At 38.0% G+C, this 144,179-nt stretch overlaps 1 long non-coding RNA gene across 1 annotated transcript; it reads left to right on the top strand.

Annotated features, from left to right (window-relative positions):
• Positions 1–34,349: 34,349 nt before the first annotated feature.
• LOC136380073 (uncharacterized) lies at positions 34,350–120,395 on the top strand. Its single transcript, XR_010746837.1, has 3 exons — positions 34,350–34,382; positions 82,926–83,010; positions 119,910–120,395. It is a non-coding gene; the product is annotated as an uncharacterized lncRNA (long non-coding RNA).
• The last annotated feature ends 23,784 nt before the right edge of the window (positions 120,396–144,179 follow it).

Here is a 144,179-nt window from a genome sequence, read left to right as displayed (position 1 = left end):
TTTATTGATTTTTTCTATAGTTTTTCTGTTCTCTATTTCATTTATTTCTGCTCTGATTTTTATTATCTCCTTTCTTCGGCTGGTTTTGGGTTGTCTTTGTTCTTCTTTTTCTAGTTCCTTAAGGTGTGAAGTTAAGTGGTTTACTTCGGCTCTCTCTTGTTCGTTCATATAGGCCTGAAGTGATATGAACTTTCCTCTTATTACTGCTTTTGCTGCATCCCAGAGATTCTGATATGTCGTATTTTCATTTTCATTTGTCTGTATGTATCTTTTGATCTCTGCGCTTATTTCTTCTTTGACCCATTCATTTTTTAGAAGTATGTTGTTTAGTTTCCACATTTTTGTGGGTTTTTCCCCCTCTTTTTTGCAGTTGAATTCTAGTTTCAAGGCTTTATGATCAGAAAATATGCTTGGTACAATTTCAATTTTTCTAAATTTGCTGATATTGTCTTTGTGGCCCAACATATGGTCAATTCTTGAGAATGTTCCATGTACACTAGAGAAAAATGTATACTCTGTCGCTTTGGGATGAAGTGTCCTGTATATGTCTATCATATCCAGGTGTTCTAGTATTTTGTTTAAGGCCACTATATCTTTATTGATTCTCTGTTTGGATGACCGATCTAGAGCCGTCAGCGGAGTATTGAGGTCTCCAAGTATGATTGTATTTTTGTTAGTTTTTGTTTTAAGGTCAATAAGTAGCTGTCTTATATATTTTGGTGCTCCTTGGTTTGGTGCATATATATTAAGGATTGTTATGTCTTCTTGATTCAGTGTCCCCTTAATCATTATGAAGTGACCATTTTTGTCTCTGAGTACTTTTTCTGTCTTGTAGTCAGCATTATTAGATATGAGTATTGCTACACCTGCTTTTTTTTGGGTGTTGTTTGCTTGGAGTATTGTTTTCCAGCCTTTCACTTTGAATTTGTTTTTATCCTTGTTGCTTAGATATGTTTCTTGTAGGCAGCATATAGTTGGATTTTCTTTTTTAATCCATTCTGCTACTCTGTGTCTTTTTATTGGTAAGTTTAATCCATTTACATTTAGTGTAATTATTGACACTTGTGGCTTCCCTACTGCCATTTTATAAATTGCTTTCTGTTAGTTTTGTATCTAGTTTGATTCTTCTCTTTTGTTTTTCTATCATTTGTTTCTGTTTGTTTGTGTTCCATACTTCTTTCCTCTGTTGCTACCTTTTTTAAGTCATGTGTTTTTGTGGTGGTTTTTTCTAGGGTGGTTATACTGGCAAACCGAATACAACAACATATTAAAAAAATAATACATCATGATCAAGTGGGATTCATCCCAGAATCTCAAGGATGGTTCAACATATGCAAAACAGTTAACGTAATACACCATATCAACAAAACAAAGAACAAAAACCACATGATCTTATCAATAGATGCAGAAAAGGCTTTTGATAAAATACAACACAATTTTATGTTTAAGACTCTCAACAAAATGGGTATAGAAGGAAAATATCTCAACATGATAAAGGCCATATATGATAAACCATCAGCCAACATCATTTTAAACGGCATAAAACTGAGGACTTTCTACCTTAAATCAGGAACAAGACAGGGTTGTCCACTCTCTGCACTCTTATTTAACGTGGTGCTAGAAGTTCTGGCCAGAGCAATCAGACAAGACAAAGAAATAAAAGGCATCCATATCGGAAAAGAAGAAGTAAAGGTATCACTTTTTGCTGATGATATGATCCTATACATCGAAAACCCGAAGGACTCCACAAAAAGATTATTAGAAACAATAAACCAATACAGTAAGGTCGCAGGATACAAAATTAACATACAGAAGTCCATAGCCTTTCTCTATGCCAACAATGAAATATTAGAAAACGAACTCAAAAAAATAATCCCCTTCACGATTGCAACAAAAAAAATAAAATACCTAGGAATAAACATAACAAAGAATGTAAAGGACCTATATAATGAAAATTACAAAGCATTGTTAAGGGAAATCGAAAAAGATACAATGAGATGGAAAAATATTCCTTGTTCTTGGATAGGAAGAATAAATATAATCAAAATGGCCATATTACCCAAAGCAATATACAAATTTAATGCAATTCCCATCAAAATCCCCATGAGATTTTTTAAAGAAATGGAACAAAAAATCATCAGATTTATATGGAACTATAAAAAACCCCGAATAGCCAAAACAATCCTAAGGAAAAAGAATGAAGCTGGGGGCATTACAATACCTGACTTTAAACTATATTATAGGGCCACAATAATCAAAACAGCATGGTATTGGCAGAAAAATAGACACTCAGACCAATGGAACAGAATAGAAAGCCCAGAAATAAAACCACATATATATGGTCAAATAATCTTTGATAAAGGGGCCAACAACACACAATGGAGAAAAGAAAGCCTCTTCAACAAATGGTGTTGGGAAAACTGGAAAGCCACATGCAAAAGAATGAAACTCGACTACAGCCTGTCCCCGTGTACTAAAATTAATTCAAAATGGATCAAAGACCTAAATATAAGACCTGAAACAATAAAGTACATAGAAGAAGACATAGGTACTAAACTCATGGACCTGGGTTTTAAAGAACATTTTATGAACTTGACTCCAATGGCAAGAGAAGTGAAGGCAAAGATAAATGAATGGGACTACATCAGAATAAAAAGTTTTTGCTCAGCAAGAGAAACTGATATAAAAATAAACAGACAGCCAACTAAATGGGAAATGATATTTTCAAACAACAGCTCAGATAAGGGCCTAATTTCCAAAATTTACAAAGAACTCATAAAACTCAACAACAAACAAACAAACAATCCAATAAAAAAATGGGAAGAAGACATGAATAGACACTTCTCCCAGGAAGAGATACAAATGGCCAACAGATATATGAAAAGATGCTCAGCTTCATTAGTTATTAGGGAAATGCAAATCAAAACTACAATGAGATACCACCTCACCCTTGTTAGATTAGCTATTATCAACAAGACGGGTAATAGCAAATGTTGGAGAGGCTGTGGAGAAAAAGGAACCCTCATTCACTGTTGGTGGGACTGTAAAGTAGTACAACCATTATGGAGGAAAGTATGGTGGTTCCTCAAAAAACTGCAAATAGAACTACCTTATGACCCAGCAATCCCTCTACTGGGTATATACCCCAAAACCTCAGAAACATTGATACGTGAAGACACATGTAGCCCCATGTTCATTGCAGCACTGTTCACAGTGGCCAAGACATGGAAACAACCAAAAAGCCCTTCAATAGAAGACTGGATAAAGAAGATGTGGCACATATACACTATGGAATACTACTCAGCCATAAGAAACGATGACATCAGATCATTTATAGCAAAATGGTGGGATCTTGATAACATTATAAGGAGTGAAATAAGTAAATCAGAAAAAAACAAGAACTACATGATTCCATACATTGGTGGAACATAAAAATGAGACTAAGAGACATGGACAAGTGTGTGGTGGTTACCAGGGGTGGGGGGAGGGAGGAAAGGGGGAGAGTTAGGGGGAGGGGGAGGGGCACAGAGAATTAGATAGAGGGTGGCGAAGGACAATCTGACTTTGGGCGAGGGGTATGCAACATAATTTAATGACAAGGTAACCTAGACATGTTTTCTTTGAATATATGTACCCTGATTTATTAATGTCATCCCATTACCATTAAAAAAATTTATTTAAAAAAAAATAATAAAATAAAATAAAATCAAAAAAAAAATACATGTGAAAAATGACTTAAGTTTTGAACTGGGCACATGGTCGATGGGGATGACATACACAGAGACAAAGGACGTGGAAGAGGCCTGGTCTGGGAAAGGGAAAGGTGAGATGCTGAACAAACATGGGACAAACTGCTTCAGAGACACCAGCTGCAGGCTGTTCAGTTGGTTGGGAGCTCAAAAGAGAACTTGGAGCTAATTTATCAGTATGTTGAGAACATGTAGGTTATGAAGAAAATTAAGGACTGAATTCAATTTAATAAGAATTTATCAAGCACCTACTATATTTGCATTTCTGTGGGGATTTCATATTTGATTAAGGAAATAAAACTTAGACTCAAAATGCTTAAAATCTAGTAGAAGGCACAGATCTAATAATACCTAAGTGTGTGGAGACTAGTATGAAGGGCTGCATGGAGGATGAAGAACTGACATAAAGCAGTGGCGTAGGAAAGCAGGAGGGCTCTGAACTCAGACTGCCCGGGTTGGAATCTTAGCTCTGTCACTTACGATCTGTGTGGCCTTGGGTAAATTATTTAATTTCTCTTGATTTTTTATTAAATGCAAAATAATTGTATCACCTTTTGGAATTTTTATGAGGATTAAATAAAATAACATGTAAAAAATAATAGATTAGGTGCTCAAGTATTTTTTTTATTTTTATTTTTATTTTTATTTTTATTTCATTTTTCTGAAGCTGGAAACAGGGAGAGACAGTCAGACAGACTCCCGCATGCGCCCGACCGGGATCCACCCGGCACGCCCACCAGGGGTGATGCTCTGCCCACCAGGGGGCAATGCTCTGCCCATCCTGGGCGTTGCCATGTGCGACCAGAGCCACTCTAGCGCCTGAGGCAGAGGCCACAGAGCCATCCCCAGCGCCCGGGCCATCTTTGCTCCAATGGAGCCCCGGCTGCGGGAGGGGAAGAGAGAGACAGAGAGGAAAGCGCGGCGGAGGGGTGGAGAAGCAAATGGGCGCTTCTCCTCTGTGCCCTGGCCGGGAATCGAACCCGGGTCCTCCACACGCTAGGCCGACGTAGGTGCTCAAGTATTAGCGATTGTGGGAAGCAACATTATTAGTTGATGAATAAATTTTTAGTCTTTTATTTTCACATCTCCTTGTCTAAGATTAAGACGTTTTTTCCATGTTATTCAGAGAGATAAAGGGATAGTGATATCATAACTGAAGAAATAAGAAATACTAAACATCAGAAAAATTTATATCAGCCTTATTTCTCTCAATTGGTTCTAATTTCTGATTTAAAATTTAGTAAACAGGAAAACATCCAATGCAATTCAAAAGGCGGTTTGGAAGCCCTGGGTCCCAAACCCTTAGCAATTGGATAAAAGAAGAAAAATAACACAAAGCATTTTCATAACTGTGATATTACTGCCACAAAACTAACAGCTTTAACCATCACCATTAAGTAATATGAACTTTAAAACCCATAGTTTTAACTGGATGATAGCTGCGCATGCTACCCCATAACCTTTGTTTTTGTGACTGTCTGCTTTGAACTTCGGCTTTTTATCTGTGCTGAACCTCCTCCCACTATCATGTGTAAATTCAATATTTATTAAACAAACCAAATAAAAACAGTGGAGTCAATAGCAAAATTTCCTTGGAGACTCTTTCCCACTTAGGGGTCAGATGGAGTGCACTAAAGGCTTTGGCATAGAACACAAGGACTGGAATGTTTGTTATGCAGGTGTATGTGCAAAACGATGAACTTGGCCAAAGTCCCCTCATTTCAATGGAGGCACTATAAACAGGAAAGGTACAGTGTTAGCAAGTGTATTCTCTCTTATTATGGAGATCTTTTAAAACAAGGTCAAGATCTAATGCATGACCATCTAGTTCTGATGAGCCTTCCTGGGAATTTAATTCTACCCCAAATGAGGCTTAAACAAGCCCACTACCCATTAGGAGCCACCAGGCCCCCATGGCTACCTCCCTGTTGTGTATGAGCTGGCATTCAAGCTAATGGGACTCTTTTGCCTGGTAAACCAGCCAAATTGGCCAAACTGGTTTCAAGTGTAGATACAATGATCATAGAATTCAAAGAGAAATTGCGAGAGAGACACATCCATTGAAGGAGGGAAGATATTGTTTCTTAAGAGTGAATCAAAATTCTTCAGGGGATGATATGGAAAAAGCGATCATGGGATTTGGGAGCACTGAGGAGTTCTCAAACTCTAGTCTAGATCATAGGGATTTTTGAGTACAGAGTTTGTTTTTGCTTATTTCAATTAAAATTTTTTTATGAATGGCTTTCTGAATCAGGGGTTAGGTGAGGTGAACAATCCTCAAGAGATAAATTCTTTCTGACTTTTTTTTTCCAGGGACTTTTTTTTATTAGTCTATGGTACCCTTTTTCTTCTCACATTTAACTGGTCAACAGAGCCCAAAGAACTAATTTGTTAGTAAATTAATCTACAAACTGATATTCTTACCACATGTTTGACTACATTTAACAAAACAAAACGAGTTTTTCACATCTCATTTTACTAGGTGATAATACTATTAAAAATAAAACTTGAATAAATTTTATAGTATAGATTTAAAAAATTCTCTTTCCTTCTTTGACAATGACTAATAAGGACATTCTTCCTTTTCCTTTCCTCAGCGATTTAGACTTTAGATTATATGGGTAGACATCCACAGAGGCTCACCAAGAGGGACATAATGGTCAAGCCTCTTTGTTTAATGTAGTCCCCTCTTCCATGAAGTCTTTCAGGATATTTTAGAAAATTTCCCTTTCCCAATACAGCTCCAACTATATATCTTTCCTGTTGTGTCACTTGACTGACATAATTTCATTTAGTCACCATCTAGTATGTGCCAACTCTGTTATGACAAGTACTTGAGGTACAAGGCAAGGGAAGAGTTCAGACCAGTCTCAAGAAGCTGGAAAATAAGCAGTCTCAACACCACTTGCTGCTTTTCTTCCCAGTTCCCAAGGTCATTTAGACTCTAACTTGGCATGAAAAATAAAACTCATAACACAGATCCAAAGGTTCTCAGTTAAATAGTATAACTTACTTATTGTTGACCCATTTAGCTTCATGTTATTTTGTTTGTTTGTATAGGTATTGACTTTTGTGGAATTGTATTAGGTTATTAACTTGCAGAGACAAAGATGAGTTCTAGCAGCTTTTAGATGTATTTGGACAGTTTTTTTTAGCCTGCCTCTATAAGCATTTTGTTTCTTAATAAATAATTCATGATAATGATAAAAATGCAGATGCGATGTTGCTCTTTGGGAAGGCCATGATACAATATTCTCCCTTATATCTTTTGGGTAAAATTTGAGAACACTTAAGAGTAAAATTATCCTTAAGGGAAGAAGTTGCTACTGAAGAATAAGAACTGTGTTTCTCCAAATCATTTCCAATTCCATCTACAGGTCCAAGATCATTGGCTGTACAAGGGCATTAGAATAATGCTGTTTGGCTTCTTCTGATGAATTACAATAGCTTTCTCAGAGTTTTTCCCTTCCATTTCCTTTGCTTAGAAAATCTTATTATTATTTTTTCTTTATATTTTGTGTTTCTTACAAATGTGAAACACACTGTGTTTAGAAAGAAAAATTGCATACTACCTATATGCATTTAGGAAGCCATTCAGTGTTCTGTGACTCAGTTTCCTGTGAAATGAGGAGAATGTATAATTTCTGCCTATCTCCATGATTGCTGGAAGTAAACCATAGAATATAATACATGTAACAATGTCATCTTTTTCTTCTTCTTTTTTGTCTTTCGCTTTTTTTTTCTTATTATTGAAGCTAACAGTTACAGATTAGTTTTTAAGAAACACACTATGTAAAGATGCAGACAATACAGTAGTCCCCCATTATCGATAGGTGATATGCTCCAAGACCCCCAGTGGATGCCTGGAAGTACAGCTATACTGAATCCTATATATATGATGTCTTTTCTTGTATGTACACACCATTTCACTTAGAGGAAGCATGCTAAGGCTTCTCTCTGCCAACAGCACTGCTCTTACACTTTGAGGCCATTATTGAGTAAAATAAGGGTAATGAACTCTGCATTGCTAATATTCAAGATGGCTTCTAAGTGGCTAATGTGTGGGGAACATATATAGCATGGATATACTAGACAAAGGGATACTTCACATACCAGGTAGGATGAAACATGATTTTATCACACTAGTCAGAATGGCACACAGTTTAAAACTTTTAAATTATTTATTTATGGAAGGTTCCATTTAATGTTTTTGAACTGCATTGGCCACTGTTACTGAAAGCAAGAAAAGTGAAACCACGGACAAGGGGGGACTGCTCTGCACAGAGTGAAAAGTAGCATACTCAGTGGCCCCTTTCAGTGGTTCTGCTTCTACATATAAAACACCTGCACCATTATTTGGAGATGCTGAAGTGATATAATTCACAATGTTAATCACTTCTAGAGCTCTTTTTCAAGTGGGAGACACAGTATTCAGCTCTTTGCATGAATTATCTCATTTAAGTTTTAACCCAGTGCTGACATTATATTATAGCATTATTATTCTTTATCTTTCCCAGAGGTGAAAGTCATGACTCAAGACTCGAAGAGGTTGAAATTTGCTCATGGAAACACAGTGGATGAGGGCCAGGCAGTCTGACTCTAGAGCTCATTAAAAGCATTTTTAGGTGATGACAAGGCTGTGGGCAAAGGTTTTTTTTGTTTGTTTGTTTGTTTGTTTTTTCTGAAGCTGGAAACGGGGAGGCAGACAGATTCCCGCATGCGCCCGACCGGGATCCACCCGGCACGCCCACCAGGGGGCGATGCTCTGCCCATCCAGGGCGTCACTCTGTCGCGACCAGAGCCACTCTAGCGCCTGGGGCAGAGGCCAAGGAGCCATCCCCAGTGCCCGGGCCATCTTTGCTCCAATGGAGCCTTGGCTGCGGGAGAGGAAGAGAGAGACAGAGAGGAAGGAGGGGGAGGGGTGGAGAAGCAGATGGGCGCTTCTCCTGTGTGCCCTGGCCGGGAATCGAACCCGGACTTCCGCACGCCAGGCCGATGCTCTACCACTGAGCCAACCGGCCAGGGCCGGCTGTGGGCAAAGTTTGATCTGGAATTTGAAGGTGAGTTTTTCAGCTCTTAGATAAATGTACAACATTGAGCTTCTAAAGGAAGAGTCAGCGTTCACATCTGCAGGCCTCATATCATTGTCAGCACCTAAGAGCAATGGAAGGGACATAAAGACTAGGGGTGCTCAGGACAGCATGAACATCATACAGGACATGTGACAGTGGCCAAGGACAGAAAGAACTCATCAGCTAAGTCCTGGGATCAGACATGCCAGTCATGTTCCAACATTCTGAAAAGAAAAATCCAATAATCAGCCATGGTACCTAATGGGCAAGAGCAAATTAAGCCACTCTGAAATAAACTATTAAATTATAGAAACTATACACACAACAGCTCATGACCTTTAGCAATGATCTTTGCTAGCCTTGAAAGTCTATATGTGGGCCCTGGCCGGTTGGCTCAGCGGTAGAGCGTCGGCCTGGCGTGCGGGGTACCCGGGTTCGATTCCCGGCCAGGGCACATAGGAGAAGCGCCCATTTGCCTCTCCACGACCCCCCCTCCTTCCCCTCTGTCTCTCTCTTCCCCTCCCACAGCCAAGGCTCCATTGGAGCAAAGATGTCCCGGGCGCTGGGGATGGCTCCTTGGCCTCTGCCCCAGGCGCTAGAGTGGCTCTGGTCCCGGCAGAGCGACGCCCCGGAGGGGCAGAGCATCGCCCCCTGGTGGGCAGAGCGTCGCCCCTGGTGGGTGTGCCGGGTGGATCCCGGTCGGGCGCATGTGGGAGTCTATCTGACTGTCTCTCCCCGTTTCCAGCTTCGGAAAAATACAAAAAAAAAAAAAGAAAGTCTATATGTGGCCCGTGGTTATGAAAGGGTGATCACTGCTTTGAGCCCTGTGTTGGAGTGAGATCATTTACATCTCTTCACTGGGTTCTCTCCATGCATGGGCACCGGACCAGCCTGCGTCCTCTCAAGTGGGTAGCTCGAGGGTCTCCCCTGTGACTGTGGGGACTCGCTCCCTTTCTCTCACTGCTGTACCGAACACGACTAAATTCACCTTCCAATATGAGCATATTCCTCTCCTGAGAGCAACATCCAAAGGACCCTTGGCTTTCTTAGAATGAATATAACTTCAAATAAAACCGCACTAAATCCAAGCAGGTAACCCCTTTCCTTCAGCAAGAAAGGCGCCTTCGAGCCTCCTCACTTCGGCATGCGACTAAGACTCAGGGCTGAGTTCAGGCTGGCACTAATGAGCCCACAAACATCCCCAACCAGAACGGAGGAAGAAGACACAGATGAAACAAATCAAACAGAACAATCAGGGGTGAATTTTCAGTGTGCCCCAGTGTGGAGATTTCCTGGCGGGATTTCCATTAACATGACTGAGAGTTGTACCACTAAATCCCTACACACTGTGCGGAAAATGTGCCTCTAAGTGCTCGGCAGCATTACATCTGATGGAACAAAAACACAAACTACCCAAACCAGGCGAAGTGCTCCTGGGGCCAAGGGACCAAGATTCATGGTGGAAGGTCTCTCAAGTCCTAACTGTCCTGGGTGAGACAGAATGGACCCCCACCTGGCTTGACACAGTGCACTGGAAATAGAAGGGCTCTCCGCAACACGCCCGGTGATGCTTCTCGCTCTCCTCAACACAGACTTTGATTAGGAGTTGATTTGGTCTTCCATCAAAATGGCCTGTGTTTGCTAAAATGATTCCCCTCCTGCTCTGATTACCTGAAATTTCTGTAAGCCTCAGCATTGCATCAGGCCTGCTGGAACCAGAAACTTGGGGGATGATAGTGCATGATGTGGTTTTATGGCCTCTGCAAAGTAAATGTTGCAAAGGATTCTTTCCCTAGGATCAAAGAAAATGGTAAGAAATCACTTAGCCTGCTTACTTTCACAGGGCAATTTCCTTCCCATATCATCTCCGGGGTGGCTCTGGAACGCAAGTCTGGTCATGTCGCCTTCCTTTTCAAAAATCTCCACTGGTCCCCTTCTTCCTCTGAAATGAGGTTTGAGCCTCTCCATAAATTGTTGACTCCCTCATCTGCCACTCCATCTCTCCATATGTCATATCTTCCACTCCTCTAAACGAAGTCACCACTGACTGACCTCACTCACACACCCAGAATAGCTCTCTTCAGTGATCCCTCTCCTCTGTCCACTTCTCTTTCAAAGTCAAAGTTGTATATGTCATCTTCTCTGTTAAACAGTTCTTATACTGACTTATCCAATTGCTCTGCCATGTTACCTTTGAACTGTATTGTGGAATTCATTGAATTCTGCTCTTAGGCATCTTAATTTCAATTATATTTTGTTGTTTGTTTCCTCAACTACCTTGTAAGTGCCACCAAAAAGTTCTTGAAATCTTTGCATTTCCCCAAATACTTTGCTCATGTTGGGTATTAATAAATATCTGTTAAGTGAGTAAAAGTTAGGAGAAGGGCCCATTATTCCTTCTTGCCTTACTACCAAGTTCTTCATCTTCTACGGGCCATGATGATGAAGACATTAGTAAAACAAAGTCCTTACAACACTTCTCTAATTGTTCTTTCGTGCGAGCATTCATGGAATGCCTCACATGTGTCAGGGCACCGATATGGCAGCCCTGATGTGAGTAGGACACACTTCTTGCCCTGGAGCAGCTCATAATCTAGACCACAACAGAACAAAGAGTAAGTGTTAAGGAGCATCACTCTGTGTAATAAAATGTGTTGCAATCGTGTTCATCTGCAAAGAAAGGCTGTCGTGAGGGGCATGTGACATCTAAGGGGTTCTCTCCTGAGAAGCTGAGTTGCAGCATCAGGCAGCAGCATGCTCACCTAGAAGTAAACTCAGCAACGGCCAGGTGCAATTACGAGTGAGGAAAAGTGTCTCTTCCATATTAGGCTACTTCCCCTCTTCTCCACCCATTCCCTAAAACCCACCACCCGCCTCTCTTCCTCATAGTCTCTCTCTCTTGTTCCACTTTGCAAAGTGATTAGTGTTTGATATACTTATCAAGTAAAGGTGCAACTGGCTTAGGTTTTTTCTGGAAAGGGTTAAAAAGGAAGCATGGTTTCATAAAAAGGGTACAGTCTTTGGAAACTGACATCCCTCTATTTCCTGCTTTACCATTTCTTATCTGTGTGACTTGGAACAAATGATTTAAATTCTCTGAGCTTCATTTTCCTCCTTGGGCAAGTTCCTTGAACTCTAAAAGCCCACAGTTAAAATTCAGATATTAATACTTACCTGGTAAGGTTATTTTAAGGATTAAATATATTGTATAAAACGTGCTTAGGCAACACATAGTAGACACTCAAAGCATGGTGGATATTAATAGATTCCTTAAAGGGGGTTCTTGCAGAGATATAACTTACTCAAACACTTGTCTTGCGAGTGGTGGAAATGCAAGGCATGTTAACAAGCAAATAGTGGAAATGTTTGAGGGCTGAAAGCCATGAGTTCTCAGAGTGTCCAGCCAGCACCTGTGAGCTGGCCATCCGTCCAACCCAAGGTCATGGGATAAAAGGGGTGTTGTGAGCTCCCAGCTCTGCAAATGGTATTAGCATGGGAATCTGGGTAAGTTGCTAATCTTCTTGCCTCAATTTCCTCCTGCTTAATATGTATCCTGAGATCGCCTCCCCTGACAGGGCGATTTTGACTAATGTACAATTGAGCTTCGAGCTCCTTGGTTATAGGGGAGCTATAAAAGCCAGAGGTATTACTATTCATTTCAAGGCTCCTGTATCTGCCGTGAGACTCAAAGAAGTGGAGTTCCTTCCCCCACCCTCCTTGTAATATTTAGTTTCTTTGAGTTGCTTCATCAGAAGAAATACTGAGTTCTCCATTTCCCTGGCTCACTTTCCCACTGACGAGGGTGATGTTAACATCGAATCCTGAATCGCGGCTAGATCAATATTATAGCAGCTGGGAGAGAAGGGCACTAGCCCTAGAACACAAACACACTTTCTTTTCCAAGAAAGACTGCAGTTCCCCTAGTGTTAACTTCCCGTTGTTCCCCTCCATGCGTCCCCCACTACCCTCCCCTCCTGCCACCAGCACGACCCAGATCACATTAGAGTCCCAGAGCACAGGGAACAGTTCTCGTCTATCCGTCACCAAGGAGGCAGACGGGACAGGGGGAACAACAAGTCATTTGTACCTGATGAGGAGGACACTCCTGGGAAACAAACAGATGAGCCACCCCATGAATCTGAGCCATTCTCTGAGGTAAACAGAACTGCATGAGAAACCACCAATTATCTCCAGCATCGCCCTTACCTCGCTCACTGCCCTTCTGGCGGTCGGGTGGGGGACATGAAACTGTAGCTTGGACCAATATCTGATTCTGAGAAAGTTAACCCTCGCAAAGGTGATTTCTTTTCCCGCAGTCCCTCGGAGTTGAATAACCATCCATTTCTATTACTTTGTTGCCAATTCTATTTTTATTGGAGAAGCATATTTTCATAGACAAGTGACAAAAATAACTTTCTGAGTGTCACTGAGTGCTCAGACAGGCGGGGCCAACCTTTAACTAACCAAACTAGTACAGAGTGAAGGGAAAATAGAATCTATACTTCAAAACATTTTTAGAATTCTTTTCTTAAAAACAAAATGAAACAAAGCAAAGCACAACAAAATTTCAAAATTCCAGCTGCCTCCAAGACAGTTCCAATGTTGACTCAATACATTCCAGGGCACCCAGTCTGTGTGACCACAACCACTGCTACATTGACTCAATCCTCTGACACATTCTAGGACACCCAGTCTGTGTGACTACAACCACAGCTATTTCTGATAAACACTGTTATCAGCTCCTCATTGCACCAACTGCGATGGTTAATATTAAGGAATACCGATGATGGCTAAGAACTGGGTCTGCAGGTCTGCAGGTCAGATAGCCTGCCCTGGTAGTTAGAAACACACACTGGACAGCGGTTTATGGGAAAATTATATCTGTGATACTAAAAACACAGAAGGAAGGGAAGCGAGACAATAGCTGAGAATTCATGAATAGGCTTTTAAGAAAGGCAAGCTTGATGGGACAACATGGCATAAAGCCCCATTTTTAGCTTTAAAGTATATAATCTTTTTAAAAATATGAAATCCATGCTTAAACTTTGCAGAATTTGAGCAACTCTAACACAATTCAAGGGACTGTTTTTACCTTGTATTTCATTAGTGCTCACCCAAAACATGTCACTGGAAACTCTAATGTGATAAAATTTGTTTAATTCAATGCAAACCTAAATCACTGTCCTAAAGATTATTGATGAACCTCAAGAGCAGGACACAGAGCTAGTCCCTATGTCCACTTTTCCAAAGCCAAACCGATGACCTGTTCCTCTTTGGTAGAAATGGTTATCTGGTCTTCCCTGTCCCATATGAAGGAAAAGCTAGGAAATTAATGAGTTGAATTAACACAAAGCAGAGCAGATTACTTAAGACAACCAAACCCCGCCCCCCCCCCCCCACAAAACATTAAAATGGAGACATCAGCCAACAACTTCTTATGGAACAAGATAAGCTGCTCCTATGTTCATTTTTGAAAAGTCATTAATAATTACATGGTACATCTGAGCACCTATCAGACATTACCATTAACAAGGAAAAAAACTAAAAGGAGGAAGAATGAACTAATAGTTATTAGGCTTCTGTTTTATGGAAAGTCCTGGGCTTTGCGTGTATCATTTTATCTCATTTGCATAACATTTAAATAAGGCATTATTTTAGACAAGGAAATTGAGGCACAGAAAAGTTAAGTAACTTGTCTTCTCAGGTTTCTGTATGTTTAAAACTTATGAAAAACTCAGAAAGCTAGAAACACTAACTAAAATGCATGATTTAGGATTTTTGTTTTCCCTGATCATCCTTACAACTAATGATTTGAAAAGTCACCCTCTGGTTTTTCAGAGAATGGAATGTAAGTTCTTCTTCAGGCTCTCAAAATACAAAGTGTGGGAAGTTTTCAAGAGGGTTCACTGGGACGTATGCAGAGCAGGGTTACTGGAGAAAGTGAATCACTCACAGTAGTACCTGCTCACTCATGTTCTCAGGTGAATCCTCTGTCAGGAAGAGAAGGATTCAGGGGAGTCTCCACCCATGGAGACATTGCAGAAAAGAGTGAGGAGGGCAAGATCACCAGTGGAGGAAATGTAGCTGCCAGAGCACAAGGACTGATGCCGGAGGAACAAACCTCAGACCCAGAGTCAGGAGAACTGGGTTCAAGCCCATTTAGTCTCTTAACTGGCTGTGACCTCAGGCAAGTCACTGCCATTTCCCAAACCTCAGTTTTCTCAGTTATGAAAAAGGGAATTGGGCCCTGAAAGGTCAGTGCCGAGGTCTTTTCCACTTTCAACATACCTCTTGAGAAGGAAAAGCATGTCCTACCTGAGCTCTTTATCCTACAATGGTTAGGGCAGCAGTTCTCAAACTTAAGGGCACACCAGAATCACCCCGAGGACCCTACCCACAGTGTCTGAAACAATAGGTCAGGTAGGACCCTTGAATTTACATTCTAAGTTCTCAGGTGATGTTGGTGCTACTAGTCAAGGGACCACACTTGAGGACCATTGGACCAGTGGACTATGGATGAAAATAAACACCTACAAAGGTCAATTCACTTTGGGTTAACCTGAAATGTTCTGAAACATATCAGACTAAATGACAAGCCGGCTAGACTCCTCTGGTTGGGGAGGAACACGTTCCTTTACCCTAGGAAGGTATCCTGTGAAAGGTGGGTGGCTTCCTTTTTCTCGTACATATCTTTCTGGATGTATTCTACCAGCTATTTCTGAGACTGATTAAAGGTGGACATTATCACATGCCCAGCTGGCATGGGCATATTCATGCACTGGACCAGAGACTGGGCTTCTGAGTTGGGGAAGACATAAGCCAGATCTTTGCTTTTCTAGGTTCTGACCTACACCACCAACCGACCAGAACCACATTCCTGAAGTCAGTACAGTACCATGGAGTCAGACTGCCTACTTCCTCTTCCTTAATACTTAGCAGCTCTTTAATCTTTAGCTTCACGTGCCTGTTTATGTCATCTGTAAAAATGAGAATGACAGCCTCACAGTGTTGCCACAAAGGTTAAATGAGATAATACATGTAAGGGTGCTTAGAATGTCTGGCACCTAGTAAGTGCTCAATAAAAGTTGAGCTGTTATGTCACTTCTTGCCAAAGGAAAATAATCCAAAAGTCTCTACTCTCCATCTTTGGACAAATGCACAAGTACAAAATATATTATTAAAAGAGGACAATTTGAAGGATATGTTGTCCATCCTTTTTTTCTGAATCAAACCATCATTACAAAGGCTACCTACTTAGACCAACCCCCAGGGGGTTGGGGGATTGCTTTCATTCAATTTAACTTGGATCTTAGCCAAGAACTGAGAGGCATCATGAAAAATAATTAAACAAAACTCCGTAACTGAAGTAGAGATGGAAAGTGTCTTTTCAATTGCACCATGCTCTCTACAAGGGTCCACTGGAGGCATTTCTCCTGAGCAAGGCTTTCTTGTCGTTCCTGAGCCCAGCAAGCTCAGGGCTAACTAAATCTATGCTTGCCTCCAGCTAGTGCTGGAAAAGACACAATGACGTGTGTTAACCCTGGTTTCATTTCCATATTACAACCTTCTCATTTGCAGAGGACTCAGTTTAATTTTGAGGAAACTAATTTTACTCTAGAAGGTATCTGATCTTGAAATTCTCACCAGGCTCTAACTCAGAGTTTTTTTAAAATTGAAAAGTATAACTTGAAAATTTTTATGTCGTCTAGTGATCAATCTCAGTGTCACTAAGGCAGTGGATAGGTGGGTGGTATTGGTTTGATTGACAAGAAATTTAAGAGTCATAACAGCCTAATGTATTGTGTAACCTGAATTGATCTTGGTTTAAACCAATGCAGCTAGCTATAAAATATATATTGGGTAAGTTGGCTGTGAATTGGGTTTTAGGCAATATTAGGAAATATTTGTTAATTATATTAGTTATGATATTGGTATTGTGGTTTGACCAATTATAGCTGCATATTAAGATGCTTAGAAGAGAAATGTCAGAATATCTTTAATTTACTTTGAAAGATTTCTGCAGAAACAAAATATATGAAACAAATATGGCAAGTGCTAAAAATTATTAGATCTAAGTAATGGGTACATGGGTGTTTATTATATACTTCTCTATTATTTTATAACATGCTTGAAAATCTTAATAACAGAAGGACAAAATTATTTTTGATGAGCAGTAGTAATTCAAATTTTCATTCCTATCTTGTTTCAATTTATAGAAAATATGCACTTTTATTTCTTCACTGTATTTCTTCAAGTTTAAATCAGTGGGTGGATGAAAACCAGAGAGCCAGTAAGGCTGCAGTAATGTCTTAAAATAAGTTTTCATTTAACAAATACACAATTTATAATATAAACATAATTGGCAATTCCTTGCTCTAAATTATTATCCAGCAAGCAACAGCTAGTCATGAAGCAAAGAGAAGATAATAGATTTAGATTTCAATTCATATATCCTTTTGCAAAAGCTGTAAGAATTTCAGCCATTAAGGATTTTCAAGTCATCTCTACCTGTCTCTCCAATACTATGCAACACAACAGAAAGTTTATTTTACATGAGCAATTTCTGTTCACAATTTTCTAATTGTGAGTATCAAACGGAGTTTCACCTTCCACCACCCTAGTGATTCATAGCATTCTTGTCGGCTAAGTTAAACTCTGTTTTGTCTGGTTATATGATTTGAAATTTTGCACAAACAGATCCCAACTTCTTTCTTCTCCATTTACAAAGGGAGTCTCTTTGCTCCTTGCGGAGTGGTATTAACACAGGTCAGCCCTTCTGCTCTCTTCACCAGCTGGTCTGCCCTCTTTTCCTCCAGTGCATTATCTTTGTTTCACCACATTCTGCTGTTCTAAATTCAGAGAGCCCCATGGTCAAAGACAGTGTGGTTCTTTCCACACAGTGCCTTGCTGGTGGTTGTTGAAGAAAGGCACTCACTAGTGATTAAAACAAGAGGGATACGGAGGGAGAGTATGGTTCAATGTTACAGTAATATAATTTTATAGTAATTAAATATATAGAAATAGAGAAAAATATGGAATATATATAGAAATAAGTTAAGATATAATATTAAAAGACATTAAGGCAAGTGAATAAAGCTATGCCGTCTGGGTAGGAACTAATCTAGTATGTACAGATATGATAGGCAGACTCTGCCTTGTGCACAAGGCCCAGTTAGAGTGTGTGTGAAGTTAAAAATAGATTAAAAAATGGCTTGATGTGAAAACTCTGTAGGTTAACATAAACAAGAAGCTTCCCTAGGAGCACCTTAAAAGTGGCTTGATGTAACATTTTGGTAGATTAACATAAAAAGAGCTCCCTGCTAGGAACTCCCAAAAAGGTGGTTTGAGGTGATAATCCTGTATATCAGTGGTAGTCAACTTAGTCCCTACTGCCCACGAGTGGGCATTCCAGCTTTCATGGTGGGCGGTAGCAGAGCAACCAAAGTATAAATAAAAAGATAGATTTAACTATAGTAAGTTGTTTTATAAAGATTTATTCTGCCAAACAGCCAAAATCCGACATAAAGTACTTGGTAAGTAATTGTTATTATATGCTTTAACTTGCTGTAACTCTGCTTTATAAATTTTATAAAGTAAAGTTACTTCCAACTTTATAAATCATCATTACTGTGGAACCGGTAGGCGGTTAGAAAATTTTACTACTAACAGAGATACAAAAGTGGGCGGTAGGTATAAAAAGGTTGACTACCCCTGCTGTATATTAACACCTGTTAGAAGGCATAGGCCAGAAAAGGTACTAAAGCTAAGGGGCCCCCTGCTATGGAAGTCGCCCAGACTCCAACGTTGAATGTGGACTGTCTCCACGCCGCTCTGACCAAGGACAATCAAGAGGAGCACGCCAACGGGGCCTCCTTAAGGTGTACACAGGCATGCCATAGGATTTGTGAGTAATAAACTGTGTGTGTGATTCTTGCAACTAACTTGTGTGTATTGAACTTTCCTCTGGTGGCGGTTGGTGTCGGCACTGATAAGTAGAATCCTCATAGCTGCCTCAAGAGTAGTCTCGAAGAGGCTGCCAGCCCTACTGATAAGCAGGAGTGTCTCACTGTGCGGGGAAGTTGAATTGGGGATGCCTGATCACATAGAGCTTGGGCTCTACTGGGACATTCAAGTAAGCATTTGTTGGGGCTCAGAACTGTGCTTAGGTCTCTGGTGAGGCATCAGGGTATGGGACAGAGAGTTCATTAGAAAGTTTTATCATATCAAAGGATGGGAGCTTTTTATATTGTTGCTGTGTGACCATGGGTAAGGCATCTAACATTTTGAGCCTCAGCTTTTTCAACTGCTCAGTGAGGAGGAGTTCAGAGAAAATGACCTCCAAGCCCACATAAGTCCTCATATTTAATATTTAATGACTCAGTAAACAAGAGGTTTGTTGAATTTCTCTGACCAGCAAAAGGTCCATTAACAACTTGAGGAATTGAATCAGTGAGCAGGACCATATCAAGTCAAATGCATTTTCGCAACAGCACAAGTGGTAAGAATGGGACGGACCAGACCGCATTCAGGTGTCTCATCATAGCTGGGCATTCCCTCCACAGGGCTGCTTTCATCTCTCATCTATTTGTATTCATTAATACTCTCTCATTGTCCCTGATTTTCCCCAATTATTTTTTCTTAAAAACTAGAAACAGACACAACAGATTAAGGATGTAAAGTTGAATAGTACAGAGCATTAGTCAAAACAGACCTTTGAAATAGCACACAATAGTCCCCTGAGGTGGTTTGTTTTATCTCTTTTCAGAGATGGGCTTCTCCCTCACTCCACCTTTCCTGTCTTAGTCAGGTTTGTACCGACCAACTCCCCTCAGCGCGGACCAGGTAAGGTCAGCTGGGGGTGAAGCCCTCGTGGGGCGATGGGCGAGGAAGGGTGCTGCCAGGCTACGTGACCGGGCCCTCTTGTGGGATCATTTCGAGGTCATGGTTTTCATCCTGGCAGATTTTCATAGGTTCCTTCATTAAAAATTAAGATTCAACTACATTACAAAATGGATTGGCAGGCTGCTGGAAATTGCTATAAATAATTTATCAGCTTGCCCATTCTGATTTCTTCCAAATACTATCTTTGTTATTTTTAGCACAAAAGAAATCATATCTAACTATTGAGCTCAGTGGAAGTGGAAGAAAAATGCCACCAAGTATGCCACGTAACCATATTAAGGGAGAACATGTTATTTTCATTATTTCCATCTCTTATTATGCTGATGAATGATAAGACAATATTAGGATAGAATTTAGTGGCATAGACCATGTACTTAACAGAAATATGTCATTTGAATGAGGAGAAAGCACACTACTGAAGTGTTGAGGCTTAAAAAGTTTTTTCAATCTCAAGATCATGTTCACTAAAATAGATGATCTCTAAAATTATGTGACTTAATTCAACCAACATGAAGTGAGTCTGTCTTATGGAGTATAAAATAAGTGAGTCAAGTTCTTCTCCATTTAGGCCTCTCAGCCTGGTAGATATTGCTGAAGTAGGTAGTTGATTGGAACACAAATTTTATAGTCCCATGAGAATGACATAATCAATGTTATAAAGGTTAGATCCCTACAAAACAACTTAGGCTATCCTGCAGCTCATCTAAAATTCTGAGACTCTTCAGAAGCCACACATTATGAAAAACTTGGTTTCCATGAAAAAAGAGTTTCCTTGTTTCAACTCAGGACAAAAGGATATCTCCTCTTAGGGTCATTCCACTTTCTTTTCTGCACAAGTACGAAGAAGGAAGAATAATAGTTGACACCAGAGTCAAAGAGGAGGGAGAAAAATGAGGTGGCTCTGGGCCAGCACGCATTCATGGTGATCCTGACGGCAAAGGTGAGTGAGTGAGGTTGGGTCACAGGAGGGATCAGTAAGTGGGACTGATTATGTAGGTATTACCTATGGTTCCCCAAGCTCTGGAGAGGGGTTTGAGAGAGTTACATTAATAGAAACAAAAAGCATTTGTCTGGCCTAGTCTCTTCCCACAGAATAGTGGCAACTCCAATCTTACTCAGATTCAAGGTGTCTTTAGAGTGCATCTCATGTCTGCCCTTAAACATAGATCCTTCAGCCATCACAAGGGGCCTGCCCCACGGGAGCTCAGAGATGACTGGGCATGTCCCAGGGCACTAGGTTAACTCCTCTGCCACTGTGGCCCTCTCCTGCCTCTAACACTGGCCACATTAGTCCCATATCATACCAGGGAAATCACCAGTTTCTTCTGATTATAGCAAAACTTCTAATGCTTGGTTTAATTTGTTTTTTTGTAGTCTCTGAACTATACAGGAAAAGATTCTAAGCCTCCTCTTCCATCCATTACACTGTTAGTGGGGCCACAAAGCAGTTCTGACTTTCTTTTCTTAGCATTTTTCTGTACTAATTCAGCTATTTTAATATACTTTCCCTGTTAAAGTGGCGGTATGGGGCCTAAGCCAGAATTCTATCTGAATAAAGACAGAATAATGTACCATCATAATTGCATCCACTCTGTAAACTCCATTCCCTTGGCTAGTGAAGTTTCTTCCAATGAGGTCCCTCACAATCTCCTCCTAAGAGATCTCCAGTGGCCTGGCCTGGCCTGCCAACCTTCTAGACCCTGCTTGAATTTGTAATGCTACATAGCTGAAATCCTTGTTTTAAGACCCTTGTTAAGAATGCACTATTCAGAGTTAGTGTTTATACATTAGAGACTTTTTTCATACCAGATATTTCACACCAACGTGACAACGTTTAGAACCTTAGTTGAACTAGAAATGTTTTCAACCTATTAAATATATAGTCAGTTTATAAAAGCTCTGGAATAGAACTTTATGAAGCTGTTTCAGTTTTTCTGTTTTTCCAATTCTTTCTAAATTTTGCTAGAGAAGATAGAATAGGTAATCTGGAGGACTGTTGGGAAGGATGGAATGATAAATAGTGCTTCTAGAATGTCATAAAATGTGACAAGGAGAGAGAAAGTGGTGCCAAGCTAAAACTGCCTCATCATCAGGCTACTTACAACTAACAGGCCACCAAGAGTAACTCCAATGATTGTGTACACACAGTTGCTTTAGCTCCAATCATAATAACTGACATTGCCATAGTGCTTACAACTAATGAAATCCTAGCATGTTCATTATCTCATTTAATCCTTCTAATAGCCCAGGGCAGTGACTTAGTGTTATTTTCAGTTGACAGATAAAAAATTGAGCCTTAGAAAGACTAAACAATTTGTCCCAGATTTTCCCACGTAAGAAGGAAAGCTGAGACCCAAACCCAGGTTTTCTAAGTTTAAATCCCATTTACACATACTGCTTCAATGTTCATTCATGGATATTTCCTCCACAATCCTTATACAGAGCATACAGTTTAGTGCCAGGCCCTGTCCTGAGCCCCTGGTGGTGGTGGTGGGGAGGCATGAGGGACACTGGCATGTATAAAGATGAACTATAAAGATGAATATATTCAGGGAATTTTTTAAAACTAACCTGTTTATTTTGAAGGAATCATGGATTCTCTTTAAGTTGCAAAAAAAGAGCTCAAGAAACTTAATCTAAAGTAAGAAGAGTGTTTATCTTTAGGTGTCTATAATGCAATACAGAATGTGTTAAATGAGGGACTCAGATATTTGGGCAGAAATGATCACATTTGAGTAAATGGGTAAGGCTTCTTGGTAGAAGTGGCATTTGGGGTCACCTAGAAAAGACAGTATGATTTCTATGGTGGACGGGACACAAAGGGGGAGGAAAAGCATTCTAGAGGTGGACACTCACTTGGGCAAAGATGCAGAGATGGAAAAGTACAGGTAGGTTGGGGAAAAAATCAAATATTCAAGGGGGAGAAAAAAGTGCAGTTTTTAATAAGCTCAATGCCAAGTTATTCTCCATGGCATGTTCCGTTCAAAGGTCAACATGGATGGAGAGAGAGGACTGGATTTCTTTTCTTGCATATCTACCGGGTGGGCCCAGAACTGGCAGGGCCATGAAAGCCACAGCTTTGTATTTTTGTCTAGTACAGTAACCAAAAATCATTTTATTTGTAGAGTGAAGAAGGTATACTCAAAGTCTTTCTTAGAAAAGTATCATAATACAGTGAGACTGAACCAACACTTAGAAAATCATAGACATGGGGTTCCAGCAGGCTGGGTCTCCATTTCCTAATCCCAACAGGTCTATTTTCTATCTCCCCACTTGTCCCAACCTTGTTCCAAACAAATTTGAAGGTTTTACAATAATGCATGCAATTCAGAAAGATAGTTTAAATCAAAAGTAAGAAAATAAGGCAAAGGATATTTATCCTAATGACACTGTACAGGTGCTTTTTCCCTATAGCTCAGAATCTTTTCTAAGAGTAGCTGTAGGAGACATTTCTCTCTAGTCTCAATATCCATGTGGTTGTTCTTTGCTTGGAACATTGCTTTGTTTTTGCTTTCATGTACACACTGTCTCTTATAACTGGCCGTGTTTCCCTTTTTTCTTCCATTGGCTGTTAGAAATCACAGAGCCAAATTTGTGCCTCATCTTTTGGAAATACATAGGATTTCATGGTTTTAATTTTGTGTAGCAACCTTACTTCTTGCCATGAAAAACATTTTCCCCTCTTATTAATTTAAAGTTAAGAATACAGAAGTGATTCTGACTTACCTTTGAAGGATTTTCCTTAAGAAAATTTGCAAGAGTGTTTTCAAGCAGGACAAATATAATTTCACTAAGAAAATAGAATTTGGGTATTTTCACTATGAAAAGCTATATATGAATCAGAAAATGGCAAATCCATTGTGTCCCATTATAAAAGGAATCAAGCTCTTTGAATGTTCTCCAACAGTTCCCCACCCACACCTCTACTCCACCCTGAATAGTCTTCAAATGAGCATTTTGGAAACAAGTGTTAATATAAAACCAATCTTTTCAGGCACCTTTGCACATACAACACCTCTGTCAGGTTAACTATCTTTAATAAAATATATTGAATATGTACATTATATGGCATTGGCTCTATTGAGGGTCAAAACAATACCTTGTTCAGAGTAGGTGCTCAATAAATATTTGTCAGTTGTTTTTAATATGTGTGTCCACTATATTGGAGCTCCACACATAACACCGTAGAAAGGATTTTTGAATTAGAAACTAACTTTAAATATTTATTTATAATTACTCAATGTCATCCTCACCTCTAGATGGCTATAATTGAACCTGGTTACACAGCAAGCAGCAGCTTTCCTTTAATCCAGGTGCATTATAGCTTTTATTACTTTCAGTGCATCCTGCCTGCTACTTGTTTGTGTAACCATTGCTCTGACTATGGGCTCTTGGCAATAAAGTATTTATGGGTCTCCTGACAGGGAAAAGAGCATAGAGCTACAGATGCAGCTCTCCTGGTTGTTCCACCACCTTATCTGTTTCAGGGTGAGGAAGAGAGGGAGCTGAAACCCACAAAAGGCTTCAATCCCAGGTGTTCAGCAGGTGGGTGCCAGGTGAGCTCCAGACTCCCAGGGTTAGCAGAGACACTGCTCCTTTGCTTGATGATCACTTGCTTTCTCTGCCTGTTTGTTTTTCTGGTCCAGTTTCCTGTCCTGTTCATTAGTCAGTTAGTTCTTCCTTGTTTGTTCTGTCTCTCTTGTGTGGTTCTGCAGGTTACCTCACTCCTCAGCACAGGAAGGCTAATGTCCTTTGTTCCTCGTAATTTGCTTTACAGTAGTGGCAGGGAGTGGTTAAACACATGTATACATGTTTGGTGTATAAGGGAGGTTATAGAATCACCTGGTGAATATGATCAGTTTGTAGAAATGGTCAAATCCTTGGTAAAGGGGCCATTCTCATGTTCCTCCTTGACCCTAAGTCTTCAAAGTGATTTCAAAGGAGAAACCTTGGGGATGGGAGGTTGACTTTTTCAAAGTAAGCTTGGTATGTTATGCTTTGTGTTTTATTTGTTTGTTGGTTTTTTAGTTGTTAATACAACACTCTCTTTACTAGGTAAATATATATCTGTAATATTGAAAAAGTCACACATGACCACAAAGTGGTCTACAAAACTGCTTTCTAAATGACAGTTCTTGTAACCACCTGCAAAAGGACTGAGAAAGATTTCTGGGGTCCCAGCTGACATAGAATCATATGCTAGTGGTAAAAACTATCATTTAATTTGTAATCATTTATAAAATATTGGGACAAAAGTTGAAAAAGATGCTTTTTTAAGTCTCACTGTCTCTTATTGAGCTTTTGTTTAAATTTAATTTGAACAGATCCAGGTTGCTCAAATCAGATAATTTGGCTAACAAAAGAATCCTAATTATTATAGACTGTCATTAATTTGGAATTTTTCAGTATTTAGAATCATTCTGATGAACAAAGCTAGAATGTACCTTGTATAATCTGAGAGAAAAAAGAAAATTTATCATTTTGAATATAAGATTTGGCTCTCAAAGTGCTTAGATAAAACTGCTTCACACCCCGTGTATAGTATCCCAAACCCCTTGCATCAGAGGAGAAAGGAGTAGAAACCCCCATTCCTGGAGAGTCTAATGCAATAGGTCTGGGGTGGGCACAGGGGGGCTAGAGTTTTAGCAGATGCCCCTCAGATGATTCTCAGACAAGTTTTGGAAATGCTGCTTTAAAGGCATTGATAATTATATAAAAATTACAAACCAGTAGCCTCTGTTGAGAAAACCAACTTCCTTTAATCCCAACCTTATTTTGGTTATTGCTTCTACCTGAAAGTAACAATTCAATCCCCATGGCAAGCATTTCTGTCAACACCTCAGGGTGTAAAAGATTTCCCTAGGCATTGAGGATTAATAAAGAAGCCAGATATAGTTCTTGTCCTTGAAGAGTTAATATTCTAATGATAAAGTGCATTTATCAATTCAGTAATTCTGAAGCATCTTGAATAAAATTTTACTGACTTATGTATTCATTAAACCAATTATACTGAGAGTTTCTATTCAATGCCAGGCATTGAGCTAGGTGCTAGAGTTGTGTGTAAATTAAAATATCTCCTTGTCCTCAAAGAGCAAGCATGGAGGAAGACAAGTAAGGTAACAAGTGACAGTACAAGCTTCACCTGCTGTGACTGAGGCAAGTCCAGAGTGCTGTAGGAACAGAGACATTGATCCCTGACCTAGCCAAAAATGTGAGTGTGTGTGTGTGTGTGTGTGTGTGCGCGCGCGCGCGTGCGCGTGCGTGTGTGCAGGGGTACCTGGGGATTAATCAGGGCCCAGTGGATAAACAGAACTTACTGAGGTAAGACAGGCAGGAAAGAGTGTTTCTAGCAATAAGGCATGACATGGGTAAAGGCATGAGACCTGTGCATTGGGTGGTGTCAAATAGCTGAATAAGACTAGGCATGACACTCCTCCTACCTAGGACTATTCATATGCACTTTTATTTTAGTATTCTGATATGTATTAGCCTATGGGGAACAGTCCTAAACCAAATCCAACTCACTGCTTTTCATAAAAATTGTTATCTGTGCACTTGTATGTCAGGATTTAATTCCATGTTGGAATTTGTTGGAAAGCTAGTGTTTCAGATAAGAAGGTAGATCTAATATATAATCAGATAAATTGACAAGTTAGGGGGAGACAAGAGGGAGGAGAGAGAGAGAGAAATGGAAGAGGAGGAAGAGGGAAAAGAAGAGGAGAGGTGTTATATACTTTCACACCTCCAGAATTCAAATTATTTTACTACTTCTGTGACTTAAATGTAGCATTAATAGTAAAATTTTGCCACAATTTTCAATAATATTATAAAATTATGATTCTACACCTGCCTATTAGTTATCACTAAACAGTTGTTTTCTTTTTGTATTTAACAATTCCTATGTAAACTTGTTTTACTAATAAAACAAGTATCGTTTTAGTTTCACTCATTTCCACTTTTCCTCAGTTTTTCCCCTTTAAATCATTCATGATTTTAGTTGGAACAAAAGGAAGTGTTTATGTTGGAAATGACTCTAATATATCTTAAATCCATAGTCCAAAAGATTGCAAAAGTATCCAATCTTATTATACTTATTTTACAACATATTGAGGTAATATAATTTTTAATATTGGGGTAAAAGTGTTTAGGAATCAACATTTTTACATATTAAGAGTTTGGAATTTTAAGTTTGAAATTATTAATCATAATTTATTACTATAAATATATGTCCAGAGTTACCCTCTTTTCATCAGCTATACATATACCCCCTTCAGAAATTAGAGTCAATTAGTCGGGTCTCTCCCAAAAAGCTGCCTCAAGAAGCTATTAGAAGAAGGATGTACTTTTATTTCTGTGTCAATCAATTCCTATTGTAGACGACATCGTGGTCTTTCCTTTATAAAATCAGACATTTCCCACTACAATTAATCTTTAACAGAAAATAATAGTAATACATCACTTTGGATTTTTTTCAATCAGGGAATTAATGAAACATTATTGAAATACAAATATCTGTTGAACCCAATAACTGTTAGAGGGTCCATATCCTCAAGGGTCTTATCTGTTTGGTACCTACTTAGTGCTGCAATCAATGGATTGGGAAGTTTAGAAGACATGGAAGATGTAGCCCTATTTTTATTTTTTTTAACAGAGACAAAGGAACAGATAGGGACAGACAGACAGACAGGAAGGAAGAGAGATGAGAAGCATCAATTCTTTGTTGCAGCTTCTTAGTTGTTCACTGATTGCTTTCTCATATGTGCTTTGACCGGGAGGCTATATCAGAGCAAGTGACCCTTTGCATAAGCCAGCAACCTTGGGCTCAAGCCAGCATGGGCTCAAGCCAGCGAGCCTGCACTCAAGCTGGTGAGCCCGTGCTCAAGTCAGATGAGCTTGTGCTCAAGCTGGCGACCTCGGGGTTTGAACCTGGGTCCTCTGCATCCCAGTCTGACACTCTATCCACTGGTGATGTAGCCTTATTTTTTTAATGCAAGTAATCTGGTTGAAAGGATCAAACCAATACAAATGGAATTATTATCAAGAAGAATAAGCTGGGTACCATGTGGCTTTGATATGCTCTGGAATGGACTATTGCTGTTGGTAAATTGTAAAAAATTAGGCTAGAAACAGAGGCTGGATTGTAGACTACTTTGAAAGTTACAAGGAGATGCTTATTAGCAGTAGGGAGCCACTGAGGGTTCTGAGTAGGTAGTGACATAGTGAAATGGCATGTTAAGGAGACTTTTATATATCTATAATGATTTCCTCTCACCTCTCATTCATTTGGGAGCTAAGGAACAGTATAAATTACATATCTCAAAAGTTGTCATCTGATCTAACTAATGGACTGTGAAACGTAAAACACAGTCCTTGCTCCCTGCCATCAAGTGGTGCAGGATTTTAAACCTTAGACTCACAGATGGTGAAGCCAGTGGCTCATGGGATTAAGGTCTAAATAAAAAGGCCTGAGATGACTTTAGACCTCAGACAGATAAACTTTAGTCTACTGAAAATGGCTGCAATTAGTAATAGTAGCCCAAACTAAGAAAGCTGCTTGTTTCTGTAATCAACTTGTCCTTTAAAAAAGGTAAATAAATATATATATCAAATTCAAAAAATAAAATAAAAAAAAAGTTAATAAATATGTATCAATCCTTCCTAACTCTCATGCCCTTGGTAGGCATCACTAATCGATAACAGAGTCTTTCTTGGTGTGCTCTGATAGGCCTTGCCATTCTTCTCAAAAGCTCTATAGAAAGCTATTACCAGTTGGTTGTAGTTGGCCCTAGAGATAAAACTGTTTGCTATCCTATATTAGCAGGTAATTCTGCCTAAGATGGTGTTGATGAATTCATCCAAGTGTCTGTGTCCACTTACTACAATATAATTTTTTAAAAGTCACAAAATCTATATGACCCTTGGTTTATCAGTTAGTACTAGAAGAAGGAGTTGGGTGGGTTTCCAAATCCTCTCATGTTTAGAAGAGGTCTAATATATTGTAAGAGTGATTTGTGACACCCATGCAGTTCATGATTCAAAGAAACAGGCACAGAAGATCTAAAAACACCTCACTGGATAACTCTAGAATGCTATCTAAGTGACAAGGAACCACAGCCAACACCCATCTTCTCCTGTCCTTCCAGTATCTGCTGAATGAAAATTAAAGAAGCATACAATGCCTCCATGTATAACAGAATGTTCACTGCTGAAAATGTTGATGGCAGTCCAAAACTGCTGAGTGTTTATCATATGCTACATACTCACCTAAAAACCGTCCCAACGTTATTTCATGTAATCTTCATATGGCTTTATGCATAGCTATTATATTCCTATTTTTCAAAATCAGAAAATTGATTTTCAGATAAATTAAGTAACTTTTCCAAGATAATTCAACTATTAAGTGTTGGAACCATGATTTGAAGTAGTCTGCTTGATTCTACCCCCCCCCCCCCCCCCGTATTGCTGAATGGGATTTTCTGTAATGATGGAAATATTCTATATCTGTGCTGTCCAATACAAGGCCACTAGCTGTATGTGGCTAATAAGCACTTGAACTGTGACTAATCTAACTAATTAATTAAGTTTTAATTTCATTTAATTTAAATATAAAAAGCCATATGTGGCTTGTGGATATCACATTGTGTAGCACAGCATTAGACAATGAACTTCATGAGGGCAGGTACCACATGTTTTATTGATTACTGTATCCTCAACATTTAACACAGTACCCTAGTGTATATTCTATACACAATAATATTTTTAAATAAACAAGTAATTTTAAAATCTGTGCACATAATTTATGTAGAAATCATGTCCCTAAAATACCAACCCATTGGAAAACTCACTCAGGTTCTTCATGCTTTGAGACTCACCATCACCAACCAGATAATATAGAATAATAATAAAGATAGTTACTTACCTATCTCAGTAGATAAGGAAGAAATAATTAAAAAAACACCAATTTTGTAAAGAAAAGTTTTACCTGTAAATCATTGGTCAGCCAGAGGACAAAACCTCATTCTTTTTTTCATCTATTTCAACAGGAGAAAATGAATTTTTACTTGATATAAAGAAGCCAAGTAAAATTAGTAGTTTCTTGACCCTTTTCCCAAATATAGTAGTGTACCATCTGTCTCAGTAAATATTTATAAATATGGCAATATCCATCATAGGATTCAAAAGGAAACTAAATAAAATTTAAGTGTGTGTGAATAATTCCAAATGTAGCTCTGAAAAAGAGAAAAATGCAATGCATAATTGTTTTTGCCTGCATGGTGCCAAAGAGCTAGACTTATTCCACTCTCCCTATAAAATTATATATATAATAACTTTATATAAAATAAATAAATGTTATATATAATAATAATGAATATAGAATATATAGTATAGATAGCTTTAATAAAATATTTTTACATTTTACAAAGATAAAATAAGGTCCATTTTAACATCAGTTGTAAGTAGGATGGCAACTATTGGTAGCTATTTTTGTTTGAGACAGCTTGCAAAGGTACTGTAAGAAACTTTGTTAGATCTTTAAAAGGCAAGAAAGTCTCCTGATACCTTTACCTTTGAGCAAGTTTCTATGAAATTTCATTCTTAAATAGTCATAAAAACCACACAAGATACTTGCTAAAAATGCACATTTCCATTTGCCACTCACAGAAACTATGATTCAGAAAATCTCAGGAAGGGTCCAGGAATCTGCATTTAAGCAGTTCTTAAAAATTTGGTCTTATAACTTTGAGAAATACTGTAAATGCTTCTAAGATAACTCTATGTAATAAGGAAGCAGAGAAAACATCTACCTGATGCAATGTCTCCCTTCTTAGGACCCATGTAGAATTGATATGCTTGGTTAGTGGCACACATGATGAAATGACCTGCCACATCTGTCCTATCCCTCTTCCCCCCGCCACCACCATTCTGCAGTTTGAGAGTCATCATTGATCTTTTACCCCCAATTCCTGATGTGAGCACTGAATGACTAATCAGTTTTGAGCCCATTCCCATTATAAACAATACCCACCCCTCTCTCTCCCTCTCTCAACATATAAGAGAAAGAATGTAGTCACAGGAGCTGTTGGCAGCCATCTTGCAACTATGTGTGAAATGAGACTCATGATAAAGCTGCCACTAGGAACAAAAGGAAGAGCAAAGGGGTAGAGCCTTGAGAAGCATTGCTGAGCTAGATCAAACCAATCTTGAAGCCTGTACTACCTCTAGACGTCTCAGTTATGTAAGTCAATAAATACTCAGATTGTTTTTAAACGATTTAAGTTTTTTATTCAGAACATTGAAAAACCTAATTGACACAGGCTGCCATTTTTTTTATTTCATACAACCATTTTTTTTTCTTAGTTTTGCTCTCTGTGCCTCCTAGATGTTTTGCGTTCCTTCTCTGGTACTGCTGTAAGCATTATGTGAAGGCATGGCTGCGTGTTTACGTTCTCACTACTCATTTACCCCCACTACACAATTGCTACTAATACCCTTGCTATTCCTCTTCTTCCTTTGCCACTTTCTCTTCTCACTAGAACTGAACCATCAGATATACAAGTACTTCTACCTCCTGGGAAAAGAGAGCTATTAAAACCCTTTGACTGATTTAATGAAGTCCATATCTTTACAAGAAACTGCCTTTCCAAAGGCTTGATGAATGCATTAGCTCTCTCTCAGAACCCTCTGTGCACTTTTATTCTGGCTGTTCTAGCATTTTAGGTGCATTTCAAAAGCATTTAGATGTTCTTCACCCTTTGGTTCTTTCATGCAATATCTTTTCATATTTTGTCTCGTCACAGTAGAAAAAGATGAAGATGCAGAGGAAATCACAGTGGACGTCCAACAGAAGTCAGACGGCCCCTTGCAGGGGCCTCAGGCAGTTGAATAGATGAGCCCACCAAAGAAAAACACGGGGCTGTCAATCCATCTGTGCAAGGAGTAGCAACTGTGGGATCCTCTGCTCTGAAGACAGAAAGCAGAAAAAAAATCTACCCTCTTTTTTTTTCCTTTCACTTAAGGAGATGAGAGCATATGAAATTTAAAAAATCAGTAATAGAAACTGAATTCAGGAAGTTTGCAAGGCAGGAAAAAAAAGTCAAATAGAAATTCAACCAATTTTTTCTTTTCACAGCTTTGGGACTACAAATGGGAGAACCTTTACTAAAAACCTCCTTCTAATTACTTCATGAGCCAAAGAGGAACTGAAACAACTAAGAATTACAGAATATTTTCATTAATCTTCTATTTCCAAAGAAAAGACCAAAGAAATCAAGTGTTCATCTAGGGAAATGTTATCACCACACTTATTTGTTTGTCTGTTTATTTAGTTGTTGCTGTCTGCTTTATCGCTTATATAATGTTAACATTCTTTTAAAATGGGCAGATGGACTTCATTCAAGTTCTGACAGTAACTCTTTGTTATTGGTACAAATGGCTTCAGAGGTATTTAATTACCATTAGTAGTCATCCGTTTGCTCCTGGCTGGTGACATTTGGAATAGTAAGCAGGCAGAATTCTTTGTGTCCAGTGAGTTCATAGAAAGTTAAACCTACTTTTGACAACAGACTCAAGCTTAGCTACCATTAACTCCCCTCTTCAGTTACTGGATGATGTGTTTGAACAGTATGAATGATTAATGAAGGCTAAATAGTCCAGTTTCTATCTTAAAACCTTTTTGTTAACTGCCAGATAGCTGAGTGACTGGCAAGGTGAGTTGAGCTCAAGTAAGTATTCATGCAATCTGTTGCTTGTACTATAAAACAAACAAACAAACAAACAAAACATTAACTTGTCAATTGTTTTCAAGAGATGTAATAAATTAGAAACTCTCACCTTTATGTCTTACTCTTCATAGATAATACCGGGCACCATGAGTTTTTGCCAGTTTGGCATCAGAAAGTGAATTTTGCTAGTATATCCAAGTACATAATTGTTTCAAGGAAGCCAAGATAAAATGTTGTCAACTGGTAGCAACCCACTCAAAGCTCCTAAATGTAGCATTTGAATTTTTCTGCAGCAAATTCTAGAATTGTTCTTAGGGAAAAGACAACATATCATCCATTAAGTTGAGAAACCCACTTATGTCTGATAATTTATTAGAGATAGGTTGATATATAAAGATGCTCAGGCCATTTGTTGGTTGATCTGTAAGAGGCATCCGTACCACTAACTCCTCTGGAGACATCTCTTACAAAAGAGATTATGGAAGAGGCCAGACAAAGCTGGAAGCTTAATGGAAGCTGAGATTAAGAATGAATGCAGAGGGCCAAAAATTGAAGATGACCATTGACAGCAAGAAAGGGCAAGGAAGCGAGATTATAAAGAGATAGTACAATTTGGGAACATAGTTAAAACATACTTTTTTACACATTTTCAGCGACTTCTTTGGCCATGCCTTATATTCACTCTCCTTTGCCTTTATAACACTATGGCTTTTAGGGCATTCCTTATGACATTCCTGATCACCCAAACAGCCCAGAATTTAAGATCCTTGGCAAATAACACGGACACATCTATCCAACAAGATTTGCCTAAAAAATCCAAACAAATAAATTCCTGTCATTTCTTGTTTCGTGGTATATTTGGCAGGTATCTCCAACAGTTTAGAAACTGTTTGTTTCTAAACAAAGTGCCTTGAGGTATTTAAAATTAATTATTCCACACTACTTATTTTGTAATGTGCTTTATCCATCACTTTCATTAATTATGTATTGATACAGCTTGGGCATCTCCTTCCAAAGAGAAGATAGTAAAGTAAGATCAGAACTAGTGTTTTCTAAAGAGAATTCACAAGCCCACTTCATTCAGTTGTTGACTCAACAAACCTTTTGGGGACACATTATGTGCCAGAAAATGTGCTTGGCACTAGGGATACAGAGATGTTGAATACACAGCCTTTGCCCACAAGGCTCCCACTGTCTCTTTGGAGAGAAAGACAAGTCAGGGTACCAGCAGTAGAGAGGGTAATGTGGGAAAGCAGAGGAGGGATTTTTCAAGCCAACCTGGAATGGGGACTGTGGGCTTGAAGAAAGCTTTCCAGAGAGATCAATATTAAGCTGGGTTGTTCAGTGTGACCCACCTCTAGATATCAGGGACTCCCTGGGCTGCACTCATTTACCTAGGACTCAGTCTTACCTGGAGGACCTCAAGGCCTCTATTCCGTAGCTGACACAGGGATGAGCTGTCAGAGGAAGCCGGGACCCACAGCAATGCCCAGGGCCCAAAGAAACACTATTCTGATGTCAGATTACCTTTAAATTCCAAGTGTGACAGCAGTGGAAACAAGCAACAGTTGAATGGGCAGGATAAACAAAATGCAAGAAAGAAAGATGGAAGGAAGGAAGGGAGGGAGGGAAGAAGGGAGGGAAAAAGAGAAAAAAAGTAAAAAATGTCACTCTGAAAGGAGTGAAGGGAAAGGGGAAATGACACCACCCAGATGATCTAAAACATCAATCTTGAGCCAAGTTTGTACATGTTAATAATGCTTGACATAGCTCAGGGCATGCAGACAGAGTCCAGAAACAGCACATTGTGAAAGTGTGCTGGGTTAGAAAGGATTTTGCAGAACCTGCAAATCATATAAATTCTGATGAAGGCCTGATTAGCCTTCAGTGTGGGAATCTTCCCAGTGGATTTGTGGCCGACTGGGACAGCTCAGAAGGTAAGCTGGAGGGAAGGAATCCCCCGGGGCCAATCCTCTTAAACCTGACAGCCACTAACTGGAGATGGAGGCAGGAGGGGAAGGAACTGGGCAGGCTGAGTCTGTGAAGTGGAGGGGAGGGCATGTGGGCCACCCAGAAAGTAGAAAGGGCACACCCGTCTCAGTACACTGATGACCTGTAATTGGACAATTTTGCTCTTGGCAGAGGCTTTTGTCTCAATGACTTCTCTTTTAGAGGCTTCAATATTAGCTCTTACAATAACTAAGGATCTCATCAGAAAGAAGAAACCCTTGTAAAATCAAAGGAGGTTTAAATTTGGATGCAAAGTTTACCCAATATATACTATTAACCTTAGCTTGAGGCTGGATTCTGAAAAAGAAAAAAATTCTGGCAGGAAGAAGTGAAGTGGGTTATGACTAAAATGGGCCAGTGCTCAGAAATCCTACAAGTAAGGCAGAGAGCAAGGCTCAGGAAAGAGGGGTTCCCCTGGGTGGGTCACAGGGGTGAGCCTGAGCCGGGTGGGCCACCCAGCCCGTACTACCCCAGCCCCTGAGCAGTGTCTGGATGAATGGAATCAACAACCCTGCTTTCCACCCCTTTCCATTGCATTGGCTGTATGACTTTCAGTTGGTTATCTGTTCTTGTCTATGCTGCAGTCTCCACATCTGCAAAATGGGCAAAGGAAGAAAATATGTACCTCGTGCAGTGGTGAGATAATCTCCTTCAAGTGTTGGGGCCATGGGATTGTGTAAGTATTCAGGAAGTAAGCCGATAATATCTCCAAACCTTAGAACTCTCCTGCAACATCAGTACTGTGATCTCCAACAAAGAGATCAGAAAACTGAAAGTAAGAAGGTCAGGAGGAATTACTGAAGGTCACAGAGCCATCCAATGACAGAGGCAGATTTTCATCCACATAAATGGCTATGTCATCTCTGTTCTTTTCCATTAACTCCACATTCCATGCACTGATTTTTTTCAGTTGATCCTCTTGCTTTGTATATATATATATAAATATGTGTGTGTATACACACACACACACACACACACACACACACACACTTATTTCCCAGAAACATTGCCCTGTTCTACAACCATAAGGATCTACAATGCAAGGCAATTCTAACATTTCTCGTTTTTCTACCAACATGCCCAGAGCGCCTCCATAGCAGTACCCGGGAGTATGTATCCACTTTACGTAGAAGAGCTGCAATGACCCAGATCAGCCTTGCCAAGGACCAGGGACCCACAAAACTGGTTTTGAAGGTACCCCTTCTAAACACCTGTAATGGTACTGTTACTTACTCTCTGACCTGGGCAGTGCACACATCACAGGATGTACAGGCAGGAAGGGGCGGCAAGACATGATTCCGGCTTGGCTAATTTTTACTCCTTTCTGCAAGTCGGACCCATTCCAAAAGGCTGTGGTATTCTGTGAGGGGAACCAAGGACCAAAGAGAATACATTCATCATAACTGACCCCAAACAAAGGGCTCCCTCTGCCTTAAGTCCCTTTGAAGAAGATGTCATTAGAAGTGAAACATGCAGTTGGTGTTAAGCCGTTGGCCCAGCGCCATCACTGTAAACACGCTTGTCACTTTCCTGTTCAACTATCCTTTGCTGTTTTAAGATATCTGTCTCCTCATGTGCCTTGGACAAGTTCAGATTGCCAGTAAACTATCTCAGGCAACCGTATTCTGTTTTGTTTCTAATTCAATCTCGGTTTTGTTGAAGGGACATGAAGTTTGTATCTGAGAAGATGTTTGGGGCTGCAAGACTAAAAGTAGCCTAAGCAAAAAAGAAAATGTGTTACAGCACATAACAAGAGGCTGAGTCAAGGGCAGTCCTGGGCCAGGGAGATCAGCCATTCAAATGCACTACCACAGACCCAGGTACTGCTCACCTTTCCTCCCTCTTAATTGCAGCAGGTCAAGTATATTGCTCAGGATTACAGGTGCAACAGTACCCCAAACCAAAGGATGTCTCTTTTCTGTGCACCTATTTTTAAGAGCAAGAGGAATCTTCCTAGAAATCTCCAGAGCAGACTGCCCTTCATGTTTCATGGGCTAGGTTTGGGTAATTGTCCACTCTTAAATCCATCACTGGCAAGAAGTCATTTGATTAGTCAAGTTGACTGTCTGGGACTGGTGAGAAGCCTAGAGTGGCAATGGATGTTGATAGTTGAAGTCATACACACCTGGGTTTGAGTCTAGGCTCACCATTTACCTCTTAAAATTCTAGTAGCCTCCCTTGGAAAATAGGGTTAAAAATATCTACTTCAAAGGTGGTTGGTGAAGATTAAATGCGGTCATGCTTGTAAGAGGCATAGTGCAATGCACGGCACATAATAGTTACCTAATGCCTGTTGCTTTCTCCTGGGTTCTTTGTTTTTCTCCCTTTTGGAAAGCTGTCAGCATATGTGTTTCCCTTAGAACTAGAGGACTTTCCCTTGTCTCTTCATGTCTGCAGAAACTTCTCCTGCCTCTTCTTGTGATTTCTGGTTTCACAACATTATTTGTAACGCTTTTAAGAATATGATTATTACTTGTTATTAATACTACTATTGGAGTAATTGATAAATGTGTAGTATAAAATGATATTGACCCACAGTTCACATCTCTTGTCATATTTGACCCTGGTAATGTGGTCAATTGGGGATGCTACAATTAAAGGTAATGAACCAATTCATTTCCTTGTAATTTGTTATGTTTAATAAGAGTCTTCCATGCACTTTGTCCAGTGAATATACCCACACATTAATCTTGATCAACTTCCAGCAAGTGTTTAATGAGGCCTTTGTTGCATGGTTTAAGGTGTCCCTTTGCTATATTTACCATTTGTGGAGAAACTTAAGAAAGTAAAATGCATATATTTTGTCACTAGAGAAGTTTTCTTGCTGCCCTGAGAAAGAGACAAGTATTGTTTGCATAACAGAACACAAAAAGAGCTAATGAGGATGCATTGGTTTAAATCATTATTAAGAGACACATTTATTTTAAAAAATTGAAGATAATCTCTCATATGCCTGAGTTGTGACTGCTCTCAGGTAAAGGCTACAGAAAACATTCTGCATTACAGCAGAGCTGATGATCTATTTTTTTAAACTTTCTTTACTATTTCTAAATAGTTTTTTGTCATCCAAAGAGAAAATGCATTAGTTTTTAGATAGTCAGCCATGTATTGAGAACTCACTTTGTGCCACACTGTGCTACACGGAGCAGAAGGTATAAAAGTCAGAAAAGACCGGGTCGTGGCCCTTGAGTGAGACAGTCCAGTTTGACACATACAGTCAGTTTGAACAATGCAGGAGAGTTATATGGAGTGGAAAGAGAGCTGGCATGGCTTTTGGCACTGTCACAGCTAGCTGGTGGCTTGGACAAACTACCTATCTTCTTTGGGCCTCTGTTTCCCTCCTTCATAAAATAAGTGATTTTAACTCGAGAATGCCGAGGTGGTCAAATTCTAATATTCTGTGGTTCTCAAAGTGGTCCAAAAAAATATCACTAAAATCTGGACTAGTCAGCAAAGGTTTATAAGATGAGCTAAACTAGAGGTAGTGCTAAAGAATGAAGAAGAGGGGGCTGTGTGCAGGGAACCTGGACGGGACAGCAATCCAGGGCAGCAGCAGAAGGAACGAGCACTGATTCTGCGGTCATGAGTGTCATCCTGGCTGGAGTAAGGGAACGTGCTGGACAATCAAGACAGGAAATACAGGTGGTCAATAAATGCAGACCAGCCTGACTCGTGGTGGCACAGTGGATAAAGTGTCAACCTAGAATGCTGAGGTCGCCGGCTTGAAACCCTGGGCTTGCCTGGTCGAGGCACATGCAAGAAGCAACTACTGCTGGTTGATGCTTCCCACTCCTCTCTGCTACCCCCTCTCTATCTCTTTCTCTCTTCTCTCTAAAATCAATAAATCAAACCTTTTTTTTTTTTTTTTGGTGACAGAGACAGAGAGAGAGGGACAAATAGGGACAGACAGACAGGAAGGGAGAGAGATGAGAAGCATTAGTTCTTTGTTGTGGCTCCTTAGTTGTTCATTGACTGCTTTCTCATATGTGCCTTGACCGGGGGGCTACAGCAGAGTGAGTGACCCCTTGCTCAAGCCAGCAACCTTGGGCTTCAAGCCAGTGACCTTTGGAATCAAGCCAGCAATGATGGGGTCATGTCTATGATCCCACGCTCAAGCCAGTGACCCAGCGCTCAAGCTGGTGAGCCCGTGCTCAAGTTGGCAACCTCAGGGTTTTGAACCTGGCTCCTCTGTGTCCCAGTCCAATGCTCGATCCACTGTACCACTGCCTGGTCAGGCACTATAAATAAAATCGTTAAAAAAGAAAAACAGAAGTGTGGAGCCAGACACAGTCTGAGCAAGTTAGCCTTGATGTTACTACTACATAGGAGGCTTCACCCTCTTATCTGCTTTTTATTTTCATCCATTTTCTCTTCCTCCTCTTCTTTCTCTCCTACCTGATTTTTTAAAACTTTTTTATGTTGATCATTTTCTTGCCTCCCCCCCATCTTCTCCGTGTTTTCTTTTATTATAATGTTTACAGTTTACAAAGCACTTTTCCCAATATGATGACTTTAACAAGAAAATAATTCATACTATTCTCAGACTTCCCAGAGTTCAGACTCTGGAGCTAGAAAACCTGAGTTTGAGTCCCTGATTATACCTGTTACCAGCTGTCTGGTCTTAGACAAATTCTATTATCTGTACATTAATGTGCTTTCCTGCAATATGAAGATAATAATGATGCCCACCTCACAGAGTTGCAAGAATTAAATGAATAACTAAAGCACTTATAGCAGTGCAGGGCACTTGGTTGATTCTGGGTGTGTTAACAATTATTTGGGAAAAGACCTATCAGGTTGTTTTCTCTTCTGCCTATGTGGTCATATAACATACATGAGTTTCTGTTTTTCTGACCTACTGACAACTTTTACTTGAGCAAGTTAGAGCACCATCTGAGTTAATCATTTAAATGTGCTAACCAAAATTTCAAGATTTTAAAGCTTTCTGAGCAAGGCCACAGCCTCAAGTTGCAGCTGTTTTAATTAGTTTCACTCTTTCTGCCCCGTGATCCAGAAATCTTTAATTGCACTGTAGCAGCCTCCCGCTCCGTCACAGATTGGGCTTTACCTGCTACTATTTAAAGTTTATAAATCATGCTCCTTCTGTTTGAATTATGCTTCTTCTGAAGTCTCTGAAACGAAATGAATAATTATCAAGATGCAATTGTCATGGTTTGTAAAAGATACTGTAAAAAGATTGTTTTTCCTTTTTCTATGAACCTGTTTTTATTTCCATTTGTCTCCAATTTGCAGCCACGAGCCTGAAGAAAATGTCAATTTTACCTTTGATGAATAGAGAAAAAAATTCTTAGAATCAAGAAACCTGACATCTGATAAGCAAACATTTCCTTCTTTCAAAGGTGGTGGGAGTGTGTTGTGGCGACCTTTCGGGGTCCTAACTTTAAGGCTTGCCTGAGTGCCCGGTCCATACATTGCCATAGTGGGAACCCCTGGCAGGATTGTCAATGCAAAAAGAGCTAGTGCTGGAGGTTTCAGTAACACAGTGAGACTGTTTCTCAATGCAAAACCATCATGCTCTACGTAATGAGCTCTTTCCTTCGATATCCTGGACATACTCTGATTCTTTCCGCTTGGGGAAAGATTAGGTCTAATTCTGCAGGTTATAGAGCCATCAGACTTCACACATAAAATAATAAATTGAGGAAACATTGAAATAAAAGCAGATCAGTCTTAATCATCTGTTACTTCCTCTCCTGTTTTATCTACCATTGCATTTTTAAATTTCAGAGAGGGACAATCCGCTCCCTACCTTCAAAATTCTTTCCTCTCCTAATGTCCACAGTCCTCATTTTTTACTTATTCATTCATTTATGTATTCAAAAAGTAAAAAGGTGCCTAAAAAAGAAGTTGATCATGCTCTCCTTTGCCCGCCAACAAAACAACATGTCAAATGTAAAAAAATAAAAATCTTTCTATTCATTTTTATTTTGCTGCCTTTAAGATGATACAAGATTCTTAGCCTGACACATTGAGCCCTTCACAATTCCTCCATAAACCACCTCTCCAGCCTCACATCTCACTCCTTGACCATTCCCAGCATGTGCCACAGTGACCATTTCCTCACTGGTCCCCAGAAGTACCAGGCACTTTCAGGTCATTACACATCTTTTCACACATTCCTGCTTCTTCAAATCGTTCTTTGTCCACAAACCCCTGCTATTTACTGCCCAACTTTCTCTGACTTCCTAGACACCTCTAGGAGTGTGTATTCCTGCCAATATTTTTAAATCTCTCATTTTATTATGAATGATCCATTCACATATCTATCTCTCCTTCTAGGATGGAAACTCTTTGAGTGTTGGGAGCATGTCTTAGTCATCTTTGTATCCAAAGTGCTGTGAATAGAACCTGAAACACAGCAAGTTCTTATTAAGTGTTCATTGCATGGATGGATGGATGGATGGATGGATGGATAAATGCATAAATGAATAATTTCTGTTGCATCTTTAGTAGAGAAAGGATTAATATTACAAAGTTTCAACCTTATGTATAGGGCTGGATTCTTTCTGCTATAGATGAAAATGGATCTAACTCAGGCTGACCTAAGCAAATATCTGGTTCACATGGTTGAGAAATTTAGGGATGCAGCTAGGCTCAGAGACGGCAAGGAGCCGACAAGTTGCCATTATCTCTTTCTCTCAACATACATGCATGCACACTCACTCTCTTTTCTCTTCATCTCTTGTCTCTGCTTTTTTCCCCCTTCTCTTGGTTATTGGTGTCATTCTCTCCTGTACGTGATAAGCATCCTTCTATCACTGGAACCAGAGAGGCTGGTCAGCCTTGGAATTGTATGATTTCATTTTAATGACCCAAGGAAAAAAGAGTGAGCTTTTTTTCCCCAGAAGTTATCTATAAAACCCCAATGACAGATTCTAATTGACTGTCCGATGCGACCAGCACAATGGGCCAGGCCCGGAACACTTTCTCAACCTGTTCCGCCTAGGAAAGAGGGGGCAGTGCCCTTTAATGAGAAGTCCACAGAAGACATGCAATGAGAGACAATGACTCAGAGAACAGTAATATAATTTCATAAAGAGGGAAAGCCATCCTGAGGGGGTGAAAAATGAATTTCCCCCACACCTTGGAGTTTCTTTATGCATGTAAGCTGCTACTTAGCACACGTTAAGGTGTGGTGATGGTATTTAATGTTTAAAAGATAGGCATTTAAACATTTACCAAGTAAATTATATAAATAAAAGTACGGAAAAGCCTTGTGTTAAAAAACCAAGATCACTTTTACTTTTGTTTTTGAAGATTATATATACATTTGAATTCATGCCTTTGTTCTACAATACCTTCAATAGAAGTGTCAAAATGAGAATTTCCCCTGAATCTTCTTGGCTTCATCAGAAACTATGTAGACTGGGGAATTTCACCAGTAGTCCTTCTTTCTCTCAATTTTAGGGTGGTGTCCATCTGCGGCATGTTATTGGACACATGAGCAGTCAGAGCTGTTTCTCGTCATCTCAAACTTGGCAAGTTACAAATCTCATCCTCAAATGCATTTTCTCAACTTAGTTCTCCCATGCTACATGCTTGGTGGCCCTTCTATTTGTCCATTTTTGGCAGAACAATGCATGGTCTATTTCCAGGACAATTTTTTTTTTTTTTGAAGACCCAGATGATTGCTATTCCAAAGGCAAGGGGTGCCTGGATCAAAATGGAACCACAAGTTCCATTTGGCATCACTGAATCAACCTTATCAGCAGAGGCCAGGGATGTTTTTCTCTGAAATCAGGGCTTTTATCAAGACCACAGAGCACAAGTGAGACCTGCGATCTGCATTTGCAACATCTGTGGCACAGAAACTAGCCCCAGGTAGCAGGAAGGCTGACCCTTTCCACTGCTCCAAAACTCCCTGCTTGATGACTTCCTAATCTCCCATGACATGTCTTGAAAATGGATTACATTTGCTGTTTTTTCAATTATTCATGCTTAAACTGCATCTTCCACATTAGTCTCTAAGTTACATTAGGGCAGGAACATACAATGTCTTTCTGTCTTGCACAGTGTTCATGGATCCTCACAGAATACTTACTGAGTAACATCTTTTCAATTCTATCAACACATAAGACAGCTAAAGAGCAAAACTATTGGAGAATATATCCAGTCTACCCCCTTTATTCCAGGACCTTTAAGTGTAGCTAACCTGGCTCCAGATTGATGAGTACAGTGGACAGTTCTTTGGAGCTCTGCCTTACTATTAGACTGTTTTTACTTTGAGATCTTGACTTTCTAACAATAATAGAGCTTGGGGGTTTCTCTAATTGCTAAAAAGATAACCATTTAGGACAATGAGTAAATGATAACCAATCATACTTGCAATGTTTCTGAATAACTGGCATCTGCCCTAATTATTTCCATAAAAGGTGAATTGCCTTTTTTAAATTTCTGAAATATGGCCCGTGGTATCTCACATAACAGTAGTTAGCTACTAGCTGGCCAACTATGCAGCTATATAAAGTATATTTTGCTATATTTCAGTGAGGCAATTAAAAGTGGTATAAATTTTCAAACTTTTTATTAATTATATCCTATCAGTGCCATTCTCAAGAAGATACCAATAAAATTCTTCAGTTTAGACAACCTAACTTTAGTTCACATTATATTAAATTAGACATTTTTAATATATGAGCTTTGTAAATAATTAGAAGTCACACATGGCTTCTTTTTGTAATCAGAAATTTTAAAATTGCACTATATAATTACAATATACTATAGAAAAGTGTCTAGTGGATAACCTTGCTGCACTGAAATGCTTTTGCTGTAAACAAGTCTATCTTTTAATGAAATATTTGTCAGTGCATGTATTCAAAGAAGCACTCTCAAAGCATGTGATCAGAAGTTATGAAATAATTATATTTCCAAACATAATCTTTTCTAATCATACCATTTTGTTTTACTTAAAAATAACCTGGGGGTTTCTAAAACAGGTACAATTATCTTTGATATCAACTATAAGGTATCATCCCTCCAGAAAATGATTTGGGGCAGAGGGAAAAATAAACCCATAGGTTGACTTTTCTTTTTTCTTTCCCTGATAATCCTCAGTCTAATTACAAATAGATATACTAGCAAAAAATAGTCTAAATTTAGCCTCTAGCTTTTTAAAAATGATAAGATGGAAAGCACTGAATTCATAGTAACATTTAAAACCCCATTCATGCAATTCTAATACATAGTGATATTCACTGGTATATAGACAAGACTTAGTTCAGTTCAACAAACTTTTACAGAGCCCCTAAATTACACTTCTGAGTTTGAGGGTCATCAGGATAAAGATTACAGACAAAGTTCTTGACAGATAGCTTATTATTTGGGGAGGGGGGACAGAGAGCAAATATGCAATTCTAATACAATGACATAAGTTATACCCAAGGTGATATGGGAACGCAGAAGAGCAAGGGGTGCTGATGGAGTTCTTAGTGGAGCTTCTGCACTATGCGGTGCCTGGGCTGAGCCCTGGAGAAGGGTTCCATTGGTGGGAAAGTTAGCAATGGAGTAACAAAGCAGCCAGTCCATTTGGTACAGGGAGCAGCCTGATATTTCTGCAACATCTCCTAGATTGGGGTGGGGTAGGGAATGAGGCTGGCAGGTGTCAGGTCCCAAGGTGTCTGTGCACCGCAGGTAAATAAGAACCCTGCTTTGCTCCAACTAAGAATTAGTCTCCGGCCAGGTCCTGTTCTGGCAGGATGTTACAGCCGTGGCAACAACTCTTCACTGAGCTACTGAGTATTCGTTGAGAACCTCTTTGTAATGTCTCCTCAAGGACTCAGAACCCTACTTTACCTTACATGTAAATTCCCCAAACTGAGCCTGCAACTGTGGGTCTTTCTTGCCACCATCTTATTTAGGGAAAGATTATTGAACACCTGCCACATTTCAGTGACTGAAGAGACACATGATAAAGAATCAGACATTGTCCTCAAGGGACTCACAAGCAAGTATTTATTCTGGGTCCCATCACCTCAGGATGCTGAGGGCAGGCATGCCAAGGTAGCAATTAGGCCAGATGCCAAACAAAATCATGAAGTGTTAAAGGGAAGAGATTTTCTCAGTCCTTATTCCCTTCCAAGTAACACATATACATTATGTTAGCGGTCCTCTTAAAGACACGACCCCTGCCTTCAGTCCACTCAAGATAAATACAAGAAATACAATTTTTGTATTACCTAGAGGTATTTTCATATTACCTTTATTTTTTAAGTGAGAGTAGGAGAGATACAGAGACAGATGCTTTGCCCATCTGGGGCCACTGTCAACCAAGTTATAAAGCACCTGAGGCAGAGGCTGAAGGAGTCTTCCTCAGTGCTGGGGTGATGTGTTTGAACCAGTCAAGCCATGGCTGCGGAAGGGGAAGAGAGAGGATGTGAGAGAGAAGGGGGGTGTCTCCGGCCATACCACCCTGAACGCACCCGATCTCGTCCGAGAGAGAAGGGGGAGGGGAGGGGGGAGAAGCAGATGGTCGCCTCTTCTGTGTGCCCTGGCTGGGAATGGAGCTCAGGACATCCACACACTGGGTCAATGCTCTACTGCTGATCCAACCAGCCAGGACCAACTTCTTTCTTTAGAAGCTTTCAGAGCATTTTAACACTTTAAAAAATATTTTCAGATTAGTTTATTTTTATCCTAAGGTATGATAAAAAGATAGATGTAAGCGTTGGCCTGGAGTGCAGGAGTCCCGGGTTTGATTCCCGGCCAGGGCACACAGGAGAAGGGCCCATCTGCTTCTCCCCCTCTCCCCCTCTCCTTCCTCTCTGTCTCTCTCTTCCCCTCCCACAGCCAAGGCTCCATTGGAGCAAAGTTGGCCCAGGCGCTGAGGATGGCTCTGTGGCCTCTGCCTCAGGTGCTAGAATGGCTCTGGTTGCAACAGAGTGACACCCCAGATGGGCAGAGCATTGCCCCCTGGTGGGCAGAGCATCACCCCCTGGTGGGCATGCCAGGTGGATCCCGGTCAGGCGCATGCAGGAGTCTGTCTGACTGCCTCCCCGTTTCCAACTTCAGAAAAATACAAAATAAATAAATAAATAAAATAAAAGAGAGATGTACAAAATATGCCAGCTTTTGGCAAAGTAAAGAATACCATTCTGTTGGCACTTATCCCAGCCAGAAGTGGGGAATGGCATTGGCATCAGAGGTGGGGGACAGTTTGTTTATAGATGTTGGCACCATCAATAAATAATTTCTGAACATCTTCTAGGTACAAGAAGCTGGCAACAGAAAGGAATCTGGTAAGAGCTGTGAGACTGCAGCGGGAGACAAGTAAGGCTGAGGCAGGCGTGCAGAAGTGGGGTAGAGAAGAGAAAGCACTGGTTGGGGTTCGAGAGGTTCAGCTGACAAGGGGTTTGCATCTAGAACACTGAATAGCAGTAGTAGGCCTGAGTGATGCAGTGCAATGAAGAGGGCGCTGTATCACCTGGTGAAGGAGCCCCACCCATTCTGTACATTACCGTGCAAAACTCAGGACCCTCCAAGGACCTGCCATGGCCAAGGCTGAAGAAATTCTTACTGCTCCGGCAGAAGTCAACTGCTCTCTGAAGGACTTCTGCTGTGAGGAGAGGCCCCAGGCTCAGCTCTAAGGGGGAAGATGCTCACGGGGCGGCAGTGGCCTGGAGCCAGGGTGCTGAGGGTGGCCCTTAAAGCTCCTCATTGTGTGAGGCCTAGTCTCCAGACCCTCAGGACTTCTCACAATTCAGCTCAAGTTCTGCAAAGTCATATTAGCTATGGTTAGGATGATTCTACAATGTGGAGATTTAAACTGGGACTTTCCGGAGATGACGTCAGAGTAATGGCGGGGTAGGAAGCGATACCGATAAATCTCCCCCAAAACTCAACAAGATCTTCAACCAGAAACAGAAAAACCTATCCTTGGAGCCTCCAGATGTTTTGCAATACACCCGAAGGTATGGTCAAGCGAAAAATTGGCTAAATATATAACCAAACCCCGAAGGAAATAGGGAGTAAGAAATGCTCCGCCTTCCTCACTAACCTAAATAGGGTGGCTTTCTCTGGGAACTGTGAATATAGAAACTGAGGCGGGCAAAGGGGGTGAATAGATCCAGGCCGTGGTACAAACGGCCGAACCAGGCTGTGGCACGGAGATCCAAGCCAAGGAAAAACTGTTCCTGTGGCAACCCGGGTAATACAAGCTAACACTCGCGCCAAACCCAAACAAAGAAAGACAAGCGGGGCAGCCATTTTACCCGATCTCCAGGTCGGCGCGCGCAGATAGTGGGCGAGAGATTTCTTCCAAAGCCCCAGGAGTGGGTGCCCGTGTTACCCCACAGAGAGGCAGAGTCAGAGGCCTTTCTGTGGGCCGAAAGCGGAATCTCTGGGCAGCCCCAGCGCCCTGGGAAAGCCACGCACGGGAGGGAGCGAGAACTAATTCCAATGGTGGAACTTTTTCATACGGGTGGGGGTTTCACTCAGAGGGAAACGCGGCCGGCCTGATATCCTGGTCTGCGCACGCAGATGGCGAGAGATTCCTCTGAGTGCCTCGGCAGTGCGCGCCTGTGTTATCGCACAGAGGGGCAGAGTCAGGGGCCTTTGTGTGGGCCAAAGCAGAATCTCGGGCCACCCCAGCGCCTTGCAAAAGCCGCGCACGGGGACGGAGCGAGAGCCAATTCCAACGCTGAAACTTTTCCATGCGGTTGGGGGTTTCACTCAGAGCATGAGACTGCTGGCCGGATATCCTGGTCTGTGCGCGCAGATAGTGAGCGAGAGTTTCCTCCAAGCACCCCGGAAGTAGGCGCCCACCTGTGTTACCGGACAGAGTGGCAGAGCCAGAGGTCTTTGAGTGGGCGGAAACCCCGCCTGATTATGCTAACAGCTCTGACTGACTGAGCCTTACCCAGAGCCCTGTGCTGAGTGGAAATAGAATGGGGAGTTGCCAGCTCTTTGAGCCTCTTACTATCCAGGCAGAGGCAGCAGCAACCCCATAGCTGGATTATCAGCCTACTAATTGAGGAAGAAAAGACTAGGAGAAAGGCTCCAGGAACACGGACTCTCTCACTGTTGGAGCCTATAAATGCTAATGAGCCTCGACTGCCAACGAGACTAAAGCACAATACATGACATCGCCATAGAGACTTATCAACTGCAAACCTCTACCTGAGCGTGCCAAAGGGGCAGAACCCGGGGTACAGAGTCACCGACCAGGAAGAGGGAGAGAAAAGAAAAAGCAAGAATATAACCTCTCAAAATCAAGAATAATCTGCAGACTTTATAACCTATCCCATTTTATTATATTTGTTTGTTTGTTTCTCTTATCTTCATTCTTGATATTTTTTTTCCTCCTCCAATTTGGCCAATTAACTCTCTGCCGGTCTTACTCTCTCCTCTCCTTGAACTACACTACACTACCCATAAGTGTTACATCTCCCATTATCTTTTCTTTCCTCTTCCTTTCTCTCTATGAGGGTTGCACTCCAAAACCCTTAACTCTCTCTCTCTCTCTCTCTCCTTTTTTTTCTTTTTTCTTCTTTTAGTGGTTCCCTCTTTTTTTTTCTCTCTCTCTTTCTTTTCTCCCTCTATATTAGTTTCTTCCTTTCTCCTTTATATCTCCTCTCATTCAAACCTCAATAACAAACAAATTATCTGATCTGGGACTCAAACTTATGTTTGTGGCATTTAGGGGGGTTTGTACTTCACCTCTTTAACTCATTAACAGTGCTCCCATCCATGGCTCTCCATTTTATTTAGTTCTTGTTCCACTAAATACAATAGTAATTTTTTAATTTGTCCCCCCATTTTTCTGTTTTCCTCTTATTCCTCTCATCATAACTCTTAGTCAACCAACACCTAAAAGCAAATCATTTTATTCTTGACCCAAATTTTTTCCTTATTTGCTTTTTGTGGGTCCATACCCCCTTCTTTTTATTCTTGACCCAATTTTTTTTCTTATTTGATTTTTGTGGGTCCATACCCCCTTCTTTTTTCTTTTTTTTTTTTCTTTTTTTTTGCCTCTTTATTACTTTTCCCCAATTCAGGCCCTCCATTACAAGCATTGTTTGTTATAATTCACAGTTCACCACAAGATTTTCTCAATAAAGAGGGGAGAGGAGAGGAGAGGGAAAAAAGAGGGGGGGGAATAATTTCCTTTTTTTAAAATATTTATTTTATTTTATTTTTCTTTATTTCATTATTAATTTTTTTTAAAAAAAAACAACTATTTTCGATTTTTTATTTTTTTAACTTTTTATTCTTTATTAAATCTCATTAATACTATCAACAAAACCACCCTCAGATGCCATTAAGGAAGAGAAAATCGAATATCATGGATACAAAAGAAAGAGGTAACACAGCTAGATGAGGAAAAATCTATGGAGAAAAAATTTAATATATTGGAAACCTTGGAGCTAAATGACAGAGAATTCAAGATAGAAATACTAAAAATCTTTCGAGATATACAAGAAAACACAGAAAGGCAATTTAGGGAGCTCAGAAAACAACTCAATGAACACAAAGAATATATGTCCAAGGAAATTGAAACTATAAAAACAAATCAAACAGAGATGAAAAACTCAATTCACGAGCTGAAAAACGAAGTAACAAGCTTAGCTAATAGAACAGGTCAGATAGAAGAGAGGATTAGTGAAATAGAAAACAAGCAACTTGAGGCACAACAGAGAGAAGAAGAAAGAGACTCAAAAATTAAGAAAAATGAGATAGCCCTACAAGAATTATCTGACTCCATCTAAAAGAATAACATAAGAATAATAGGTATATCAGAGGGAGAAGAGAGAGAAAATGGAATGGAGAACATACTCAAACAAATAATAGATGAGAACTTCCCAAGCCTGTGGAAAGAACTAAAGCCTCAAGTTCAAGAAGCAAACAGAACTCCAAGTTTTCTTAACCCCAACAAACCTACTCCAAGGCATATCATAATGAAATTGGCAGAAACCAACAGCAAAGAAAAAATTCTCAAGGCAGCCAGGGAAAAGAAGAATACAACATATAAAGGAAGGCCCATTAGATTATCATCAGATTTCTCAGCAGAAACTCTACAAGCTAGAAGAGAGTGGACCCCAATTTTTAAAGTCCTGAAAGAGAGGAACTTTCAGGCACGAATAATATACCCATCAAAGCTATCCTTCAAATATGAAGGAGAAATAAAAACATTCACAGATACAGAAAAGATGAGGGAATTTATCATCAGAAAACCCCCACTCCAGGAATTACTAAAGGGGGTTCTCCAATCAGATATAAAGAACAACAACAAAAAAAAAACAAAAACAAACAAAGCCACAAGTAAAGGCTTCAAGAAGAACACAATAAAACCAAATTTAAACTGTGACAACAATAAAAAGAAAGGGGGGAGAAGATGGAGATTAAAGTAGCAAAGGATGATGGAGTGCAAAAGTACTCACAAAATAGTTTGCTAAAATGAACAGGGTAGGAACCCTTTTCATTACTCAAAGGTAACCACCATTGAAAAAACCACCACAGAAGCACATGAGATAAAAAAGATAGCAACAGAGGAAAGATGTATGGAATACAACCAAATAAAAACAAAAGATAGAAAAACAAAAGAGAAGGATCAAGCAAGACACAAAACTAACAGAAAGCAAGATATAAAATGGCAATAGGGAACTCACAAGTGTCAATAATTACACTAAATGTAAACATATTAAACTCACCAATAAAAAGGCACAGAGTAGCAGAATGGATTAAAAAAGAAAATCCAACTATATGCTGCCTACAGGAAACTCATCTAAGTAACAAGGATAAAAACAAATTCAAAGTGAAAGGCTGGAAAACAATACTCCAAGCAAATAACATCCAAAAAAAGCAGGTGAAGCAATACTCATATCGGATAATGCTGATTGCAAGACAGCAAAAGTACTCAGAGACAAAAATGGCCATTTCATAATGGCTAAGGGGACACTGAATCAAGAAGACATAACAATTCTTAATATATATGCACCAAACCAAGGAGCACCAAAATATATAAGACAGCTACTTATTGACCTTAAAACAAAAACTGACAAAAATACAATTATATTTGGAGACCTCAATACACCGCTGACAGCTCTAGATCGGTCATCCAAACAGAGAATCAACAAAGACATAGTGGCCTTAAACAAAACACTAGAGCACCTGGATATGATAGACCTCTACAGGACATTTCATCCCAAAGTGACTGAGTATACATTTTTCTCCAGTGTACATGGATCATCCTCAAGAATTGACCATATGTTGGGCCACAAAAACAACATCAGCAAATTCAGAAAAATCGAAGTTGTAACAAGCATATTTTCTGATCATAAAGCCTTGAAACTAGAATTCAACTGCAAAAAAGAAGGAAAAAATCCCACAAAAATGTGGAAACTAAACAACATACTTTTAAAAAATGAATGGGTCAAAGAAGAAATAAGTGCAGAGAGCAAAAGATATGTACAGACTAATGAAAATGACAATACGACATATCAGAATCTATGGGATGCAGCAAAAGCAGTGATAAGAGGGAAGTTCATATCACTTCAGGCATATATGAACAAACAAGAGAGAGCCCAAGTGAACCACTTAACTTCACACCTTAAGGAACTAGAAAAAGAAGAACAAAGACAACCCAAAACCAGCTGAAGAAAGGAGATAATAAAAATCAGAGCAGAAATAAATGAATTAGAGAAAAGAAAAACTATAGAAAAAATTAATAGAACAAGAAGCTGGTTCTTGAAAAGATCAACAAAATTGACAAACCCTTGGCAAGACTTACCAAGGAAAAAAGAGAAAGAACTCATATAAACAATATCCAAAATAAAAGAGGAGAAATATCCACGGACACCGTAGATATACAAAGAATTATTGTAGAATACTATGAAAAACTTTATGCCACTAAATTCAACAACCTAGAAGAAATGGATAAATTCCTAGAACAATACAACCTTCCTAGACTGAGTCAAGAAGAAGCAGAAAGCCTAAACAGACCTATTAGTAGAGAAGAAATAGAAAAAACCATTAAAAACCTCCCCCAAAATAAAAGTCCAGGCCCTGATGGCTATACCATCGAATTTTATCAAACATTCAAAGAAGACTTGGTTCCTATTCTACTCAAAGTCTTCCAAAAAATTGAAGAAGGAGCAATACTTCCAAACACATTTTATGAGGCCAACATAACCCTCATACCAAAACCAGGCAAGGATGGCACAAAAAAAGAAAACTACAGACCAATATCTCTAATGAATACAGATGCTAAAATACTAAACAGAATACTAGCAAATCGAATACAACAACATATTAAAAAAATAATACATCATGATCAAGTGGGATTCATCCCAGAATCTCAAGGATGGTTCAACATACGTAAAACGGTTAACACAATACACCATATCAACAAAACAAAGAACAAAAACCACATGATCTTATCAATAGATGCAGAAAAGGCTTTCGATAAAATACAACACAATTTTATGTTTAAGACTCTCAACAAAATGGGTATAGAAGGAAAATATCTCAACATGATAAAGGCCATATATGATAAACCATCAGCTAACATCATATTAAATGGCACTAAACTGAAGGCTTTCCCCCTTAAATCAGGAACAAGACAGGGTTGTCCACTCTCTCCACTCTTATTTAATGTGGTACTAGAGGTTCTAGCCAGAGCAATCAGACAAGACAAAGAAATAAAAGGCATTCATATCATAAAAGAAGAAGTAAAGGTATCACTTTTTGCAGATGATATGATCCTATACATCGAAAACCCCAAAGAATCCACAAAAAGACTACTAGAAACAATAAGCCAATACAGTAAGGTCGCAGGATACAAAATTAACATACAGAAGTCAATAGCCTTTCTATATGCCAACAATGAAACAATTGAGAATGAACTCAAAAAAATAATCCCCTTCACAATTGCAACAAAGAAAATAAAATACTTAGGAATAAATATAACAAAGAATGTAAAGGACTTATATAATGAAAACTATAAACTATTGTTAAGGGAAATCGAAAAAGATATAATGAGATGGAAGAATATACCTTGTTCTTGGCTAGGAAGAATAAATATAATCAAGATGGCCATATTACCCAAAGCAATATACAAATTTAATGCAATTCCCATCAAACTTCCAATGACATTTTTTAAAGAAATAGAGCAAAAAATCATCAGATTTATATGGAACTATAAAAAACCTCGAATAGCCAAAGCAATCCTAAAGAAAAAGAATGAAGCTGGGGGCATTACAATACCTGACTTCAAACTCTATTATAGGGCCACGACAACCAAAACAGCATGGTATTGGCAGAAAAATACACTCAGACCAATGGAACATAATAGAAAGTCCAGAAATAAAACCGCATATATATAGTCAAATAATTTTTGATAAAGGGGCCAACAACACACAATAGAGAAAAGAAAGCCTCTTCAATAAATGGTGCTGGGAAAACTGGAAAGCCACATGCAAAAGAATAAAACTGGACTACAGTTTGTTCCCCTGTACTAAAATTAACTCAAATTGGATCAAAGATCTAAACATAAGACCTGAAACAATTAAGTACATAGAAGAAGACATAGGTACTCAACTCATGGACCTGGATTTTAAAGAGCATTTTATGAATTTGACTCCAATGGCAAGAGAAGTGAAGGCAAAAATTAATGAATGGGACTACATCAGACTAAGAAGTTTTTGCTCAGAAAGAGAAACTGATAACAAAATAAACAGAAAGCCAACTAAATGGGAAATGATATTTTCAAACAACAGCTCAGATAAGGGCCTAATATCCAAAATATACAAAGAACTCATAAAACTCAACAACAAACAAATAAACAATCCAATAAAAAAATGGGAAGAGGATATGAACAGACACTTCTCCCAGGAAGAAATACAAATGGCCAACAGGTATATGAAAAGATGCTCATCTTCTTTGGCTATTAGAGATATGCAAATCAAAACTGCAATGAGATACCACCTCACACCTGTTCGATTAGCTATTATTAACAAGACAGGTAATAGCAAGTGTTAGAGAGGCTGTGGAGAAAAAGGAACCCTTATCCACTGTTGGTGGGAATGTAAAGTAGTACAACCAGTATGGAAGAAAGTATGGTGGTTCCTCAAAAAACTGCAAATAGAACTACCTTATGACCCAGCAATCCCTCTACTGGGTATATACCCCAAAAACTCAGAAACATTGATATGTAAAGACACATGCAGCCCCATGTTCATTGCAGCATTGTTCACAGTGGCCAGGACATGGAAACAACCAAAAAGCCCGTCAAAAGATGACTGGATAAAGAAGATGTGGCACATATACACTATGGAATACTACTCAGCCATAAGAAATGATGACATCAGATCATTTACAGCAAAATGGTGGGATCTTGATAACATGATACGAAGCGAAATAAGTAAATCAGAAAAAACCAGGAACTGCATTATTCCATACGTAGGTGGGACATCAAAGTGAAACTAAGAGACATTGATAAGAGTGTGGTGGTTACGGGGGGGAGGGGGAGTGGCACAAAGAAAACTAGATAGAAGGTGACAGAGGACAATCTGGCTTTGGGTGATGGGTATGCAACATAATTGAACGACAAGATAACCTGGACTTGTTATCTTTGAATATATGTATCCTGACTTATTGATGTCACCCCATTAAAGAAATAAAATTATTTTAAAAAAATAAATAAATAAAAAAATAAACTGGGACTTTCCCAGTTTGGGATACGGAATCACCCTAGCTATTAACCTTGAACATCTAACGCATGACTGTGCATGATGCCTGATGCTGTTTTAGCTTATTTCTGTCAAACACCCCTTAATAATTAGAAAAATCAGAGATTTTTAAGGAAATGACTAGTAAACCCTGAGATAGGGAAGCCAACTTTTACAGCTAGAAAGAATCCAAACAGAGTGCTATTGCTAAAATAATCCAAGATGTTATAGAATCACTATTTTTAAGTAAATAAAATGCAACTGTAATTCACCCTAGACCACAACACACAGAGCTGTCCCCGTGAGAAGCAGTTCAATGACAGTCCCACTTGCTCCTTTGCAGCTTCTGGACTGGGGCTCCTACAGGCTACCTGCTCTGTTTCCTTTGTCCTCTGCCAGCTGCTGGTCACACAGGCTTTTTTCCTGGTTCCGCAGCTTCAGTCAATCCACATATTCACTGCCTATATCTTTTGCCCACACTGGCCCTCTAGAAATTTCTTTATATCATTAGCCTGTAAATCAAGCCAAATAATCCCAAACATATTCACCAAGTTTGGTTAAAAAAAATATTCCTAACCATTTTTATCTGATGTGATAAACAATAAACAGGTGGCAAATTAATATAATTTATAGAGATTATTGGAAAGTTAAAAAAAAAAGATTCTTTCCCTGAGATCACTGATTTGTAGAGAGAAAATCTGTTTTAGGGGCAGAGTTTAAGTATTAAATAATTAAAACTTTAGATAAATGCCGGGTAGCCCTTTGATTTACTCATTTATTTATTTCTGAGAGATGACCTAGTGGGACAGAACTAGATTAGATTTTGGAGTCTGACAAATTTGTGTTTGATGGACCTAGCTGCATGACCATTGAAATATTTTTATTTATCAAGGGTCCCAACATGTTCTAGGGGAAGAAGGTGTGACATTCTCTACCTAGTTATTTTATAATTATCCCAAAGAAAGTCCTTCTAGAAAAATTTCACTTGAAGACACACAATTTAAATTTATGAGAACTGCTTTGAGTGCAAAAGTTTGTTCAGACAAGCTAATCAGAGGATTAGTGAGCCATCTTCGCTGAGACATAAGTAATCAGAACCTTCCTCTTATTAAGCAGTTAGATACTGGTGTTACCTAACTGAACAAAAATAAGGAATATTCTGAAAGTCACTGTGCCATGTCACTTCCTGCATGGTGGAGCCCCTTCACGGGCCAGGCCGACACAATGAGGACTGTGAGAGCCACAGAGGGATGAAAGCACACATTGTTTCCCCGAGTCCACAGCGGCAGCTGAATAATGGCGTTTTCTGATGGCTAGGAGCAGGTTTGCTTTCAGAGTGTTGCTCTGTATTTTCCTTGGATCCAGGACTTGTCAGCAAGGACACAGTAAAACCCAACGACAAGACTCAATCAGCAATGACTCAACATTCAGAGGAAGGGTGGTTTTCAAAGACAATTAGGAAGCTATTTGTAATTTGAGCTTCTCTAACCCCTTAGGACGTCCACCACATTCGAGAGGAGTGTGAGTGACCCCTCTGTGAGTAAGCTGCACAGTGCTGCAGAAGGCCCCTGGTGGGGAGTGCCTTATTCATGCCATTTCATGTTTGGTCCTTATGTCCAAAATCCAGCATGTTTCGATGAAAAGTACCCTAAAGAAGATTTGTAGTTTATGGGATTAGCACTGACATGACTCCCCCATCATGATTTAGTTCCTCCAATTTTTTTTTTCCTTTTTTGACAGAGACAGAGAGGGAGTCACAAAGAAGGACAGACAGGGACAGACAGAAAGGGAGAGAGAGATGAGAAGCATCAACTCCCCATTGCAGCACCTTAGTTGTTTATCAATTGCTTTCTCATATGTGCCTTGACTGGGGGGCTTCAGCAGAGCAAGTGACCCCTTGCTCAAGCCAGTGACCTTGGGCTTCAAGCCAGAGACCATGGGGTCATATCTATCTGCTCTGCCATCACCTACTCAGGCAGTTCTTCCAAATTCTTAAGAGGGTCAATGCCTTTCACATTATTAAAAGTAGTAAAGTTTTACCACATGTCCTGAGTGTTTCTGATTTAAATTATACATAAATACTTTAAAGTTAACAATGGCTTCTCATCAACAGCATTTGTTCTTCACCAATCCTAAGAAGTTGTAGATAGAAAGATACTATTATTAATAGTTTTCTTATATCAAATTGTTCTGATGGATTATTTAGCTCTTATTATAGGAGGATAGGAAAATCAGTGATAGAACTGGAGTTGAAAGGGGACACATAGAAAAGATTCAAAGTAAAAATAAATATGTCCCTTAAACTAAAAACTATATTTCTGGGAATGTACCCTACACAAATACTTATCCATTCACATGAGGCCATCCACTACAGATGGATAAGAATATGCATGTAACAATGCTCACTGCAGCCGTGTTTGGCATCACAAAAAATCTGAAAACAAACCAAGAGTGAAAAGTAAATTGTGGTAAAAATGAAACAAAACCAAACAAACAAAAAAATAAAACAAAAAAATAAAAATAAAATAAATAAAAATAAATAAATCATGGAGCACTCACAAAATGAGATAGCAAGGAACAGTTAAAAAGAATAGAAACTATGAACTGTAGGCCACTATGTGTGAAGATGTTAAGAATAAATTACATATTAGCATGTATAGTATGACCTCATTTGTGATTATAAAAAAAAGGGGAGCTAGCTAACTAGATCTTTGGATATACCAGGAGAATTTTCAGAACAGGCTTAGAAGTTACCTAGGGATTAGGCCTAAAAGTTTGGAAGCAGAGTGGGAAATTGAAGTTATACTTTCTATTATGAACACTATGAAAACATATTTGAAATGTTTACATATGGTAAAAACTTTACTCTTTTGAAAAAATAAAATAGAAGTCAATGTTAAAGTATGTGTAAAGTTTTATATGAAAGGAAGAAAGAGGAGGAAAAATAGTCACAGACTGCTCACATGTGCCACATACCCAACTCCACAAATGATATATTATCTACCTTTATGACAACTTCTTGAGCTGGGCCATTTGTTCGTTTTGTGAGTGAGAAATTGAGGCTCCATGAGGCTGATTCATTATCTTCGTGAGAGACAGGGATGAATTCAACCCAATTTTCTGAGATCCCCCAATATTCACGTAGGCATTCCCATAAGCCACACTGATATGGGAGTGTATAAAAGTAATGAGAAGAAAAACAAGCAAATGCAAAAATATTATAACTTCTGGAATTGGAAGCTAAACCATAAGATTTGTCTCATAGGGTCAGCCCATGGTCCTGTAATACCACACATTGATCTCTATGCTAGCAAATAGTAATTGTGGTGATGCATTTGACCTTATTAATTTCTTTGAAAATATGCTCCTAGAATTGTTGCATTGGAAAAAAAAAATCAGAATGCAGTGGATCCAAAGAACAAAGTGGGGAAGAAGGATTAAAGAGGCAACAAGGAACACTAGCTTTGCCAGGTTTCAAATATCTTCTGTTATTCCACTCAGGATTCTAAAATAAAAGCCAATATTTTTTTTTCTTTCAAGGCTAAATGGTAAAATGAAAAACTAATTTAATATTTCCTTTGTATTACATTCAAAATTAAATTAAAGTCACCCTTTTATAGAAATGGCTTACTTGACCAAGGTTAAAAAATAATCGAAAAAAATCCTATGGAATTATTTGTTATGCTGTGATTTATTCCCCTCTTTTGTTCTTCTACTGTTCAGAAAGCTTATTGACTTGTAGGTGACTCTTCATGCTAATATGCACAATATTTATACATCTATAAGTAATACTCACTTGCCCAATGGCATTACACACAGAAAAAATAGAATTTCATGTATCATTAAGCAATTTCCAAGATGTTGGCAATTCATGGAAAGCATCAGTATAGATCGAGGGGGCAAGATGGCGATGGAGTAGGAGGATGTACCAACTTCCACCTTCCAGAACCAAAATGAATTACAACTTAATTTTAAGAACAATCATCTGAAAAAACCAACTTTTGACTAAACTAAGAGGACTCTTTAACCAGGGAACACTGAAAAAGCCACACTGAGACTGGTAGGAAAAGAGGAAACGCGGAGAGGGCTGCCCAGCTCCCAGGAGCGAACGACAGCATGGAGGGACTCACGCGGCAGGAAGTGAGTTTAGCGGAGTGGGGAGGGTCCTGGGCCACAGGAACAAAGCCCCAACATGCAGCCCCAGAGCCTAGAAGAGGTGTACAGACAGTATTTAGCTGCAAAACAAGCCAGGATACTGTTTGCGAGAAAGAGACAGATTTCTCAGACCCAGGATTCATCTTAAAGAGACCACGCAGAAAACCTCTTTCACAACCACTCACCTGGGGCTCTGGGGCACAGGGAGAGATGAAAGGACTGGAGTAGCAGGAAGAGAGTGTAATCTAGGAGGCACAGGGAGAAACACTTTGAGGGACAGCCACCCTACCCCTGGGCTGAGTCATTCCCCAAATCTAAAGTGAATATTTTTCCTAGAACCAGCAATACCAGCAAAGGGAAGCACATCACCAGCCAAACAGAAGCTCTCCTGCTGCACTCAGAGCAGAGTCACTTAGAAGCAGGGAGCCATTAGGAATACAGTAGTGAGTGCTAAGGTCTGAGCTGCATCTCTACCCTCACACTGTTGAGTGCTTGCCAGAGGGCAGAAGCTGGGGACTAGCTGCAGCTGCAGACTAGGCATGAGTGCAGTCCTGCCTGTGGGGGCAAATGCCGTAGCCTGCTGTGACTGAGGCCTGGCGTGAGTGCAGTCCTGCCTGCAGGGACTGAGGCCAAGGGCAGCCGTGGCAGTGGAAGGGGCACACAAAAGCAGTCCAACTTGCGGCTGCGGGCCAGGTGCAAGAAAGTGGTAGCACCTGCAGTCACACTTTCAGGGACAAGATGAAAGCCAGAGAACTAGCTGAGATTTGCCATGGGGCACAGGAGCACAGCCCAGCCCAGGGACTGAGGCTTGTGGCCCTGGCGCATCAGTGCAGTCCTGCCTGTTGGTAGGGCAAAGGCTGGAGGTTGGCCAAGGCTTGTAGCCAGGACACAGGAGTGTAGTCCCACCCATGGGGTGGGGCAGAGGCAGGGCGCTGGCCAAGGCTTGCAGCTCAAACACATGAACACAGTTCCACGCACCAAGGAGGTGCAGAGGCTGGGCCGGCCAAGGCTTGCAGCCCCAGTATGCAAACACAGACCCACCCACAGAAGCGAGGCAGAAACCACAGCGACTGCTGCAGCGGTCCGGCACCAACAACACCCATGCTCAAACACCAGAGTCAGTGACAGAGGGGGTGGCCGGCCTGCAGCCAGACCAACCCTAGGAAACACAGGAGCCACATCTATCGGACTTCTGTGGCCACACCATTCTTATACACAGACAAAATGGGAAGGCAGAAAAATGCAACCCAAATGAATCAACAAGAGAAATCCTCCCAAAAAGATTTGATGAGACAGAAATAACCAAATTACCAGATGCAAAGTTTAAAATAATGATTGCTAGGATGCTCAAAGATCTTAGAGCAACAATGGATGGACATAACGAGCACCTAAATAAAGAGATAGCAAGTCGGAGATGACGTCAGAGTAATGGCGGGGTAGGAAGCGATACCGATAAATCTCCCCCAAAACTCAACAAGATCTTCAACCAGAAACAGAAAAACCTATCCTTAGAGCCTCCAGATGATTCGCAATACACCCGAAGGTATGGTCAAGTGAAAAATTGGCTAAATATATAACCAAACCCCGAAGGAAATAAGGAGTAAGAAATGCTCCGCCTTCCTCACTAACCTAAACAGGGCGGCTTTCTCTGGTAACTGTGAATATAGAAACTGAGGCGGGCAAAGGGGGTGAATAGATCCAGGCCGCGGCACAAACGGCCGAACCAGGCTGTGGCAACCTGGGCAATACAAGCTAACACTCGCGCCAAACCCAAACAAAGAAAGACAAGTGGGGCAGCCATTTTACCCGATCTCCTGGTTGGCGCGCGCAGATAGTGGGCGAGAGATTTCTTCCAAAGCCCCAGGAGTGGGTGCTCATGTTACCCCACAGAGAGGCAGAGTCAGAGGCCTTTCTGTGGGCCGAAAGCAGAATCTCTGGGCAGCCCCAGCGCCCTGGGAAAGCCGCACACGGGAGGGAGCGAGAACTAATTCCAACGGTGGAAATTTTCCATGCTAGTGGGGGTTTCACTCAGAGGGAAACGCGGCCGGCCTCATATCCTGGTCTGCGCGCACAGATAGGGAGTGAGAGATTCCTCTGAGTGCCTCGGCAGTGCGCGCCCGTGTTATCGCACAGAGGGGCAGAGTCAGGGGCCTTTGTGTGGGCCAAAGCGGAATCTCGGGCAGCCCCAGCGCCTTGCAAAAGCCGCGCACGGGGATGGAGCGAGAGCCAATTCCAACACTGCAACTTTTCCATGCGGTTGGGGGTTTCACTCAGAGCGTGAGACTGCTGGCCGGATATCCTGGTCTGCGTGCGCAGATAGCGAGAGTTTCCTCCAAACGTTCCAAAGTGGGCGCCCGCCTGTGTTACCGAACAGAGTGGCAGAGCCAGAGGTCTTTGAGTGGGTGGAAAGCCCACCTGATTATGCTAGCAGCTCTGACTGACTGAGCCTTACCCAGAGCCCTGTGCTGAGTGGAAATAGAGTGGGGAGTTGCCAGCCCTTTGAGCCTCTTACTATCCAGGCAGAGGCAGCAGCAACCCCATAGTTGGATTATCAGGCTACTAATTGAGGAAGGAAAGACTAGGAGAAAGGCTCCAGGAACACGGACTCTCTCACTGTCGGAGCCTATAAATGCTAATGAGCCTCGACTGCCAACGAGACTAAAGCACAATACATGACATTGCCATAGAGACTTATCAACTGCAAACTTCTACCTGAGCGTGCCAAAGGGGCAGAACCCGGGGTACAGAGTCACCGACCAGGAAGAGGGAGAGAAAAGAAAAAGCAAGAAGATAACCTCTCAAAATCAAGAATAATCTGCAGACTTTATAACCTATCCCATTTTATTATATTTGTTCGTTTGTTTCTCTTATATTCATTCTTGATACTTTTTTTCCTCCTCCAATTTGGCTGATTAACTCTCTGCCGGTCTTATTCTCTCCTCTCCTTGAACTACACTACCCATAAGTGTTACATCTCCCATTATCTTTTCTCTCCTCTTCCTTTCTCTCTATGAGGGTTGCACTCCAAAACCCTTAACTCTCTCTCTCTCTCTCTCTCTCTCTCCTTTCTTTTTTCTTCTTTTAGTGGTTCCCTCTTTTTTTTTCTCTCTCTCTTTCTTTTCTCCCTCTATATTAGTTTCTTCCTTTCTCCTTTACATCTCCTCTCATTCAAACCTCAATAACAAACAAATTATCTTATCTGGGACTCAAACATATGTTTATGGCATTTTGGGGGTTTTTAATTCACCTTCTTAACTCACTAGCAGTGCTCCCATCCCTGGCTCTCCATTTTATCTAGTTCTTATTCCACTAAATACAACAGTAATTTTTTAATTTGTCCCCCCATTTTTCTGTTTTCCTCTTATTCCTCTCATCATAACTCTTAGACAACCAACACCTAAAAGCAAATCATTTTATTCTTGACCCAAATTTTTTCCTTATTTGCTTTTTGTGGGTCCATACCCCCTTTTTTTTTCTTTTCTTTTTTTTTTTGCCCCTTTATTACTTTTCCCCAATTCAGGCCCTCCATCACAGGCATTCTTTGTTATAATTCAAAGTTCACCACAAGATTTTCTCAAGAAAGAGGGGAGAGGAGAGAAGAGGAAAAAGGAGGGGGGAAATAATTTCCTTTTTTTAAAATTTTTATTTTATTTTATTTTTCTTTATTTCATTATTAATTTTTTTTTAAAAAAAACAACTCTTTTTGATTTATTTTTTTATTTTTTTTAACTTTTTATTCTTTATTAAATCTCATTAATACTATCAAAAAAACCACTCTCAGATGCCATTAAGGAAGAGAAAATCGAATATCATGGATACAAAAGAAAGAGAGGTAACACAGCTAGATGAGGAAAAATCTATGGAGAAAAAATTTAATATATTAGAAACCTTGGAGCTAAATGACAGAGAATTCAAGATAGAAATCCTAAAAATCCTCTGAGATATACAAGAAAACACAGAAAGGCAATTTAGGGAGCTCAGAAAACAACTCAATGAACACAAAGAATATATGTCCAAGAAAATTGAAACTATAAAAACAAATCAAACAGAGATGAAAAACTCAATTCACGAGCTGAAAAACGAAGTAACAAGCTTAGCTAATAGAACAGGTCAGATAGAAGAGAGGATTAGTGAAATAGAAGACAAGCAACTTGAGGCACAACAGAGAGAAGAAGAAAGAGACTCAAAAATTAAAAAAAATGAGATAGCCCTACAAGAATTATCTGACTCCATCAAAAAGAATAACATAAGAATAATAGGTATATCAGAGGGAGAAGAGAGAGAAAATGGAATGGAGAACATACTCAAACAAATAATAGATGAGAATTTCCCAAGCCTGTGGAAAGAACTAAAGCCTCAAGTTCAAGAAGCAAACAGAACTCCGAGTTTTCTTAACCCCAACAAACCTACTCCAAGGCATATCATAATGAAATTGGCAGAAACCAACAGCAAAGAAAAAATTCTCAAGGCAGCCAGGGAAAAGAAGAATACAACATATAAAGGAAGGCCCATTAGGTTATCATCAGATTTCTCAGCAGAAACTCTACAAGCTAGAAGAGAGTGGACCCCAATATTTAAAATCCTGAAAGAGAGGAACTTTCAGCCACGAATACTCTACCCATCAAAGCTATCCTTCAAATATGAAGGAGAAATAAAAACATTCACAGAGTCAGAAAAGATGAGGGAATTTATCATCAGAAAACCCCCACTCCAGGAATTACTAAAGGGGGTTCTCCAATTAGATACAAAGAACAAAAAAAAAACAGAGCCACAAGTAAAAGCTCCAAGAATAACACAATAAAACCAAATTTAAACTGTGACAACAAGAAAAAGAAAGAGGGGGAGAAGATGGAGATTAACAGTAGCAAAGGACGATGGAGTGCAAAAGTACTCACAAAATAGTTTGCTACAATGAGCAGGGTAGGGACCCTTTTCATTACTCAAAGGTAACCACCATTGAAAAAACCACCACAGAAGCATGTGAGATAAAAAAGATAGCAACAGAGGAAAGATGTATGGAATACAACCAAATAAAAACAAAAGATAGAAAAACGAAAGAGAAGGATCAAACAAGACACAAAACTAACAGAAAGCAAGATATAAAATAGCAATAGGGAACTCACATGTATCAATAATTACACTAAATGTAAACGGATTAAACTCACCAATAAAAAGGCACAGAGTAGCAGAATGGATTAAAAAAGAAAATCCAACTGTATGCTGCCTACAGGAAACTCATCTAAGTAACAAGGATAAAAACAAATTCAAAGTGAAAGGCTGGAAAACAATACTCCAAGCAAATAACATCCAAAAAAAAGCAGGTGTAGCAATACTCATATCGGATAATGCTGACTACAAGACAGGAAAAGTACTCAGAGACAAAAATGGCCATTTCATAATGGCTAAGGGGACACTGAATCAAGAAGACATAACAATTCTTAATATATATGCACCAAACCAAGGAGCACCAAAATATATAAGACAGCTACTTATTGATCTTAAAACAAAAACTGACAAAAATACAATCATACTTGGAGACCTCAATGCACCGCTGACGGCTCTAGATCGGTCATCCAAACAGAGAATCAACAAAGACATAGTGGCCCTAAACAAAACACTAGAGCACCTGGATATGATAGACATCTACAGGACATTTCATCCCAAAGTGACTGAGTATACATTTTTCTCCAGTGTACATGGATCATTCTCAAGAATTGACCATATGTTGGGCCACAAAAACAACATCAGCAAATTCAGAAAAATCGAAGTTGTAACAAGCATATTTTCTGATCATAAAGCCTTGAAACTAGAATTCAACTGCAAAATAGGGGAAAATATCCCACAAAAATGTGGAAACTAAACAACATACTTTTAAAAAATGAATGGGTCAAAGAAGAAATAAGTGCAGAGATCAAAAGATATATACAGACTAATGAAAATGACAATACGACATATCAGTATCTATGGGATGCAGCAAAAGCAGTGATAAGAGGGAAGTTCATATCACTTCAGGCATATATGAACAAACAAGAGAGAGCCCAAGTGAACCACTTAACTTCACACCTTAAGGAACTAGAAAAAGAAGAACAAAGACAACCCAAAACCAGCCGAAGAAAGGAGATAATAAAAATCAGAGCAGAAATAAATGAATTAGAGAAAAGAAAAACTATAGAAAAAATTAATAGAACAAGGAGCTGGTTCTTTGAAAAGATCAACAAAATTGACAAACCCTTGGCAAGACTTACCAAGGAAAAAAGAGAAAGAACTCATATAAACAATATCCAAAATAAAAGAGGAGAAATATCCACGGACACCGTAGATATACAAAGAATTATTGTAGAATACTATGAAAAACTTTATGCCACTAAATTCAACAACCTAGAAGAAATGGATAAATTCCTAGAACAATACAACCTTCCTAGACTGAATCAAGAAGAAGCAGAAAGCCTAAACAGACCTATCAGTAGAGAAGAAATAGAAAAAACCATTAAAAACCTCCCCAAAAATAAAAGTCCAGGCCCTGACGGCTATACCAGCGAATTTTATCAAACATTCAAAGAAGACTTGGTTCCTATTCTACTCAAAGTCTTCCAAAAAATTGAAGAAGAAGCAATACTTCCAAACACATTTTATGAGGCCAACATAACCCTAGTACCAAAACCAGGCAAGGATGGCACAAAAAAAGAAAACTACAGACCAATATCTCTAATGAATACAGATGCTAAAATACTAAACAAAATACTAGCAAATCGAATACAACAACATATTAAAAAAATAATACATCATGATCAAGTGGGATTCATCCCAGAATCTCAAGGATGGTTCAACATACGTAAAACGGTTAACACAATACACCATATCAACAAAACAAAGAACAAAAACCACATGATCTTATCAATAGACGCAGAAAAGGCTTTCGATAAAATACAACACAATTTTATGTTTAAGACTCTCAACAAAATGGGTATAGAAGGAAAATATCTCAACATGATAAAAGCCATATATGATAAACCATCAGCTAACATCATATTAAATGGCACTAAACTGAAGGCTTTCCCCCTTAAATCAGGAACAAGACAGGGTTGTCCACTCTCTCCACTGTTATTTAATGTGGTACTAGAGGTTCTAGCCAGAGCAATCAGACAAGACAAAGAAATAAAAGGCATCCATATCGGAAAAGAAGAAGTAAAGGTATCACTTTTTGCAGATGATATGATCCTATACATCGAAAACCCCAAAGAATCCACAAAAAGACTACTAGAAACAATAAGCCAATACAGTAAGGTCGCAGGATACAAAATTAACATACAGAAGTCAATAGCCTTTCTATATGCCAACAATGAAACAATTGAGAACGAACTCAAAAGAATAATCCCCTTCATGATTGAAACAAAAAAAATAAAATACTTAGGAATAAACATAACAAAGAATGTAAAGGACTTATATAATGAAAACTATAAACCATTGTTAAGGGAAATCGAAAAAGATATAATGAGATGGAAGAATATACTTTGTTCTTGGCTAGGAAGAATAAATATAATCAAGATGGCTATATTTCCCAAAGCAATATACAAATTTAATGCAATTTCCATCAAACGTCCAATGACGTTTTTCAAAGAAATAGAGCAAAAAATCATCAGATTTATATGGAACTATAAAAAACCCCGAATAGCCAAAGCAATCCTAAAGAAAAAGAATGAAGCTGGGGGCATTACAATACCTGACTTCAAACTATATTATAGGGCCACGACAATCAAAACAGCATGGTATTGGCAGAAAAATAGACACTCAGACCAATGGAACAGAATAGAAAGTCCAGATATAAAACCACATATATATAGTCAAATAATTTTTGATAACGGGGCCAACAACACACAATGGAGAAAAGAAAGCCTCTTCAATAAATGGTGCTGGGAAAACTGGAAAGCCACATGCAAAAGAATAAAACTGGACTACAGTCTCTCCCCCTGTACAAAAATTAACTCAAAATGGATCAAAGATCTAAACATAAGACCTGAAACAATTAAGTACATAGAAGAAGACATAGGTACTCAACTCATGGACCTGGGTTTTAAAGAGCATTTTATGAATTTGACTCCAATGGCAAGAGAAGTGAAGGCAAAAATTAATGAATGGGACTACATCAGACTAAGAAGTTTTTGCTCAGAAAGAGAAACTGATAACAAAATAAACAGAAAGCCAACTAAATGGGAAATGATATTTTCAAACAACAGCTCAGATAAGGGCCTAATATCCAAAATATACAAAGAACTCATAAAACTCAACAACAAACAAACAAACAATCCAATAAAAAAATGGGAAGAGGATATGAACAGACACTTCTCCCAGGAAGAAATACAAATGGCCAACAGATATATGAAAAGATGCTCATCTTCTTTAGCTATTAGAGAAATGCAAATCAAAACGGCAATGAGATACCACCTCACACCTGTTCGATTAGTTGTTATTAGCAAGACAGGTAATAACAAATGTTGGAGAGGCTGTGGAGAAAAAGGAACCCTCATACACTGTTGGTGGGAATGTAAAGTAGTACAACCAGTATGGAAGAAAGTATGGTGGTTCCTCAAAAAACTGAAAATAGAACTACCTTATGACCCAGCAATCCCTCTACTGGGTATATACCCCACAAACTCAGAATCATTGATACGTAAAGACACATGCAGCCCCATGTTCATTGCAGCATTGTTCACAGTGGCCAGGACATGGAAACAACCAAAAAGCCCGTCAATAGATGACTGGATAAAGAAGATGTGGCACATATACACTATGGAATACTACTCAGCCATAAGAAATGATGACATCGGAACATTTACAGCAAAATGGTGGGATCTTGATAACATGATATAAAGCGAAATAAGTAAATCAGAAAAAACCAGGAACTGCATTATTCCATATGTAGGTGGGACATAAAAGTGAAACTAAGAGACATTGTTAAGAGTGTGGTGGTTATGGGGGGGAGGGGGGAATGGGAGAGGGAAAGCGGGAGGGGGAGGGGCACAAAGAAAACAAGATAGAAGGTGACAGAGGAAAATCTGACTTTGGGTGATGGGTATGCAACATAATTGAACGACAAGATAACCTGGACTTATTATCTTTGAATATATGTATCCTGATTTATTGATGTCACCCCATTAAAAAAATAAAATAAAAAAAAGAGATAGCAAGTATAGAAAAGGACATTGAAATAATAAAAAAGAATCAGTCAGATATGACAAATATAATATCAGAAATGAAGACCACACTGGAAGGAATTAAAAGCAGGATGGATAAAGCTGAGGATAGAATCAGCGAGTTAGAGGACAAGATAAATGAAAGCACAGAAGCAGAGCACAAAAAGCAAAGAGGCTCAAAAAGTCTGAGGAAACTCTAAGAGAGCTCTGTGACAACATTAAGAGAAATAACATGCGCATCACAGGGGTTCCTGAAAGAGAAGAGAAAGAACAAGGGATAGAGAATATGATTGAAGAAAGCATAGCTGAAAACTTTCCTAAATTGATGAAAAAAAAAGTCACACAAGTTCAAGAAGCACAGAGAGTTCCATTAAGGATGAAGCCAAAAAGGCCAACACTAAGACACCATCATAATTAAAATACAAAAATTAAGAGATAAAGAAAGAATACTAAAAGCTTTAAGAGAAAAGCAAGTAATTACCTACAGAGGAGCCCCCATAAGGATGACATCTGACTTCCCAACAGACACATTAGAGGCCAGAAGAGAATGGCAAGAAATATTCAAAGTAATTCAAAACAAGAGCCTACAAACAAGACTTCTCTATCCAGCAAGGCTATCATTTAAAATTGAAGGAGAAATAAAAAACTTCCTAGACAAAAAAAACTTACAAAATTCAAGGAATTTATTACAATCAAATCAATGCTATAAGAAATGTTAAGGGGTCTGCTGTAAACAGAACAGAGAGAAAATAAAATCAAGTAAAAGAGGAATATAGATTTAAAGAATAAAATGGCAATAAACAATTACATATCAATAATAACCTTAAATGTAAATGATTTAAAATCTCCAATCAAAAGACATAGACTGAAAGTACAGGGATGGAAAAAAATATTTCATGCAAATAGAAATGAAAAAATAGCTGGAGTAGCAATACTTATTTCAGACAAAATAGACTTCAAAACAAAGGCTATAGTAAGGGATAAAGAAGGTCACTACATAGGCCTGACCTGTGGTGGCACAGTGGATAAAGTGTCGACCTGGAAATGCTGAGGTTGCCAGTTAGAAACCCTGGGCTTGCCTGGTCAAGGCACATATGGGAGTTGATGCTTCCGGCTCCTCCCCCTTTCTCTCTCTCTGTCTCTCTCTCTCCTCTCTCTCCCTCTCTGTCTCTCTCTCTCCTCTTTAAAAATGAATAAATAAATAAAAAAAGAAGGTCACTACATAATGATAAAGGGAGCAATCCAACAGGAAGATATAAGAATTATAAATATCTATGCACCTAATATAAGAGCACCTAAATATATAAATCAGATTTTGATGGGCATAAAGGGCAAGATCAACAGCAATACTGTAATAGTGGGGATTTTAATACCCCACTAACATCATTGGATAGATCCTCAAAAAAGAAAATTAACAAAAAAACAGCAGACTTAAAGAACACACTAGATCAACTGGCTTTAATAGATATCTTATGTACTTTTCACTCTAAAGCAGCAGAATATACAATCTTTTCAAGTGCTCATAGTACATTTTTTAGGATAGACCACATGCTAGGGACATAAAACGAGTCTCAACAAATTCAAGAAGATTGAAATCATATCAAGCATCTTCTCTGATTACAATGGCATGAAACTAGAAATCAACTACAATAGAAAAACTGAAAAACACTCAAACACTTGGAAACTAAGTAGCATGTTATTAAATAATGAATGGGTTAACAATGAGATCAAGGAAGAAATTATAAAATTTCCTTGAAACAAATGAAAACAAACATACAACTCAAAATTTATGGGACACAGCAAAAGCAGTCCTGAGAGGGAAGTTCATAGCAATACAGGCATATCTTAAGAAGCTAGGAAAAGCTCAAATAAACAATTTAACCCTGCATCTAAAAGAACTAGTAAAGGAACAGCAAGTAAAACACAAAGAAAGTAGAAGAAAGGAAATAATAAAGATCAGAGCAGAAATAAATGACATAGAGGCTAAAAAAACAATACAGAGGATCAAGGAAACCAAGAGCTGGTTCTTTGAAAAGGTAAACAAGATCGATGAACCTTTAACCAGACTCACCAAGAAAAGAAAGAAAGAGGACTCAAGTAAATAAAATTAGAAATGAGAGAGAAGAAGTAACAACTGACACAGCAGAAATAATACAAAGGATTGTAAGAAAATACTATGAAGAACTCTGTGCTATATAATTAAACAACCTAGGCAAAATGGACAAATTCCTAGGAACATATAATCTTTCAAAAATCAACCTAGAAGAATAAGAAAACCTAAATAGATCTATTTCATCAAATGAGATCGAAACAGTTATCAAAAAACTCCCAACAAACAAAAGTTCTGGGCCAGATGGCTTCATAGGTAAATTTTTACCAAATATTCAAAGAAGAACTAACTCCTATTCTTCTCAAGCTATTTCAAAAAATTCAAGAGGGAAGACTTCCAAACTCCATTTATGAGGCGAGCATAATACTGATTCCAAAACCAGGCAAAGACAACACAAAAAAGAAAACTATAGACCAATATCCCTGATGAACTTAGATGCCAAAATTCTCAACAAAATATTAGAAAACTGGATCCAGAATACATGAAAAAAAATCATACATCAGAATCAGGTGGGATTCATTCTAGTGAGACAAGGCTGGTAAATATCTGCAAATCAATCAATGTGATTCAACACATAAACAAAAGGAATGATAAAAATCACATGATAAATCAATAGATGCAGAAAAAGCATTTGATAAAATCCAGCAACCATTTATGATCAAAACTCTCAGCAAAGTGAGGATACAGGGATCATACCTCAACATGATAAAGGCCATCTATGACAAACCCAAAGCCAACATCAAAATCAATGGGTAAAAATTAAAAATTAATAGAAATCCCCTTAAGATAGGAACAAGGCAGGGGTGCCCCCTGTCACCACTCTTATTCAACATAGTTCTGGAAGTCCTAGCTGCAGCAATCAGACAAGAAGAAGAGATAAAAGGCATCCAAATTGGAAAAGAAGTAAAACTATCATTACTTGCTGATGATATGATACTGTACATAGAAAACCTGAAAGTCGCAGTCAAAACACAGCTAGACCTGAAAAACGAATTCAGCAAGGTGGCAGGATATAAAATCAATATTCAGAAATCAGTGGCATTTTTATACACCAACAATGAACTGTCTGAAAGAGAAATTAAGAAAACAATCCCCTTCACTATTGCAACAACAAAAAAAATTAAAGTACCTAGGAGTAAATTTAACCAAGGAGGTTAAAGACTTGTACTTGGGAAATTATAGTATAATACATAGATAAAGGAAATCAAGGAAGATACAAACAAGTGGAAGCATATACCATGTTCATGGATAGGAAGAATAAACATCATTAAAATGTCTATATTACCCAAAGCAATTTATAAATTCAATGCAGTTCCTATTCAAATTCCAATGACATATTTCAAAGATATAGAACAAATATTCCAAAAATTTATATGGAACCAAAAAAGAACACAAACAGCCTCAGCTATCCTGAAAAAGAAGAACAAAGTGTGTGGAGGAGTATCACACTTCCTGATATCAAGTTATACTACGAGGCCATTGTACTCAAAACCGCCTGGTACTGGCATAAGAACAGGCATACAGATCAATGGAACAGAACAGAGAACCCAGAAATAAACCCACACCTACATGGACAATTGATATTTGACAAAGGAGGTAAGAGCATACAATGGAGTAAAGACAGTCTCTTTAACAAATGATATTGGGAAAATTGGACAGGTACTTGCAAAAAAATGAAATTAGACCACCAACTTATACCATTCACAAAAATAAACTCAAAATGGATAAAAGACTTAAATGTAAGTCATGAAACCATAAACATCTTGGAAGAAAACATATGCAATAAACTCTCTAATATCTCTCATAGCAATATTTTTGCTGATTTATCTCCATGGGCAAATGAAATAAAGGACAAGGATGAACAAATGGGACTATATGAAACTAAAAAGCTTTTTCACAGCCAAAGACACCATGAACAAAATAAAAAGACAACCTACACAATGGGAGAATATATTTGCCAATATGTCTGACAAGGGGTTAATAACCAAAATTTATAAAGAAACTTGTAAAACTCAACACCAGGAAGATAAACAATCCTATTAAAAAATGAGCAAAATAAATAGACAGTTCTCCAAAGAGAACAAACAGATGGCCAATAGGCATATAAAAAAGTCTTCACCATAACCAATCATTAGAGAAATGCAAATTAAAACTACAATGAGATACCACCTCATACCTGTCAGAATGGCGCTTATTAACAAAACAACACAGAATAATGCTGGAGAGGGTGCGAAGGAAAGGGAACCCTCCTTCACTGCTGGTGGGAATGCAGACTGGTGCAGCCACTGTGGAAAACAGTATGGAGATTCCTCAAAAAATTAAAAATGGAACTGCCCTTTGACCCAGCTATCCCACTTTTAAGAATATATCCTATGAATACCAAGTCATTGATTCAAAAGAATAAATGCACCCCCATGTTTATTGCAGCATTGTTTACAATAGCCAAGATCTGGAAACAGCCCGAATGTCCATCAGTGGATGAGTGGATTGAAAAGCTGTGGTACATATACACAATGGAATACTACATGGCCATGAGAAAGAAGGAAATCTTACCTTTCACGACAACATGGATGGACCTGGAAACTATCATGCTAAGTGAAATAAGCCAGGCAGAGAAAGAAAAATATCATATGACCTCACTCATTTTAGGAACCCAATGAACAATGTGAACTGAGCAACAGAACAGAGATAGAGGCGGGATCAAAGGGACCAGAGGGAAAGTAGAAAAGAACATGGGATCAGAGAAGGGAAAGAGATTAATGAAATTATATATACATAACACAGCATTATAGAGAACTAGTCAGCAAATCCTAGAGGGAAGGGGGGAAGGCATTGGGGGAGGGGGCATGGCAGGGGGAGGGGAATAACGGGGTGGGGGGAGATATATTCGGTGGGACACTTGAATCTATGTAAATGCAAATTAAAATCATAAATAAAAATTATATATATATAAAATTATATATATATATAAAGGTAAATCTAAATGCAAAAAAAAAAAAATCAGTGTAATGACTAGTAGCAATACTTGCTAAATAGCAGAGAGGTTGGAAATTTTTATACCACTGTTCTGAATACACATGAACTCTCTGATTGAACTAAATTCTCCCCCCTTCATTCCCATAGGTTACACAAATATGAGCAGCCCCTGGCCCCTTTCCAATGATTTCTCTCCAAGGAAGTAGGTCTGGGAAATGGAATGGGGGTCAGAGGCCCTAGCAGTCTCACTGGCTGCCAGCAGAGAGACCCAGGGACCAGTATCACTGAATGTTGGCAGGACCCAGTACCAAATGAAAATGTGGGACCTGGTCTGTTGCTTAAAAAAAAAGATGTAATTAAAGCTATTAAAACAAAATTTTTAAAGTTTTTCTGTGATCTCTTTCACTCAATGTATCATGGTGTTTTTAGTTGCTACTTAATGTCTTTTTAAATGAAGAACAAAATTTAAATTATTATCATAAATTTTACAATTCATCTGTATATTGTGCAACACCAGTTCTATTAAGGAGCATTTAACTCAAATGCAAAATCACTGAAATCACACAATTCCTTTTTCTTAGCTCATACACGCGGGTGTAAGCTATTCTTATCAGAACGGTGAAAACATTACACATAACTAACTCGACTATTTTTATTTCATTTCTTGATTCGTTCACAGTCTACCAATACTTCTCCACTTAGCTTATAAGTAAGAAAAGACTGAACTGGAGTTGGCCTATTTTTTCTTTCCTTCTGTCATCATCTCAGCATTAGTGGATGGCTAATATAAGGGGGTAACACAACTAAGAAAGGAGTTGATGAATTCCTTGGTCTTTTGTGGTTCTTAGAATGTCATTGCTTTGTTTCTGGATTAGAAGCAAATTCTGTACTCAACTTGATGCTCGCCGAAGTCTCCCACATAATGGCTCCAGCCCAATTCTGTGCTTATGGGGAATTGTGGACCCTACACATGAATGAGGAGGAAAGGTATAGTGACGCTATATTGTGTGTATTTCCCTTGCTTAAGCTCATGCTCTATTGCCCTGCTGGTTTAACTTAGAAAACACAGTTCAAATATAAAATTATTAAGAACTTAAAGATAGTAGCAGGAGAGCATTAAGCCAAGCATTGCCTCTTCTGAATCAGGAAGTTGGGTTTCGGTGTGACTTCCCAGGTCATAGAGTCATAAACCTAGTTCTGTTTTTGAATCACCAGAAGCAAAACTACATCTCTTCCCATAACAAAATGTTCTTGGGGTGCTAGCTGTGCAAGGGGAGGGTTGGGGGGCAGAGTAGAGAAGGGAAAAGCCCTCCCCCTGTTCAGGAAACACATAAAAAATTCATTCTAGTCTAATTCCAGCCTAGACAAATTAAGTTGGCTAATATTTCACCAGAACATTCAAATGCTTTCTGGTCCTTCACAAAATAATAGTTTGTTGTCAATGCTATTTCCAGCTACTATATATATTATATATCCAAATATATTTTTTCAAGCACAGGAAAATATTCCTATGTGTTATAATCAGTGGCAACAATTCCCTTCTATCCTGAGATGACAGTTATACTATGTGCTAAAATGCCAAATATGAATGTGAGACCCACAACCTTTATGAGGGATAACTCCCAAATATCTATAATCCCAGACTGGAGAAAATGGAAATGTTTTTATATGAGTCTGGATGTCCCATGAATTATTTTCTGTGCATATCTTCACACCACAAATTTATTGCCTTTTCAATCGTCACTAAATATATTCCTCATTTACGATACTATTGCACAAATAAAGTTTATTGTTAATTCTTAAGAGTTTCTATATTAAATAATGAACAGAAAAAAACATAAAAATGATTCGCTTTCACAAGTCATGCATAGTTCATGTGATTAAATTTTATGCCTCAAGAAAAAAAATTGCAAAATATTACATAAGCCAGGCTGACTTACTGAAACAACAAATGCTAAATTTTCAGGTGGCCAGGACATGCTCTCTATATTTGTATGTCCATCACACCTAAAGAGTTCTCAAAAAATAAAGAATGCTTGCTACTGAGAGGACTACAGGCTTTTTAAAATTTATTTTTCAATTACATACAATATTTACAAACAATATTATATTAGTTTCAGGAGCAAAACATGAGACATAATTTATATAACTTACAAAGTGATCGCCTCAATAAGTCTATACCCATCCGATACCATACATCATTTTCACAATAGGTTTTTATAACAGTTCTTCTAGAACCTACACCCTTTTCAGGTATGAGGACTTTGACTCTGGGAATCTGAACTGATGCTTATAAAAAAACTTTTTAAACTTTAGTACTACTAACTTTTAACTGAGTAGAAAATTTAAGCCCCCACATTATAAATACTGTAAACATCACAGAGACTCTATTCATTCATTTATTCTTTAATTAAACAACTATTTCCTGGCACTTTGATAGGGAGGAAGAATGTAACAATGAATAAGAGAGTTGTGGCATCTGCTTTGAGGAGCTTAGGAATCCATGGGGAAGTTAAACATTTAAGACTATGCTGCTGGCAGAAGTACTTATTTATTGTTCTTGCACGCATGTGCATCAGATTGGTGAGGAACAGGAGGTAAAATTAAGTGGTGCAAGCTGAGTCGAGGAAGGACCTCAGGGAAGGCACAGAGGAAAGGAAGAAATCACAAGGAAGGGGTATGGAATGAGGAGCTGGAGATTTCTCAAGGTCAAAGTAACAATGTGTATAAAGTGTTAGGCAGAAGTGATGTGCCACTTTAAGAATGTTGGACTTCACCCCAGGCAGTAGGGACTCAGAAAGCAACCTTAAAGGAGGCGGTATCATTGATACACTGGGACTTGCAAAATGGTAGCATAACAAATATACTGTAATTCAACACAATGAACTGGACCAAGGCTCTCAAAGCCTGGGATTGATGCTGGAACAGTTTCCACAATCTCTGTCCTTTGATATCTTGGTTTTTCTCTTTCTAAAATGGAGCAAATATCAGCTGCGTGTTCACTCTTAAAAGAGTGCCTTGTGCCATAGGTAAGTTTTATTGCCTGCGAGCTATAAAACTGCTTAAACTGAAAGGAAAAAACTTTATCAGAATACATAACTAATATATTATGAGTTACAAGCTAGTGATGTAAAGTTAAGCAGTAATTCAGCTCAGTTCATATTCTTCCAGATAATATACATTCAAATTAACTGAATAAAAGCCAAACAACAAGCCACACTTCTTATCTCTTAGCTCTTACTTGCATTGGGAGTAAGATTGGGTATCTGTCAAAGATTCACTGTGATGTAAAATTCATCTATCTCTTTGCTCCTTGAAGTGTAAAGCTATCTTTCACAAGGTTTCTGGAGTTCTCTCAATCTATACTCTTTTTCAGTATACCTGTTCTTCAATCATCATTATCAACCAGATTCTGCCGGATTCTAATGGAAGAAAACTGGACACTAGCTCTCTCAATTATAACCAGTATGATCTTTCGGTTATAATATATAGTTAGTACCACACTGTTAGCACATGGTTTCTAAATGGTCTGTTTGTATTGCTTTTAACTCCTTAGCCAGATTGTTCTCATAACTGTTGTAAGCCTGGATGCCTCACTTATGCCCAGAATGATAGTCATGGATTAATTTCAAGAGACCCTGCCCAGGTCACTGTAGCCATTTCTTACTAGTGTAGTCTGCTCACAGATGCTTCCCGGTCACATGATCATGGAAGGCAAACAGCACTAGATCACATTCAGTATTTCCAGGCCCAGATGACATTGTGCAAAATAAATTACTGCAGTGCCCACAAGTGTGGGTCTATAGAAATTTCCAGCGACAAGCTGGTACAGGTTTTCACTAAATTTTATAGTTGAATAAAATTAAATAATTGGTAAATGAATCTTTTCTTATTCCAATAAATTAATTGACTATTAACAACAATTTCTGATATCAAACTGTGAATTGAGTGAATTCTGTATTTCACATCAGGATAATAAGCACAATCAGCATTTTGCTAGGATTGGAGCAGGAAGTATATTTAAATGCTGTCTTTCTGATGATCTGTTTGAAAAAGACAATCAAGCCTTTGCTAATTATTTTTCCTCACCACTGTCTTTGGTCTCTGTAACAGAGCCAGAAGAAAAGCCTCCCCACTTTATTATCTATTATGATTTCCACTGAAATCTTTCATAAAGTATGAGCTTTCATAACTCTAGTCTTAGGAGATGTTCCCTGAAAAAACAGTTTCATGAAAAAAAAGAGTTTCAATATTTTGACTACAGATTATGTCACTCCTTGGATATTCACAATAGACATTAGCATACTAAAACCACTGAGAAATCCTACGGTGGGGAACTTAAATAATTTCATTTTATCCATAGACACTCCAAACTACCTGACCACAAAACCCTGTTTTCAAATACAACTTATTAACATCATGTGAAACAGTTATGCATAGAATATCCTGTGGAAAGAATGTGTTTGAGCAAGAAGACATTTTCTAAACTTCGACTTTAATAAAGCAATGCCACACTTCAATTGCACCCATTAAATTATCTAAATTATAGTTCATTTTATTTTTTTATTAAAAATTTTTAATTTATTTTCAAAGTATACATTTGTAACATTCACTATGTTACACTAAGGTTCTAGTCATTGGGTACTAGAGCTGTATCAATACCATATTCACCCTTAGGAGCTTGTAGTATTCTTGGAAAGAGGAGATATATCTCCTTAAAGGAAGTTGCACAGAAAGGCCACATGTGATTATGTAAAAATTAGTGGGGCAGAAATAAGTGCAATGGAAGTTGAAAGGTGGAGGGCAACTGACTGAACTTTATCCACTTTTAGAGACAATGGCAAAACATACACACCCTCTGTTCCCTTCTGCCTATCATTTTCTCCTTTTCCCAGAGACACTCTGAATACAAACTGTGTTATTTGTTCTATGCCCACAGCTTGGGCAGTTTGGGATCCCTGCATTGTTAAGCCAAAAGACATTCAATATTAGAGTTTATTGTCAGGAAGTCATAGATCTTAGAGCCGGGGTGGAAGAAAACTGTCACCCTCATCTAAGCTACGAGAATCCCTTAACTGGCCCCCAATGGTCCCCTTGCTTCTAACCTGGCCCCTTATACACCGTTCCCTAGGCAGCAGCCAGAGTTATGCTTTTCAAAGGTAAATTTGACTGGGTCTTTTCCCAGTGGCTTCCTATCCCACTTAGACTGAAACCCAAATTCTTTACCACAGGCTAGGGAAACCCTGTGGGGATCTAGCCCACTGCCTCTCCCACTGTGCTTCCTGCCACTCTCCAGCTCGCTGAGCTCCAGCCTCACTGGGCCTCAGGGCCTATGAACTTGCTACTCCTCTTCCCTGCGGCATTTCCCCTCATTTCATCGGGTCCCTGCTCATCTGCTCCCTCCTGAGAGAGGCTTTCTCCAGACTCCTCACCTATAACAGCTGTCTAATATCCCACTTCACTCACACTGCATCCTCCACTCCCCTTGCCCCTTTTACTTTTCTTCAATAGGCTTATTGCTATTTAAAAATAATATTTTTATATATCTACTTGTTTATCTCTGGAAAGGCAGAGGCATTATTCTGCATTTCTGTTTTGCCGCAGTCTCCACATTTTTGGTGCTCCATCAATGTTTGTTGACTGCCATGAGTCAGTCTGTGAATAATTGAATGATAAATTCACAGTAGAATAAACCTGTACAATATAACAGGATAGATGTCAAAGAATAGCTGAATGAATTAGAACTTATACATTTTCTTATCAAAAGCCAGCAGATAATAAACTGGCAGCAGAGGAATTTTAAGAAGTTTTCTGGAGAGAATCTGCCACTTATAGCTGGATGGCCTTGAATAAGTGATGCAAATTCTGTGTATCTCAGCCTCTTACCTGTAAAAAGGGAACAATAATGTCTACCTCACAGGATTATTATGAGGATTTGATGAGATAACAGATAAGAAGCCTATGAGACAAGTGACTTCCACGATAGATGGTAGCTATTATTAATTCCCCAAACCTCTTTTATAGAATTTTTTAAAACAGAAAGATACATTTTATTACTTTTAAGAAGAGTTCCTTTGGCCTGCTAATACATGAGAAATATAATCAGATACTCATGAAACTAATAGAAAGTACCAAGCAAAGAAGTTTTTTAGATTATTATTTTGAACTAACTAGACAAATAATCCTCAATTTTTTAAGGATATGAATATGTGATACATCACCCTTCCACTAATGTTTTTGACATCTTAGATTTCTAGGAAAAAGCTATATGAAGAGTTGTTTTTATTTTTTTAAGGACTTTAATTTTAAAATAGTTTAGGACTCTAAAGAAGTTGCAAAAATACTAGTTTCCATATAACCTTCACCCAGCTTCCACCAACAATTACATTAGTAATACCCATAGTAGAGTTTCAAAACTAAGAAATCAACACTGGTGCAATTCTAGTAACTCAGAGACATAATTTTTACAGTTTTAGGATTAGGAACTAATTAGGATCATATCTTGACTCCATTAATCAGGCAAATGAGGCGCACATATTAGTGTACAAAAACTGTAAATGATACAATTTCTTTTCAAAGAATTTTAAAATGTAAAAAGCTATTAGTTCCAACCTACATGGAATTCTACCTTTCACGGTTTCAAAGGGATACAAATGAGAATCCCTGATTTTAATTTCCAAGGTCAAGGCCCCTCCTTCCCTGAAAAACTAATTCTTCCTTTTTTATTAGTTCTGGATATTGCTGTGCTTTAATATTGAAGGGGTAATAAAGTTGAGAGCAGGCCCAATATTGAAGAAGCATTAAAACTCCTGCTAGATGAGTATCAGGGCAGAGAGGTAGGGGAAATTCCATCTCTGATGGAGGGAAGCCATCCCCTCTGCCCACAGAAGGCCTGTGCTTAAGAGACATCGGCACAAGTGCTTATTCACCCTGTAAAGGTGCTGAAGGCACAGCCACCGGCAGTCCGGCTGGTCACACATAAGGGAACACATCCCGGCTACCTCTCACCCAAAGCACATTCCCTTTTCCCCACAGACTGCCCCCCACCACGTTTAGAATGAACACTTTAGAACAAGGAGACATCTCCCAGCTCTCAATGTGTACAAATTAGTTAGCATCAAGTTAAATTAGTTCATTTGATGGAGTAGAAAGAGGAACAAAAATGTTCCTTAAAGGAAAAAATAATTTAGAAGTACAAAAACAAAATTAATAACACAGGTAAGACACTGACACTTTTTGATGTTTTGTTAACTAAATGCTTTTTGTTTTTCTCTTCTGTGGAATAGCACTCCACAGGGTGGTCCACTTGGGATAATAAAGTGTGGCTTTAAATACATCAGGTTTGAGATGACCCACTCTTTGTAATCAGAGCATACTGAGAGTGAGAACACAGCTGTCCATTTTTGGTCTATCCTGGTTGAATTTTTGGTTCTTTATAAGACTTTCCAAAGTGTGATCATCTTGTTCCAGAGAATAAAATAGGCTGCGCATGGCAAAATGTCAAGGTACCTCTTTTTGCATGGAGTGAAGAAAAACAGAATTTGGAAGAGGGCATGGGTTTGAGCCCCTGATCCACAATTTATCAAATGTATGAACCTGAGCAAATTTACCCTTAGTTTCCTTATTCATAAAATCAGTAATATAACAACAACAACAGCACTAACAATAAAGTTTTCTCACACACAAAAGGAGTAATATAATAACAAGAACAACAACAATAATAACTATCTATAGTGTTTGTTTATAGAATCAAATAAGATTATAAATGTGAAAGTCCTTTACAATTGAAAGAGCTCTACAGGTATGAGTTATTGCTACGTCACCTGAAAGAAATACATGATCAAAAATCCTATGTAAATCCACTGGGATATTTTTCTAACAGAAGTTAAAATGCCATCTTAATGAAATGATTTAACACATCAGCTTTTTCCTTCCTCTCTTTTCTTCTTTGTAACTGTAGAGTGAAAAGAATACATAGAGAATGGGCAGAGGTTCTTCATAAAGGTTTTCATAAAGAAATCTTCCGAAAAGTTTTTCTTCACAAAGTTCATGAGGTTTATGAAGTCTGGAGTGTTATTTTTTCTCTTCATGAGTATTTTTTACAAAACTGTTTCCTGGGTCTTGCTCTTACGGAAAATCTGGAGGGAAAAACCTAAAGCTAGTCTGCAAGAGACTTTTCCTGAGTCTTCATGGTAATGAGAAAAATAACCACAAGTCGGTGAGCTAAATTAATTAAATTTACGTGACTGTCATTTATCTTGAAATTATGTCCTTCCTACATTATTTAGTGTAAAAATCCCCTTTCTCTTCTGAAATGATGATGATAGTGGATGGCAACTGTTTTGTTGGTTTTCAATGTCATTAATCTGCAAAATAAAAAGTTGGCTACCCCATGTCAGGCCACTATTAGTTTTTGAAACTGGACTGGCCCCTGACACGCCAGCTTCTGGGAACCCTTGGCTTAGGAGGTTAATTGGAGATGGCAGGGATGGCGGTAGGGAAGCCCGTTCAGCTGCCTCTGTTCGCTCCCTTCCCCAGAGTCACGGGGGCCCACTGCCCCACATCCGGGCTGTCACCAGTCCCTGGCTGTGTATCTGCGCCCCAGACCCCTGGCTCCTCATCCCTGTCTGCTTCGCTCTCCCAGCCTCTCTTAGCTGGTGTCATCCTTCCAGACACAGCTCCCTAAGTTTGCCATGTGCAGTGACCCTGTGCTGACCCGGAGCCATGATACAAACTATGGGATTGTAATGAATCTCTAATTACCCGCAGTACCTCCATGAGTCCTCAGCCCTGCTGCTCAGCTATATTTTTCACCGATTTGGTCATCACCAAGCACACAGAATGCAGCCAAACTGTGCCCGGAAGCTGGGAGCCCCCACAGTCTCTGCCAAATGAGGCTGGCTCTGCAGTCTTCTGGGAATGACAGGATGATTTTCTCCCTTGTTATGAATCAGAGAGGCATCTGCACATGAATCATTCCACTCTGTGTGGGGGCTTTGTCCTGACTTTTCTTTTTCTAGTAGTTCAGGCTGAGTAGCTGCTCAGAAAGTCAGGGGATCACCCTTAAGCAGAGGGGCTAGCATTTTTAATTTCATGTGATAATTCTGAAATTCTATATCTCCTCGATCCAAAAAGGGATACTTGCTAGATTTAATAAAGTAAAGAGCAGCTGGTCTTGATTTTCCAGAAGAATATGTCATATCATAGCAGAGGGGGAAAGGGCTTAATTCATGACAATAGTAAGACCTCCCCGAGTGCCAGGCATTCTGCTAAAGCTTTTATGCACACGCTTGCTGTCTAATATTGACTAAAACAAAAAACAACAAAGGCATTTTACAAATTAAAACAAAACAAACAAGGTTTGAGAGGTTAAGTAATGGTTAAGGGTCTAAGGGTAGATGGACTTTCAATTCATTATCAGAACCCAGGTGAAGAATTACTCCTAGTTTTCAAAATAACTCAAATAAGTGTCTTTTTTAAAAGTTAAATGAGATAATCAGGATGAAAATACTAACTTGAGGGAAAAAAAATTAGTAAAACACTTGAGAAAGTGCTCTGTTGACTCAAAAAATAAATTCAATTTAAAAATCCCTGACACAAATATTAAATATTCTCTTCAATATTTAAATATCCTTTTGCCTTTTAAAGGTGCTAAGTAAATAAAGATAAATAAGACAATCATCCTCCTCAACCCCTTCAGAAAGTCAGAGGTCATTATTGTTATCTTATCTCCTACTTAATATATTTAAAAGGTATATTTATAATAGTACCAAATTCAAAATGTTTTAGAGCAGATTACTAATATTTCTCTGGCTTCTTAAATGCAAGTTTTGTAATAGCATAAATGATGTCACACTGTTCAACTTGTGTGAGTGAAGAATGCTTGTTGGCACTTGATACCCAGGTTATGCCCAAGCAGTGTGGAAAATATTTTTCATGGAATAAATGCATGTGTTGAGAGGTTGTGCCTTGAAATGGAAATGGAGGAGCCACAGAAAATGGTCCTATACTGTGTTTCAGAAGGCAGCCTGTTTTCCAGCTTCAGATGGTCTTAGTCCTAGGTATTTTGCAGGCCGATTAATTCCTCTAATTTGCAGGTAATTTGGACTTTTGTTGTACAACAAAGCTTTGTGGTTAAGACAGTAATACTCTGTTCTTGAGCCTTATAGCCTTTTCCTACCTCCTACAACAGATACGAGATAGTAAGTTGCCTCTTAGGGAACAATTTCATGATAGAACTCCATAGTTTCTAAACCCAGAGTCTCTGGTCCATGTCATCTCTCATCTCATCAATAAACCAATTGGGGCTTGAGTTAGAAGAGAATTTGGAGATTAACTAACACCCTCATTTTACAGATGAAAAAAACAGCACACAGAAAATGACTTCAAAGGCACATTGGCACACAGGATGCTAATGGGATATACACATATTCTACTTGAGGTAAGAAGTTGGCATTACTCTGTTTTTGAAGGTTCGCTCTTGCTCTGATATTTCCTACATGTCTCTGCAAACACAATGACAACCTCATCTATCTAAGGACAAGCTATTTCCCAGGAAGTCTGTAAATATTTTGGAAATATGGATCCAAATAACAGGATAAATTAAGACATATCTACATAAACTGAATATAATGTGGGGTTCCTAATACTTCTAAGCATTACATTTAATAATAATAGCTACCACTTACAAAGTGTCTTTTATATGTTATGTATCACACATCTTCACAACAATTCAGAATGTATTATGAATCCCATTTTATAAAATAAATAAGTGCCAAGAGTCACACAGCTTGTAAGTAAGGCAGCTTTCATCTGCCTCTAAAGCTCAGATTCCACCCATACGTGAACCCAAGTGCCAAAATGAGAAGGAGAAAAGTAGTCTCACCTCATTTTCAAAGCTTAATAAAGTGTTTGTATCCTGAATTGAAGCCTGGGAAAAGTTTAGAGAAAACATCCTTAATTAAGTCTCTACCTGCATGGGCTTCACCCTGGATCATGGGCCTCACCCTGGATCATGGGCCCCTCTGACTCAACAGGACCACTGCGTCAACAAAAGTATTCTTCTCCAACTCAAAAAGACACCAGTTATCCCTCCAATCCCACTTTCAGATCAGCTGTAAAGGAATAAGGAGTAAGCAGCCATTAGGAGTATTTCTCCAGGCAAGTATTTGCCTTTAGTATTATTTTCTTGCCTGCTCTTATTGTGTTTCCACTTGACAGTTGGAGCCTAACTTCAGAAAGTACTTATTAAAATTAACACAAACATCAGAGAGTTGAAGAGGGTTGGCTGTTCCATTTTTAGTCCCTCTAGCACTCACCTGCAGCTGAAGAAAAGAAACAATGGGACTTCCTACAACTCTGCTGGAAAAACAAAAGAACACAACTTCATTGTTAAAGAAGTCAGATAACTGTCTAAAGCAAAGCAGTCTACAGAGGGAACCAATAGAATAGATGTGGGTGAAGTCTGTCTCTGTCGCAGTTGTAGACAAAGTTTTATAAGGTCTCTGCGAATTTCCCTGTGTTGTCCAGTACCGTGTGCTCATCCTTAAATAACTTTTAAAGGAAAAATGGCTGTTTCTGTATGTAAGAAAAGTCTATCTGTGATAAAAAATAGTAATAATCAAAATTTGCATACAATTTGCATGCTTAACAACTTTCCTAGATGAGGTAGTAGTACGCTGAAGCAACTGGAGCCAGACTGCCAGATCTTATAAGGAAGCACTAGACTGCTGATAAATTGCCCGCCTTTCTCGGACTACCACAGTATATACTTTTTGTTGTTGGTTGGTCTTAAAATCAAATTGGACCCAGTCAGCTTTGCAGTACATATTTTGGATTTGAAGGTTTATTTTTAATAGCCTGATTTTTAAAATATAATTTAACATAATATACATGTTAAAGTATGTATAACTCCTTTGAAAAACATATAAAGAGGAGGTTAATTCTTGTCCATCAACAGAAGCTGCTAACTCAAGAACTAGGGACACTCAGAACATTATGTAACATATAGTGGCTATCACCAGGACAAATGGTATATGATCACCAAATCTTATTTTATTTTCCTTTTTCCTGGCTGCTCAGAAAACTACATTTCCCAGTTCCCTTAAAAATGAGATTGTGCACCAGTTGATGATGTGAGTCACTTCACAGCTGAGGCAGTAAAATGCCTTGTGTGGTCTCTCTTCCGTTCTTTTGCTTTAACAAATGGCCAAGTCATTAGCCCAGATGGCAAAACCTATATCAGCCTCGGTCCCTAGGTGATTCCATGGAGCACAACTCTCCCCTCAATTGCTCAAGACAGGTGTCACAAGCAAGTAAAAGATTCAGAATTAATTTATTATTACAATAACACTTAACCTACTCTGACTAATAGTACCCACCCAAAATGAGGTATTTTAACTCAATTCTATTAAGGTAGAAAGGAGGGAAATTTTAAAAACTTGGACAAGCAGGCCTAAGACCTCTACAATGTAAGACTTCAAACTAATGGCCTCTGCACAAAGATGCAATTGCATAACAGTGAGCCCATCAGTCCCTGAACTTGGAAAACATGTGCTCCATGGAAAGAGATGTTGAAAATATATACTGATCATGGTCTTGGCTCTGGGAGGAGCAGAAAACAAAAGGAAAGTATACCCCTCTGGCAAGTCCGATCTACATCAGACTGCTCTCATTTAAGTTTGGGGCTGGAATTTTTCCATCTGTGCAACCACATCAATTTTCCCAGCTGAAAATTCAGTTAAAGGTTTTCTAAATTAGTAATCACCTCAGATCCCTGGCAAAAACAAAAGCAAATCTTTTCTAAAGAACTCAACTATAAAACCAGGCCCCAAAGAATTCTATCAGGTAAAGTGAAAAGTACAAATGCATGAAGAAATAAGTTTGCATTAGAGAGAGTCATCCGATATTTGAATGATCAAAATTATAGAGTATTATACCTCAAACTGGATAATACATATTTTTTATGTAAACATGTAGTATTTTTAAGAGTTTCTTATGGACCTGAAACAATAAAGTACATAGAAGAAGACATAGGTACTAAACTCATGGACCTGGGTTTTAAAGAGCATTTTATGAATTTGACTCCAATGGCAAGAGAAGTGAAGGCAAAAATTAATGAATGGGACTACATCAGACTAAGAAGTTTTTGTTCAGCAAGAGAAACTGATAACAAAATAAACAGAAAGCCAACTAAATGGGAAATGATATTTTCAAACAACAGCTCAGATAAGGGCCTAATATCCAAAATATACAAAGAACTCATAAAACTCAACAACAAACAAACAAACAATCCAATAAAAAAATGGGAAGAGGACATGAACAGACACTTCTCTCAGGAAGAAGTACAAATGGCCAACAGATATATGAAAAGATGCTCATCTTCTTTAGTTATTAGAGAAATGCAAATCAAAACTGCAATGAGATACCACCTCACACCTGTTCGATTAGCTATTATCAATAAGACAGGTAATAGCAAATGTTGGAGAGGCTGTGGAGAAAAAAGAACCCTCATACACTGTTGGTGGGAATGTAAAGTAGTACAACCATTATGGAAGAAAGTATGGTGGTTCCTCAAAAAACTGAAAATAGAACTACCTTATGACCCAGCAATCCCTCTACTGGGTATATACCCCCAAAACTCAGAAACATTGATACGTAAAGATACATGCAGCCCCATGTTCATTGCAGCATTGTTCACAGTGGCCAGGACATGGAAACAACCAAAAAGCCCATCAATAGATGACTGGATAAAGAAGATGTGGCACATATACACTATGGAATACTACTCAGCCATAAGAAATGATGACATCGGATCATTTACAGCAAAATGGTGGGATCTTGATAACATTATATGAAATGAAATAAGTAAATCAGACAAAAACAGGAACTGCATTATTCCATACGTAGGTGGGACATAAAAGTGAAACTAAGAGACATTGATAAGAGTGTGGTGGTTACGGGGGGGAGGGGGGAAAGGGAGAGGGAAAGGGGGAGGGGGAGGGGCACAAAGAAAACTAGATAGAAGGTGACAGAGGACAATCTGACTTTGGGTGATGGGTATGCAACATAATTGAAAGACAAGATAACCTGGACTTGTTACCTTTGAATATATGTATCCTGATTTATTGATGTCACCCCATTAAAAAAATAAAATTATATATAAAAAAAAGAGTTTCTTATGTTCTAATCTAGACCATAAAGCAATATTCAACACATTTTAAAATCCATATTACATAAAATAGACTTTCAGAACAAGATGTGATTTTTAAAAATCAATAACAACAGAAAATTTTAACAGACATTTAGTAATTTCTTAAGTGTCAATTTAGTCACATTTTGTAAAATTTTGGTTGGTAGTAATTTTATTTTATTTTATTATTTTTTTTATAAATAAATTTTTATTTTAATGGGGTGACATCAATAAATCAGGGTACATATATTCAAAGAAAACATTTCCAGGTTATCTTGTCATTTAGTTCTGTTGCATACCCATCACCCAAAGAGAGATTGTCCTCCGTCACCCTCTATCCAGTTCTCTCTGTACCCCTCTCCCTCCCCCTCTCCCTCAATCCCTCCCCCCATGCCCTGTAAGCACCACACTCCTGTCCATGTCTCTTAGTCTTGCTTTTATGTCCCACCAATGTATGGAATTCTGCAGTTCTTGTTTTTTTCTGATTCACTTATTTCACTCCGCATAATGTTATCAAGATTCCACCATTCTGCTGTAAGTGATCCGATGTCATCATTTCTTCTAGCTGAATATAGTATACCATGGTGTATATGTGCCCCATCTTCTTTATCCAGTCTTCTATTTTTTTTACAGTGATTAAAAGCCTTTAAGCAACCTCTTGGCCAATACAGCAAGAATCCATAAAAGAGTAGTGTCCTTAACATGTTCCCCAAGTCCAAGTTGGCCCCATCACCATGCCAAATCCCTGAAAAATGCAACCCAACCACAGTTCAGTCTGTTAGGAGCTGTCACAGGGAGCAGGAGTCCAGGAAAAGTCCATATCCAGGAAAAGTCCGCATGGCACTGGTATTGTTGTCACCATTCTATACTTTGCAGCTCATGTCTAAGTCCCAATGACCACTGCTTCTAGCTGGTAATGATTCAGGTAGACTGGAAAAGCCATTTGCAGCATGCGTGGATATGGAGCTTCTGTTCTCCTCTGCCTGGAGAGATGAGACCAGGGTGCTTTTCCCTGGAGCTCTGCGACTGTGGCATGGTAAAGAGAACCTTGGGATACACTAAGCTGGGTGACAGAGGTAGATTCATAATAGAAGTTGGAAAAAGGGGGAAAGAGAGCTCTAAATTAGGAGTAGGTCCCAGCCTGAAATATGAGTGGGGCATTGAGGTAGGAGGGATAAAGGAAACACTATATATTAAGCAAAGCAGCAGAAAATAGGACTATCAACACCCACAACAGAGATCTTTGAGGGAAGAATAAAAAACCTGACTATTCAGGAAAAACATAGTTAAGTGGCCCTTGTGCAAATGAGATCAGTTTACCTGCTTCTTGGAAGAAATACCCTAGGCTCGTCCACAGTGTCATACATGGGGCCAACGGCCCTGGGCACCTTCAGCCTTCAGTGGCCAACCCCAGCTTTCTGGGCAAGGTTAGGTCATAGGTGGCTGGAGCAGGGCTGGAAGAGACTGAACCCTCCCTTAGAGGAGCGAGAGGGAAGCCTACCTTCCAGTGTCCCTGTTTCCTCACAGCAGAGGCATGTAAGCCTGGCAGGCTTTAGCTCAATGACCTTCCTTTCCACTATTGAAGCAGGACCCAGATGGCATCCTATGAGACCCCTTTGGGGTGTTGGAGCCTTTAAGGGTGTATCCTAAAAGCTGATAGTTCCCCTGATCTCTATTGGGCTTTTTCTGCCTCTAGGTATCTTAAAAGCCATGCTCAGAAGATCTCGCTGAGGGGTTTGAGGATCCCCATCCGCCTATATAAATCTTTTCCATATATCTGGAGCTATTTGGAAAAAGACAAAACAGTGTTATTAGCTGAATCTAATAAAGAAGGTAGTAGTTTGCAGGCTAAAAAGATTTGGTGTCTCCTCTTCATCAGCATTCAAAAGAAATGTAATTTGTTTTTTAAGTAAAAAGCATGATATGGTAGACCCGTAGGAATTCCAGGATATGACTACCCCCTTTTAAATTTTTTTTTAAATTAACCTTAAAATGTTTGCTGAGTACACTTTAATAATACCTTAACTTTAAAGATTGTAAGCATGACAAAATACAGTAAATGCTTTTGCTCCATATGCAGGAGCATTTTCAGTTTAGCCAGTTTAGGAAATCCAATAATAGAACAATGCACACAGACAATGAGCTATAACATGCTTAGCAGCCTCTCCTGTTCTGACAGAGGTTATTATAGATCCGGAATATGTATCTACTGTAATGTGGACATACGACTGTTTGCCAAATGAAGGTATAAATTTTTTTTTATATATTTTTATTTGGCCTATCCACCAAAACTTAGGAGATGCAGCTAAAGTGGCACTTGAAAAAAGATTTATTATCTAAATATCATTAGAAAGAAAGATAGGCTGATAATAGATAAATTGAGTATCCTACTTAGTTAGAATAATGGCCAAATAAATCAATTAAAATTTGAAGAGTCAAAATAAATTCAAGAAAATTAAAAGGGAGGAAATAGTAAAGATAACAGAAAAGCTCAATGTAATAGGAAAAGAAAGATTTAAAGAATGGATCTCTGCCCTGGCCGGTTGGCTCAGCGGTAGAGCGTCGGCCTGGCGTGCGGGGGACCTGGGTTCAATTCCTGGCCAGGGCACATAGGAGAAGTGCCCATTTGCTTCTCCACCCCCCGTCCTTCCTCTCTGTCTCTCTCTTCCCCTCCCGCAGCCAAGGTTGCATTGGAGCAATGATGGCCCGGGCTCTGGGGATGGCTCCTTGGCCTCTGCCCCAGGCGCTAGAGTGGCTCTGGTCGCGACAGAGCGACGCCCCAGAGGGGCAGAGCATCGACCCCTGGTGGGCAGAGCATCGCCCCTGGTGGGCGTTCCGGGTGGATCCCGGTCGGGCGCATGCGGGAGTCTGTCTGACTGTCTCTCCCCGTTTCCAGCTTCAGAAAAAAAATACAAAAAAAAAAAAAACAAACAAAAAATGGATCTCAAGAGAATTAGAGACAAACTGTGACAGAATGGGAGAAAATATTTGCAAAAGACATAGATAATAAAGGACTGTCATCCAAAATATATAGCAATAAGAATACAAACATACTGAATAAAAAATAGTCAATAGACCTGAACAGATATTCATCAAAGAAAATAGATAAATGGCAAATAAGCATTTGAAAAGATGACATCATATGCCATCAGGTAATTGCAAACTGAAATGACAATGACATACCACTACACTGTTACAGAATGGTAAAAATGCAGAATACTGACAATTCTAAATGCTGACAAGGATGTGGAGCAATAGGAACTCTTCATTTATTGCTGGTGGAATGCAAAATGGTACAGTCATTTTAGAAAAGAATTTAACAGTTTCTTTAAAAACTAAACATACTTTTACCATATGATCTAGCAATTGTACTCCTTGGTATTTATCGAAATGGGCTGAAAACTTATATCCACACAAAAACCTGCACATGGCTGTTTATAGCAGCTTTATTCATAATTGCCAAAACATGAAAGCAACCAAGTTGCTTCAATAGGTGAATAGACAAATAAACATTCAGGCAATGGAATATTATTCAGCACTAAAAAGAAATGATCTATCAAGCCATAAAAAAATGGGAAGAAACTTACATGCATATTACTGTATGAAAGAAGCCAATCGAAAGGCTACATAATATAAAATTTTAATTATATGACATTCTGAAAAGGGCAATACTTATAAAGACAATATAAATTTTAGTTGCTGCTAAGGAGTAGAGGTGGGAAGGAATAAATAGAGGATATTTAGGGCAGTTAAACTATTCTTTATGACATTATAATGGTTGATACATATCATAATATTATACATTTGTCAAAACTTGTAGAATATTCAACACCAAGAGTAACCTGTAATATCCATTGTGAATTTGGATTAAAATGATGTGTCAGTGTAGGCCCAACAATTGTAAGAAATGTACCTGTAGTGTGAGATGTTATTAGTGGGGGGAGGTGTGAGTGTATACTGACAGGGAGCATACAGGAACTCTCTGTACTTTCCATTCAATTTTGCTATGAACCTAAACCTACTATAAAAAGATAAAGTCTACTCAAAAGGAAAAAAGTAGTAACAGGGCTGAATATTAGTTCTTTGAAAAAAGTAATAAAATATTGGCAAAGCTCATCTAGACAGAGAGAAGGCCTAAATGTAGAATGCATGAACAAAGACATATAACTAGAGATATAGCAGCACTTAGAAGTTAAAAATTAAGTTTGATGTAAAAAGATAAAAATAAAGAAACAAATACATGAAAATCATTAGTATATTATTTTTTATGTTAGAAAATATAGAAATTGGGTCATCTAAAAATTAAATTTCTAATAACCAGGAACAAAATAAAAACTCAAAGAAAATTTTATAATATTTTTAACTGAATGATAATAAAAACACAAAATAACAAAATTTGTGGGATATAGTTAAAGCAGTGATTAGAAGGAAATTTATAGCATATATTAGAAAATAAAATTTGTGATATAGATCTTCAGCTTAAGAAATTAGAAAAAGAAAATTGAATTAAAGCTTTCTAAGAAGGAGAAAAAAATAAAATATTTTAAATAATAATGATAAGAATAGAAATAGAAATAGAAAACTAACAATAGAAAATATATCAAAAATAGCAAAAGCTGACTCTTTGTAAAGATTAATAAAAGCAATACTGATCAAGAAAAAGAGTAAATAAAAGGAGGACATTGATTTAGATCCTAAAGACATTAAAAGAACAATAAAGGAGTGACATCATAGAAATGGTGCCGTGAGGACATGGACCAAAAAATCTCCCCAAAATTTCAACAAGTTCAACAACCAGAGACAGAAAAACCTATTCTTGGAGCATCCGAGAGTTTCATACCCTGAAGGCGAAGTGCAATCAACAAGACCACCCTCAGATGCTATTAGGAAAAATTAAATTAAATATCATGGATACAAAAGAAAGAGAGGTAACACAGATAGATGTGGAAAAATCTATGGAGAAAAAATTTAATATATTGGAAATCCTGGAGCTAAATGACAGAGAATTTAAAATAGAAATCCTAAAAATACTCAGAGATATACAAGAAAACACAGAAAGGCAATTTAGGGAGCTCAGAAAACAACTCAATGAACACAAAGAATATATTAGCAAGAAAATTGAAACTATAAAAACAAATCAAACAGAAATGAAAAACTCAATTCATGAACTGAAAAATGAGGTAACAAGCTTAGCTAATAGAACAGGCCAGATAGAAGGTAGGATTAGTGACATAGAAGACAAGCAACTTGAGACACAACAGAGAGAAGAGAGAGACTCAAAAATTAAAAAAAATGAGATAGCCCTACAGGAATTATCTGACTCCATCAAAAAGAATAGCATAGAATAATAGGTATATCAGAGAGAGAAGAGAAAGAAAATGGAATGGAGAATTTATTCAAACAAATAATAGATGAGAACTTCCCAAGCCTGTGGAAGGAACTAAAGCCTCAAATTCAAGAAGCAAACAGAACACTGAGTTTTCTTAACCACAACAAACCTACTCCAAGGCATATCATAATGAAAATGGCACAAACCAATGACAAAGAAAAAATTCTCAAGGCAGCCAGGGAAAAGAAGAATACAACATATAAAGGAAGGCCTATTAGATTATTATCAGATTTTTCAGCAGAAACTCTACAAGCTAGAAGAGAGTGGACCCCAATATTTAAAGTCCTGAAAGAGAGGAACTTTCAGCCAAGAATACTATACCCATCAAAGTTATTCTTCAAGTACGAAAGAAATAAAAACATACACAAATACAGAAAAGATGAGGGAATTTATCATCAGAAAACCCCCACTCCAGGAAATACTAAAGGGGGTTTTCCAACCAGATCCAAAGAACAAAACAAAACAAAACCACAAGTAAAATCTCCACCAAGAACACAATAAAACCAAATTTAAACTGTGACAACAAAAGCAAAAAAAAAAAAGGGGGAGAGGACAGAGATTAACAGTAGCAAAAGACAATGAAGTGCAGAAACACTCGCAAGATAGGGTACTACAATGAATATGGTAGGTACCCTTTTCATTACTTAATGGTAACCACCCTTGAAAAAACCACCACAAAAGCACATGACTTTAAAAAGGTAGCAACAGAGGAAAGAAGTATGGAATACAAACAAACAAAAACAAATGATAAAAAAAGAAATTAGAAGAATCAAACAAGATACAAAACTAACAGAAAGCAATTTATAAAATGGCAATAGGGAATCCACAAGTGTCAATAATTACACTAAACGTAAATGGATTAAACTTACCAATAAAAAGACACAGAGTAGCAGAATGGATTAAAAAAGAAAATCCAACTGTATGCTGCCTACAAGAAACACATCTAAGCAACAAGGATAAAAACAAATTCAAAGTGAAAGGCTGGAAAACAATATTCCAAGCAAATAAAATACAAAAAAAAGCAGGTGTAGCAATACTCATATCTAATAATGCTGATTACAAGACAGCAAAAGTACTCAGAGACAAAAATGGTCATTTCATAATGATTAAGGGGATGCTGAATCAAGAAGACATAACAATCCTTAATATATATACACCAAACAAAGGAGCACCAAAATATGTAAGACAGCTACTTATTGACCTAAAAACAAAAACTGACAAAAATACAATCATATTTGGAGACCTCAATACACTGCTGACGGCTCTAGATTGGTCATCCAAACAGAAAAATCAATAAAGATATAGTGGCCTTAAATGAAACACTAGAGAATCTGGATATGATAGATATCTACAGGACACTTCATCCCAAAGCAACAGAGTATACATTTTTCTCTAGTGTACATGGAACATTCTCAAGAATTGACCATATGTTGGGCCATAAAAATAACATCAGCAAATTCAGAAAAATTGAAATTGTACCAAGCATATTTTCTGATCATAAAGCCTTGAAACTAGAATTCAACTGCAAAAAAGAGGGAAAAAATCCCACAAAAATGTGGAAACTAAACAACATACTTTTAAAAAATGAATGGGTCAAAGAAGAAATAAGCACAGAGATCAAAAGATATATACAAACAAATGAAAATGACAATACAACATACCAGAATCTCTGGGATGCAGCAAAAGCAGTGATAAGAGGGAAGTTCATATCACTTCAGGCATATATGAACAAACAAGAGAGAACCCAAGTGAACCACTAACTTCACACCTTAAGGAACTGGAAAAAGAACAAAAACAACCCAAAACCAGCCAAAGAAAGGAGATAATAAAAATCAGAGCAGAAATAAATGAAATAGAGAACAGAAAAACTATAGAAAAAATTAATAGAACAAGGAGCTGGTTCTTTGAAAAGATCAACAAAATTGACAAACCCCTGGCAAGACTTACCAAGGAAAAAAGAGAAAGAACTCATATAAACAAAATCCAAAATGAAAGAGGAGAAATCGCCCTGGCCAGTTGGCTCAGCGGTAGAGCGTCGGCCTGGCATGCAGGGGACCCGGGTTCGTTTCCTGGCCAGGGCACATAGGAGAAGCGACCATTTGTTTCTCCACCCCCCCTTCCTCTCTGTCTCTCTCTTCCCCTCCCGCAGCCAAGGCTCCATTGGAGCAAAGATGGCCCGGGCGCTGGGGATGGCTCCTTGGCCTCTGCCCCAGGCACTAGAGTGGCTCTGGTCACGGCAGAGCGACGCCCCGGAGGGGCAGAGCATCGACCCCTGGTGGGCAGAGCGTCGCCCCTGGTGGGCGTGCCGGGTGGATCCCCGTCGGGTGCATGCGGGAGTCTGTCTGACTGTCTCTCCCCGTTACCAGCTTCAGAAAAATACAAAAAATAAAAAAATTAAAAAAATTAAAAAATAAAAATAAAATGAAAGAGGAGAAATCACCACGGACACCATAGATATACAAAGAATTATTGTAGATTACTATGAAAAACTTTATGCGACTAAATTCAACAACCTAGAAGAAATGGATAAATTCCTAGAACAATACAACCTTCCTAGACTGAGTCATGAAGAAGCAGAAAGCCTAAACAGACCTATTAAGTAGAGAAGAAATAGAAAAAAACATTAAAAACCTCCCCAAAAATAAAAGTCCAGGCCCAGACTGCTGTACTAGTGAATTCTATCAAACATTCAAAGAAGACTTGGTCCTTATTCTACTGAAGGCCTTCCAAAAAATTGAAGAAGAAGCAATACGTCCAAACACATTTTATGAGGCCAACATAACCCTCATACTGAAATCTGGCAAGGATGGCACAAAGAAAGAAAACTACAGACCAATATCTCTAATGAATACAGATGCTAAAATACTAAACAAAATACTGGCAAATCGAATACAACAGCATATTAAAAAAATAATACATCATGATCAAGTGGGATTCATCCCAGAATCTCAAGGATGGTTCAACATATGTAAAATGGTTAACGTAATACACCACATCAATAAAACAAAGAAAAAAAACCCACATGATCTTATCAATAGATGCAGAAAAGGCATTTGATAAAATAAAACACAACTTTATCTTTAAGACACTCAACAAAATGGGTATAGAAGGAAAATATCTCAACATGATAAAGGCCATATATGATAAACCATCAGCCAGCATCATACTAAATGGCATAAAACTGAGGACTTTCAACCTTAAATCAGGAACAAGACAGGGTTGTCCACTCTCTCCAGTCTTATTTAAGTGGTGTTAGAAGTTCTGGCCAGAGCAATCAGACAAGACAAAGAAATAAAAGGCATCCATATTGAAAAAGAAGAAGTAAAGGTATCACTTTTTGCAGATGATATGATCCTATACATCGAAAACCCCAAAGAATCCACAAAAAGACTACTAGAAACAATAAACTAATACAGTAAGGTCGCAGGATACAAAATTAACATACAAAAGTCCATAGCCTTTCTCTATGCCAACAATGAAATATTAGAAAACGAACTCAAAAAAATAATCCCCTTCACAATTGCAATAAAAAAAAGTAAAATACCTAGGAATAAACATAACAAAGAATGTAAAGAACTTATATAACAAAAACTACAAAGCATTGTTAAGGGAAATCGAAAAAGATACAATGAGATGGAAAAATATTCCTTGTTCATGGGTAGGAAGAATAAATATAATCCAAATGGCCATAACACCTAAAGCAATATATAAATTTAATGCAATTCCCATCAAAATTCCTATGGCATTCTTTAAAGAAATGGAACAAAAAATCATCAGATTTATATGGAACTATAAAAAACCCCGATTAGCCAAAGCAATCCTAAGGAAAAAGAATGAAGCTGGGGGCATTACAATACCTGACTTCAAATTATATTATAGGGCCACGACAATCAAAACAGCATGGTATTGGCAGAAAAATAGACACTCAGACCAATGGAGCAGAATAGAAAGTCCAGAAATAAAACCACATATATATAGTCAAATAATTTTTGATAAAGGGGCCAACAACACACAATGGAGAAAAGAAAGCCTCTTCAACAAATGGTGCTGGGAAAACTGGAAAGCCACATGCAAAAGAATGAAACTCGACTACAGCTTGTCCCCTTGTACGAAAATTAATTCAAAATGGATCAAAGACCTAAATATAAGACGTGAAACAATAAAGTTCATAGAAGAAGACATAGGTACTAAACTCATGGACCTGGGTTTTAAAGAGCATTTTATGAATTTGACTCCAAAGGCAAGAGAAGTGAAGGCAAAGATAAATGAATGGGACTACATCAGACTAAAAAGTTTTTGCTCAGCAAGAGAAACTGACAACAAAATAAACAGCCAACTAAATGTGAAATGATATTTTCAAACAACAGCTCAGATAAGGGCCTAATATCCAAAATTTACAAAGAATTTATAAACTCAACAACAAACAAACAATCCAATAAAAAAAATGGGAAGAGGACATGAACAGACAATTCTCCCAGGAAGAAATACAAATGGCCAACAGATATATGAAGAGATGCTCATCTTCATTAGTTATTAGAGAAATGCAAATCAAAACTACAATGCGATACCACCTCACACCTGTTAGATTAGCTATTATCAACAAGACAGGTAATAGCAAATGCTGGAGAGGCTGTGGAGAAAAAGGAACCCTCATTCACTGTTGGTGGGACTGTAAAGTAGTGCAACCATTATGGAAGAAAGTATGGTGGTTCCTCAGAAAACTGAAAATAGAACTACCTTATGACCTAGCAATCCCTCTACTGAGTATATACCCCCAAAACTCAGAAACATTGATATGTAAAGACACATGTAGCCCCATGTTCATTGCAGCATTGTTCACAGTGGCCAAAACATGGAAAAAAACAAAAAGCCCTTCAATAGAAGACTGGATAAAGAAGATGTGGCACATATACACTATGGAATACTACTCAGCCATAAGAAATGATGACATCGGATCATTTACAGCAAAATGGTGGGATCTTGATAACATTATACAGAGTGAAATAAGTAAATCAGAAAAAACCAAGAACTACATGATTCCATACGTAGGTGGGACATAAAAATGAGACTAAGAGACATGGACAAGAGTGTGGTGGTTACCGGGGGTGGGGGGGAGGGGGGGCGTGCGAGGGAAGGAGGAGAGGGGAAGGGGGAGGGGGAGGGGCACAAAGAAAACTAGATAAAAGGTGACGGAGGACAATCTGACTTTGGGTGATGGGTATGCAACATAAGTGAATGACAAGATAATCTGGACATGTTTTCTTTGAATATATGTACCCTGATTTATTGATGTCACCCCATTAACATTAATAAAAATTTATAAAATAAATAAAAAAATTTTAAAAAAGAACAATAAAGGAACACTAAGAACAGTTCAACATTAAAGATGAAATGGACTATTTTTTGAGAGACACTAATTATTAAAACTAACATAAGAAGAAATAGAAAACTTCAATAGCCCTTTATTTATTTTATAAAATTACATTTATAACTAAAAATAAATTCTTACAAAGAAAACTCTAGACCCAGAATTTATTTCTATGAAAGAAATAAGTCTGATTTTATGCCAATTCTTTCAAGAAATGGAGAAGGCTATGTGTCCTGTCTCATTTTATAAAATCAGCACAACCATAATAAAACCTGGAAAAAAAATTACACACAAAAACACAAATTGAAGGCAAATATATCCCACAAAAGAAATCCAGGAATATATGAGAAGAATAATAACATTATAACCAAGTGAAATTTATCTCATCAAGGCGAGGTAGATTTAATATTTAAAAATCTATCATTTAATATAGTAAATTAACAGAATAAGAAAAAAATTATATAAACATCTCAAATAGAAGTAGAAAATAAGTATTTGATAAAATTTAACACTCATTCATAATGAAAGCTCTCAGTAAACTAGAAAGAGAATGTAACTTCCACTATATAATAAAGGACATCTATGAAAAAAACTCCTTTAACACCATACTTAAGATAACATTGAAGGCTATTTCCTAAAATCAAGAACAAAGAAATGATATCTACTCTCACCACTTATATTAAAAAACATTTTAGTGGAGATCTTTGAAATGTAATAAGGTTAAAAAATAAGTAAATAAATAAATAAAAAGAAAAAGAACAAAAGGAAAAAGTAAAGTTGTCTTTATTTGCACACAACACAATTTTGTATATAGAAATTCAAATAAAAAAATTGCTGAAACTAAGAAATTTAGCAAAATTGTAGAATACAAGTCAATATACTAAAAGTAATTATATTTGTATGCTTTAGCAACAAAGAATTAAAAATAAAATTTCAAAAATATAATTTGTTGTGGTTCTGCCCAGGTGGCTCACACCATGAAAAACAAAACCAAAAAAATGTTAATTCATGACAAGTCATGTATCTGAAGTAAAGGCCAAAATTATAAAACTGATAGAACACATAGGAAAATATTCTGACAATCCTGGGGTAGGTGCAGAGATTTCTTAGACAAGGCCCAAAATCACTAACTCCAAAAATTTGATAAATTATAAATCAGAAAACAGTTAGGCAAATGAAATAAGGGACAAACTTGGAGAACACATTTGCAATATATTTGCCATTTATATTCCTGACAAAGGACTTGCATTTAGGAAAATATAAAGAATGGTAAATCAATAGGAAAAAAAGAAAAGACAACTATGTTTTAAAAAAATACCCTCTAGGCACTTCATAAAATAACATATATAAAGGACAAATATGTGCATGAAATGGTGCTTAAAATAATTAATCATTAGGAAGACACAAGTTAAAACCACAGTGAGATATTACTACATACCCACTTGAATGGTTAAATTGAAAAATCCGCCCTGACCAGATGGCTCAGTTGGTTAGGGCATCGTCCTGAAGTGAAGAGGTTGCCAATTTGACAACCAGTCAGGGTACATATGGGAACAGATCTATGTCCCCGTCTTTCTTTCTCTCTCTCTAAAATCAATAAATAAATTTTAAAAGAAATTAACATAATATTTTTATAGTGGTTAAAAAGAAAAAGGAAAACCTAACAATACCAGATATTGGCAAAACAAGTAATACATCAGAACACTCCTATTTGCTGATGAAACATAAAACAGTAAAACCAACTTGGGAGATAATGTGAAAGTTTCTTATCAAGTTTATCAGTCATCTATCCTATGACCCAGCAATTCTACTCTCAGATATCTACCAGAGAAAAATATCCATAAACAGACCTGAACAAGATTGTTCAGAGCAGCATTATTTGTTTGTTTGTTTGTTTATTTTTCAATTACAGTTGACATACAATATTCTAATGGTTTCAGGTGCACAACATAATGATTAGACATTTTATCCCTATGAAGTCATCATCCCAATAAGTCTCCACTGTAATATTGAAAGTGGAAATGATTAATAAGAGAATATAATGTCCATTAATAAGAGAATAGACAGATTGTGGAATAGTCACACAATGGAATGTTATTCAACAATAAAAAGGAACAAACCATTGATACATGCAGCAATATGAAGAATCTCATGTTTGAAAGAATTCATACTCAAAATAATGCATAATATATTATTCAATTTCTGTAAAATTCAAGAACAAACAAGATAAATCTATAATTGAAAGCAAAACCAAAAATGTTTCTTAGAGGTAAAGGACAGGATTTCTTGAAAGTGGCATGAAAGAATTTTCTGAAGTCATAGAATATTCTATATATATATATGGATGTTCTTACAACTGTCTGCACATACACAACATATAAAATATACCTTACTAAGAAAATTAAAAACTTATAAATCAGGCAAAAATCACAGATTTCTAGGAAAAAGTAAACAATCAAAACTGACCCAACAGTTACTAAACACTTCAACGGTTCTAAAATAATGGGGAAATGAATTAGCAGTTCAAAATCTTCTCAAAAAACAAATTACCAGGCTCTTTCAGAATAAAGAAAGACTGAGCTGAGATTAGTGACATTGTGCCAAGGACAGATAGGACAATAAGAAAAAATTTAATTATAGGACAAACTCATTGGTGAACTTATATGTAAAATTCCTAAATAAAATATTATTAAAGCTAAATCTAACATTTTTTAAAGGTACTATTTTGTAACATGTGGAATACAATGTGAGTTCAAAGAAAAAAAATCTTTTTGTAATTCTCTGTATTAACTGGCTAAAGAAAAATTCATGCGGTAATTTCAATAGATGCAGATAAAAAGCATGGCCAAAGAACAAATGAAGAGATGCTCAAGTTTATTAATAACAGGGAAATAGAAGTTAAAACTACAATAAGATATCATTTACAAACATTGACTTGCCAAAAATTAAAAATAACAACGGTTTGCTACTAGAATGTGGAGCAAAGGGAAGGTACACACTGATGATGAGTATAAATCAATAAATTCATTTTGGAAAACAATTTGACATTACCTACAGAAATGGGCTTATCTTCTGACCCAGGAATTTCATTCCAAAGTATGTACCAAGAAACGAAAGAATGAATGTGACCATTAGAAGTGTGTGTGTATTGAAATAAATAGAAAGAAGGGGTTATTTCAACCATCAGAAAAAGAGAGGCTCTCTAGAAACAGACACTGGTAGAATCTACCCACATGCTGTCATTCTGCTATTGCAAGCCGAATCTTAACTGTAGGGTTTGGGAATATATCTGGCGCCTAGTTTGGAGATAAATCAAAATCCTACTTTTAGGAATACATCCTATGAGTGCCAAATCACTGATTCAAAAGAAGATATGCACCCCCATGTTTATTGCAGCATTGTTCACAATAGCCAAGAAACAGCCCACGTGTCCATCAGTGGACCAGTGGATTAAAAAGCAGTGGTACATATACACAATGGAATAATACGTGGCCGTGAGGAAGAAGGAAAGCTTATCTTTTGTGACAACATGGATGGACCTGGAAACTATCATGCTAACTAAAATAAGCCAGGCAGAGAAAGAAAAATATCATATGACCTCACTCATTTGAGGAATCTGATGAACAATGTGAACTGAGGAATGGAACAGAAGCAAGATCAATGGGACCAGAGGGAAAGCAGTGAGAGGGAAAGTGGAAGAGAAGATGGGATCAGAGAAGGAAAAGAGATTAGTGAAATTATATATACATAACACAGCATTATAGAGAACAAGACAGTAAATCCTGGAGGGAAGGGGGAAGACATTGAGGGGAGGATACTAAGGGGAGGGCCAAGGGGAACACGGGGGTGGGGAGGAAGATATGTTAGAGGGGGCACTTGAATCTATGTAAATACAATAAATTAAAATCATAAATAAATTTTTAAAAATCAAAGCAATTGCAAGATTATTGCTTGTATTGGATAGATATTTCAAGCTGGTTTTGCCTAGTTTTTTTAAACATTTCATTAATATAAAACTTCATGTTCTCACTCTATGTTTGTCAAACAATCTTGTATTTCCCAAGCAATCTGCCTATAGAAAGGGGATATGCCATTCACCTAGTTTTAAACTGTTTCTGATTCCTGAGGATAATTTCTGGATAAATTCAAAAGCTGGCCTCTCATGATTTGGCTTCTCATATACTTTGATTATGGGAAAAGAATTTTATGCCAACCTGAATGGCCAGGTTATATTTCTCATTGGATTCATAAAATAGGCATTCTGATTTGTATGACTCCGTGTGCCCTTGAGCCAGTTCCTCCCTTCAGGACTGATCATCCTGAGGCTGCTGCACTAGCACACTATCCAGGTCTCAACAGAGTCCAGCCCCAGCTGTTCTCATGTTAGTGACATTGCTATCTGACATCCCTACTCCAACTCCTGTTCTTGATTCCTGCATGGATTATATCAGTGTTAAACCATCATAATTATAGGTTGCAAGTTAAAACTATAATATATAAAGCCATTCCTGAAATTCTACAAGTTTTGAAAAGTCTACTAACTTTATAAGTATATTCAAAATTTGATATAAAAAATTGCTGAACACAAACAAAAGCACAAGTATATGTAAAATTGTGTTTAAAGGTCAGTTTTTTAGAGAAAGTTATGATTTTTTTTGAAAACGATTAAAACATAACAAAGATATGCATATCATAACTGAATACTGACCCGTCAATGAGCTAACTATGTGCAGATTTACCTAGTGATGATTTTGTTATGAGACGGAAAGTGACTACATAAATAGCTATATAAAACCAGCTGAGCCTGTTAGGACTTGAATATGATAAACATGTTTCTCAACAACCACACCTTATACCCCTTTAGTTGACTTTTTTTTTTAATCTGACTATTTTTTTAACCTGTCAACAAATAATGCCCACTCAGTGCTGTCACTAGTCCATTAATTCTGCTTGGCTCTCTTCGAAATTTTGGACAACATGCTTCTCAGGCAATTGCAATATGAGTCTAGTAGAAAAAGAGGTTGTCAACAGTCCCAGTGAGGTCCAAAGCCCTGGCACTGGGTTTCATGCAAGCCTGGTGCTGTCACCACATCAATCAGACCTGGAGCACACTGTTATTATCCCAACCAATCATTCCCACTGCCATCACAACAGGAGAGAGGAAAGCCTTCTTTTCACAACTGACTGCAAACAGCTTGATCCCTATAACCTTGAGAAGTACAGAATGTCACAGGTAGGAGTTGCCTGTGGCTCATCTATGGATCCTTTCCTCCCTCTCCCAAGTCTTCACACTTCTTGAACTGGAAGATAGTCATGAATGAGACTGTCTAAGCACAAGGATTTGGCTACAAGCCAAAAGGAGAAACTAAAAGTACCACAGAAGTGAAGCAAAGGTGTGATTTTGGACTGCAGCAGAAGAGATTGCAAAATCCAGAGGCAGTCTCTGGGAGCACTTGACAGGGCTCTTTGTGAATGAAAACTGATCACGACTTCAACTAGCAATTCATAGTTGGACCTGTTTCTGGACAAAATAATAGAGAAAGTAAAGTTTATCATCCTGGCTTACCATGTCCACTTCCTGCCCACTAATAAGGACTTTTTCTCTCCTGATGATTGAACTGGCTCTTGATTCTGGTTGATATTGGAATCATTCATATTATAAATTCATGCAAATGATTTAGGGACCACTATACTTTACTGGGATGCTTTTTCTAGAGGATTTGGATATAAATGGGGGTTAATATATCAATTCAGAAAAATAAGGCTTGATTGGTGAATGTATGCTCCTCTCAACCCAGGCTCCTTTTCTGCTTGGTCAGTCTGGAACTAGATGTCATTTTCTCATGTGTTGGTGAGAACAGCATGAGACTGTTGGTGGACTAAACTTATTTCAAGCTAATAACAATCATAGCCACTGCTATCTTTTAAGTGCCTACCAAGCCCACTTGCTAGATGCACTACATAAGCGATCTCACTCAGTCATTACAAAATATTAAATGGTTACTATTATTTCTATTTTACAGATAAGGAAACCAATGTAACTAATTCTAAGTAACTAAATGTTAGTGCTAGTGAAGGGCAGACCTGGACTTCACAAGCCCTTGACCTCTCCACTATACAGTATCTCATGAAGCAAAAACTGCAGTTGAGTTTTAAAATTAAAACATTTAAACTAGATCTCCAACATAGCAACAGAACACAATCATGACACTGAAAGAGGTGAATAGAGCATATCTGCTGTTTATCCATCTACCACAAAGGAACATTGTGATGATTAAAGAGCTCTCCAAAAATCTGAGCTTTTTTTCTAAGACAAAACTATTAGACTAAATCTATTTCATTCTTTTTCTTTTTTTAAATTATATTTCTATACTTGAACCACAAAGAAAATCTCAGTGTCTTCTAAGAAGAAATAATACAAAGAACATTCTCTGACTAAAATGCAATAAAACTAAAATCAACAACAAAATCAAAAACTAAAAAAGAACTTCCACCTAGAAATTAAAAACATGTTGTTAAATAACACACAAAAACGTTACATTGAGTGGAAGAAGCCTGACACTAAAAGTACATACAGCCTGACCTGTGGTGGCGCAGTGGGATAAAGCGTCGACCTGGAAATGCTGAGGTTGCCGGTTAGAAACCCTGGGCTTACCTGGTCAAGGCACATATGGGAGTTGATGCTTCCATCTCCTCCCCCCTGTCTCTCTCTCCTCTCTCTCTCTCTCTGACTCTCTCTCTCTCCTCTCTAAAATGAATATAAAAAAAAAAAGAGAGATAAAAAAAAAGTACATACAGTATGATTTATTTATATAAAGTTAGCAAGCAAAACTAATCCATGATGATAAAACAGTGGTAGTCAACCTGGTCCCTACTGCCCACTAGTGGGCGTTCCAGCTTTCATGGTGGGTGGTAGCGGAGCAACCAAAGTATAAATAAAAAGATAGATTTAACTATAGTAAGTTGTTTTATAAAGATTTATTCTGCCAAACTTAGCGAAAATCCGACATAAAGTACTTGATAAGTAATTATTATTATATGCTTTAACTTGCTATAACTCTTCTTTATAAACTTTATAAAGTAAAGTTACTTCTCTACTTTATAAATCAGCATTACTGTGGAACCGGTGGGCAGTTAGAAAATTTTACTACTAACAGAGATACAAAAGTGGGTGGTAAGTATAAAAAGGTTGACTACCCCTGGATTAGAACAATGGTTACCTTGGAGCATTGGCTGAGAACGGGCACAAAGGAACTTCTTGATGGATGACGATAGTCTAAATGGTGGTTTCTTGGGTATATACATATACGAAATTTCATCCACCTATACACTTAAAATTCGTGTATTTTAATGTATGTAAATTTACCTCAATTCAAACTTTGAAATCAATTAACATAAGTCACCACATTAAAAATTAGAATATTATATTATCAGTCCATAGTGAGAGTGAAAAAAATTTGATAAAATTTATCAACTGTTCATTAAAAATAAAAACAAAATAACAGAAACTAGAAATAGAAAACTAGGAATAATAGAAAACTTCCTTAATCTGATAAAAAAAATGTAAAAGGAATCCTATTGAAATCAAATACTTAAAGTTGAAATGCTAAAACTTTCTTCTGAGATCAGAAATGAATCAAAGATATATGTTATCACCCCTTTTATTCAACATGGTCCTGGAGGTCCTAGCCAGGGCAATAACACATTGTCATCATTTACAAAAGGCATAATTATGCATGGGAAAATCCAAAATAATTTAGAGATAAGTTATTATACTTAATAATTGAATTTAGTTAGTATCTGATCAATTTACAAATATCAACTATATTTTTATAAACAAAACTATCAGAAAAATAACATTTATAATAGCATTAACTTTACCTTAGAATAAATCTAATAAAATATGCACAAAACTTTAACACATAACTTTAAAATACCATTGAAATTGTAAAATCCCTAAATAAATAAAGAGATATACCTTATTAATAAATTAGAAGAGTCAGTAATGTTGTAAACATGTCAATTATCCAAAATTAATTGATAGACTCAATGTAACAATCAAAATCCCAGCAAGGTATTTTGGAGGGAGAAATTAATAAGCTTCTAAAAAATTTCTTAATGCAAAGAAAACAAGAACATAAAAGGTAGATTTGAAGGGTTTGGCTAATTTACACCACTGGCTATCAAGCTACATTAATTAAGACAGTGTGACACAAATTCAAGTTTAAGCAAATGGAGCAGCAAATGCAAAAAAGAAGCCAGAAACAGACCTGACATGAACCACCTGATTTATGGCAGAGGTCACATTACAGAATCATGAGTGGTGCAGAATTATAACAAATCATGGCAGGTCAGTTGGATATCCAAAGGGAAAACTTAATCTTGATCTCACATTATCCCATTAACCACATAACAATTCAATTCTAGATAAACTGCAGATGTAAATATGTAATGTGAAAACAATTATGCTTTCAGAACATGATGTAAGAAAATACCCTCATGACAAATACATAGTAATGAAAAATGATTTGACTTTGGGTGATGGGCACACAACACAATCAACAGTTCGAATGCTATAGAAGTATTTACCTGAAACCTATGTACTATTATTGATCAACGTCACCCCCATTAAATTTTATTTTCTAAAGAAAAACAAAGAAAATACCCTCATGATCTTGTTATCAGCAAAGACTTTTTGAATAGAAATTTTAAACAAAAAGCACTAACCATAAAGGAAAAAAAGGTAAGTTTGATTACATAAAAATTAAGAACTCTGCTCATCAAAAAACTCATTTAGAGGCTTAAAAGGCTAAGATGTAGAGCAGGAGTCCATGTTTGCAATTCTTACATCTGACAAAAAATGTCAGATGTGTACAGGACGTTAAAAGAACCCCTCTAAATAAAAAGAGTGAGACAGTCTAATAGAAACATGGCCAAAGACTTGAATGGTCATGTTCCTTCTCTCCAAAGAGCTAAATCAATTTTGGCACATTCAATGAAGTACTATGCTGCTGTAAAAAACAAACAAAAAAAAGTGGAGTATCTCTATTCACTCCTGTGCTATGCTAGGAGAAAAGGGAAGTGGGAAAGAGATTTTGCATGCAATAATAACAACCACTTATTTCTTAGCTCTGTCCACTGAAAAAGCCTACAAGCAGTGACCAATCCAGAAAAAGCACCCCTATCATCCAAATGACAATCTTTAGATAACTACTTCCCATGAAAAGGAACAAGGAATCCTTGGAAAAATAGCTGATTCTAGGTGTGGGGCAGGGAAGCTACAACTTGTCATACTAGAAAGCAAGAAAAATATTAGGACATTTAGAATTTTGTCAAATCAACTCATTAGCCGACATGTAAAGTTCTCTACTGGTTAAAGATAGGATAGTATGGTCCTGGTAGGTTGGCTCAGTCGTAGAACGTCAGCTTATCTACCCCCTCTCCTTCCCCCCTCCCCCTCTCTCTCTCTTCCCCTTTTGCAGCTATGGCTCCAGGCACTGAGGATGGCTCCATGGCCTTGCCTCAGATGCTACAATAGCTCAGTTGCCAAGCAATGGAGCAATGGTCCCAGATGGGCAAAGCATTGTCCCATAGGGGACATGCTGGGTGAATCCCAGTGGGGGTGTAGGCAGGAGTCTGTCTCTGCCTCCTGGTTTCTCACTTAAGAAAAAAAAAATAGAAAAATTTGAGTAGCAATAACAATAATATCTAATATGGACTGAAATATAAGTATATTTTAATTTGTGAGTTTATAATGATACCTTAAAAATGTATTGGTTACTTTTGGGAAGTGTTAGAGATTTAACTCATTATTTTGAAAACTGATTAACCCAAAGAAACTTTTATTCTGCTGTTATTATTAAATGGGTACCTCAAAGTAAATATATAGTTGATAAGGAATATTTCTTTAGAGAAGTGTTCCAGCTAGTAAAGGATAAAGGAATAATAGAAGAATGCATTTTGCAGCTTTTATTGAATTAATGGATCTAGGCAATGATCATTAATGACTGTTAACATCTCATAAAAAAGAGACAACTAGACATTTTATACCTCTTGATGGATGTACACAAAATGAAATATTCTTGCTCAAACACACACACACACACACACACACACACACACAGAGTCAAACCTGAATCTGAGCAAGCCTCTATATCAAGCTATTAATTTATGGGAAGGAGAGGGGCAAGAAAACATCCTCAGCAATACCAGGGGTTTATGAATAGCAAAATACACAAACAAAAGCTACAGGAAAACATTAAGAAGAAAAAAGATGAAAGAGAACATATATCATAGATTAAAAGAGGCTTAAGCAATATATAAATCAATTGCAATTTATGTACCTTATATCTATCTTAATTTAAACAAACAATATTTGTGCAAAACAGCCTGGAAATCTTTTAACTGACCAGATAGATATCAAGGATTGTATTAATTTTTAATGTCATTTTGTGATTATGTTTTCAAAAGAGTCCTTATTTTTTAGAGATATATATTAAAATATTTATAGATAAAATTATAGAACATTCAAATTTGCTTTAAAGGAACCAAGTGAAGGGATAAAACAAATGGAAATGAAACAAGATTGACCATAATTTGATAAATTGAATCTGGGTGATGGGTCTGTGAGAGTTCATTATCCTATCGTTCAATTTGCTAATGTTTGAAATTTCTATAATAAATATTTAAAGTTTAAAACATTATTGTTTGTTTTCATATATTCACCCACTCATTCAAAATTTACTGAGCAACCACTAAGGATTTGAAAAAAAAATAAGAATAAGAACATTGAATTTATATAAATTTATGGGAAAAGTTGAGTGTTGAAATAGGATAAAATAGAAAAAAATAAGAGCAGATTCAATAAAAATTCTCCAGAAGAGTAACATTGAAAATCTTCTATTGTATCAGGATCTGGATAAACCCCTTTGAAATTGCCACTTGCCCTCTCCTTATTTGAAAAAAAACAAACAAACCAACAACAAAAAAAAAAACCCACAAAGGAAACCTCTTGGATGAGATTGAACCCCACACCAGCCCTGGGTTAATTGATGAAGTAGATGAGTTTGTTTTCATTAGTATTAAATTTTCAGGGTCCTTTTTTTTTAACCTTTATGCAGATGCCTTTCACACCTAACACAGCCCTACTTTTATTTAGTAAACTTGCCTGTCAGTGTAATGTGTTATCTTAATGTAATTATTTGATTAAGGCTCACAGTGCAGTATATTAAATGCCTTGTTAAGTATTCAAGATACACATTTTGATCCTGACCAGGTTGTGGAGCAGTGGATAAAGCATCAGCCTGGAATGCTGAGGATTTAGGTTTGAAACTCCAAGGTCTCTGGTTTGAGCACAGGCTCATCCGGCTTGAGCGTGGGATTATAGACATGACCCCATCCATGGTCACTAACTTGATCCCAAAGGTTGCTGGCTTGAACTCAAGGTCGCTGGCTTGAGCAAGGGGTCACTGGCTCAGCTGAAGCCCCCCTAGTCAAGACACATATATGTGAGAAAGCAATGAATGAACAACTAAGGAACAGCAACGAAGAATTGATTCATCTCATCTCCCTTCTTATCTGTTTGTCCCTCTCTCTCTTTCTCACTTTCTCTGTCTTTCTATCACATAAAAAAGGTACATATCTTGAAACATAAATAGCTGTATGATTTCTATGCAAAATCTCAGTTATTATGGTTTTTAAATTAAAATGACTTCTGGAGCATCTGATATAATTATAGACACTTTGACCAATATTTCAATTAATCCCAGTTACAATTTATCTTTTATAATATATTCTAAAAGAATGTTACTTTTTCCCAAAGAACTCAGCTTAATTTGGTCACTTATAAATAATCTTATTTTTATATTATTATTATTATTATTCTTTTTTTAAACTAAACAATAGTTCAGAAAAAGCAAAGTACACATTGAAGAAGACTTAGATTTAAAATGGGCTTTTAGACATTTTAGTTGAAGAAGACAAAATGATGAGACTTAGGTCAAATTTCTTAAAGAAAGGGACTAGATAACATTTTTATGAACACAAAATAAATAAAAATATATACTCAGTTAAGGTGGCTCTAGTCAGTTAAGGTGGCTCTAGTCTGCTTTGTGCAGCAGGAAGAGGTCCGCAGAACATTGGACACAATATGTGAAATGTGTCAAGTGCAGAGCCAATCAAGTTAAAAAGAAAGCAATTATGTATGTTGCATATGTATAAGTACATAGATATATAAGTATGTGTATAGAAAGAAATACATATAGAGATGTAGAAATAGAGCATGGAGAATAATTTGAACTACTGGTTTTGATTATTTAGTATTGGAGGCTGGAGAAGTAGGTGGGCATATCATCCGAATCCATTGGGTGACCCTTGGGCCAGCATGGAGTGGAAATAATACTGCAATCCTATTGAAACAGAAATTAGAAGTCTGTGCATAAACAGGCAGTGGGAAAGAGTCTCGGCATCCATTTAAGATATGTGAGTGAGAATTTTGTGGTAAATTATGAAATATTTATGGCAGTTGTTCCCAAACTTTTGAGTCTCAGAGACACTTAAGAAAATGGACGACATTGACATACAGTTGCCAACTTTCTCTTTTTTCAAGTAACTGCATTTTCAATTACCATCTGCTATCTTTGTCATTTTCTTTAAAATAATGTTTTAATGAAGGAAGTGGGAAAGACATAATTTTGAAAAGAAAAGGAAGAGTCCCTCTCAAATCATGTAGAAAGATTAATGACAGGTATCAGTCTGGATGCCATTTTAGCAGAGCTGGGTTTTCTTTTATTAAACTCTTTTAAAACTCAAATTATATAAATAACCTATATGCACAAATACAGAAAACTTAACAACCAAAAACAGAAAATCACTGAGAAAGTTTGAATCTTCCCATCCATAGAGCACCACAACTTGGTATGTATGTACTTGGCATTTGTAATGGATAATTTTCATTAACCAATAGCTACTTTCTGTATGTTTTCTTATCTTTTTTTATTTAGCACTATTATAATGAATATTTTCTAAGAAAATATATATTCTCCCACAACATGATTTTTAATAACTACACAATATTATAGTTGTACAAGCACAGAATAATTTATTTAACCAATTCTTCCATTGTTGAACATTTGTTATTAGTTTTTTTGTTTCAATTTTTCCTCTATTGTAAGCAATACTTGACTTTCCTCAGGTCTCTTCAGCCAGTGAGCACAGCCAGGGTCTACTTAACAGTAGTAACATACCTGTCACCATCTCTTGTCCTCCACCCCATTCATGCAGACTCTCAGCCAGGAACATTTATAGAAGTCACTGGGGATGGAAACTTCATATGAGTTCACTAACAATTTGGCCCCTGTTGGCGTAATGCCTCTTCTTGTGAACATTCTCTAAGCACATTGGTATCCTCTGGAAACCACTGGTATCCACAATGAGCTTTAAGTGTTCCACATTCTGTTTCATATTTGGGAGAAGCTTGACTCCCATGACCATTTGCGTTATTTTGTGTTAGAGGGATTCAGACCACACATTGCTGCTTAACCCAAAAGTAACCCACTCCCCCCCCCCCCCATGGAAACAGCTCCTTCAGCTTGCACTTGTAGGCCCTCTTTCTACAGACCTCAGGTACTAATGTCTGGACTGGTGCGGGGCAGACTGATGTGGTCCTGGAGGGGCCCTCCGTCTGCAGGCTCACCCAGACGAGGGTTCAGACGCCTTCTCCAGCACAGAGAGGACTCCTTCAAGGAGCACTTGAGGCACCTCTCGCCCTTCACTTGGAATACATTTCTAGAAGTGAATTCCTATGTACATTTTTAAAGGATTTTAATGTTGTTATAGGCTGAAATGCATCCCCACCATTGAAACCCTAACCTCCTGTAACTCAACTTGTGGCTGTATTTGGAGATTGGGCCATTAAAGAGGTGATAAGTTAAAATGAGATCCTCAGGGTGAGTCCTAATCTAATCAGACTAGTGTCCTTACAAGAGCAGGAAATTTGGACACAAAAAGAGATACCAAGTGAGTACATATTATGCGAGGACACAGAGAAAGGTGGCTCTGTACAAGCCTTTGGCGACTTTAGGAGAAACCAAACCAAACCTGCTGACATCTTCATCTCAGATTTCTAACCTCCAGAACTATAAATCCGTATTGTTTAAATCACTTAATCTGTTATATAACAGCCCTAAAAAATATAATACAAATGTATACTCTAGAATTGGATAAATCGCTTTCACTTCCCATATTATTTTCTTCTTTTACTGTTACCATAAAATTGAAGAATGTCAAATTTTGAAGGACTTGAAGACCCATCAATGAACACTGACAACAAGCAGTTCTCACTGGGATAGATTGCAGAGCTTTTTACCTAAAAGTGCTAAAGCCTCACCCAGACTTCTGAATCATTCTCCAGGAATGGGGTCCAACTTTGTATATGTACAAAAGCCTTGACCAGTATTTTTAGAACCTTCCAATTAAAAAGACCACTGACAGCTTTCACTAAATAATAAGAACTGAGGAAAAAAGTTATCATCCCTAATTAATGGCTAAGCAGGCAGTAAAACACAGATCTGCTGAGGGCTCTTTCCAAGAAACCACAACACCTTCTTCTCTACGCACTGTGAGGTGTGAGCCAGTCCTTGCCTCCAGTTTGAATCAATAAGAATTTATCATCTACCCACCCCTAAGATATTACTTGACCTGAAGTGACAATTACAATAATGAAAATGTTGATGAAGATTATTTCTAACAGATGCTAGCATTTATTGAGCACTTTTATGCTAAGCACTCTGAAAAGAGAATTGCATAAATTAAGTCATTTGATCCACATCACAACCCAGATAGACAGTTACCAGTCTGGATACCATTTTAGCAGAGTAAATCATTCCCATTTTTCAAGTAAGTAAATGAAATAACTTAGTATCAGGAACAAAATACAAACCCTGAATTGAAACTATGTCAAAATGACTCATAAAGAGAAACTTTAACTTCTAAGGGATTCTCAAGAGAAGATGGTCATATATCAAAACATAGGTATGTGTTCCCCATATTGAATGAGACCAACCCTGGAAATTAGGGATAGATTTAGACCTACCCATTAGAGAAGGCAGGTACTGAGTGTGGGTTCTGATAGGTAGCTCAGGTCATAGGAAACCCATGGCATCCAAAGTGTTTGACAACAGATAAAAGATGGTAGTACCTGCAACTTGTGGTGTTAGGTATACCAACAGCAATAAGGAGCATCTATAAGTCAAGGAGAGCCAAGGCAATGCAGATGCTCATTCTAAAAACAAAACAAAACCGTGGGATAGACTGATGGTTGGCACTAGGGTTTCAAACGGAAAATGACAGGGGTCAAGAGTCTATGAACAAAGCACGAGGTAAAATTAAATTAGCTGCAAGAACGACCTATCACAGTGTCACTAAATTATTGGACTAAGACAGCTTGTCATGTCTTTTTAGGTACAGGTCTGAATGTGTGAGTGTGCATGTGCATGTGTGTATGTGTGTGTATGAAGAAAGGACAAGAATATGACTATAAAATCTATATTACCTCACCATTCCTGATTGTGGTATATTTAGCGACAGGAGCTCATTGATTAAGCAATCCTGGGGTCATGCATAGGGACTTGAGAAGTATATGTCCTTTGGAATCAAACAGAAGTAAATGTGAATTCTAGCTCTTTGCTTACTAGCTTTGTGACTCTCACAAGTTATTTAACTAATCTTGAGCCCAAGATATATAGGAGTCTGTAGAGTTTCACACTGGGCATTCATCAAAACTTACATATTTTTTCTTTCTAATTAAAAATATTAGGCCCTGGCCGGTTGGCTCAGTGGTAGAGCATCGGCCTGGCGTGCAGAAGTCCTGGGTTCGATTCCTGGCCAGGGCACACAGGAGAGGCGCCCATCTGCTTCTCCACCCCTCCCCCTCTCCTTCCTCTCTGTCTCTCTCTTCCCCTCCCGCAGCCGAGGCTCCATTGGAGCAAAAGATGGCCCGGGCACTGAGGATGGCTCCATGGCCTCTGTCCCAGGCACTAGAGTGGCTCTGGTCACGACAGAGCGAAGCCCCACATGGGCAGAGCATCGCCCCCTGGTGGGCGTGCCCGGTGGATCCCGGTCGGGCGCATGCGGGAATCTGTCTGACTGCCTCCCCGTTTCCAGCTTCAGAAAAATACACAAAAAAATAAAATAAAAAATAAAATAAATTAAAAAATTAAAAAAATGAATAAATAAAAATATTTATAGTTGTATTGCTAGAATTTCACTTTTGAAAGCTTCTCATTAATTAAAGAATACATGTAGTATGACGGAAACTAAAGAAAGAATGTACTGAAATACAGTGTGTCCGTAAAGTCATGGTGCACTTTTGACCGGTCACAGGAAAGCAACAAAAGACGATAGAAATGTGAAATCTGCATCAAATAAAAAGAAAACTCCCCCAGTTTCATACCTATTCAGTGCAGTTCGATGTGGGCTCACGTACAGATTTTTTAGGGCTCCTTAGGTAGCTATCCGTATAGCCTCTACAGACTCATCACTGACTGATGGCCTACCAGAATGGGGTTTCTCCACCAAACTGCCAGTTTCCTTCAACTGCTTATCCCACCGAGTAATGTTATTCCTATGTGGTGGCACTTCGTTATAAACCCGCCAATATTGCATTGCACTTTGGTCATGGATTTGAAGTTAGCAAGCCACAGAACACACTGAACTTTCCTCTGTACTGTCCACAGCTCGACTGGCATGGCCATGGGCTGCTCCACTGTATACACAGTGTTACGTCATCATCTGCGCATGTGCACATGCTGCCACATCATCCTACAGAAACTGGGAGGGCTTTCCTTTTATTTGGTGCAGATTTCACATTTCTATCGTCTTTTGTTGCTTTCCTGTGACCGGTCAAAGTGCACCATAACTTTACGAACACACTGTAGATAAATGAATTAATGCATTATTAGATGAACATAGCATCAACACTCTCCCTATATGGAACTCAGACCTGGCTTGAGGAGTCATAGCGATGTCTTTTTTGAACATACTGAAGTGTAGCTCACTAAACTCTAGATTTTATTTGGTATTCCTTTCCTTTCTGGTAGGAAGACGCTGTACCCCTTTCTCCCAAAGTTCCTGTCTCTTCCATTCCATCAACTCTTTCTTTCCCTCTGACTTCTTTCATCTTCATTTTAGTTAAGAAGATAATTGGCCTGAAGAAAGGTCTGGAATAAATTCCACTTCTTATAATTACAAGAAAAAAATATCTCACAGATTTTTTAAAATATGTATTAGAGAAAGCATTATTATTATTAAAATGACTATGTTGTCTGTTTCTGGCATAAAGTTCAGAGATTGGGAATAAAATAGAACCAGTCACAGGACAGGTACTCAGAGCACTATGCTTCATCCATAGCCCTGGGCAAGCACTAAGTGCCACTCTAATACCAACTCTCTCATCATATATCTCCAGTGAATTTCTTCTCATCATAGGCAGTCTTTTATGCAATTCATGCTTCTGTATGTCACACACTAGAATGAAACAAAGACTAGCCAAATTCCTCTGAGAAGACCAACAAATCTATTCTTATTGGTATTCCTGTTAAATCCTTATAAACAGTGGTTAGTCTTCCATGGCCATTTAAGCGACTTTTATATGATTTTTGAAATGCTCTCCAGCCATATTGCTTTTATCTTTTTTTTTTCTTTATTGATTTTTCTCCTTAAGACTTTAATTCACTCTTCTGAGGTTGCTACCGTCAAGAGAGAAATTCTGCAGATCATATCGAGATAACATTTTAACCCAGATTGGGTCACATGCACCTCACATAAGAATACCAGCTTCCTGCAGATAACTGATCCTTTCCTGCATTTCAAGCACTTTCGATCTCTCTTTTCATTTTATTTTCTGTCCCTTAGTATTTGAGACTTAATCTTTCTTCAGTTTTAGTCTTCATGCTGAGCTCATCTGAAATGTCCCAATAATTGCTACCAGCTAAATCTGGCTTCATCATTCTGAAAATTCCTCATTGAAACCAGCCCTGTAGAATCTGATCATTTTCACAGGTTAAAGTGACATTTAGGACGTAGCTTTGCCAATACATTATATTATAAGCGTAGACAGATCATTTCTGGGTGAATTTGATAATATTTCTGAAAGGTGTATAACATTTAGGTAACAGCTTTAACAAAACATCATTTCACTTGATTAAAGCATCATCTAACTGGAAATATTTTTTTAAAATCATGTGGTGAGTAAACCTCTATAAAGTTTATGCTTAGCTGAAAAAATACCTTTGGTATTGATTGTTAGAGAGACCAAGTCCTGTATGCACTGGGAGAATGATAGCTTATTTTATTTTATCTTCCAGATGTTGTAGCTATTAAATTCAACAAATATTTTCTGAGTTCCTATGAGGTGCTAGGAATTCTGTGAGGTATTGAGTATACAATTTAAAAGAGTATCAAGGACTATAAATATGGATATATTCCAAATAGACAAACAAATTAATTACATCATAAGAAATATATATTTGAAGTATGTACAATGATTGAAACTATCTGGGGAGTCAGGAAAGGTTTTCTGAGGGAGGCAACATTTGAACATTAAATTCAATATTTTTGAGGGAGACTATGAATTTATTTATTTTTTACAAGTTTTGCCTTTATCCCTTAAACTGAGGTTATCATCATTATTACCGTCACATTAAATCACTTATAGTCCTGTCATTTAGAAAGTACTGCCTACATGTCACAACTATTTCCAATTGTCCTCCCAGTATTAGGGATAAGAGGAGTACAAGGCACATCTGCAAAAATATTGAAGTCGATTTCAAAACTTATTTTCCTTCCTCTTGGTATCCTATTTTTCCCCCTGGCCTACTGGCATCAACCCTGTGTCTTAATCTGGTTAAACTCTATTACAATACTAAGTGCCAAGTAAAAATATAACTTCTGTTCTCCCGTATGTTTGAATTTTAACAGGGCAATAGAAAAACGAAAATGACTAGGAATTGCAAAACAGTAAAGCTATAATGAAGGAATGATTGGCAGTCGGTTGACATCTAGGGCCACTTCTACAGATTAAATAATGTAAGAAGCCATGGAACAGCATTCTTACAAAATTAGTGATGGGATAAACATCTCTATTCCAGTTTAATGGGTACATTGATTTTCCTCAAGGTCACAGAACAAAACAAATGCAGTTGTCAGAAATCTAAGTATCTTAACTTCTCTGTGCCTAGTTTCCCCTATTAGACAATCCCATATCCCCTCTTATTATTTGTTAATATTATTAGTTTAAATAGCTGAAGTATAATGATTTCCATGGTGCAGTGATGTATAATTTCCACTCTTGTTCTTGTGTATCTTATTGAACCCTTAAAATAACCAGGTGAAGAAACCGAGACACTTAGGAGTTAAGAGGCTTGCCCAAGATCACAGAGTTGGTACTGGTCTGATATGTGAGGGCCCAGGGTCTGTGTCATTGTCATTTCTCCTTTGCCTGAGTGGACGCTGCTGATCTGTTTGACCTCAGCATAATCTTGCCACTGTGCACTGTGCAGCCAGTTGAAGAAACCAACCTTCATACAGAGGCAGTTCTTCAGCGATCAAGGACATAAAAATAACTGTGTTCCCACCCTGGCCGATTAACTCTGTTAAGAGTGTCAGACATACATAACAGTTGCTGGTTCGATTCCTGGTCAGGGTACATATAGGAACAGCTCATTATTCCTGGTTTTTCTCTGTCTCTCTCTCTTTCCCTCTCTCTGTTTCCTTCCTTTCTTTCTAAAATCAATAAATCTGGTGTGAATGAATCAAACAAACAAACAAAAAATAGCTGTGTTCTGAGGCCAGAACTTCCCCAAAATCCTCTTTTTTTTTTTTTTTTTTTTTTAAATAGGGAAAGGAAAGAGAGAGAGAAAGTTTAAACTCATTGTTTCAGGCCCTGGCCGGTTGGCTCAGCGGTAGAGCGTCGGCCTGGCGTGCGGGGGACCCGGGTTCGATTCCCGGCCAGGGCACATAGGAGAAGCGCCCATTTGCTTCTCCACCCCTGCCCCCTCCTTCCTCTCTGTCTCTCTCTTCCCCTCCCGCAGCCAAGGCTCCATTGGAGCAAAGATGGCCCGGGCGCTGGGGATGGCTCCTTGGCCTCTGCCCCAGGCGCTAGAGTGGCTCTGGTCGTGGCAGAGCGAGGCCCCGGAGGGGCAGAGCATCGCCCCTGGTGGGCGTGCCGGGTGGATCCTGGTCGGGCGCATGCAGGAGTCTGTCTGACTGTCTCTCCCCATTTCCAGCTTCAGAAAAATAAAAAATAAAAAAAATAAAAATAAACTCATTGTTTCATGTAATTGTGCATCTATTGATTGCTTCTCACATATGCCTTGACCGGGGATCAAACCGGTGACCTTGGGCTCAAGCTAGTGACCTCAGGCGCAAGCCCAGACTTCAGCACCCTGGGTAGACACTATCTACTGTGCTGCCACTTGCAGACTCCCCAAATCCTCTTAAGGTCCATTCCAAGAATATATTATTTGTGAAGCCCAGATACTCTAACTTTTATTATTTTGCATTTATTTTTTGTTTATAAAAATAGTATAGAACATGTTGCATATCTATGACATCAAAATAGAAAGCATACAATGTCCAGTGCAACCAGTAAGTTCCAAGGCACAGAAGCCCCAGAAACCCCAGATACAACAAATCCTCACCCTGCCCTCGCTTCTCAGGTGGTATTAGCAGGCTTCCTGTATGATTCTGACGTGGAGTCAGCTGAAGCTGTACGAGTTGACAACCAGAGCCCCCCCCATAGATGGCATTCATTTAGGAAGCATGACTGGTGGTTTCATACGATTGGAGAAAAGGGGGAGGGGAAGCCAAAGAGAGGAGGAGGAGCCCTTGGCAGAATTCCAAGTTCCGTGGCACTGGCCCCACAGAACTTTGGAAACAAGAATCAGGCTTGGGCTGCACAGGTTCCAAGTCACAGGGCTTCCATGGCTGGCAAGCATCGAGCCGGAAATTCAGTTGAATAGAGCCCTAAATGTTTTTTTGTTTGACATTCATGCTTAACAGAAAATGATGAATCCATTAGCAACTCCTTCCGTTGCCAAAAGAAACAGACTTGCACTTGTAGATTGCTTTCATTCTGCACTATCAAGCCACTGCATGTGCTGCTTTCACAAAGCTGACAGTCATCTATCATTTTTAAATGGGTTTAGAGGTACAGTCGTCTTTGTCTGAAGTGTGTGGATGTGTCAGCGTGAATGCGACTCATTAAAACAGACCGATCCAAACAGTTTAAATAGGATTCACAGTAGGGGGAAAATGTTTTATTTGAGGTTTGTTTGGAATTATTTTGAAGTTTGTCACTAATTTTGAAAAACAATGGGCTCATTTTTCTAACTTCTTTTTTTTTCTCCCTGAGATGTGTTCAAGAGAACAAATAGCTATATTATATGCTGTCTCAAAAACATGCTCTTTTGGAAATGAAGAAAGATTCTATGATTATGAAATTTAAGAGTTCCCTTGTGCTCTAGAACATTTCACATACTTAAAGGACTTCATGAAACTCCTCCAAGTTTTTCTCTCTCTCTCTTCAGCCCCTAACCCCCCACCCATAAATGACATCTATGAGCATAATCTTTAGACCCATTTTTCATCATTTCAATTAGCCTCTCAAGAAATACATTTTGAAGTCAATGATTTAACATATGGATTAAATCTTCCATAAAATGGGTTCAAATATTAGGATGAGGGCACCTGGCTCTATGCTTATATACATCTGGGTTCCATAGGATGTTGTTTGTTTTAAATGCTTCAAGATGTTCAATAAAATTGAATGTGGCCAAACTCATGCCCAGTATAGCCTGTGGGCTTTCAACTTGCTTCTCAGTGGCTCTCTTCTCTCTCTCCCTCTCTCTCTCTTTCTCTCCACACTGATATTATGTTCCAAAAGCAATAATGGAAGTGAAAAGTGCCGGAATTAAGGTCCAAGAAGATGTGCACATATCAATAAAGATGAAAGTAATTTGTCAAGAGTTTCAATGCAACTAGTACGGTTGATTTTTTGAGTTTTATATGTGGTTACAGAGAGTTATTCAAAATACTTAACACCTGTAAGTTCTAGGCACAGCCAATCAGAATGGTCACCAGGGCAGAGTCCTGAATCCCCTTTACTAGGGCAAGTGTTACCCATCAGATTGCTGGATGCAGGGGAGTCAGAGAGTCTCAGTGACATCAACAAGGCTAAGGCAGTACATAGAGGTGGCTGAGTAGATGAGAAATGAGGGCAGTTGCTATTTATAGACCAGTAGAGAATTATTTCAACTTTTTAATGTACTGCTATATTAGTGTGTATTGGTTGAATTTCAGTTCTTTTTTTACCATCTCTTGTTCTTCATTGCATAGATTCCTTGGATTAAGGAAGAAGAAAAAGCAAGAGGACCCCCACGATATTTCAGCATTGCTCTATAGTCTACTACTTTCTGTGCAGCACCAAATCAGCCGCACCTGCTAAGTCACCAAGTGCTGTTCAAGTTGCTCCTACAGGACTGAAAGGTTGTTGGGAAGTGAGGGATTACCTAACCTGAGGTGGCATAGTGGATAAAGCATCCACCTGGAATGCTGAGCTTACCAGTTCGAAACCCTGGGCTTGCCCAGCCAAGGCCCATATGAGAAACAACTACGAGTTGTTGCTTCCTGCCCCCCACCTTCTCTCTCTTTCTCCTCTCTCTAAAATCAATAAATAAAATCTTAGAAAAAAAGAAAGTGGGGGATAAAGAATAGGCTATCAGAAAAGGGTGAAATAGTGAATATGATATTATAAAAAACATTTTAAATAAGAATAATTCCTTAGTCTTCACCCCATTTTACCCAAAGACTTCTAGATTTTTAGCACTGCCAGGCCCATTTACAGAATAAAATCTGTAGAAGATATATTTAACTTGTGTCATAAGTCCTTTACAGAGCTAAAATAATTGAACATAAATTAACCTATTCAGTCATTCATCACCACACCACTCCCACAAAAGGTAAATTCAAGGCAAATACTGTGATATACACTTTGCAAGTGAAGATGTTAAAGCAAATTTTAAGATTCTAAGGCTTGAACCAACCAAGGGACAGTTGAGGTCAAGTTTCTCGTATCCAAGACTGCTTTGATGAAGTTGCCAAGTTGTCTGACAAGTAACAACCATATATAAAGAGGAAGAGAAAATGTAACAATTCTAAGCCCTCATTTTTTACAGAAATATAATTGAATGTCTCTAGCGTAAACCACTTCAGAACCTGAAATACACATCAAATATAAGGAGGAAAAAGATGAATGTATCATTTTTATAGAAAAAGCACTGATAAAAAAATTTCTACTTATACGGATACAAGTATAATTAAAAGCTTTAGATAGAGAAAGAGATCATAGAAAGACCAGAAGAGAGGGATGAAGTACTACATTTCTTAAAAGTTGCTGGGAGCCAGAATGTGGCCATTACGTCCGATTTTTCCAGGCAACGTACACTATAGCAGAAGGTGGCACTTCTGATCAGAATCTCAAAGCTCAAATACAAAACATTTCATTTAAACTATGGACTTATATGCTTTATACAATTATAAACTCAATAATATTTAGGTAAACAAATACATGCTTTATAAAGATTCAAAGTCCTGAAACTGTAAGAACTTCATGCAGTTTGTTTAATAACAGAGGATAAAAGGCAGGCTGTGGAGTCAGACTGCCCAAGTTTGCAATCTAGCATTACCATTTTGTGACTGTATAACCTTGGATAAATCATTCCCTTTGGCCCGGCTTGTAAAATAGTGATATTAAAAGCACATGGTGAGGTGGTGATGATTAAATGAGATATGTTTGTCAAGTTCCAAGAGAACAAATGGTGAGGAGTAGATGTTTCGGAGCTTTCCTCTTGCTGATAAATCCTCCTCTTTTTCAGTGAATAGTTCCCTTTAGCAATCAAAGATATTGGTGACTGCATTATCGGGCTTTCTGCAGCTAGGTTAGAATCTCCTCAAATGCAATGCCATGCAGCTTTGTGAAAATATGGCCCCTTCTCTTCTTCCTGGTCCGAACCAGCCTGAGTCTTTCTCCATCCTGGATGCTCTGCCTAGTTCCCACTGTCATATTTCCTGAACATAGACCCAGAACATGAGCCATTATTCCCTGGCACGCTGCTGCCACCTCGCTAATCACTTGGGTTCTCTTTCAAGTAGAGGAGATGTACCCAGCCCTTTACAGAGGAAGTACGAGCTGCCAAACTAGCCTCTCCAACATTTATTCATGTCTTATAAGAAAGTACATGTCTTTTTAGTTTAGAGTGAGAAAGACAAGGCAGAAAATTGTCAAATAAGGAAAAATTTCATAAATTATTTATAAAATCCCATTCATTAAGAGTGAATTCTGCTCTTGACTGAATTGCAAATGGAACTAATGTCTTTCTTGGTTCTCACATTTTTTCTTTCACTGCTCACATCATCTCTGACTTCATTAACTTATTCAGCAAATATGTATTGAGTACCTACTACATGCCAGGTGCAGAATCATTTAGATACAGTTCCTCACCTTGAGAGATGTCAAGACTAGTCTTGCTGCCTCCAGTCTATTGGTTCTTACACTTGAGCAAAACAGAATCACACTGGTTACTGGGCTAGTTCCTCAGGTTCTGATTCAGGTATGGGTAGGTGTCTGAGAATATGCATTTCTAACTTGGGGGTGCTAGTCTGAAAAAGACTTTGAGATCACTACTCCAGGCTATGCCTGAAATTCATTGTTTTCACCATCACATGTGTAAAGTTTCTAAAATATAATCAATCACTTTGTAGAGCAAAAGCCCTATTTGTTTCTCCAATAGAATTAAACCTTCATGTTTCAAGACCTGCTGTTCAAAGTTGTTTCTTTTTTAGCCTGTTTCTGATGATGATTAAGTATAAGCAAGGATTCTATACTCTAACTTGCTTAGCTAAGTTTAACTCTATTTTCATCAAATAGTGTATACATTCTTTTGAATAATTAGCTTCTCCGGAAACTTAAAGCCTTGGATTTTCCATTTATTAAAAAAGAGAGAGAGGGGCGGCCTTACTTTGTGAGTATATTGGCTCATTGGGCACACGAAGCAGGACTTTAGGAGTAGAAGGGATTAATGACACTGAAAAACAGCCCTGTCATGAAGGCTAAACATTGAAAAAAGTTGTTTAAAAAATATGAGTTTAAATTGAAGCAATATCTGATGACACTATTCACTGTACTTACCACTAGACTTTTCATTCTATAATTGTGTCTAAAAATAATACCAGGACAAGAGACATCATTGTGTAAACATTCATATGGTGAGCAACTACATCAAAGACAAGCAGGGAATGCTAGCTTTCATTCTCATTCAGTAAGATTAACATAAAATAACTGACTTGTGGTTTTGTTTGACTTCACCAGGTCAAGTTTCAGTATGTGGAAATTCTTAGGAAGCAACATTAAAAGTATTACACCCTGTTTTGCTAGGAAGTAAACTTTCTGTATTGATATACTGTAGGAGAAATATTGTTTGTATTAGAAATATACACCAAAGTAAAGCATTTCTATACAACTTTATAAATACTCAGGTATCACATGGATTGTTAAAAAGCATGGATTGTGCTACTGGATTGCTAAAATTATTTGATTTGAGGAATTAAAAGTAGGAGAGAGAGAGAGAGAGAGAGAGAGAATGAGAATGAATAATATACAGATAGGCTGTTTATAATAATTACCATTGTCTTTCTGTCTCTAAAAATGGTTGGGTTCATAGATGTTATTTTAAAAAACATCTTGCATGTGAACAAGCTTCTAACTTAACACTGTAGAGAGGTGGAAGGAAATATGTCAATAATGAAGACAAATTTAGTATAAGTGCTCCAAGTATATGTGTATGTATAGGAGGCTGAGGGGTAGGGAGCCTGAGCTGTTCACTCTTGGTCTGATGTGGTACCTGCATTTTTTTGTGTGTATCCTTACATATGTAACTGTAGAGTCAAGGGTAATTTTCCAATTCCACCTACTGTGTCAGCCAGTACATTGGCCATCCTCATCCAGCCACCCTTGCTGAGGTCTTATACAGGTTCTAGAAGGGAAGAAGTCTCCAAAAGGATTTGTGACTGACTGCAATCAAACAGCACATTTGTAGGATTAGTGCACAAATACCACTGAATGACATTTGATGGCCACTATGTCTTTAAATCATTAGAATGACAGCTTAAAAAGACAACCCTGGTATTCAACTTTTTATCATTATTCATATTAAATATATACATGTAAAACAGCAACAGAAACCAAAGGCCTTTTAGTCGTAGCCTGGTGTGTGCACAGACACTGGATTTGAGTCAGGCACACGTGGGTGTGAATCATAGCCTCAGAGCTGTGACCTTAGTCTTGTTTGCCACTTCTGTTCATTGTAAAATAAAAATAGTGTTGTACTGTGAGTGATGAAGTGTGCTAACATATACAAAGCACTTGGGACAATGTCTGGCACATAGTAGGCACATAATAAATAACAGTAGTGGTACAACAGAAGTGAATAACTTGAACTTTTGGGTACAACATTCCTTGGCCAGCAGGCCAAGGGCAGGGCTCCAACTCCACAAACATTTTTTGTTAGCCAAGGCAGCTCAGTGCATGTGTGCTCTATAGAGGAATAAATAGATGCAACAATAATTATAGTCTCTAAAGATTATCCAACAGAATAAAAGATTTTGCAACAGTTGCCATGCCAGATGTATAATAAATATTTTTTAAACACCTACTAGATGCAAGATACTGTTCTTAAGTCAGAGAAAGATAAATAAGGCTGATCTTAACCTTCCAACGACAGTGGCCTAATCTTCTTAATTGTGGCAGAGATAGAATCACCTAGGAAGGTTTCAAATGCCTTGCTACTTAGGGTGCATCTCAAACCAATCAAATCAGAATCTTTGGAGGAGGGATTAATATACAGTATTTTTATATCCCTGGTGATTTCAATATAAAGCCAAGAATAAGAAGCAATGGTCTAGGTCAGGGGTAGTCAACCTCTTTATACCTATCGCCCACTTTTGTATCTCTGTTAGTAGTAAAATTTTCTAACTGCCCACCAGTTCTACAGTAATGGTGATTTATAAAGTAGGGAAGTAACTTTACTTTATAAAATTTATAAAGCAGAGTTACAGCAAGTTAAAGCATATAATAATAATTACTTACCAAGTACTTTATGTCGGATTTTTGCTGTTTGGCAGAATAAATCTTTATAAAACAACTTACTATAGTTAAATCTATCTTTTTATTTATACTTTGGTTGCTCTGCTACTGCCCACCATGAAAGCTGGAACGCCCACTAGTGGGCGGTAGAGACCAGGTTGACTACCACTGGTCTAGGCAATTCGTGGGGAGACAACATGAATACAGATACTTAACATCAATGTAACAGTGGTAAAGGAATATTAGTGGGGGAAATGAATGTAGTGGGAATTGGTAAACATTTAGCAGGAGAGGTATATATACAAAAGTTTCATAGAGGAGGCAGTGTTTTAGCAAAATCTTCAATTTGTTTGAGCAAAATCTTCAAAGATCATTCATACAGGTGAAATAGACAGGTCTAAGGCCCATGATGGAGAAACGGCAAGATGTCCTGTTAAAGAGAGGGGACGGCTGTGGTGTTTGTGTACATAGGGAATAATGATGCACCAGGCCTTTTTTCATAAACTTATATTTCAACAGAACAACCCTGCCCCGTTTGACTTTGATTTTACAACAATTTGCACAATCCTAATGGCCCACACTTCTAAATTTATCTTTAGATTTTAAGCTCAAAACACATAAATTATTTTAACAACTCATACATATTTTAATTTTATGTATAATAGAAATTAAACCCTTCATAGTCCTGCAAAGGTTTTGAGGTGACTTACAATTTTATAACCCATGTAAACTAGCGATTTTTTTTAAGGCAGAACAGAAATCACCTAGAGAAAAAGACATAATTGTACCAGGAAGCTTGAACAAAATTGTTTCTGAAATTAAGTATTAAATATAGTCCTAAAATTCCTGGCAGTCAATGCAACAAGGGAAATGTGAAATTTTATTGTCTGATCAAAGAAAGTATGTAGGTTATTTGCAGAGGGCAAATTCTATCTTACTGCTAAGTGTGGGAGAAATGTGTTCCATAAGAAAAGCACATTGCATAACATAACAAGAAATGCCTTTAATTCCCTTGTTTATCCACAGCTTTGTCCTCAACTACTTGGAGAACTTTGCTGACTTCAACTCACTCTGGAACTAAGGTCTTCCTACCCAATTTACATTCACCTCTGTTAGCCAAGATTAGTCAGACCAAATCGATGTGCCCATTCTATTTAGAGAAACGCATTCTCTCTCTAATCACTTGACACGGGAGAAAATACCTACACTGATCTTTCCGCTTTCTAGTTTTGTTGATGTATTAGCATTCGCAATCTGTGCACCTTATAGTTTAATTCCTCTTTGGTGCCAAGTGTAATGCTTAAAGAATCACTTGTTCACCTATATTGTTCCAAATGCATGACATTCTTAAAAGAAAACATAGGTTGTAAAACCCTCTTAAAATTTAAGGCATTTGAAGGAGTTATATTCTTAAGGCATTAAGTCACTATATTAAGGTATATAAGCAAATTCTTATAAGCTTTCACACGCCCAATTTGGCAAGGGATCATCTATATAAATAGTCCTTTGTTTTCACTCCCAAGATATATACAGGTTTTTACAGAACTCAAATTGATTCTAGCAATTATTTAAAATTCCTCAGAAATACCTTAAATCTCATATCTTCGTACCTGAGTAGGGACAATGCCAAAATGCTAATAGCTGAGTACACTTAGATTAAAAGCAACATCCCTTTTGACAGCCTTTCACACAGACACAGGCAAGCAGCAATTAATATACAACATGCATATCTAGTGTCTCACTTTATGTATCTTGATGGGGGATCCTGTGGTTGACTAATCTAAGACATGAACCTGGGCCATAATTTCTTGAGACTGATTAAAGCTAGTAGAACTCAAAACTACACAACCATCAACAGGTCATGTTTTAAATAGAGGGTTGTACATTTCGGTCTATTATCGCATTGCCTTGCAAGATCACATATCAACTCTTTTTTCACTTTTAATTACAGTGATAGCAGCAAATTATTTCATACCAATCTAAATGTCTACATTTTTAAAGCATTGCCCTTTGAGACATGCTGATGACAAATATAACTGAGTTATTTTCTAAGACCTACTTTATGCTGAACCATGCTCTCTTAAACTTTCTTCAGACTAACAGCTTGTCAGGCACAATAGCTAGATGCGTTCAAGATTTAGTCAGTGAACAGAAAACTATAGAAACAGTTTCATTTGAAAATGCAGGTCAGAATCAACCAATTGAATTTCCTAGGACAGGATGGCAAGCACAGTCAAACACCCTTACAATCATTTATAGAAAGGTAAACATTGAAGAGTTCGGACATGGGCTCAGGATTCTTTTCCACCAAAGGCATTATGTAGATATTATTAGTTGATCATGGGGACACTTTGTTGATACTTATTTACCATCCCTCTCCTAGGACTTCAGATTGGCAGAGGTCTTGAAGGTAACATAACTCAACCCAGCGTCTGATGATCTGGTGCTTAAACCCTCTCTCAAACATCTCCAGCAGGTGACCAGTCAACTTCTTCTTGAATACTTTCCTCAATAGGATAAGTAAACCAGCCACATGCAGAAGGGTCCACAAACTCATGAGCAAAAAAGACTGAACAGTTAATTGATTCATAAATAAGTAAAAACAGCTATATAGTTTATGAACTGTCTTCTAGGCAGTCTTCCATTGCTGTGGCCTATTATTCACTCTAATCACAGCTCTATAAAAATGAAGGTGAAAAAAATTTCTTTTGTGCTTTATTTCCTAAGAAGAGTATTTCATATTCAAGAGTGAACTCTCAACTCTCTGGCAAAGGGGACTTTGCATTCTAAGGAAGAGTTTGTAGAGCTTTCCAAGAAGACGTCAATCTGAAAATTCTCACAATAAAGGAAAAGGTAAGTTCGGGAAGGCCAGGGATAGAAGAGTCTGAGGAAGGGGCAAGAGTCTGATTCCTTGTGGCCTAGAGCTCATCACCACTGTTCTTGACCATTCATGCTCTTTTCCAAATCTCCATGCAGTCAAAATCTCTACCTCTCCTCCCATTCAAAATACTTACTCTAATTGAGCTAATTAAAGAAATCTACACTAAAGAGTATTAGCCTTTTCAGAAAATATTTGAATCCAAAAGAAAGACCTTTTAGTGCAAATGAAACTCCAATTTTGAAAGGTACTTATCATATAGATTATTATCCCTTACTTCCCTACCTGAATCAATTAGAGTCCCAGGAAATAAAATTATGATATTTGTCATTATTTCATAAATTGCAGCCAAATGACAGGCTTTTCTAGAACTTTTAAAGTTACTGTACTTTCTAGCATTCTGGTATTCAAGAATACCTGAAAACATTTGGAATGCTTATGTTAAAATACTCTACCCAAGAAACTATAAACTTGAACAAGTCATTACTGGTGGGAGGTGGACATTAACTATTCTTCATCTAGGGTAAATCTTAACCAAAGGTTAGTCTTTAACTGCAACACATACGCGTGCAAAAGCTAACACACACACAAAAGGAACAATGCACTTCTAAGATTAAAATGATGTTACAGAGTACTTTCTTATTGTAGTGTAGGTTAAAAGGACCACAGTAACTCTTCTACTGTCCATTGAGAAAGTTACTGGAAAAATCACACTTTTTGTAAACAGGGCATATTTGGAAATTGTTGCTGTGAAGATATATTAAAGATTTTCATAAATATGGTGTATATATACTGTCTCATCTGGTAGCTGTTTCATATATTTATAAGGGCAATCCTTTCTTTAAGTGATTCAGTGAGGCATAATTATTGATATTCTTTAAGACTAATATAAAGCAGGGGAAGTGGAACAAAAGTTAAATCATACACCATATATTAAATCTGGAGTTGATATGTTTTATGCCTACAATTTCATTCAGCTCCTTAGATTGATAATAATAATTAATAGCATGCCTCAAAGGATCAGAAAACCAGCTCGTCTGCATCTCAAATAAGCCAAGTCTTACAGAAGTACAAAGTATGAACAGGTAATTTTCATCATGAAAACATTCATATACTTCTTTTTGCACAAATGTAAAATTATCACATCTCATGTTGAGTTGATTAGGACATATCAATCTCTGATCAGCTAGCACTTTCAGCAGATTCTAGAGGACTTATATATTCAACAAGTTTGTATGCATGGTATAATTTATAACTTTATTTTTCTCCTGAACCCTGGGGCAAAATGTCACCTTCTGCTACTCCACTAATTCAAAAATAAGAGGCAAATAGTTGTCCCTATGGTAACAGAGGCTCATTTTACTCCTAGCCCATTTCCAACCTGTTGCTAAATTACTAAGCACTGGAGTGATGCCTCAGAGAGCACAGGGAGATGCTGTTAAGGTAATGAAACCAAACACCATCCACTTAAAACATGTTGTGTCAGCTTGGAAATAAGGACGGATAACCCCTTACTTTCTACACCCACCCTTGTACAGACCACCTAGCAACTGTTACATTTTCTAAATTACAAAGCCAGGTCCTCCTTTTACACAGCAAAAATTACTTCCCAGTGGCAGAACTGACTTTCTAGAGCTCTTGTGGTTTGAGCATAGGAATATTTTTTATTATGCTCAACAACATGTATTTTAACTTTTTCACTTCTTTATTATACTATATTAATGAGAAACAATTAGATTTACTTTCATTAGAGGCAATCTGTAAGTGTCTATTAGCTTCAAAAGGCAATTATATTTCTTTAGAGCATCCATGAGTCCAGGAGGCCAAGAACAAGATTTTCCTTCAGTCAAAGTTTTCAAAGGGTCAGCCAAGAGAATTGGAACAGACTGTGCTCCTTCTTAATGGTGCACCACAACATTCTAATATCCTGCTGGGTAGAATCTTTACTATGCAATTTAAAGTCTCATCTGACAGAACCCATGCCTGTAGGATCCTCACTTTTCTGCTCTAGAGGAAGAACATTGAAATCCAATCTGAGGAAATCCAAATCTTTGCTTCCATGTGAGGCTTACAAAAAGCTACTGAACATTCAATTCTGTCCACTATAGTTATAGATATAAGTATATTTAAGAATCTAACCTTAAGTTAGCACAGAGGCACACAAAACATCAGTCATTTCTGCAAATAGGGGCCAGGCCATTGTGGAAAGACATTGTGGGTATTTACATTGAAAGATATTGGGATTGAGTGCATATGTTAACATGTCTGAGCAATGAATTAGATGATCTCTTGAGTCCATTTTATGTCTACACTTTAAACTAAGAGGTTAGCTAACTCTGTGACCTTGATCAAATCACTCAGCCTCACTAATGTGTGAGTTTCCTTCTGGTTCTAAAACAAGTCCACAAATTTCTATATAATTTCAAGGATTATATTTTCCCTTATTTAACAGATAATTTTATAAATAAGATTAGTATTCTACATTCCATCTGAAATTGAGGGGGGAGGTAAAAAATAGAGAGTAACATTTTGTCCTAGGAGTCAATTTTATTGGGCAATCAGATGGGCAAATAACTAACTAAAAAAGGTGTTTAGAATATAAAGTTGTGATAATGAATCAAAGAATGACAATTGATGAAGAGCAATATTTCCCATTAAACTAATGTCAATAGAGCTTCACTTATTTGTCTTTTTTATGTCAAAAATCTCCTCCCTACCAGCCTTAAGTTCCTCAACAATATATACATACAACAGGCTTTTCTGAGAGCCATTTCTTGTAATGACTTCTCTGCTAAGTTTAGTTAGATTGAGTCCAGTGTGATATTTCTTTATTGATTTGAAGATACATTAATTGATGTAAGGCCCTTACAACAGAATAAAATCCCTGAAGGGAAGGTAGTATGAGATAATGAAAAGGATATAAGATTTGGGTTTAGAAGACCCAAGCAAAATGAGCTTTGTATCTTATATTTGTCCCTTTTTAGCTGTGAAGATGGGCAATGTTTTAAATATCTCTGGGCTTTAGTTCTATCATCTGTAAAATCAAGTACCAATACTTTCTTCAAATAATTTTCATTAGGGAAAATGAGATAATGAGAAGAAAGTGGTAAGATCTCAATAAATGTTTGAACTACCTGTTAAATTTATGCAATTTCAACTCAATAATAATTTACTGATGGCCTGCTCAGTGCCAGACTCTACATAAAACACTATAGATTAAATTATGGAAAAGATTTGCCCCTACACTGTTGTTATACTTTGAGTAGAAATGATCCAACATGGCCATTGGAGACTGAAAAACTGATTATTCTTGATATTAGAGATTAAAAGATAGGCTGTTTATCTTTGCCATGCAAAATGCTTGAGGAAAAAACAAACAACTGCTGTTTGATCAGTCACACCCTTTTTCAGAGGCATGATATTCTCATTTGCTCAAGAAATATAATTGAGCAACTGCTCTATGTGGAACACAAAAGTCTTATAGTTTTTGCTAAAATGCTTATAATCTCATAGAGAGAGAAGACATAAACCTTTGCCAAGTTAAAGTTGACACAAAGAAATAATGAATTAAATTCAGAAAATATCCACTATAGCCTCAGAATTCTGCTTGGTCTTCTAGAGAAGAGAAAAGTACAAAATATTTATAGTTCCTGATTCCAAGGTAGACACAATCTATTAGGGGAACAAAACTAAGTTACAGAAATTGTTAGTTCCAAATTATACATGATTATATGTTAACTGAATCCAGATATCCATATTTTGACTCTGTAGAAAATATGAGTTTATCTCTTTAAGAAATGATTGAAGGTACCTGACCAGGTGGTGGTACAGTGGATAGAGCATTGGCCTGGGATATCGAGGACCCAAATTTGAAACCCCAAGGTCACTTGCTTGAGCACAGGCTCACCAGCTTGAGCATGGGGTCACCAGCTTGAGCATGGGATCATAGACATGACCCCATGGTTGCTGGCTTGAGCCCAAAAGTTGCTTGCTTGAAGCCCAAGGTTGCTGGTTTGAGTCCAAGGTTGCTGGCTTGAGCAAGGAGTTACTTGCTCTGCTGGAGCCCCCCTCCCCTGGTCAAGGCACATGTGAGAAAGCAATCAATGAACAACTAAGGCACCACAATGAAGAATTGATGCTTTTCATCTCTTTCCCTTACTGCCTGTCTGTCCTTGTCTGCCCCCCCCATCCATCTCTCTCTCTGTCTTGCAAAAAAAGAAAGAATGAAAAAAAGAAGAAAAAAAGGAAAGAATGAAAGAAAGAGTAGAAAGAAAGAAAGAGTAGAAAGAAAGAAAGAAAAAAAAAGAAAGAGAAAGAAAGAAAGAAAGAAAGAAAGAAAGAAAGAAAGAAAGAAAGAAAGAAAGAGAAAGAAAGAAAAAGAAAGAGAGGGAGGGAGGGAAGGAGGGAGAGAGGGAGGGAGGGAGGGAGGGAGGGATGGAGGGAGGGAGGGAGGGAAGGAGGAGAAAAATGGTTGAAGAAGGTGGCATTCAGCTTAACTTTAAAGAATGAGTAGGATATAAATACATAGATATGAGATAGAGGAAAGTCTGAATTATAAGAACTTGTATTTCAAAGTCTTATTGTTAGGAGAAAAATGAGCACAGAATGTTCAAGGGTCAAGGAGAAATATGAGCTCAGGATGGAAAGACAGGACACCATAAAATGGTAGAGCATCTAAAAAACAGTTGTTTTTCTTGGTCTCATAGCAGATGGCAAGGACACCCAGTGTTACTGAGAGTTGTCAACTCTACTCTTAATTTACAAATCACAAGTTATAAAATGCATCAAATTTTCTCTTAGTAAGAACACAGCCAAAGTCACAACTTCTCAGTCCATAAAAAACACTATTATAAGGCACACTTCAGTTGACAGAGAGTCAAGTCAGGATATGTTCAGATGAGGCCAAGTGAATATTGGATGAGCTGCAAGGGATCTGGGCCCCAGAAGTGGGTTGTTATTACAGTACTACTTTCTATATCAAAGCAAGAAATAGTGAGGAGTATTGGAGCCAGGGGTAAGGAGAGAGTAAGAGTGGACTTAGAAATATGGGTGCTTCTTTTGAATACTCCAGCTTAGTCCAGCACATAGTCTACGACTTTCAAGCTTTGATTTTAGAAATTGCCATCTTAACAATACATGCCTTTGTAAGTAACTTCTAAGTGTATATTAACTGAAAAGAAGTGTAACATTTTTATAAAAGAATCAGTGATACTTGTATGAATAGATGAACCCAGTTTGGATTACAGATAAGTGCATGTATTTATTGATGATGTTTTGAGTCAGTGAGAACCTTCAAGTTCTTGTAGAGTGGTAGCAAATGCCCAAGGCTCTTCTACAAACTACCCCACCTCAATGAACTGGAAATGTCAGAGATATAGAAATAGAGAATATATAGGAAAGTAGAAATACTTAATGTGAATAATACAACTCATTCCACTCTTTCAGTGTCTAATTTCAGCACCTTAACTTTATTGACATTGTCACTAATATAATTTGATTTAGGCTCAATTTGACTTAGAAAGTGAATTCTATTAAATCTATCTATCCTGGAACCTTTAAGATAAATATTGCTGAAAAAGTACATATAAAAGAAAACCTTCATCTGTTTCTAAAGTGAGAAAATTGTATTGTAATTTGAAGTCTTCCATGAATAGACACTTCTCCCAGGAAGAGATACAAATGGCCAACAGATATATGAAAAAATGCTCAGCTTCATTAGTTATTAGGGAAATGCAAATCAAAACTACAATGAGATACCACCTCACCCCTGTTAGATTAGCTATGATCAACAAGACGGGTAATAGCAAATGTTGGAGAGGCTGTGGAGAAAAAGGAACCCTCATTCACTGTTGGTGGGACTGTAAAGTAGTACAACCATTATGGAGGAAAGTATGGTGGTTCCTCAAAAAACTGCAAATAGAACTACCTTATGACCCAGCAATCCCTCTACTGGGTATATACCCCAAAACCTCAGAAACATTGATACGTGAAGACACATGTAGCCCCATGTTCATTGCAGCACTGTTCACAGTGGCCAGGACATGGAAACAACCAAAAAGCCCTTCAATAGAAGACTGGATAAAGAAGATGTGGCACATATACACTATGGAATACTACTCAGCCATAAGAAACGATGACATCAGATCATTTACAGCAAAATGGTGGGATCTTGATAACATTATAAGGAGTGAAATAAGTAAATCAGAAAAAAACAAGAACTACATGATTCCATACATTGGTGGAACATAAAAATGAGACTAAGAGACATGGACAAGAGTGTGGTGGTTACCAGGGGTGGGGGGAGGGAGGACAGGGGGAGATTTAGAGGGAGGGGGAGGGGCACAGAGAACTAGATAGAGGGTGGCGAAGGACAATCTGACTTTGGGCGAGGGGTATGCAACATAATTTAATGACAAAATAACCTAGACATGTTTTCTTTGAATATATGTACCCTGATTTATTAATGTCATCCCATTACCATTAATAAAAATTTATTTAAAAAAAAATTTGAAGTCTCCTATAGGTCTTTTTCCCCAATGCAGCTACCTAAAAGTATCAGGAGATAAAACCAAAGAAATAATAATTTTAGCTAGGTATCGTAGGTATCGTACTAGTACTAGGTTTCTTTCTACAACTAAAATCCAGAATTTAGCTTTTAAATGGAATCTAGTTCTTCCCCACCTCTGCCTCCTCATTGGCTTTGCTGTTTTTGAACAAGTCCTTCAGTTGATTATTCTTTAGTGGAATCTTACAGGCTCCTTGCCTATAATTCCAATTCATTTGAGAGAGTTTTTCTAGGACTGTCATTTTAAAGGTGAAAATGTTTTAGTCAGATGGGTTCTACCATTTTGTTATTGTTACTGTCAAAAGATTGGAGGGTGGGGGGACAAAGAGCACATGTACTGAGACCAAGAAAAACAACTGTTTTTTAGATGCTCTACCATTTTATGGTGTCCTATCTTTCCATCCTGATCTCATATTGCTCCTTGACCCTTGAACATTCTGTGCTCATTTTTCTCCTAACACTAAGACTTTGAAATACAAATACAAACATGTGACATGTAATTTCCATATTGGATACCTGGATCAGAGAGCTGAGCATATGTCTTAGATGCAGGCTATAGAGTTCAGGTCCATGTTATATTATGTCTTATTAAGGGTTTTAAATTATATCACTGGAATTCAAAAGTATGATATACCTCTTTTGGATTAAAAAGTGCTGCTACATTGGCAATACAGAATAATATACAAGACTGCTTACCTTCAACCCTGCAATTCCAGAACTTGATATATTTCCAAAGAAATTTTCATACCTATGCACAAAGAAACACGTGAAATATTTTAAGCTAATATAAACAATGCTATGATGAACAATTAAAAAAAACACAAGTGTTCATCGTTAACAGAAGAATAGATATATATCATACTTCTATAACTGATGAAGTATATAAAATAAATTAAATAAAGCTATGTGAATCAAAATAGGAAAAAGTATCACTGATGAAAATTATAACAAAAGAAATAACATGTGTACAAGAATATACTCAATATATTACCATGTATGCATATAACTTTAAAATCATGCAAAACAATGCTGTCTAGTGACTATTGATACAAACATATGCAGTGAAAACACAAAATCACCACAGTGTAGTAAATGCAGTAGTAGGAGGATACACAATAAACTTTTCCTGTATCTGTAAAAGTATATTTCTTTAAAAAAAATTCAAGCAAATATGGTAAAATATTTAGGCTAAACAGTGAGTGATTGGATATTAGTAATATTGTACTTCTGTATAGGGTTATAATATTTCATTTAAAAGAAAATTGAATAAAAACAATAAAAGCCTACCCGCTTTTGTTGATTTTTTTTTTTTAGGTTTTGAGAAATTTTATCTGCCATATTACTGTCTTTCTTCTCTCTTCTATTCAGATTTTCACAAGGATATGTGGGAGTTTTTTAAAAAGATTCCATAACAATTCTTCAAAGAAATTGTTAAGTACTGAAGCACAAACTAAAGGAACTTCTACATTCCCAGTGCAATTATTATTCTCTGCACTAAATTTTTTAAATGAGAGGTCACTAATCACAAATGCTGAAGTTGGATTTCAGTTTTCCCAAAATATAGAGCCCAGAACACTCTGAGATTGGTCCAAGTATTTGAGAGGATCTGTCTGCTCCTCAGTCATCTGTAGGGGCTTTAACTTCTTGAGGTTGGCTAATTGCTCCCATGAGTGTCCCTCTGGGTTCACATAATATTTCCTGTGGTCACATGTGTACTGTTCATTTTTAACTGCATCCACTCTTGAGAACTTTCATTAATTGCTCTTGGGGCTGCAAGGTAAAAGTTGTCATTCTTGTTCACCTGTAGGATCAACAGAATCCAGGTAAAACATCTTACAATGGCTGATTTGAAGTCTCTCTCATCTGCCTCAACCATGAAATTTTCATTTGCAGATAATGTTTTCTACCTAATCAATATGAACTTTAGAAATAATCAAAGCAAGCCATCAATCTAGAGATTCCTCTTAGTAAATACATATTTTTTCCCCATGGTTATAGTCGCCTATTCTCTTATTTTTGTTTCTGAGGAGTTCAGGGTCATGTAATCTTTTCAACAGAACTAAAAATTCTCCAACCAGCAATAATCCAGGAAGACATCAAAAACATCCAGACAGAATAAGGCTAATATTTCCTCACCAGGTGTCTAGCCTCTTAATCTAGTGATAATATCACATTCCAAAGGAAAAGGCACCAGACCCTCCCAATCAGGGCTGTAAGCACTTACTTCTTCACCTAGGATTACCAGCTTGTTGAAGCAGCAAACATTCTCACCTGCATCAGAGGTGGGGGCTGAGCTCCAATTGCTGAAAACAGCAGCAATTTAGGAGTAAATAAAAACTCAGGCAAAACTTTTCTTTAGAAACCAAACCCAGCAGCAAACTTACTGGTTTCATGTACAGGTGCCAAATTATCTGGGGTTTCATTTATGCTGCCTGAGACTGTGGCCCTTCTTGGAATTTAAAAGGTAGTCTTCTCTATAAGGGAATTTTTTTTTTTCATTTTTTTAGCAAGAGAGTTGGGGGGAGAGAGAGAGAGAAAGAGAGGAAGAGAAAGAGATGAGAACTCATAGTTGGGGCACTTTAGTTGTTCATTGATTGCTTTTCATGTGTGCCTTCAGAGGGGGCTCCAGCCAAGCCAGTGACCCCTTGCTCAATCCAGCAATCCTAGTCTCAAGCCAGAGACCTTGAGCTTCAAGCCAGTGACCATGGAGTCATGTTAATGATCCAGCACACAAGCCAGTGACACTGTGCTCAAGCCAGATGACGTGTGCTCAGGCAACCTCAGGGTTTCGAACCTGGGACCTCGGTGTCCCAGGTCGACACTATCCACTGTGCCACCACCGGTCAGCCTATAAGGGCATACTTTTAGAATGCTGTGTTGTATAGGTATGTTTCAGGTTTGGCAATGAAGAGGAGATGACCCATCTTTCTTGTTAAAGGAAACTCTGGAGATTCCTCTGTTGATGATTTGACCCCAAATGCTGAGCAGGGTCAAGGGTCTTAACTGACAGAATGTTTGATTATGAGATGCATAGAAAGAAAGAAAAAGGAAAGGACATTTTTTGGATCTGATTTATCATCCTGTTGCCATGAACTCACCTTAAACAATTCAGTTTTCCCTCTGAAAAAAAATGGAGTATGGTTGTTATAAGATCTTTCATACAGTTTCTGAGTAACTATGCAGAGACTGTAAGGAAGCATGGGTTCTAATCACAATTCAGCCACTAAATTGCTGTCGACAGCATCCTTATCAATACTGTTAGAAGGAGGGAGTATGCCACTGGGGAAGTTAAAAAGCAATCACAACAAGGATGCCCTGCCTGGCCCTTCCCTGGATGGACAGAATCAGAAACTTGGAAGAGAGTGCCTTGCAATATTTGCAAAACCCCCAAGATGATTTTAATATAAAGCCAGACTGAGAACTTGAGTAGTGTTTCTCATACTTTAATGTGCAAGCAAGTCATCTGAGAGCTTATTAAAATAAAGATCCTGATTCCACAGGTCAGGGATGAGGTTTTTCTGACAAGCTCCCTGGTGATACAGTGCTGCTGGTCCACAGAGCGTACTTTGAGTAGCAAGAAACTAATGATATCTGAGCGCCCTTCCAGCACTGCAATTCTGAGTCTGTTAAATTTCACTTTCAACAGAATCACCAATTTCCCACCTAAGCACACCCATTGCAGAGCGAAATGCCTTTTATAATGCGATGCGCTGTGCGGGGCTCTGTGTAATAATGGTCTTTGGAAGTTTGGAGGTACTTCAGAATCTTACAGTGTCTGGTGCAACACCGCGGACATTAATTATCACTGAATGGTATGGTAAGTATAAAAACTACAGGGGCTTTGTGAGGGGTTCACGTAAGTGATTCCACCGCTATGTGGAGAATTGACTGCTATGTGGGGACGTGTACCGGACACCTCAATTGGCATGTGTGCGCGCGTGGTGCGTGCCTGGGCTAGAGGTGCTGGTTGGAGTTTGGAGTGATTTAGGGAAAGCTTCCTGGGAAAAGAATTACTTACAAACTGAGCTCTAAAGATGAATAAGATTTGGGAGTTGGGAGCTATGTCCAGACAGAGAGAATTGTGATGTAAATACCTACATATGTGTGGAAAAGAGAGGTTGAGGAAATCAGAGGACTGAACATAGCTTCATTTGGCAGGAGCATAAAAAAAGTGAAGAATGAGCTGGTTGCCGGGATGGGGTGGGGTGGGGTGGGGGTGGGGGTGGAGGGGGAGTGGCCAGAGGCAGGGCTTAATAAACCCTATGCAGGAGCTGCCTCATTATCCTGAAGCAAGAGAAAGTCTTCAAAGTATTTTACGCAGAAAAGTAACATGATTTGCATTTTCAGAAATAACTTTTTATGTGCTGTGTGGGCAATGGGTCACGAAGGGAGGTGTATCTGTAAGAGGGGTGTTTCTATATGCTACTAATAGGTGAGAGTGAATGAGGCCAGCTACTCCACTTCCAGGAAATTCTACTAGAGACTCCTTTGCTTAGACTGATACCTGAGCAAATATGTTCATTGCACTATTGCTTGCAATAACCCAAACTTATACACATAGGTGATGTCTATAAATTCTATAGTTTCTGGCATACCTATGCTATGAAATATTGATGGCCATTAAAAAGAATATAGTAGATTTATATATAAAGATAACCAAGACATACTGTAAAGTGAAAAAAGCAAGTAAAAAATAATTTATGTAATATGGACCCTGTTATATAAAAAACAAAAATATATCCTCTACTATCTGGACAGTTAAATGTGTATGTAAATAGAAAAAGGCCCTCAACATGAGCATGGCTTCCTTTAGAAAAGGAATGGAAGACAGAGAGCAGCTTCCACTCCCCACGCTTCTGTTGGAAGATATTTTCAACCAGAAAGTGCTTGTGTGTCATTTGTGTAATAAAAAAAAAGAAAGGGATGGATTGCTACATTACACATCTTTTTTTTAATTCCTCAATAGCATGAATTTTGTCTTCATTAAGTCTAAGAATTCCTACAATTTTAAATCAAAATTTCTTTAAAAATAATAAAGCTCAAAAAATATTTTAAGAATTTAAAATTCAAAAAATTCCTTGCCTCTCCCCGCAATTGCACTATGGTCCCTTCCTCCGCCCCTGACAATCTCCCTCATTTAATATTTCCTCTCGTTCTCACTATGCAGCCACCCTTTACCTAAGACAGCTCCAGACACAATCTAAACTTCTAGTGGTTGAAAGTCATTAAAAAGATAAGTAACAAGCAGAAATCAACAGGGTTTGAAAAAAAGAAGTTTTTCTCCTTCCCCTTCTTGGAAATGAGAACATTCAGGGCTGCCATAATTTTCTAGAAAGATCCCCTGATGACCTCTGAAAACAACCCAGGACCCCCCACACTGCTTTTGGATCCCAGTATAACCAATTCAGCCGTGCACTAAAGGGAAAGTTATAAATTGCTTAGAGAAGGAGGTTACAAAAGGGAGCGACCAGCCTGTCTTTTGTTAGGGTAAATCTGGGTATCTCAACCTGTTAAGATGCTTTGAAAGAGGTAACAAAATGATCTATAAAGGCAAACCAGTGGGTGTCATTTCTTTAGATAATCAAAACCTTTTGATTGGGGAATACACAAAAGACTAAGGAAGGTTAGCAACCCTGGGATAAAAGAAAAATTTTCTTCATCAATTAAAAAGCAGTTATGGAAAAATGGGGACTAAAATGCCAATTTCCCAAATGGAGGAAATCAAAATATTGGCATCACTCAACAGTTATTATATTCAATGTGCAATTGAAAGGAGACCTCCTGTAAGAAATCAATTATTGAAAATTGATTTAAAATGTTAGAAATAAAAATAAAATGAAAAAAAATTTACAATTAATTAATAAGAGTAACAGATATTTAATTTCCCTTCCAGTAAATGTTTTTTGGCATGGTACCCTAACAAGTACTCACAAGCACTGATACAGTGTCACATTCTAATGCTGTCATTCTTTTCTCACCAATTCTTAATATTTCACTTGAATTTTATTTTAAATAGTATAAAGGCTTCTTCTGATATTTAACCTGGGTTGTTTTCGCTTTTTACCTAATTCAAAGTCACTAGGTATTAGTCCTATCTAAAGAAAGTCAACACAAAACAATAGCAACACTAAGTTTCTTGTAAATGACATTTATAATTTACTTTTCTCCAAAGAAACTAAAAGCTCATTAAAGATACTTGCTATTTAATTATAATGAGATATGAATGATGTGTTGACATAGTACATGTATTAGAAAGAGAATAACAACATCTGTATCGTACCAACTTAAAACTACAAGTCTCTAGGAAACCACCAAGTTGATGAAGCATCAAGCTACAGAAGAGTTGTATTTGCATTGGGAACTTTGAATTATTTGGCTGGCAAATGAGAGCAGAGCAAGGAGATGCCAGCCATATATAAAAGCAGAGTTGACAGAGTAACAGCAGAGCAGCATGCCCAGCTCATCAGCCTCCTTCAAAATACCAAAGGACTCTACCTTGATGCTTTACATTGTAGTAGACCAAACAAGATGGAAAAAAACAACTGTCCAGCCAGGGCTAAATGATAAATAATGGACAAGGCTGGCCCAAACAGATCAGGTACCATCAAGTACCTGTGCAGTAGAGGATGTTACACTAACCAGGACAGCGAAGACAAGGGCTGGAGCATCTTTGCAGCATGCTGAAAACTTAAGAGCTGTCCAGCAATCTGAGCCTGACCACTGTTCAGCAGCTAACTGCACACACTGGGTTCGTCCCGCTGAGTCTCATACATTTCCAGCCCCAATTCAACACCTAATAGCAGCCCCTGCCCCATGCCTGTCTGTATCCCTGTTTTTGCCACTCCATAGTAAAATATGAAAAATATGAGCAATGAGGTGAGGTTTTTTTTAAATAAACCTATACTTATTAATTTTTAAATATTTTTAATATTCCTACCTTTATGAAATGATGGTTATAAGAGATACTGGAGAAGTGGTAGCAGTACATGTACTTTATTGCTCTAATAAAATGGGGGAATCCTGTATTGTTTCCATTTTTAAAAAGTATTACTTTGTTAAATTTTAAAAATCTGGGGACTTCTGATACAATAGTTCAAAGTTCTGGCTGAAATAAAATGGACTTGGTTCCAGTCCCGGCTCTACCATTAACTGGCTATGTGGCCTCCTCTAAGCCTCATTTTCCTTATTTGTTGAATAGAAATAGCAGAAGTGCCTTTCTAATAGTTTATCACAAAGACGATGAAAATAATTCAGAGTGGCTCAGCACAGGGCATGGTGCACAGTAACATCCGAGTGTTAGCTTCGTGTCACAGAAGAGGCTACTCATTAGCTGTCCTCAGTTTGCTTATCTCTCAGATGAGCCATTTGACCTCGGAAACTTCTACATCCCCTCTAATTACAACATCCTACATTCTACACCCAAACTCTAGTCCTTCTACTCCTTCTAGGCTATTCAAGTGCAGTTCAAGTTAAACAAATTATCCTCCATCCATATAATGAACTACCGTCCAGCCATGGAGTGACTCTGTATATATTACTGAGTTAAACATAGTTACAAACCAGTTATTAACTGCATGATTCCATTTTTAAAAATATAATACATAACATACAAATATATACATAATAGTAATTTCTAACTCAGCCTAATTACTGTAGGCCAACACTGTCCAACAGAAATATAATGTGAGCCACAATGTAAGCCATATGGGAAATACTAGATTTTCTAGTAGCCACATTAAGAGAAACAGATTAAATTTGTTTTAATGATATATTTAGTCCAATTTAAACAAAATATTCTCATTTCCACATGTAATCATTACAAAAGTTATTAGGGATATTGTACATTTTTTGTAGTAAGTCTTTGAAATCCAGGGTGTATTTTACATTTATGGTACATTTGAATATGAACTAGCTGCATTTCAAGTGCCACAGGCAACTATTGGCTACCACATCAGACAGCACAACTCTAGGCAGTTAGTCCCCTCCTCACACTGAACTAGAATTATTAGACTGAAAGGACACTTGTCTTACTTATATGCCCATTACCTAAAACAATTTCTGATACCTATTGGGTACTCAATAAGTGTTAGTTTGAATGAATGTATTTCATTCAAAGTATTCTTGAGTAATTTTGCTTTTTAAGTACCGTGTGAATCATAGGATAAAAAGACATTGCACCACTCCCAAAGAAAGAACACAAAATTTTTGGAAAGCCGTCTCCCAGAAAGCATCACATGTCACAAGCATTTTCCTACATTGTCGAGGGGCAAAGTCAGCAATTCAGAAATGTAAGATACCCTCCTGAATTGACTAAAATATTTGAGAACTAAAGCTAATGCCAAAAAGTATATTATAGATAAATAAATGTTAAATAATAGCAGGACTGAGAGAAATGAATAATAATAAAAACTCAATCAAGTACCTGCTGTATCTAAATACTTTGCATACATTATTTATAAGCTTCACTACCACTTTGTAAGATAAAGGGGAGGAATGACACAGGGAAAAACATTCTCTGTGGAATCATTAAAGCAAACAAACAAAAACTCTTTAGATTTCAATCTTATCTTTGTCAATTTCTAGCTCTATGATCCAAGGTAAGTTTCTTCATCTCTGTAGGCTTAGTTTTCTCATCTGTAAAATGGGCATTAAAGGAACTACCCTTAACTATTGTGAGGATTAAATTAATTGATACATAAACCCTGAAATAAAATGATACCTACTATTATAATGGTAACACATTAAAATAGGAGCAATCATTGTTATTATCCTTGGTTTACAGAAGGGGAAATTGAGGTTCAGAGTAATTAAAAAACCTCAGTGTAATGTAGCAAATAAATAGATGAGCCAATTCAAACCCAGGTCTGTCCAAATTAGCTAGCCCATGCAGTTTATACCTCTTATGCCTGGGAAGGCCTCATGGCAGAGACCATGGTATTTGGATACAGAGAAAACATTCTGTAAGGGTACCCACATGGTAATGGCTGCAGATAAACACTATTTGAGGAGAAAGCCATCTCATTTAAGCAGACCAGATCAGAATGTAAAACTGGTGGAGCTATAAGTGAGTCAATACAGGGAGTTTGGCTAACAGGAGGCCTTGAGCCAGCTGGAGGAGTTGAGACTTGATTATTGCTTAAATCCCGTCATAAATCTGTAAAAGAGTTGATCATTCTCTGGGCAATTATGAAGCTCTTCTTTTTTTAACTTAATTCTTTAGGCTGATAGGAACATTCCTTTACTCACGTAAAGGCTAAACATATTTTTTTCTATACTCCTCAAATCCTACCTTAAATTTGTCTTAATCCTTTGAGTCGATGTGAGGAGTGGTGTTCACGTTCCCATATATTAACTGGGTTGTGAAAGAATAACCAACCAAACTCCTATCTGTGGTTAGAGCATTGCAACAGCTTCACTCAAGTTAGATTCGCTAGCAGGCCCATTAAACCAACACAGCTGCTCACCATTAGTTACCCCCTCTCATTTGGCTGCTTGCCTGAACCACCTCGTCAATGAGCAATGAGCCACCACACCTGGCATGCTCAAGTTGGAACCAACTCACGTGAAGAATGTTATCAAAAACATTTTTAAATGAATAAAGTGTATTAGAATCTGTACACAAGCATGAATGTCCATATGTACATATAATTAACATGTGTTCACAAAACACATGCAACTAGGGATTCTCTCCAATAAAAAATGGAAACAACAGATTATTTACACAAAAATTCCTCTAATTATTTTTTTCTAAAGAAACTACTCTTTTTTAAAAATGTGTCATCTTTTTATATTTTAATTAATTTTTAAAATTTATTATGCTAACATAGATTCAAGTGTCTCGCTGAATATAACACTCTCACACACCCCACCCCCGTGTCCCCATTTACACATCTTTTGCCCTCCTCCCCCAAACTCCCTTCCCCCTTCCCTCTAGGATTTGCTCTCCTGTTATCTGTATCTCTGTGTTATGCATATATAATTTTACTAATGCCTTCACCTACTCTGATCCCATCTTCTCATCCC

This window comes from Saccopteryx leptura, chromosome 8 (genome assembly GCF_036850995.1).
Source record: "Saccopteryx leptura isolate mSacLep1 chromosome 8, mSacLep1_pri_phased_curated, whole genome shotgun sequence".
Lineage (NCBI taxonomy): Eukaryota > Metazoa > Chordata > Mammalia > Chiroptera > Emballonuridae > Saccopteryx > Saccopteryx leptura.
Note: the sequence above shows the minus strand (reverse complement) of the source record. Positions and strands in the feature narration are given on the sequence as shown.